At 37.6% G+C, this 144,179-nt stretch overlaps 8 protein-coding genes, 1 long non-coding RNA gene and 1 other non-coding gene across 12 annotated transcripts; 4 read left to right on the top strand and 6 right to left on the bottom strand.

The window, feature by feature from the left end:
- Positions 1-2,856: 2,856 nt before the first annotated feature.
- Positions 2,857-16,640, bottom strand: LOC145778207 (transitional endoplasmic reticulum ATPase-like). 2 transcript variants are annotated; one of them, XM_082589661.1, is made up of 17 exons: positions 16,502-16,640; positions 11,849-11,957; positions 11,221-11,393; positions 10,936-11,073; positions 10,546-10,681; positions 10,347-10,463; positions 9,859-9,976; positions 9,632-9,765; positions 9,136-9,384; positions 8,526-8,690; positions 8,218-8,340; positions 7,695-7,907; positions 6,581-6,734; positions 5,917-6,071; positions 5,655-5,813; positions 3,745-3,902; positions 2,857-3,409 (listed from the first exon to the last, which is right to left on the bottom strand). In XM_082589661.1, the coding sequence occupies exons 1-17, from the start codon at positions 16,516-16,518 to the stop codon at positions 3,301-3,303; spliced, it is 2,427 nt and encodes an 808-aa protein (XP_082445787.1). In that variant the 5' UTR covers positions 16,519-16,640; the 3' UTR covers positions 2,857-3,300. The 2 variants fall into 2 exon arrangements, with proteins under 2 accessions (XP_082445787.1, XP_082445786.1); XM_082589660.1 differs by having other exon boundaries at positions 3,745-3,905.
- An 11,013-nt stretch (positions 16,641-27,653) lies between these two features.
- Positions 27,654-35,089, top strand: LOC145778066 (pancreatic triacylglycerol lipase-like). Of its 2 annotated transcripts, none has more exons than XM_082589470.1 (8): positions 27,654-27,749; positions 29,801-29,927; positions 33,017-33,152; positions 33,447-33,599; positions 33,741-33,849; positions 34,035-34,244; positions 34,509-34,674; positions 34,949-35,089. In XM_082589470.1, exons 1-8 carry the CDS (start codon positions 27,686-27,688, stop codon positions 35,043-35,045), a joined length of 1,062 nt encoding a protein of 353 aa, XP_082445596.1. In that variant the 5' UTR covers positions 27,654-27,685; the 3' UTR covers positions 35,046-35,089. The 2 variants fall into 2 exon arrangements, with proteins under 2 accessions (XP_082445596.1, XP_082445597.1); XM_082589471.1 differs by lacking the exon at positions 27,654-27,749 and adding an exon at positions 29,429-29,557.
- A 4-nt stretch (positions 35,090-35,093) lies between these two features.
- LOC145778068 (uncharacterized) lies at positions 35,094-36,284 on the bottom strand. Its single transcript, XR_014290409.1, has 2 exons — positions 36,024-36,284; positions 35,094-35,622 (listed from the first exon to the last, which is right to left on the bottom strand). It is a non-coding gene; the product is annotated as an uncharacterized LOC145778068 (long non-coding RNA).
- A 220-nt stretch (positions 36,285-36,504) lies between these two features.
- Positions 36,505-55,415, bottom strand: LOC145778065 (cohesin subunit SA-2-like). The gene is made up of 27 exons (XM_082589469.1): positions 55,122-55,415; positions 54,634-54,771; positions 50,693-50,839; positions 50,344-50,421; positions 49,709-49,835; positions 49,270-49,421; positions 49,044-49,094; positions 48,695-48,841; positions 48,405-48,583; positions 47,644-47,776; positions 45,668-45,760; positions 45,257-45,478; positions 44,512-44,684; positions 44,311-44,380; positions 43,843-43,986; positions 43,035-43,142; positions 42,745-42,798; positions 42,389-42,583; positions 41,930-42,104; positions 41,463-41,592; positions 41,272-41,374; positions 40,859-41,007; positions 40,423-40,557; positions 40,181-40,313; positions 38,614-38,718; positions 38,279-38,394; positions 36,505-37,909 (listed from the first exon to the last, which is right to left on the bottom strand). The coding sequence occupies exons 1-27, from the start codon at positions 55,413-55,415 to the stop codon at positions 36,505-36,507; spliced, it is 4,956 nt and encodes a 1,651-aa protein (XP_082445595.1).
- LOC145778067 (small nuclear ribonucleoprotein Sm D1-like) lies at positions 55,303-56,624 on the bottom strand. The gene has a single exon (XM_082589473.1). The coding sequence runs from the start codon at positions 56,543-56,545 to the stop codon at positions 56,180-56,182; it is 366 nt and encodes a 121-aa protein (XP_082445599.1). The 5' UTR covers positions 56,546-56,624; the 3' UTR covers positions 55,303-56,179.
- Positions 56,625-57,352: 728 nt separating this feature from the next.
- LOC145778515 (uncharacterized) lies at positions 57,353-78,395 on the top strand. The gene is made up of 18 exons (XM_082590010.1): positions 57,353-57,448; positions 57,996-58,220; positions 66,846-67,060; positions 67,488-67,538; positions 67,884-67,993; positions 68,936-69,002; positions 69,139-69,193; positions 69,504-69,595; positions 69,800-69,907; positions 70,223-70,265; positions 70,666-70,715; positions 71,154-71,379; positions 71,856-72,010; positions 76,325-76,468; positions 76,640-76,748; positions 77,015-77,182; positions 77,582-77,727; positions 77,895-78,395. The coding sequence occupies exons 2-18, from the start codon at positions 58,004-58,006 to the stop codon at positions 77,937-77,939; spliced, it is 2,001 nt and encodes a 666-aa protein (XP_082446136.1). The 5' UTR covers positions 57,353-57,448; positions 57,996-58,003; the 3' UTR covers positions 77,940-78,395.
- Positions 78,396-81,092: 2,697 nt separating this feature from the next.
- Positions 81,093-81,164, top strand: Trnac-gca (transfer RNA cysteine (anticodon GCA)). The gene has a single exon. It is a non-coding gene; the product is annotated as a tRNA-Cys (tRNA).
- Positions 81,165-83,348: 2,184 nt separating this feature from the next.
- On the bottom strand, positions 83,349-89,698 carry LOC145778674 (large ribosomal subunit protein mL55-like). The gene is made up of 4 exons (XM_082590216.1): positions 89,527-89,698; positions 87,981-88,143; positions 87,181-87,298; positions 83,349-83,843 (listed from the first exon to the last, which is right to left on the bottom strand). Exons 2-4 carry the CDS (start codon positions 88,088-88,090, stop codon positions 83,703-83,705), a joined length of 369 nt encoding a protein of 122 aa, XP_082446342.1. The 5' UTR covers positions 88,091-88,143; positions 89,527-89,698; the 3' UTR covers positions 83,349-83,702.
- A 3,158-nt stretch (positions 89,699-92,856) lies between these two features.
- LOC145778190 (uncharacterized) lies at positions 92,857-108,358 on the bottom strand. Its single transcript, XM_082589633.1, has 20 exons — positions 108,197-108,358; positions 105,850-105,971; positions 105,258-105,374; positions 104,294-104,422; positions 103,159-103,266; positions 102,986-103,083; positions 102,577-102,773; positions 101,866-102,043; positions 101,590-101,721; positions 101,208-101,339; positions 100,870-100,956; positions 100,420-100,599; positions 99,879-100,121; positions 99,291-99,464; positions 96,056-96,181; positions 95,389-95,478; positions 95,048-95,163; positions 94,452-94,712; positions 94,173-94,373; positions 92,857-93,879 (listed from the first exon to the last, which is right to left on the bottom strand). The coding sequence occupies exons 1-20, from the start codon at positions 108,310-108,312 to the stop codon at positions 93,750-93,752; spliced, it is 2,937 nt and encodes a 978-aa protein (XP_082445759.1). The 5' UTR covers positions 108,313-108,358; the 3' UTR covers positions 92,857-93,749.
- Positions 108,359-139,150: 30,792 nt separating this feature from the next.
- LOC145778642 (uncharacterized) lies at positions 139,151-142,402 on the top strand. The gene is made up of 2 exons (XM_082590176.1): positions 139,151-140,548; positions 141,197-142,402. The coding sequence occupies exons 1-2, from the start codon at positions 139,168-139,170 to the stop codon at positions 141,880-141,882; spliced, it is 2,067 nt and encodes a 688-aa protein (XP_082446302.1). The 5' UTR covers positions 139,151-139,167; the 3' UTR covers positions 141,883-142,402.
- The last annotated feature ends 1,777 nt before the right edge of the window (positions 142,403-144,179 follow it).

The raw sequence follows: 144,179 nt of genomic DNA on the forward strand, positions 1-144,179 counted from the left end.
TTTGCGAGGTCAAAAATTAATTAATATAACTGTATAAAATAATCTTTTTACATTTTTGAAAAGAGAAAGAATTGCTCTTTGACATTCATGTGAAGGTTATTGAGGGGGGATTCATACATGAGGTATTTAAGGCCAACAAACTCGTGATCACTCATGCGTGACGGTAGGGTAAATTTTTGGTGGCGGTCAAAGGGTTAAGGGAGTGAAATTTTTTTTGTGCCTAAAAAAACTAACAAAATAATGCAATATTACGAAGTAGGCTAAACACTGCTCACTCAAACAGTCTAGTTAATTCATAATAATTAAATTGATAAATTTGAATGTGAATCGAGATTAGTCTTGAAGTGAAATGTTATCTGTGAAGGTAGCTTACTGGGGACACCTCAGGTAAAATTTTTCAAAGTTTTAGCCTGCTGAAAGGCTACAACACACTAGGCTATACAAACTTTCAAGAAATAAATTATTCAAATCCTTCTGTGGTTGTGGAAAAAATTGTTGAAATGGTAGGCTAATGGTAGGCTAACTTAAATTTCAAACAAAACTTTTACACCAATCCAGTGATAATTTGATTAGTCTACATACAAAGTGTCATCTTGATAAAAAAAAAGTAGCCTATTGCTCCTAAAAATGTCTAAAAAGGGACCAAAACAAGGTTAGCCTATATTTGTCAAAATAATTTTGGGGGCAAGCCTCCCACACCCCTTTCCGTTTCATTCATTTGGACATTAAGTTTTGCATTGCATTGTTCATTTAGCCTATAGGCTATTATAAAATTTACTTCGTTAAAACTCTGTTTTTTTCCCAACGTTTGTCAGAATCCCCTTCTGCATTGCCGCTATAGTTTATTAACTACTTTTTTCTATAAAATTTTAAAAATTACTTTTTGCTGAAATGATGAATGCAAAGCTTTTCCCTACATTGAAAGAGTTTGCCGCCCTAAACGCTCTCTGGTCCTATTTTTAAGAGCAATATCACTAAACATAAGGGCCCATTAGTAGATTTCGAGGGGGCTGAGATGGTGCTCACTGCTCACACAGCCCTGGTGAGAGGAAACCATTTTTGGTAACAAAACTGGGTTTGCAAGGTTTCTTATCTTTTGCCAATCTATGGCGGGAAAATTTCAACAAAGTCTGCTCATCCGCAGGCCAAACCTGCAGTTACATTGATTGCAGAAGACCCTTTCCAAGAACAGAAATTGGAAAATAGCATTTACTTTGGATTAACTTAAATCAAGAATCATACGGTAGGTCTTCAGTTTCAGGTTTTTTGTTTTATTTTTTCTGTTTTAACTCTGACCATAAAAGCGAAAAATATTGCTTGTCATAACAACATAACAGGGTTCTGGAAAACGATAATAAACGCAAACGTGCTCTAGACCAGAGGTTCCCAACCTTTTTTACACCGTGGCCCCTTTGAAAATTTGGAAAAATCAATGGCCCCCCTATTCTTTACATAGAAATCTTATATTATTATTTTTGAAATAACAGGGAATTAAAGACCATTTCATTAAGATTTGGGCAAAATGTACTAGTATTTTTATTAAATTTTAATTCATTTCTTTTGTTATATAGCCTAGTGTTGAAGTGGACTTAGAGATGGCAAATTAAAAAAATATATTTTTTTCAAATTTTTCCATGGCCCCTTTGAAAAAGGCTCATGGCCCACTAGGGGGCCATGGCCCTCAGGTTGAGAACCCCTACTCTAGACTGAAGTAAATTGATAAATAGTCTACTGTGCAAATATTTGGTGTGGTCACAACACCTTGATAAGTTTAAAAGTAAATAATATGTGATAAAAATCTATATGGTCCCATTATCCCAGTAGGTGTACTGTATAGTCCCGTTATCTACAGTAGTCAGTAGATCGAGAAAAAAATCTAGCCTGTCATAGTTCCATTACAGCAAAAATTCTAAAGTCCGCTCCAATAGTTAATTGAATTGTCAACATGTAGACCTTGGCTAAGAATGACAATGTTTTTTACTTCCAAATATTATAATTTTTCCAGTTTTTGAGTCACACCAAATTTTTAACCTATAAATATTTAAAAAAAAAACACGCCGCTGCGATGGTTAATGCAATGCGTTTTAAAAACCGCATACTTTTCTATATTTTGGGTGGGCCCATGTGCATCTCTTTTATATCACCTAACGGTACTGGTCTCATTTAAATCTTCCAGTCAAAATCGCAAACAGGCGTCGGGCATCGCTGTGCTGAATTGACACTGATTAGGCGAAACTGATTTTTGACAAAATTTTAACCTACGAGGCTACGAGTAGGCTGTCACATGTTCGTGATAAACTAGTGTGGCTCGAAACAGCAATTGTGCAAATTTAGAAATTCGGTGTAGGCCTATGTATTGTATAAGGATAAGCAGCCCTAACCTTCACCCACAGAACATCAAAAGCCAGAATAGATGTTTACCAAGCACGAGCGACAACGCTGCGATGGCTTATTACCTTTCCCAGACAGCAAACGTCTGCAGACCTTGAATCAAGGTAAGAATGACGAACTTTGCTGTCTGTGTCCCCGCTATCGATGCAAAGCCGAAGGTCAGATATTTCAATATTAATGTAAACTTAAAACATAAAGCAAAGATCAAAACTGAAAAACATGATGAGTTTAACATAGAGAGTTAAATTTGACATGCTGTCCATTTTACGGCTATCGTGGGCCATGTACTACTAGACTAGAAGTCTAGTAGTAGTCTAGAAGTACATGCGTGGGCCTTAGCTCGTACCTGTATTAACTCGGTTGTACAAAACGTAAATCGAAAAAGCGACTACTGAACTACCAAGCTTAAATTCAAACTTTTCGGTTTTGCGTGTCCGTAGAATGCATGTTACAAGACTGTTTTTTTACCAAACATGTATTTCTCAAGAACAAAATCGATGTGTTTCAACCATCTTCAATTGGTTTCAGCATAGGACAATATTGCCATTACAAATTATATTAGCAACAGTAAAAATTTTACAAGTCTGCTACAGCACTGACTACGACGATGCACAGGTAGCTGGCATGAGAGTCAAAAAAATCCTTTTTTCAGAATGTAACAAACGTTTTTATGTACATCATAAACAATGGAGTAAAATTTACTTTTTTTTGGTGGTAATGACCAAATAAACCAAAAAGGAATAGTTGCACTACTACACAAATTCTTGCACGTAAAAGCTTCCTCGGTTTAAAATAAACAATTGACCACATTTTTCTTAAAAAATATCTGTTTTGATCAAACGACAGTTCTGGATTAACCTATACGTCACAAATACACGGAGTCATCAATCGTGCATTGTTTCTTTCTCTTTAGCTGTAAAGATCATCCTCTTCCTCCTCGAAGACATTGGCGCCGCCTCCTCCTGCTCCACCACCGGTTCCAGCTCCTCCACCTTGTTGCGTTGATGAACGACCAAAGCTGCAAGACACAGTCGAGGTGAGGAACGAAATTTGTGGTGCAAGAGAACATGCTACAAGCTTGACAGTTTTTAAACTACGAGTTTTATTTCACAAATGTGCAAAATCACTACCCTGTTATCAAAATACAACTCTTTGTTTTCTATTATTTAATGCAAGACACTGAACAACTGTCTGCTTTAAAACAACAGCCCCCAGACAGCCAAATCCGTCATTTTTAAAGATAGAGTGAAACTGAAACTCACTTTATTTACATTTTTACATACAAAAATGACAGATTTTACTGTCTGGGGTTCAACTGCTACAAATCGCGCTATTATCAACGAATGACCGAACCTGAAGTTTCCAAATCCACGAGCTTGCTGTAAAGTCTGGGCGAACATTTCGTACTTTCTGATATCCTTGTCTGTCACCGATCGTCGAGCGAACCGCATCGCCTCTTCAAAGTGATCACGTCGGATCTCAGGAACGAGATCATCCTCTTCATCGAAGTCCTGCTTAAGGAAACGTTCAAATATTATGTAACGCCTTTTTTCCGAATTTTTGACCCCCCCCCTTCCCCATCGTGACGCGACAATTTATTGAAAGACAATTTATCAAACGACAGTTCATCAAACGACAGTTTATCGAAAGACAGTTCATCGAACGACAGTTTATCGAAACGACAGTTCATCGAAACGACAGTTCATCGAACGACAGTTTATCGAAACGACAGTTCATCGAACGACAATTCATCGAAGGAACTAGGGGCTAGGGGTTACGGTTAGAATTAGGGGTTAGAGGTTAAGGGGTAGGGTTTAGTGGTTAGGGGTTAGTGGTTGGGGGTTAAGGGTTATGGTAGTGGTTAGGGTTAGGTTTTCGATTAACTGTCGTTCCCCCTCTGAAAAAAATTTCGCCCTCCCTGGCAAAATCCCAACATTCAAGAGCAACAGCTTCAATTATAATGATTTTGGCCATTTACATTTTTTCGGCCCCCCCAAAGAAAAAGTTGGCCCCCCCTTGCTCTGCGGTCTGGCTACGGCCCTGTGTCGTTCGATAAATTGTCGTTCGATAAACTGTCGTTTCGATAAACTGTCGTTCGATAAACTGTCGTTCGATAAACTGTCGTTCGATAAACTGTCGCAGTACCCTCCCCCATGTAACACCAACGTAACGTTTTTTTCAACCCCCCCTCTCCCCATGTAACGCTTTTTCACTACGAATTTAGCACAAAAAACTACCATTCCGTACTCAAAAGCGTTACGTAACGTTTTGCATGAATCCCCTCCCCCCCGATGTGACGCTAACGTAACGCTTTGCATAAACCCCCCTCCCCCCCGAAGGAGTTACGTAATATTTGAGCGTTCCCTAAGCGTTTACGAATTTTTAATTTTTCTTCACATTAAACTTTAGAAACAGCTTTCAGAGATTGGAAGTTGAGTCTTAGATCCATGTTTGAATGACACTAATGATTAGGCTACTGGAGGGTTACTGGAGCAAGTACATAAAAGCAAGGTCAGCGTGTACTGGATTAGACTACTGGAGCAAGTACAAATAAGCAAGGCCAGTGTGATATTGCGTGTATACTCAAAATGCGAAATCAAATCACACAAAATGAAGTATAGGCTACAGGGTGACTGACGAAATATAGACATGAAATTTAGTCTAACAGAAAATATTAACACAATTTTTTTCGAAAAGGAAAAACACGCAAGAAATTTTCAAATTACAACATTAGATTTTACATTCAAATCCACTCACGCTTTGCACTACCATCTATCGTGACCTGACCATACAAGGTACGGAAGGCTAATGTAAGGTTGAGTTGAAATCCTTTGATGAGACAGTTTAGTTGACAAGGTTACTTCACACAAAAAAGGGTTTGATTGAGGTTCAAATTTGATATAGAACTCGCTCCAAACCCTTCTTTTTACACCAACCAGTTTGTTAAACTAAAACCAGGAGTGAAGTTGATATTTTGCCAACCAGTTTTTCTAAAAGCTTTACTCGAACTTGCTTTATATCACGTCGTCCTTAACTGGCCCAGTGAAAAACACCAAAAAAAACGAGCAAGCAAAAAATAAATAAAAACTTTTCTGACTTGACATGACACCACTTGCCAAGATGTCTGAACAAGATCTCCACCATGAAAAACTTTATGAATGAAACGTAGATCAAGTGAATAAAATAATGAAACAACTTTTTAAAGTGTCTTCTCCCCCTTACACTTCGTCTAGTTACCGTGCACACATATCTGAGAAACAAACCATTGCATTGACGCCACTGCGTGCGCGTTCCCGTTCTCTTTGGATGTCTTTCTCGATGTTCTCACGAATGGCAAGCTTGCATGCTCGCTGACAGATCTCAGTTAAATCAGCTCCACTGAATCCTTTCGTCACTTTCGCCATTAGTTGAAGATCAACGTCCTGAAACGAGAAAGATGTGTGATCAGAACTCGGACACAAGAACTTTTAACAATGAGGGTATGAGAAAAGTTGTTTACAAGACGAGTTGTTTCTACATAGGTACCTTTGCAACAGGTGACTTTCTTAGATTTGCTTTGAGGATAGCAATCCTTGAGTTTTCATCTGGAAGAGGAATGTATATGAGCTGATCCAATCTTCCAGGCCGAAGGATGGCGGAATCAATGATGTCCGGTCGGTTAGTTGCTCCAATGATGAAAACTAAATATTTTTGTTTGCTGTAACATTGACAAAATATTTTCGCAAACCATTTGATACGCAATACTTTTAAGCCAATTCTACTTCTGCTAAGTTAAGACCGCATCATTTAGGTTCAGAGGTTTTTTTTTAAAATGGTTGGAGTTGCAAGCAGAGAGGTTATGATAGAGAATAATTGACACAAAATAGTGTCGCATTAAAAATTACGGTCTCTTTCCGTGGAACAGATTTTTTTGGAACAGTGTATATGTCGAATTCAGTTTCAGTGAAACTTGTCCAAAATCTCGATTGAGGATTGTGCGAAATCTGCTGGCCGACGTTTTTACTTTTCTACGGTTTTTTGTTTGAGGACACAGTCAAAAATATTTTCATTACTTTTTTCTAGTGTCAACGATTTCTCTTTTTGCGTGTTTGTCAGAACTTTCTGAAAATGCTACAACGGGTGAAGGTTGTTTTTTTTAGATACCAGTTAGTATGTATTTACTTATCTTTGATAGATATGATAGACAAACCATTCTTCTTGTTTCCCATTCCATCCATTTCAGTAAGGATCTGATTGATGACACGGTCTCCAGCACCGCCACCATCACCGACGCTTCCACCACGGGACTTGGCAATGGAGTCCAATTCATCGAAGAACAAGACACAGGGAGCAGCTTGCCGTGCCTTGCAATGAAAATTAACTCATGGTTTTCATGATTCATACTATACCTAGTAGACAGCAAAATCCGTCATTTTTACAGTCATTACGTAGATTAATGTACAAATGACGGATTTTGCTGTCGGGGAAATAGCGTTCATTCAAAACTGAAGTATGTAACAACACAAAGAAAAATAAACACGAAAATAAATCAAACGTTTTCGGCTTCTATGGATCCCTCATCAGAAAACGTGGATGCGCAAAATGTGTGTACAAATCAAATTTTGCAGTTTTAAAACGAAAAACGTTCAGTGGCATGGTTTGTTGTTTAGAAGAATAATTTTAAAAGTTGTTTATTTATCGTTTTTATGAAAGTCAAGCCCTGTATCGCTGCTTACTTCTTGTACTGTGAAAGATTGCGGTAGAAGTAAACTCTCACCAAAGTTTTATCATAGAAAATACAGTCGTTCGAAAAGACGAATTAATTAAAGTCGGCTACATGGCTGACAAGAACGTTCAACCAATCCACAAAAAGGACCTCGGTTCGAAACTCACGGAGACCACATGGCTATGTATTGGCACTTTATAACAGGTTTGAAGGTAACTATTGTAACAACTTGAAGATGGTATTAGTGCAGCGAAATCAACTCTGTTGTATGAAATAATGCGGTGTAAATGCCAGCATTTTTGCAAAACCAAAGTATCCAGGCAAATTAGCAGTCAATGTGTCTAAAAGTGGACGTAAGGATTGGCCCCTGTGTCTTCTTGTCCGCTTTATCCAATCTTCATCATTAACACAGGACATAAGCTTGACCAAGATAGAGGTAACAAAACATCGACAAAATTGTTGAATCTCATAAAAACAGATATTTGAACACAAAATTGTTTCAGATTTAGCACTCCAAATTTATGAAATTTGCAGTTTGCAGCTATTTGCAATATTACGATTCTTTGCAGCGCAGACAGTCATAAGTTACACGACTTACCTTGTCAAAAACCTCTCTAACATTTGCTTCAGATTCACCAAACCACATTGTCAGCATCTCCGGTCCCTTGATAGAAATGAAGTTTGCTTGGCATTCATTAGCAATGGCTTTGGCAAGCAGTGTCTTACCACATCCAGGTGGGCCATAAAACAAAACGCCCTTCGACGGAGTCATTCCAAACTTCAAAAATTTCTCAGGATGTTCAACAGGATACTGCACAAAAATTTGTTGTTAGATTGTGGCCATAAGCAAAGGGGGTGTTTCGGCGTTCTTACGTCACCGTTGTATTGTCCTGAGCGTCAGCCACAGCCGACTAGTAAAAGCTGTCCTTTCCCCAACGTACATTCCATAAAATATTTGGCTAACAAATAAACCAGCAGGTAAATATCACTGATCACAAAACGTTAGTTTTAAAGACTTGACATCAACTCATAGCAAATCAAGAGGTTTTACAACTCTAGTACAACGTAGTTTCCTTCAATATTTACAGCACAGCTTCAAGAGAGTGGCAAGCGTGACGTACTTGTACAAGCTCTTGAAGCTCTGTCTTGACATTCTCCAATCCGCCAATATCGTTCCAAGTTGTATTGGGAACTTCCACAACAGTTTCGCGCAGAGCAGACGGGTTGCTTTGCGACATTGCAAACTGTGACAAAATAGAAAGAATGGCACTTGGCAGTTAGTTTGAAACTATTAAAATGTTATTTGCAATAAACAAACAAAATAATGTAACAAAACAAGCCAATCTTGAGCACACAGTATGGTGCAAGTTGCTTTAAAAAAAAGTTATTCTAAAAACACAGATTTTCTTGAATGCCATTGCGGACATACTCGGAAATCTTCCATTGTTACTGCAAGATTATCCATAACTTCAGCATCAATGACATCGTCCTCCAAATCAATGAGATCCATCTTGCCTCTGATCTGCTGAAGAGCCGCTTCGGAGCAAAGCGCAGCTAGATCAGCACCGACATGACCATGGGATTCTGCTGCCACCTGGGAATAAGTTTCCTATTGAAAGATCTTGAAAACGCAACGTTAAGTAAAATAATAGAAACAAATTGTTTAATAGAACTGATGAAAACTGCAAAAAAAAAAAGACAAAGTACGCTATCAGAAGTTTTACAGCACAATGACAGCATTTATTTTTTTCAGTATAATGAAGCAAGATTCAATTCTCAGCTAGAATTAGCGCTACATTGACGAAATATCCAGACAGCAAAACTTTGCAGTCTGGGTACTCTCAAACTAATTGCAATTAGTTAATTAGAATAATTTGTAAAAAAATAGATTGTTTGAAATCAGTAACAAAAGTTCTTTTGTAAATTAAAGTTGAGAAAAATCCAAGACATTGACTGATCAAATGTTTTTTTGGATCAGTTATACATCGAACGATCTAATACGGACACGGGCGCATTGAAATTCAGACATATCGCTTCACCTGTTCAAGATCGACGTCATCAGCTAACTTCATGTTCTTTGTGTGAATACGAAGAATCTCTAATCTTCCCGTTGCATCCGGGATACCAATGTCAACTTCTCTGTCAAAGCGTCCGAATCTTCTCAAGGCGGCGTCGATCGAGTTCGGGCGGTTAGTGGCTGCCATGACAACCACATGAGCACGCTGCTTCAGGCCGTCCATGAGAGTGAGAAGTTGGGATACTATTCGGCGCTCCACTTCACCATGGGTCTGAAAACATGATGGAAAATAATGAGATCCAATGAACGACACAGACGTAAGGATTTCGGCCAGGTACCAAAATGAGTCCAGGGACTCCCAAAGATAAACTTGTAAAAAAACATGGCACTCCAAGAAATGGGCAGTGATTTTTTGTTCTCGCCTCTCTGAAACGATCTCGGGTCCAAAAGCTCCCCCTGTCAACGGTATTGGGGGAGTGATGCCTGTTGGCTTGGTGAATAAAGAAGCAAAGAATTACCTTGTCTCGTTTCGGTGCGATGGCATCGAGTTCGTCAATAAAAATAATGGCAGGAGCATTTTTCTCGGCCTCTTCAAAAGCTCTTCTGAGATTGGATTCCGATTCACCAGCGAGTTTGCTCATAATCTCGGGCCCTGAGTTTCGTTACAAAACAATTAATTTCATCATTCAAAAAAGAAGTTTTACGCTAAATTTATACAGCGCGTACGAGTCACAATAACACCTACCATTAATCAGGAAAAAGAAAGCACCAGTTTCATTCGCAACAGCTCGAGCGATCAAAGTCTTTCCGGTACCAGGCGGTCCGTACAACAAGATACCGCGAGGTGGTTTTATTCCGATTGCCTGCAAAGCAAAGACAACCGTTGGAGTGAGATTAACAAATAACAAGTGAAGGTTGGACGAGCCTTGAGCACTGCACAGCACAATCATTTTTATCCTTAAATGTGCTCAGTCTGTTGCTGAAAACAAAACCTTGGCTTTGTTTTGTTTTTGCATCATTTGCTTTAGCTGAAATGTTTCGAATCGGATTCGGTATCACTATTCTAGAGTAAATTCAAATCTTTTATTATTCAAAAATGCCCATCTCTGTAATCCACTGCAACCGCGCTCAAAGTTTCATATGGCAAAAAAAGATAATGTCACTTTGAAAGTCAAATAATTTGGAAGCACTTGGTGGAATGATAAAATAAAAACACTTCCGAATAAATCACACCTTAAATAATGCAGGATGCCTCAGTGGAAGTTCCACCATTTCTTTGATCTGAGCTAGTTGTTTGCGACAGCCGCCAATGTCATCGTATCCAACTTCATTCAAAGCTTCTTCTTCTTCCTGGCAAGTAAGACGTGGAATGTGAAACGTTGGTCATGTGATCAAAATCATGTGATTAAAAAATGGATCTTAAAAGGGTTACCTCTCGTTTGATAGGCTCGCCTTCACAGTGAATTACGGTGTCCGGAGAAACCACACAATATGGAGAGGGATCAGTTTCAACAACTTTAAATTCAACCGCACGCATTCCGCCTCGAACCAAAAACACATCTCCTTTGCTGAAATGTTGGAAAAAAACATTATGAAATAACAAGTGATTGATGTTTCCTTACATCGATCTTTCACTTTAAGCTATCGCATATCTTTGTTTCTGCACGATATCTTTACATATAAAGAATACCACACATTCGCTGAGTTGGGATTATTGCACACGCAAACCAATGATTGCATGACCTATTGCAAATGCATTTTAACTTAGCATAATTATAAAAATGAGGCGTTTTTTGAATTTTTATTGTAAAACAATACTTACCAAACGGGCCTATAAGCTTCCAAGAAGTAAGGCTTGAGAAAGACTTCAAATAAATTTCCAGTTATTCCTTCAACAGTGTCGTCAATCGGCAAGACGTGGACTTTTGTTCCATACTTTATATCAGGACTGGGCTGAATACTGCAGATAATAAAAAGCAATTGGTTAAAAGTACGTGTTAGTATGTATTGAACCTTCTATATATTTTCAGAAAAGAAAAACAAGGAAATACAGATCATGTTTGCCTAATAAAACAAAATGTCTAAATCTAAACTTTAATTCACATACCTAACAATGTCACCAATTCGAACTCGCAAGTTCTTTCGTACAACACGATTTATTCTAATCTTTTCATTGGGCACTCCTTCTTCAGAAAGTACGACACACACTGTTTCTTTTCTCTTCTTTCCTTTCAATAGCACAGTATCAGCTCGAAATAGTTGCAGCTCTTCCATTTTTTCCTACCAAAGCAATTTGTTAAGACATTGCCAAACTGATATACAGCCATCATCATTAGAATCAAATAGATAATAATAATTATACTGTACAATAGCAAAAGATCAAGCCAAACTTTGTCCAAAATATTGTACATGTAAATTTTGACACCTTAATTCCTGTGAAAAAATATCTCAAATAAAAATTGTAGTCATCGTACAATTTGCTTTGCAGATGAATCAAATAATGTACAATTAAGAACTAAAACCATGTAAGGGCTTTCTGGTACAAATACCAAGATTCGACCAGCTCCAACCACTATACAAAGTATCTGCTGTCAAATTAGTCGTGATCTTCTCATATATATAAGTTTACTTTGTCACGAAGTACCATCATAGTACTACAGTATCATTATTGTCATATGTTTAGCTTTAACAAAAAGTAAAGTACCAGTAGCATCAAAGACCACATTTATACTTACAGGAGAAAGAACAACAACGCTGTTATCGTCAGTGATTGCATCTTCGACAATTAAACGATTCGGTTTGCTTTTTGTTCGCAGGATAGCAGTTGCTAAATCATCTTTATCACTAAAGAGTTGAAAAAAGAATGGTATCATTACATAAACATATAATTTTAACAACAATTTACGAAAAAAGTTTGCATACTTTAGAGGTACGAAAAAGAAATGGCAAATTTTTATTTGTATATATACTATCTAAAGTAGAAATTTTTTGTTGTTTGAAAGAAAATATAAGCAATAAAACTTAAGTAAAAAAATTCATGTTCTGTATTGAAAAAGTTTTCACATATATTTATTTTCTCATTGCAGGTTCATGAGATATATATAATATTGTTGTGTGTACTGTTAACTGTGTAACATAAGTTTGTTTTAATGCAAAGAAATTTATTCTCACACGAGTCAGTTCAATCATATATAGCTAAATATCGATTTCGATCAGCTAGAAGCTAGATCATCTTCAGTTAAGCTTATTCAAATAGAATCTATTCAAATATATTCTATTCAAGTATTATCTATTCAAGTATTCAAATACTATCTATTTTATTTGAATAAGCTTAACTGAAGATGATCTAGCTTCTAGCTGATCGAAGTCGATATTTAGCTATATATGATTGAACTGACTCGTGTGAGAATAAATTTCTTTGCATTACAAGACATGTAATCGAGTCGTTCATACTTCATTTTCTTGAAGTTTGTTTTAACTGTTTCCATAGCATTTAAAACTTGAAAGCTAAAATGTCAAAGACCTCTTCAAAAGAACAAGAAAATTTGATCTTCAAATTACTGTACATATGCGGCTCCAAGAAGTCAAGAAAGCATACAGCTGTGGTTAATAATATTGTGGATACAACTGCAGATAATACTGCCGTCCCAAGATAAAGCGACGTAACTACAGATTTTTGATTTTCCTACTTTTTATTGTTAAACCCTTCGTGAAGACTATATTTTTCTTCCAACAAAGACTCAACAGCGTAACTGCAGTAGTTTGCGAGATATTTGTAGATCAAAACGACGTAACTACATATAAAGATCATATATGCAAAGCCAAAACGACGTAACTACCAGTTGCGTCGTTTTACCATAGAATCCAGAGCAAATAATCCCAGTTACGTCGATTTACAATAGAATCTAGAGTTAATCCCAAATTCTCAATGGGATGTTAGTCTGTGCCAAACAACACCAGCTGTTTCGCTCGTGTTGCAAACACAATTACGTAGCAAAAGAATAACCTCATTTTGTAGATAAAATTCTAATTAGCTTCTGAAGTGAAAACATTAGTACAGAAACTGCAGAGTCAACATGCAACAAAATATTAACCTCATTTTGTAGATAAACTTCTTATTAGCTTCTGAAGTGAAAACATTTTATCTGCAAAATGAGGTTACCGTAATATTTTGTTGCATGTTGACTCTGCAGCTTCTGTACCCAAACACTCTTCATAAAGCGTCTTGTAGCATCCTTTTAGTGAACAGAATAAGCAGTTAGCTTTAAAGCAGCTACAAGTTCAACGCAAATAATGGCAAAAAAATCGACTTGCATGAAGTTGTGGAAACGCTTATGAATTATTCTGAGGATGATAACGCTAATGACAGAGACTACATGGTGACATACCAAACAAGCTATGCCCGCTTATGCCGGAAAATCGACCACAATTTTGGGAACAGCTACCCACCAACGACAACTCACTTGACTTAATTGATGTTGACTAAAGATACTGCATTGTATTTGAACCATATTACATATCTTGTGTGTGAATTCAATACATTGCGTCAGATACGCCGGTTTGCCTTTGCAGCACTGTCAGAAACACAATTAGGTTTACAAAGGTAAAGCGACGTAACTACACTTATTACCTTAATTAGCGAAAATTAGGACAGCAATCAATGTTTTTGTTCCCATTGAAACAAAAAGTAGGCAAGGTCTTTTAGTTAGAGGCATCAAATGTTGAATTGCGATTAAAATGTCGTTATGGTTTACGATTAACTTTAAAGCGCTTTTTCTCGGTTTTAACTTTTCTGTAGTTACGTCGCTTTACCTTTGGACGGCAGAATAGTCTCAATCAAATGCTAAAAAATTCAAAAGGAACAACATATCAAACAGATACAAAACTTTATTTTCAAGAGTGAAAAGCAAAAAAGAGATATATAGTTGTGTTGACAGCAGGTGAAGTAAACTGATTGTGGAATGAGCTAGATTTACCAATTAAATAAGGTCAATGGTCTGTTATAAGAAAAAATTGAGAACTTCTATTAATTTATATAGTTATAAGAAAAAATTGAGAACTAAAAGAAGAGTTCTATACACTGCAGGTATCAACTAAAGGGATTATAGCAGGGATGTCTAAATTGCGGCTCGCTAGTCATTTTTACTCCAAGTAGTATTTTTTAGCAAAATTGCTAAAATTGAAAAATACCAACATTTAAAAATATTTTACTTCATCTCATAAATTTTCTGAGATTTATGACGCTTAGCTGGGAAACAATGTCAAAAATCTCATTGATTTCATATTATATCATACAAATAAATTTTGGTTTCTTTCTATAAGTGTGTTATTTGTTTCTATTTTCTAAAATGAAATTATTGTTTTTAATTGTTTTTTTATTTACTCCTTTTTCTTGAAATTTAATAGGTTCTGCGGCCCATTGAATTATTTCAAGTGACAATGCGACCCACTATAATAAAAAGGTTGGATCCCTGGATTATAGGCTGTTGCACCACAAAAAGATATAAAAGAGATTCATCTAAGTAAACTGAAATTATAGAAAAAGAAATTATCGGTCACAGAAGAGTCTGTTGACGGGAAGAAGAAGCAGAGAAGATAAATCAGAAACTGAGGAATATGTAGAACAGTGTCCCAGTAGTTGTGAGGAGTATGTAAAAAAAAGTGTTCCAGTAGTTAATGTAGTTATGAAGATTTTGAAAAGCCGTTGGCCTCTAAAGAGAAAAACAGTTTGCAGTGTGTTTAGTGAGCGCAGTGTTGGTAAATGCAAGGTGAAACTCCAGAGTGATCTACACTTCGTTGCTTTCATTTCAATTATCACAGTATAGGCAGACAGCTGGTGATTTCCTCAGTGGTGTATGGGCTGACATTTGGTTCTCTGCTTAGTGCTTTAATCCTGCTGACTTACATTAAATTTCTTATAACAAAGGCGCAATATATAAATATGAACTTTACCCATTTGTATGCACTACTAATTAGTATACTCAACTGTTGTATTAGTATAAATCGTATAAAATTTAATATAGCAATTAGTGTGTGATTACTTGACCATATATGATAACTTTTACAAGAATCTTCTTTCATGTCAGATACACTGACATTGCTCCATTAACAATACTACAAACTTTATATTATGCTTTGCTTCAATCCAACATTTAATAAGCTACTCAATTGTAAACTGGAGATGGGCAAATTCTGCACTATCTCCTCCAATTCACGTGTTACAGAATAAGTTTGTCAGATTGTGAATATTTTTGCCAAGATCAACAAGTACAACTATTCTTTATCATAAATTCAATGTGCTCAGAATAGAAAATATTATTAAATTAGAGACTGCAAAGTTCATGTACAAAGGTCATTCCTGGCTGCTTTGCTTTTGTAAACAAAATTTACGATTATAGCATCCGTCAAAACAAAAGAATGATTTATATTTGCCATCTGTAACATCAAACTTTGGTAAGAAGATGCTATGTTATAATAAAACATTTTACAATACTGTACTTTTAAATATACATAAATGTTTTTTTTTTTAAATTGTACAATAATCACTCCTAAAACATATCATTTGCTTATTTTCTTATCTCCAAATTGTGGTGTTTTGTTTATATGTTTGGGTGGCAGCTGAGTTTGGTGACCTTTTGATCATTCACTGCCATCCTTGTAGTGCAAATTATATTTGTGTTTATTGTGTTTTGTATATTTTGTTTATTTGCCAACAGAAAAAAAAACAAAACTGAACAGACAGAATTGTTCAGATTTCAGGGCAGGTAATGGAAAGCGAGATGAGTGTAGCTTCGTCCAGTTCTGCTATGCCACGCATTCCATTTGGTGTTATGTAAATGAGGCATTAAGAGCGACATGGTCAGCACTTTGCTCCTCTGTTCTGCACTTGCAGGCCGATGAGGAAACTAAGATCGATTCCACAATCCACAAGAATGATAATGGGTTATGTACTCAGATAAGAGTTTTTGCAATTGGAAAGTGTAGGTTCAGAAAAATGAAAAAATTCAAAATAATTATTGTTGGTATTAATTTTTTTCCCAATCTCCTATAGTAGCCTACTTTTGTGGAGCCTGAGCAAGAGAAAAAATTTTGAACAGCTCACTCACATACATACATATTTTGACTCTTGACAGAAAAAGAAATGGCATTCACATACAAAGTTAAAAGCTTAAAGTTCTTGGAGAATTATTTATTTTGGATTATGATAAAGTTTGCTGAGGTATGAAAAGTGTAAGTATAAAATAGCTTAAAGCAAAAGGAGAAAACTAGGCTTTAACTTTCAATAAAAGCTTTATAAACCAAATGTCCATGGCTACATACTAGAGATGAGCTGTAAAAATATAGATAGGTTAGTAGCCTAAGTACCTACCAGTAGCTACTGTACTTACTCGGCTTTTCCAGACATTTTTAAAAAGTCCTTTTGTTGTAATTAAGTAATTGTGTAGGCTACTCAAGCAAAGGAGATACAACCTGGTTAGCGTATTTTTCGCAGTTTTTAATCAAAGTATTAAATCTTTAAAACTACAAGCAACCTGTAAAACAATGTATGGTGCTGCATAAAAATGTGCAAGCATAAATATGACAATAAAAATTTTCTCACATATTACCTACTCTAGCTTCCAAAGTAAGTAGGTGAAAGCAGTTTAATTTGTATATAATCCTCGCTGGATACAACCTATTTTGTCCCATGAACACTTCGCCCCTCCCCGATTTCGGGTGACAAAATCGGATTGAAATAGGTTGAATCCTTATTAAGGGTTAAGGTTAAAAATAGAAACATTTCTAACCTTAATTAATCGGTTGAATGCTTATTAAAGGTTAGGGTTAGAAATAGAATCATTTGTAACCCTGACTTTAGCCCTAACAAATAGGTTGAATCCTTATTAAGAGTTAGGGTTAGAAATAGAAACATTTCTAACCCTAACCTAATTCTTAACCCTCAATAAGGATGCAACCTATTTCGTCCCCTGAAAAGATCAAAAGAAATTTTGAAATGTTTGCGGCAACTCCAATCAGCGACTTCGACTCTGTTGTATTTTTTGCTAGATCTTTTAAGGGAACGAAATCAGGGAACAAAGTATTCAGGGGACGAATTAGGCTGTAACCATGCTCAATGACTCCAATTTATCAACAGTAACTATGGTGCGTTGAATGATTATTTTTGTGAAACAAAACGATACATTTAAATGAATGTTGAAATGTGAATTTGGGTAGCCTATCCCAAACATTAAACTGTTGTTATTTTGCAGTGAAAAATCTACCTGTATTAACTTGAAAACTGAATCTAACATTTTAGAAGTTGTTTAGGTTTTGACAACCTCCATCTTTTAGTTTTAATGCAAAATAGCAGCTTTTTTGATAAACAGCCTAAGCCAGTGGTTCCCAACCTTTTTTTGGCTGTTACCCTAATCTCCACCCTGAAGTGAGCCAATTACCCCCACGATCAATTTTCAAAAACAAAAATGTTTATTACTATGTATTTCAAAGGGCTAACTATGACAATCAAAATGCAATACAATACTGAATACAAGATAACAATGCGTGGTAAACATTCAATGCGAAGGTCAGGCCTGGACTTCAGGCGCCAGCTTTGTGATCCTGGGCTTTGTGGTAGGCTACTGAGGACAATTCTTGTGTCGCTTTCGACATCCTGGCGATTGCGCTTCTTTGTCTTCCTTCCCAAGACAGTTAAAAATCCTTGTTCACAGCGATACGTTGTTGAAAAAGATGTCAGGATATTTAATGCCCGTGTCGCTAACGTTGGTGCGTCCTGGAGTCTGCTAAACCAGAAGGTTTCTAAGCCTTTTCCATTGAAATCAAGTTTCAACGCTTTGTTCATTCGGAGAGTGATAAATTCTTCTTTGGCCGAAAAGTCGTCATCATCCACCTGGCTGTCATCACATGTGTAGGGCTCAGTGCACCATTGAAAACTAGCCGTGTTCAAATTCGGAAAGTAGTTGTCCATCTTCTTGGCTAGCTGGCCTAAGTGGTCAGCTATGTCCTTCTTCAACGCCGCTGTCAACTCAAGTCCATTGCCTCCAAGATACATGTCAAACGTCTAAAACTGTGCTTCTTCCAACTCGCTTGTTCCACAATTTAACCTTTGCGATAAATGCTGCTCCGGCTACTTTGGTGTCGATCACAGTTACATTCTTGCCTTGAATTAAAAGATTGCCTTTGTTTGATTCACCAAAGATATCAGCCAGGTAGCACAGCTGGGAAATCCACTGTTGGTTAGACAAGTATTCAGTCAAGTCGGACTTCTTTTCTATCAGAAAAACATGGACAGCCTCACGAAGTTCGCCCAGGCGAGTTATCCTTTGCCATGAGACAGCCATCGTACTTCTGTGTGGTACAGTAATACTTCGTATATTTCTCCCATCTTCTTGCACAGTTCCTTGTAAAGACGACTGTTCCATTCCTTCGCTTTTATAAAGTTTACAACCTCCGGTCTCGTTACCCGCCGAAAACAGGCAAATTACCCCTCGGGGGTAATTTACCCCCAGGTTGGGAAACATTGGCCAAAGCAATGAACGCCTAGTTACTATTTTTCTAGACCTAGAATATGTCATAAAATTCATAGGTTAATAGGGGCTTGTAGGTTTTTGACAAGCCCTTTAATTTTAATGTTTTTGAAACTTTATCCCAAAACTTTTTGAAAAATGTATTTGAACTGTTTAGAACAAAATAAATAAAAGTTTTACTGTCAATCAATGTAAAAATTAGCATTGATGAAAAACATTATTAGTAAAACAGAAAAACAAGCACTGAATTTGCATTGGGTAAGTTCCAGTCTAAATAAAGACCATAAGGGTCAAGCTTCTTTTTTGATTACCCAACAATGACATCATCAAACAGGCTATATTAACATAATTATAAACAACAAAATTAAACTATAAATACTACAAAAAGTGCTTATTGCCAAGCCAAAAGGCCAATCAGAAGATCCCCTAAAACGGAGATCATCAAAAGGTCCTTATTTAAATAGAATCTTATTAATATTATTTAATTAATTAATCTTATTCCATTTGAATAAGGACCTTCTGATGATACCCCATTTAAGGTGAAACAGGCTGTAGAGGTTTTACAAAGTAATTATTATTATTTATTTGCGTCAAACAAAGTTGTTCATATCCAATTGATGTAAACAACAGAATATGAACATAACAAGACAAGTTTATTTCTTTTCATGTTGTTTTGCAGCAATCATGGCATCTTCCCCGTGAGTGACTAAACAAAATTCATATCTGCCATTGTGGTGTATGCGAGAGAATTTCAAACAAACATGCACAAGAATCAAGATTGCCAGATAAAAATTGTTCTGCTGAACAGTGTAGCTTGTGGCCTTCTTTCAAAAACAAAGTTTCCAAACTTTTTAAGCTGTTCAAAATAAGAACATTCAAAGAGATATATTTTAAATGATTTCTCTATAGAAAAAATATTTCTAAACGTTTCTTACAAAAAACGTAATTAAATTCAATTTAATTTTCTTTGCTGGAGCGAACATGTAGAAAACTTCAAAGTGAACACACGAATTTGGCACCAACAAAAGTGAAAGATGGCAAAACTAATGGTTTAAAATAGCATAAAAAGCGCTTGAAAATCACCATCTTCAATTTACACAGCCACAAAACCTAAAAAAAAAATATTATTTTTTATATTTTCAATCAGCTGATTGCAAGCTTCATTGTTATTTCAGCTTAATTTATATCTTAAATTTTTCTGAAGGTGTTGCGACCGTGCCAAATTTCTTTCAAATCAATAACTTACTTCGGTCTTAAGCACGTTTTAACGTTCGCGTTTTGTCGCTTCTACCCTTTTCTCGACCTTTGCTATGTTGACGTGTATTGTTTTGATATGATGGTCAGAAATAAAAAACAACTGAACTGTTTTGTATAAACAAAATCTATAATTTAGCAAAAAACATGCAAATCTGGCAACGCTAATTACAATTACAATCCCCAGAAGGGATTTTTCCATTGAAAGTTTTTGATGTGAATTCGCAATAGCAAAGTGAAAAAGTAGTCACGTAGCTAAAGAAAGGGAGAAAAGTATTTGTGATGGCCATGAAAATTTACTTTGAAAATAAATTAATTTTTGGGGAGAAATTCTTCCCAAAAGTATTCTCTATCTAGCTTATATCATAGCCACCTCCTTGACACAGTGACAGATCTAGAAAATAAAATTTGAGGAGCACCAGTTTCAGTTCAGTTCAGTTCAGTTCAATTGTTTTTTTATTTCTGACCATCATATCAAAACAATACACGTCAACATAGCAAAGGTCAAGAAAAAGGTAGAAGCGACAAAACGCGAACGTTGAAACGTGCTTGTGATCGAAGTAAGTTATTGAGTTGAAAAAAATTTGGCACGGTCGCAACACCTTCAGAAAAATTTAAGATATAAAGAGAAAATAAAACGAACAATACAAATGTTGAAGTCTAGTGGCGACTGTGGCGTACACAGAGAAGTAGCATTGGGCTATGCCCTCACCCCCTTTTTCAAAAAATGTTGATTTTTCAGCGTTATCGTGTTTGCCTACACCAGTGGTTCTCAACCTTTTTTCTTTCGTGGCCCATTTTCGTTGCACAAAAATTCTTATGGCCCATTAATTGTTTATGCAAGAAAAAAACTGCAAAATAGATTTAAAGACAAAAAAACAGCAGAAAATGTTTCGAAACAGATTATAGGCTACTGATGTGCATTGCGTGCTCCTGAACGTTATTGACCAACTTGTAGTTACAGTGGTTCTCAACATTAATACCGTATTCCTTCTTTGAAAGACACAACTATTATCAATTTCTCCCCTCAAAAATTCACAAAAAAATACTAAAAACAGATCTGCACAGTGCACAAATTTCAATCGGCTACCGCTTTCAGTTTGGCTATGACTTGATTTTAATCACAAAGTGGTCTATTAGCCTAGGCCTACATCATATTAAAGTGTTGTAAAAGCTTGACTTTGATCTAAATTCTAAAACTATGTGCTCAGTCATAAATAAATTAACCTTTTCACTAGATTATTTAGATAAATTTACATTTGATTTAGCCTACATTTCTTCCCAATTGTTTTTAACACGATTATTCCTCCATTTAACTTAGGTTAAAAATTTCTCCTTACGGAGCCAAGTGGCTCCCTATAAGAACCACACTGTTGTAGTTTCTTAAAATCAACGTTTGCATATCAACAGACGGCATTGACTACATCACGCCACCAAAATTATTATTTCAATAATTAGAATGGAAATTACCATTCTGCAGCAAATTACAGCAGCACTCTAACAATAGGCTACTCGTTTCAGCAGCAGCAGCAGCAGCAGCTTTTACAGCAGCACTCTTTTCAGTATTCAGCGCTAGTGAGCCATGGCCCACCGGTTGAGAACCGCTGGCCTACACAATCACAAGAACGCAAAAAGAATCAACATTAGCCTACACAACGCAACAAATCACAAGACAACGCTACACATTTGTGATTGTGCAGCGCAAACACGATATTGTTCAAGCGTGGTCTTGGGTAGGAAGCAAGGCCGTATTAACCGCCGCTCGATCGTAGGCTACCCCACGGCCACGGGGAGGGGGCTGTTTAGGGACCCACTCACTGCAGTTTATTTAATTTTCTTTGGCTATTTGAAATAAAAAAATGTTGTAAATATTGCTGCAGAAGCTCGATATTCAATAGCTTAAATCACACAAGGCCCTATTTATCTCTTCTAAAACCCCGATTAGTGGCCTCACATCTTTGTTTAGGGTCCCGCCCATATTCATGTTTAGTTGGTGCAGCGTTTTTCGGCTATTTTAAATAAAAAATGTGACAATACTGCTACAAAAACTCAAATTTTATAGCTTAGGCTGCATTCACCAGTTTTGTATTATTGACCATCATTTGGAATGCAATAGATTGAGTTTTGGTTTGGTTGGTCGGTTTGGAATCTTTATCCTCGGACTGACAAAAAGCCTTGATAGGTTATTCCTGATAGTTTCGCATACTTGTAGAGGCTCTTGACGCAGGGCCGGTGATGAAAATGGCGTATGAGCGATCTTTCCAGGCTAGATTGAAGGGCAGGAAATCTTTAGCCACTCAGCAGCAGGGAGTCGAACCGTTTGATTTTTCCGGTTCGGGTCCGGTTCTGGTTCAAAGATTGTTTCAAAATTGGGTTCAGTTCCGGTTCAGGTTCGAAGAAACTTAAAACCGGTTTTATAAGTTCCGGTTCGGGTCCGATAAAATTAGGCCTAGGCCTACTATTGCCCAACTACTAACTAGCCCAATTGGGCGTGAAAACCGCAAGGTTGGCAACACTGATCTCAACACTGCTTTGCTCAATTGACTTGCCTTTGTTGTTTGTTGCACAAGTTACAATCAAGCTATATTGTCTATGAAGTCACAGAACAGAAGTTGTTTACCTCAAAATTCCTCTCCAAAGCATCGATGATAGGGGATCGTGTGTTACGGAATAGGCTATAATTCATCCGTACAATGTGGCCTTCAAGATAACAACATGCTACGTACAACTTCACTTACCACAATGCGAACAATGACGTAATGCTGGAGTGAACCGCTTTTTTCAACCGGTTCGGGTTCGGTTAGGGTTTAAGCTAACTCAAATTTTCGGTTCAGTTCCTGTTAAGGTTCAGACAAAATCGCACCAAAACCGGTTTACAAAAATCCGGTTCGGGTTCGGTTCGACTCCCTGCTCAGCAGTCTCGTCGTCCAGGACTCTCAGACCATGCGCATCGTGTGGAGGCCGGTGGGTTAGGCAGTGGTGGATGACATGGTCTGTGGTCTGTTCCGTGGCACCACACTCGCATTCTGATGAAGGAGCCAGGCCCCACTTGTGCATGTCCGAACGAAAACGGCCGACGCCAGTTCGCAGGCGGTTAAGCCTGACCCACGCAAGCCTTGCGAGGGACATCCCTGGTGGACGGGGATCGGCGTCGGGTATGAAGTCACGGAGCGTGGAGGTGTGATTTTGCCACTCCGTGTTCCACATGTGGTTCGTCCAGTGTGCCGCACTTAAACCAAGTTCTTCTGCGTTCTTAAGTAGTTGTTGTGCGGCAGGCACAAAGGGGCGTCTTGATTTCAGCCGCTGATTTATAGGTAGTGGTCGCTTGAATGTTGCATGGAGGAGATGGTCGGGGTCCAAAGCGCGGCGAGCGAGAGAAATCGTGGCTCCTTTACGGCGTAGCTCAGCGGGTTGGATGCCTGCTAGGATGGGTAGGCAGTCCGTTGGAGTGGGACGCAGGCATCCAGTCACAGTACGCAGTGCGTCGTTGATGGCGGTATCAATCTGGTGGGTGTGAGAACTACGACACCAGACCGGCGCGCAGTACTCAGCGGTGGAATGAACAAGAGCTAGGTTTGTCCGACCCCGTGTTTGTCCGACCCAGTTACTTTTTTCACTTAAGAATTGCGGATCTAAAATTAAAATATTCAAAGTTTCGTTTGGCAACACCGATTATGGGCAAACTTCTTTGCAGCCCGAGATTCTGGATTTCAAGCGCTCTGATTGGCTAAAAATTATCCTTGAAGCTCCACCTCCTTTGGTATTTTACAGCAATTTTTGAATCTGTTGGGGCTGCATGGAAAACAGCCCCACCTAACCGAATAACTTTACAGACTTTTTAAAGTTAGTTTTTATTTCGCGGAGTAGCGATGAGCCATGAATGTATTAGTGTTAGCTGTGAAGTTAGGGTAATCAACAGGTTATAGGAAGTACTAGGGCATCTCAAAATCACTTGAACCTTGTATGCAACGGCTAGGCTAGTCAAGACTAAGCTCAATACCAGTAAAGTTTGTCTCCAAAGCAATACTGTTAGTTTTTTTTAAATACAGCTTAGGAATAGATCAACTTTTCAACAAAGTTTGAATGCATTTTTTCAAAATTTGAGGTAAAACCATGCTCAGAACGCACCAAATTTAATGCAAATTTTCAAATTTTTCTGGGGGGAAACCGAGACCCCAGACTCCCCCGCGAAATCGTTTGCAGCCCCATTGCTCACAAACAGCACCAGCCGCCACTGCGCTTGAGTAACTCACTTTCAGGACTCTTCTCCGTTCAGCGGCACTCTAGTGAATGGAATAATTTCCCAGTAACAACACTTCAACAATCGGAAACTTCACTCTGCCTATCTTGGTAACCGATCCTGCGTCAAAAGCCTCTACAAGTAGCCTATGCGAAACTACCCGAAATAACCTATCAAGGTTTTGTCAGTCCGAGGATAAAGACTCAAAACCAACCAACCAACCATGTCACTGTCATCAGGAGATTGTCTTAAGGTACTAGAAGGCTGCTGTCCTGATCGCTGCTGTCCTGATTTGTCTGGCCTCTACCTTTCGACCAGCCTGGCTTGGATGGCCCTTCCAGGAGCAGATGCCAGTACCGCTCAGCATTTAAACATGCTTTTGAAGCTTTCACCAGCAAGCTTGATAATTCAAAAAGAAAAGTTAGAATGAACAAGTCACCATATTTAAAGAACTATCATCGGTGCTGGTTGTTGACGCAAAGCACAAGTTCTTTCAGAGTTGGAAAAAGAATTGATTTTGTAACATCTCACAACATTAGAACTGGAATTCATTCGATATTTTCCTAAAATTTGTGACGATGAGCTTGATTTAATACGAAATTCATTCACATTGTTGATGGAAAAACTTCCAGATAAATTGCAGAATGAATTTTTAGAACTCAAAATGGATTCTTGCGCAAGAAACTTATTCAGAGAAAAAAGCAATCACTGGATTTTGGCCATTAATGTGTAACCTAATTTCTATCCCAAAGTGGCAGAGAAACCTATTCGAAGTAGGCTATTCTTCCGCTTGCTTCCACTTATCTATGCAAATCAGGTTTTTCAACTCTTACAGATGAAAACAAAACAGAGAAACAGATTAGGCGTGGAGAATAATATTCGTTATGCTCTTTCCAGTACTCTTCCACCACATTCATGAGTTGTCGAAACAAAAAAATCACAAGTTTTACACAAACTGTTAAATGCATTGACTCTTATATTTTGAATGTCGTTGACTCCAGCTCGTGTCCGAGCATTGATTTCATCTTCGACTCCAGCCACCCGCACTTGCTGTTGTTTCTCTGGGCAAGAAACTTAACGATAATTGCCTCTACCTAGTGATCGATTTCGAGTAACGGGTAGTACCAAATTTAAGTCATAAGTAAAGTAGACAACCGGAAAACAGACATTGCCGTCGGCTGCAGCGTGGGTCAGGTGTAGGTCGGAAGGCGTACACCGATGCATAGCGCTCAAGTCCGCTTTCCCGCAATGCAGGATAAAGATAAACAAACAAACAAACAAACAAATCTTCAAATCGATTTTGGCTTGGGATGGTGATGTGATATGTGCCTTTGGAGGCCCAGTTCATGAGGGAAAAGACGTGGGTAAAAATCAAATTGTAATCAAATTGTATGGTGAGGGACGTGGCAGTTTTGGCTTTTCTTTTTTAGTGCTTTGTTTTTCATGGGCTTTTTGTATCCTGTTTTTTTAGAAAATTTCGGTGCCTTCCCTATTTCTTTTTCTACAGAGTGATCTGTCACTGTCACAAGCAAGTTGTTCCCATGAATCCAGATCAATGTTTGCATGGCTGAGGAATCCAAGGTCCAAGAAAGCAAGCCCTGTAAAATTGTTGGTTTTTATTCAATCGTACGAAGTGCTGATGATATCGAGAGCGGCATGTGTTGTAGAGCGATTAGCACGGAATCCATATTGCATAGGAATGAGTAGGCCTACAGGATTTTTATCAATAAAACAGGAAATCCGTTTAAATATTAGCTTTTCGAAAACTTTAGAGAAACACGATAACAACGAAATAGGTCGATAGTTAGTTACGCTACATCTTGTTTGTTACCAGACTTAAAAACTGGTATAACTTTGGCAACTTTTAGTTTGTCCGGGAAATGCCATTTGTAAATGAATGGTTGATCAAAGCTGTCAAAAGAGGTGCGATAATGCTTGATACAGGTCTGATAAAATGTGGCGATATATTATCATAACCAGACGCTTTATTAATATCGAAAAGACGCAATTCATTGACTATTTCATTTTCATCCGTTGGTTCGAAATAGATGGGAGATTGGATTCGATTGTTCAGGTACCGTACCTGAGGTAATCATAATCTTTACTGGGTTCAACATTATCGGCCAAGTATTTTTCAATTTTACAGAAATGGTTATTGAAGTTATCGGCTATGATTTTTGGCTGGGAGATTTGTGTTCTTTCTACGTTAATTAATAGTACCAATACCAAAAATAGCTTGGGATGATTTTTTATTTGGTGACAACGAGTTAATGGTTTGCCATGTTTTCCAGGCATCATTCCGATTTGCATTGTTTTTTTTGCTAAAGATTTTACTTTTGTTAGTTTATTGGAGTACATTTTGTAAAGAAACCTACTTATGTCATTGCCCTTTAAGAAATGGGTTTTACACATCTTTTGTTTATTTTTAATGAACACATAAAGTCTTTTGGATATCCAGGGTTTTCTATGCAATTTAACCTTTTTACGCGAAAATTTTCTGAGGGGTGCATGGTTATCAATTACATTTTTGATTGTTTCAATTAGCTCCAAAAATTTATCGTTTAGATTTAGACTTTCAAATGATATAGTCGTAAGGCAAGGCATGAATTGCTCCACACAATCAGAAATTTCTTGACAATAAGTTTCTAAATCAAAATTTCGTTTGTCGCGTGAGCAGGTTGTTGAATAATTTGATGAGGAGTTGCAACTCGTGATAAGACAGAAAACTGGGTAGGCTAATGGTCAGTCATAGGCTATCATAATTAATAACTCTTGTAGTTATACAATGAGAATTGTCATTGGTACGGATATGATCGATGATGGTTGAAGATTTTTCACACAGTGACTCGCGTGGGTTTAGTTAAGGAATAAACTCCGTTGCTTGCAAGCATTGTAAGAAAATTTTTTGCAAGGGAAGATCTGTTCAAGTCAGAAATGTAATGAAATATAAATGTAAATGTAATAGATTTGTCTGACTAATAAATACTTTTGTCTAATAATAATTTAATTAATACTTAATAATAATTATTATTTAATATTTAATATTTAATATTTAATATTTAATATTTAATATTTAATATTTAATATTTAATATTTAATATTTAATATTTAATATTTAATATTTAATATTTAATATTTAATATTTAATATTTAATATTTAATATTTAATATTTAATATTTAATATTTAATAATAATTAATACCTTTGTCTGACGCAAATAAATAATGATAATAACAATATAGGTTTAATAACTCTGTGACAAATTCTTAATACGGGAGGGAGGAGGAATTGTTTTAATTTTGTTTATAGTGAAAACACATGAGCACAACTGCACAAGTCTTTACACAGCTGCAGTATCACAAAGATTACGAAGTTAATTGTTTCTTAATAATAGACCTAATTTCAAAAATTTAGCTCAATTTGGCATTATTTACAGTAAGTTACTTACAATTACATGCGTGGGAAAAACTAAATATGGTAGGTTACGTAAAACCGGGTATAAGAATGATTCTTCGCAGCAGCCGAGCAACTAACTTAAATAGATTTCAGAAAGAATGGAAAATCTTTGGAAAGGAATTGTTATTTTTGCTTGCGTGGCTGTCAGTTCAGTTACTTCAGGTACGGTTATCAATTCTTGAAAGATATTTTCAAAACTTTCATTTTAAAGCGTAACATTTAAACTGTAGGCTACGATCTTTTACTTATAGAGCATTGGCTATAGTTATTTAAAATCTTTCAACCCTCATTGCATATATAGTAAATTTGTAGGCTAAATTTTGTAGATATTTAGTGAGCTCTTAAACTGACGACATCCAAAGTGGCTCTCTGTGACCTTTGTGCATTTGCAGTTTGTGTATTATTTCGTTGTTTTGTTTTAGATATGGACAGCTTTGTCTGACGCAAATAAATAAATAATAAAAATAAATAATTAACAAGCTAATATAATCTACAGTTGTTTTCAACTTTTAAAATCCCAGAACTATTTGTATCATGCACATTGCACAGTAGGCTAGCATCAAAAACAATCTTTAAAATTCAAAGTAGGCCTATTGCCATATGTAATAGCAAAACAAGAACTCCCAGATAGCTCAGTTGATTAGCGCGTGGCTTCGTGAACGAAGAAGCTTTAAGATCAAGCGCGCTGGTTTGACTTTCGGGGTGTACGCTTGAGCAACGCATTCCATTCAGCTGCTCTCCATTCAGCGGCACCTAATGAATGGAATCAGTGGCGGCTCGTCCATAGAAACTGCAAAACTGCAGCACCCCCTGCACATTTCAGTATTTTTTTTTTAATAATTTCACGTTTTTCTCATGTTTTCTATAAATCCTACCGACTGGAAGTTTCATAATTTCTGGATTTTAAAAAGTATTATGATTTTTTAAGTTCTGTATTTGGCAGCTCTGAACTGCAAGCAATGCAGTTGCGATCTTATAAAAGAAGAACAAAGAGAAATTATGACGTCATATTTTGGCTGAGGTTGCTTTAAATCCTACAATTTCGAACTGCAAATTTTGCAGTTGCTGGTCACGTGGTCAAGCTAGCTACTGTTGCAAATACTTCATTGTTTTCAAGCACGATATTAGGTGGTTGCGACTGATGTTGTTACATGGTTAGACTAATGTGCTTTGCTTTCTGCACAAAAAGATAAAGCTTAGAGACTAGGTTATCATTATTGTTGTTAAATTAAATTTTGTTAAGGTTCATTGTTAACTTACGATAATAAGTTAAGGTCAAAGGTCACATGCTAAAACAACCTATTTAAACTTTTTGAACATCAGGAAATTAAGTGCTCAAATAGCCTCAGAATTCATGAAATACCACTAAAATAAGGTAAAATTTTATGGGGGTCATGCCCCCAGACCCCCCTTGCATGGCATCGCGCCTTTGGCGCTCACTCTTTCACGTATACCTCCGGTTGCAGCACCCCCTGCTATAAATACAACGAGCCGCCACTGAATGGAATAGTTTCCGGGCAACAACACTTCAACAATCGGAAACTTCATTTTGCCAATCTCGGTAACCCGTCCTGCGTCAAAAGCCACTGCAAGTAGCCTATGCAAAACTACCAGAAATAACCTATCAAGGCTTTGTCAGTCCGAGAATAAAGATTCAAAACCAAACCAAGAAAAAACCGTGCTAAAGTTGAGGTAGGCTATGTCTAGATCTAGAGTCTGGACAACCTACTAGCTATCAACTACTCACAGATTAGTGAATTTCTGGTTTTTCAAACAGATGTCTGAGCTCAGGCATCTGTTTTCTCGGACATCTGTTTTCAAATATAGCCTTACTAGTGGGCTATAGTTGTATGCTGTTGTTGTAAAGATGTAAACTCTGCTGTGAAAAGTGTTGACTAAATGAGCTTACCATACACACACAATCACTGCCTATCGCCGTCCTTCTATGAAGCTTTCTTCGCCATTCCAAGGTAGGCTATTGCCTTTTACCACTTCGAGAGGGCACAATGGTCCAGATTAGATGTCAGAGCAAGGAAGATACTAAGGAAAAGTCAACACTATTTGCGAAACAGTTTACCGTTAATTCCAGTTGAAAATTATCTGCTAAAAACTGTGGTCGTGCAACTCGTTTTGAGTAATTATTTATTCAAAGGTAGCCTAAGTCATTGGAACTTTGAAAAACAAAGACTAGCTTGCAAAATTTTAACTTTTAGACGAAGTATGTTTCGAAGATCTTGGTTGCTTCAGCGACGACTGGCCGTTTGCAAGCCTTCAGCGACCTATCCCTTACCTGCCATGGTCCCCCGCCGAAATTGACACAGAATTTTGGCTGTACACACGGTAAACTATAGTGCAGCGGTTCTCAACCAAGGCTCGCGGACCCTCAAAAAATCCGAGAAGCGTTTTCAGGGGTTCAGAAAAATTTCTAGTAGCCTATGACATGTAAAGTTGGTTGTGCTTTATTTGAGTAGGCCTATTACGTATTACAATGCTTCTCAAACTGTGTGTCGCAACGCCCTGGTGAATTGTTTCAAACTTCAAAGAGCATTGCGTGGCATAAAGGTTCGGTTCCTAAATAAAAAAGATTTCACTTAGGCCTACAAGACTTAACAAATTCTTTTCGTACGGTTATGTACGGTAGGCTTTGTTCACTTAAATCTTTTGAGACAGTAGACTGTTGACCGATGCTTATATTACAAATCCAAAGCAACCTATTGCATTTGCACTCACAATTTTGCCATGAATTTGTTTCGCTGTGATTAAAACGAAATATTGATTACAAATTAAAAAAGGGAGAAACTCTTTGTAATGGTCGCAAAAATTCCATTAATTTTCAATAAAGTTTATAAAAACGACATTAAATAAGCATAGATTAACGATCTTTAATCCTGTGTGTCAACATAGGCTATAGCCTAGCCTACACTACACTGGCTCATAACATAAAACTGTCATAAGCTAACTTCGTCAAAGTAATCAATCGTCATGTGTTTTGAGCAGCAAAGTTTTCTAACGGGGTCGCTTGAAGACTTATGAAACATTTGTTTCCATTAGGAGACGCAATAGGCCTATACTAAAAATTCAAAAAATTTTTTTAGGGTCGCGACAGCTTCGAGTCCACCAAAAGGGGTCCTCCAAGAGAAAAAGGTTGAGAACCACTGCTATAGGGTTTCATCATGTCCCGATAGCTCAGTTGATCAAGCAACTGACTTTAACCCTATTCGGACTAAGCTATTTTTGTGAGGTAATGGCCTGACGTGTGGACTTATTCCATCCACACTTTCATTTGCTAATAACTTTTGATATAAAAACGTTACGAAGTTGCTTTTTTCACAAAGTTGAAGCAAAATTATTGACAAACTGGTTAAAATTTTAAGTGGACACACATACTCTACCAGTTATTTGCTATTGCTTTTTTGCTAAAAGTACCGTCAACCAGGGCTACTTTGAACGGTAGCCTAACTTTGAACACTAATTTAAAAATCTGACTACCCATTGTATTAAGGCCTGTAAAAGAAACACTTTAAATTGCATTTCGCGGAAAACTTCATCAAATGATCGTTATGAATTGTCCTTTCCGAAAATGGCAAAATAATGGTATTGTTGACAGTAAAAACTGCTCTGAGAGTATTTTATGGAAATATTAATTTTTTGCCCCCAGATAACAGTTTTAAGTAGGCTGGAAACTTTTATGCCGATCTTGGAAAGTAAAAGAGCTTTTGACCCAGTTTTTTTAGAAAAAGGTTTCAATTTTATTAGCATGTCGAGGATAATTGAAAACTGGATTTGAGTTGAGGATATCGCTCGTAATTACAAAAGTTCTAGATAGCATCACTTTTTTAGTTTAAGTTTCACAGTGTTCAAAGTAGCCCGCACATTTTCTTTGGGTAACACCACTGTGATTTAGTGATGTTCAAAGTAACCCTAACATGTTGCTGTATTGAGGTTGTTCGTTTGCGCCATGTTTCCCATGCACACGGCATGAACTGTTGTGTTTGTTGTCATTTCAGTTCACCCTTTTTACATGTTGTACATTACCATTGAGTGGGCTGGTGTTTTGATCGCTGTATACAACTGCTTTTTCATGCGATTAAATTTCATACCATTTGCCCCGTGATTTATTAAACCTTGCATAAAAAGTAGTAATTATTGCTTCATGATTACGATACGTGCAGTTTTGCTTCATGATCCAGGGCAGTATAATATTCACCAATATTACGAGACGCGTCCTGGAGAAATTTGGAAATTTTGCTGGGGGGGGGGGGGGGGATAGGGCCTTGTTATTGACTTTTTAGCAGTTATTTGATCATGAAAATTTTTTAAATGGCAAAACTTGTTCAAAATAATGCTACGTGACATATAAGATTGAACAAACTGCTCAATTAGGGCCATAAATATGCATAATAAGTGAGTGTTCAAAGTTAGAATACCCTAACCCTAACTTTGAACGCCCACAAATTTGGCGGGAAAAGCCCCAAATGTTTACTTGTTTAAACATTGCTTACACCTCCTTGAGCGTCTACACACAGCCCCAATTTTGGCTAAATCTGAGCTTTCTAGCTTAAAAATGCGTCAAAATACAAGCAAATAAGTGAAAAAAGTGTTCAAAGTAGCCCTGGTTGACGGTAGTCATTTTTTTTTTAATTTTTCTGATGTCTCCGTCATAATCTCCTGAAATCGTTAATATCTTCGTAAAAGGCACACGGTCCAATCATGCATGTAATCCGAAATGGTCAGTAGTCATGTAGGTCACGCAGTACATCTTGGAAGGCACAAAACAATACAAATGTTTGCTAACTTGCTTGTACAAGATGACAAAGTTTTTCAGATGACCTGGCAATTTTAGGAGTAGGGTGTCAAAAACTGCTGATAACTAAAAAACTATACCACATAAAAATGTCATTTTATTACTAAAACAAAAATGAATAATTTTTAGGAAAAGTCATAAAACTTCAGCTAATTTGAGCCAGTAACTTTTATGTAATCGATGAAAGTTTTAGGTATGGACGGAACCCGTCCACCCGTTAGTCCGAATAGGGTTAAGAACTAAAAAACATCAAGATCAAGCCGCGCTGGTTCGACTCTCGGGACGTGCGCTTGAGCAACGCATTTCAAGGACTGCTCTTCATTCAGAGGCAACTGGTGGAGGAAATAATTCACAGACAACACTTCCACCATCGGAAACTTCACTCTGTCAAACTCGGTGATCGAATTAGTGGCAGCCTCTACAAGTATGCGAAACCGCCAGGAATAAGCCATTAAGTTATGAAAGTAAGCTTTCTCATTCCGAGAATGAAGATTTCCACAAATTAACCTATAGCCTAGTGCGAAGCTTGGATGAAAATTAATTTGCATAGGTTACGCTATATCTTAACACAGTAGGCTTATAGATTCATTGTAAACTAAAAGCCTGAAGACATCCAAATTTGCAGAAGAAACACACGATTTTCCCAAACTTTGCGGTACAATGACAGTCAGTCTATATTGGATTCACACTTCCGAGCAATCAGACCAACAAAATTTATTGTTCACGGTTTTGTTTCTGATGGAAACACAAGATGGGTCAAGGTGAGATTTTTTCATGATGGAAATTAAAACAAACCGTGAAAAACTGTAGGCTACGATTATATCACAGTCTTTGAACTGTTGATGAAACAAGGTGATAACTCCACAAACGTTTCATTTTTACTATCGTGCCTTCTTTTCTATTATTGACCTTGGCTAATCTGCGCAAGACCATACCGCTATTGCCTGCGTTTCATTCTACATCGAGTGGTGTGCCTTAGTGCAAGTGGGAACAACATAGCCCCCCTACAGCAACACCAAGAAAGTTAATTAGACCAATGCACACTGCATTTACAGAAATTGAAGGACGCTTTGCTGGATGAAGAAGATGTTAACGTAATCGCAGTAAATTGGGAGAAAGGTGCGAATCCTCGATATGATTATGGTCAAGCTTGTGCAAACACCAGAGTAGTCGGAGCTGAGATAGCTTTGATAATCGAAAAATTAAAGGTATTTATCAGTTACAATTCAATTTATCCCTTATTGCACACATAGCCCTCACAAGTTAAAAGATTTGTTGAGTGTGATTCTATACAATTCCGGAACTTTTAGTTCTTCATAGCCTACCTAAAATATGGAATATGCTTTCAGTCACTTGTGGGAGCACTGCATATTGATTTTCACGTAATTGGACACAGCCTTGGAGCCCACATCGGAGGATACGCTGGCGAAAGAATTAATAACCTTGGAAGAATTACAGGCAGGTTTTATCAAAATTACTTGCAATCCCACATCAATGTAGGTTGAGAATTCTTTGCAGACCAAGAGCTTTTCAAATACTGTATTTTTACGTTTTTAAGGTTGCTGAAGTTTTTGTATTGGTGAAAAGCGACATATTTGGATAGCCCTTTGAAATATTGTCTTCCTTGTTAACTGTACTTTCAGCATTGGATGCGGCTGAGCCATTTTTCCAAGGAACGGAACCAGTCGTTCGCTTGGATCCGACAGATGCAATTTACGTCGATGCGATTCACACCGATGGAAAACCATATTGGCAACTTGGTTGGGGAATGATGGACCCTGTTGGTCATGCTGATTTTTATCCCAACGGAGGACAAGACCAACCTGGTTGTCCAGGAAACGAAGAAGAGGAAGGTACGGTAGTTATCTTCTTGCTGGTGCCAGCGTGGTCTTTTTTTTTTCAAAATAAAAAATATGTCGACTCTTACGTGAAAAGATTAACAGTAAAATGGCGAAAAGTTTATACATTGCGGCCAACTTCACTAAACATGTAGGCTACGATAGTTAAAAACCGACATATTTCGATACAAACCGATCCAGCAGGAAAAACTGCTTATTGGTTTTTCAAAAGGGACTTTCAGTTAACAGTGTATTGCAACAGCGTGTCCTCTTCTCCAGGCCATTGGTGGGAAGTGACTTGTAATCACGGACGTGCACATGATCTCATGATTGATTCAATCGTGAACCAACAATCACCGATGACAGGCAAGCCATGTCCCAATTATGACGAATATTTAAGTGGGAATTGCGACAACTGTGCAGAAGCGGGTTGCGCTAGGATGGGGTAAGTAAACTACGTCATTGTGGTTTATCATAAAAAATAGTAAAACGTTATACAGCAATTTTTATTAACTATAATTAACGTGTACAAATAGTTGTTATTGCTTAACGAACTGCAGCGTAACGAGAAGAGCATATCCGCTTGAGCAAACGTGGGCTCCACTCTTCAAACAAATGTGTCGCAGGTGCTTAACTTCCCAAAGAAGCAGTAGTGTGACGTCACAAACCATGTTTTGCTCAGCAGCATATTGACAAAGAATTTTCTCTTTACTTCGCAGTTACTACTCAAATCTGGACACCCGCACTGACGTGGCAGTCAAATACTATCTGACAACCAGAAGTGAAGCGCCATTCAGCTCGGAAACAACTGTTTAGACAGCAAACTACGTTTTTGTAAAGTATCGCTAAGCGTCATATAACTCAGAAATTAAGCACAAATTGCCTTGTCAATGACATGTATTAACTGCCGAACTATAGTGTTCATCTGCTTTGAAATGTATGAAAGTGTCAATAGTTATGTTATGCTGCCATGGAACGTAGCCTACGTCATAAAACGAACGAAATTATTGCCAAGATTTCTTGTTAAAATAAACACGATGAAAAATGATTGAAGGTCTGACGTTTCAGTCGCAAACATCACATTGCAAGAACGACTAGTTGCTTCTCAATACCAAAAAATAGAGTTTTGCCTCTGAATGGAAAACCACGTACTGATAATAATCAAGCTACGATGATGTACAATTAAGAAACTTAATGTACAGCACAAGCTACTTAAAAACAAACAGCAAAAAACTTTGTATAATAACATAAAACGTTTAACACAAAACCAAAGTTCAGCTGTGTTTTTCTTGGTGTCAATACTTTCTTTGTACACAAACTTCGCAGTATTTTCATAGGACCGAGCAAGTGAGCGCTTTCGCTATTCAAGAAGCATATTTCAATTTCCATAATACTGAAAAGGATTCATAGGTTTAGCGGTGAGTCACCGACAGCAATGCATGCACGCAAAAACTATCAAATACCATTCTTTGGGACGACAGTGGAGTTGCCAAAACGTGTTCGCTAAACATTAAACAAGGCAAAAACAAGATGACTTTTAATATAGCGAGCATCTAATAGTTATAAGTACTTTTGGTTTGTAAGGGTCGAGCGGCAAGTCGGAAAGGGCTTCATGTTGAAATTAAATCGATCCTGAAATACGTAGCTCTTCATACATATAAGCTTACCTTTGTCAGAAGCATCATAAAATTTTAATGTTTGGTCGAATTTCGAGCCTAAATACATTTTCAGACAGGAATTGAAATAAATGTCCAATTCACCACACTGTACCAAGACCAAGAGCTTTTCACTTACCGGTGACGGCGCTGGCATCCCTGGCTGCTGCATTGGGGACATCACCCCTTGGAAAGGATCATTGCCTCCTTGATGGTACACACCGCTTGGTGTACCTGGGTGCTGCATATACTGTGGGGGCGGGTGCTGCGGTGTTCCCATCTGTGAAATGGGGCTAGGTTGTGGGGCCGAGGGAGAAGGTATAGGCATCGGATAGCCGACATGCATTTGGTGTTGATAATCAGGCACATGAGGAGAGGGTAAAGGCTGATTCATGGTCATGTGGCTTCCAACCCTGTGGAAGGTGACGTCATAATGCGTTTTCTGCAGCTTGTGTTAAAAACATATCTGAGCGCAGCAGTGGCGAGCACGCCGTGGTGACATCACACGGTTACAAAAGAGATAAATAACAAACTTTTCCAGACTACACAGAAATAAAAAATCAATAAATCATAAACAAAGAAACACAAAATAAACAAAAGCATCACATAATCTCATGTTCTTAACGTCTGTGTCTGTAAGGAGGCGGAGCGAAAGACACCACTGAGCTTTCTGATTCACTTTCGAGCGCTTCCTGTGACTGTGATAGCCTGCTTGTGTTGAGCATGACGTTGTGAACCACGTTTCGAAAAGCACCAAATTCTGAATCATCTGAATCTACATCCTTTGCAGAGCTCTTGAGCTTGTGTGCGGTGTCACTGACTAAGTGTTTCTCGTCTGCATAGTCCTCACCGGAACTGATTTGACCCAAGATATCGGCCGCTGCAAACTTGGCTGCGTGCTGTGACGCGCTCATCACAACACGTCGTAGTGGACTCCTAGAAGTGTCATCTTCAACAGACTGATCCTCACTTGAGCCTTCATCAATTTCTTCTTCCTCTTCAGTAAAACTATCATTGAAGCTGCCGTCGTCGGACATGTCGCTTGCTGCGTTGTTTTTCTTTTGATTAGTTTTAACAACAACTTTTCTAGCGAAGTGTCTAGGCGGTTGCGTTTCCTCAAACTCGTCACCACTGTCGTCATCAGACCAAACGTCACAGATAAAGTCAACCTCGCCGCAACTTTGCTGATTGAAACGAGGCTTTTCAACATTTTGCCTCACTTTCGACACTATGCTCTGGAATGGATTAGCGACACTAAGAGCCATTGAATTCGTGTCGTCATATAGAGGTGATGCTAAGCCATTGAACAGCTCATCATCATTTTGAACATTGTTTAACTGCGCTTCCGTCTCCAAGTCGTGTATTTTTTGGAAATTATCTTTTTCCAAAGTTTCAACAGTAATTTTTTCACTCTGAGAAGTTTGGGGAACGGGAGTTAAACAATCTTCGGAGACAACTGACCTTTCGTCATCATACTCACTGATTTGCATTTCGTCGTCGTCGTGATTGCTTTCTTCAAACAAGCCACGTTTTCCTTTTTTGTGTTTTCTTCGTGTTCCTTCTGTTTTGTCCACAGGCTGTCCTTCATCAGGCAAGGGGTCTCTTCCCCATGTCGAAGAAAAAGCGTCTTGAAATTCATCATCAGATGCCGGGTCCTCCTCAACGTAGGAGGGAACGACGCGTAAACGACCTCGGCTTGATACAGAGGAACTACCACTAATGTTGGGAGTGCCGCTCACAGATATCGAATGTAGCTTTGAACTGACTTGTTCGACTTGATTGTCTGATGCAATGCTGGGACTATCAGAAGATAATGACTTCACGTTACGATTCTGTCTCGCTGCGCTGCTTCTGCGGAGCGCCTGTTGCTTGGCCGGTGAAGCTTTCGACTGCTTTTTCGGAGTTCTAGACTTCTTGTTTACTTTACTTTTGAAGGATGCCACCTGTTTCAGGCTACTCCTGGTATCATACAACGCTGCTCTGTTCGACCAACTCTTTCTGCGCTGTCCTCTCTCCATTGACGCCCTGAAACAAGTTGCGAAAAGTTGTCGCTTAAAATCTTTGACATTTTCCACAAAATATTATTTAGCTCACACTATCGCTTGGAATGTTTGCTAACTGGCTTTCGTTTTAATAATAATCTATTTTTACTCACTGGCTTGCGTTTAAAAATAACTTACTCTAGATAACTGGCTTGCGTTTTAAGAATAACTGACTTTTACTAACTGGCTTGCGTTTAATAATAACTTACTTTTACTAACTACCTTGCGCTTTTCGATAAACGACGGCGCCAAAAATGTGTCACTTCTTACTAAGAAGTTAATAAATACTATTAACACTGATACAAAAACGTTTGCATAGAAACTAGAAAAAAGCGTCAGAAGACAAACTTACTGCTGCTGGTAGTCGATCGAATGATCGGACAACCCCGCGGTCATGCCCTGCTGCATTCCTCTGGATACAGTGGATGTCATCTGAGGTGGACCCATCGGTTGAGGAGTCATTGGTGGCTGTAGGGAGGAAGAAATTTAACCTTTATCATTGTAGAGAAATGTTTTCTGTAGGATAACCAAGTCTGGTTAAATAAAACCGACTAAGCCCTCACAAGTTAAAATGCAAAAAAGTGGCAAGGAAAAATAACATATTTCACAAGTGCCGGAAAGTATACTCATTAGACATTACTCACTGAACATTTGCATGTCTAACTACAAGAGGGAATGGTGACACACCTGCGGCGTCATGGGTGTAGTAGGCTGTTGAACCATTGGGCTTCTGGGTGTTGCTGGTGCTTCGAAGTCTCCTTCTACGTTCTTCTTCCTTCTACCTCGACGACCCTGTGCATTGCGAATGAACAATATAGACAAGTTAATACATTCAAATGTTAACGTTCTTTCAATAATCATAAAATCCATATACAGTACGATGTAAATGTTAGAAAACATACACTTGCCTTCAGACATAGGCGCCGACTTTTCAAAAAACCTTGGGGGGCGAGAAAGGTGATGACGTCATAATTATAACGCTATTTTACTCAATTAAAATAGTCTTTGATTAAGCTCACTGTCTTGTTTATATTGACACCTAGGTCGCAAACCGAATTTATTAGAACCGCTGCTTGAAACGATTAGTTTTGCGCATGCAGTACGCCTAGCCGTAAAAATGTTGATATTGTTAGCTCATAATTGGAACAGTTGGAAAACAAGTCGATTCATTTCCTTTTCGTGCGAGTGAACAACAACGATCAAGACAGTGAAGTTATCGAAATAAAACGCAAAAAATCATGATCTCAAGCAGAGTGGAAACCCGCTATCAGTTTTGTTATTCTCGTTTTGCTAATTACTTACCTTCAAAGCGTTAACAACGGCGAAGCGTTTTCTCTTCTGTTTTTTATCGAAAGTCTTTATAGTCTTTTATCGAATACCGTATACTCGAGCATAGGTCGAGATGTTTGCAAGTGATTTTCACCTCAAAAAGACAGGTTCAACTTATACACGGGACAAGCTCGGCAGTTTTCAAAATGAACACATTTTTGCTACGGCAAAATTATTGCCGACGTAGATTACGGAGTGTGTAATGGCGTCGATCAAACTAAAGTTTTGAATACGTTTATTTGCAGTGATTCAAACTTAATGATTTCTTGTCAATTTTAAACTTTATGCACTTGTTGAGCAATATGCAAAGCTCAAACCTTAGCGGCCGCATAAAACAATGATGTCAGGTTAGCTAGGTGATAATAGCGGTAAGAGACGTCGTTAATGCAAGCTGTCCAAGCAATATCTGCGACCAAGACCATTAAACACCTTTTCTTTTATCGGTTTTCGATTTAATTCTCACACATTGCGAACAAAACAATGCGTTCTGTTGAATCATAGTTGATCTCACAGCGGGGAAGATCTCCTTGAAAATAGCGCGTCTAAGTTAGCTGGTTTACTATTGCAGTGAATAGTTAGGACCTACGTGACTATTTCAGCAGCGTAAGTTACTCTACCATCTACTTTGAAATTTCCATACCATATGAGAAAGCCATGCGATCAACTGCTGTTTTGCGGGCAAGAGCAACGTAGGCTGTTTTTCGCTTTCGGCATTCTATAAGTCCGTTTAACTTTAAATGATCTAAGTCTCTATCGCAAAGTGTTTTATCTTTGAAACACCACTTGTAATAACCATTTTTGGTGCCCCTCAACCATAAATTTGCCGCTCCCGCGTATGACTTCAGAGATTGTTTCATTAGAATTAGAAGCAAGTATAAAGCGTAGGAAGAATTGATTGAATACAAAAACTGTAGACACGTCTTACCTTCGATTGAACAGACTTGGTGTCATCATCAGCGCCCTGTAGCAAGGAGTTGCGGTAGGTGACCAGTGGAATCCAGCTGTTGTCCTGGTTTAGCAGCATCGTGTCTTTGATATGCTTGTCCAGGTACTGCACCCTGGTCAGAAAGTTAAACAAAGGTTTGAAATCTAAAAGTAGACATGTTATTTTTCTTTAAGTCTCATAGTCTTGATATTTTTTATCAAAAAAACATAAAAAATTCTCACACAGTCTTTTTGTCTTGCCGCATAAGCTTGGTGGAAAATTCAACGAGTATCCCGAGAAAGCTAAGGTTTGGCGGAGCGGACGTTTCGTCATGCATGTATGCTTCGTCACGCTTCAGTGCAAACAAGATCCCTTCTCTGGCAAAACAAAGAATTACCGTCGTAAGAAAACTAAAGCGACATAAAACGTAATATTTTAACATGGGTTCAATAAAAGAAAAATAACCACAATTAATACAGTCGAAGATAAAACGTCGTAACTGAAACTTTTTATCACAAGTTTTCCTTTGAATTTACCAATGATCCAAAGCTGCAGATTCAGTTTGTCTTTCAAGAACAATCAGTTTATCTTCACAACTATAAAAAATAGTGCATGAAACAAGACAAGATAAAAAGTACAGTCCTGCAAAGCACGTAAGTATAATGCAATTTGACATACTTGTGCAACTCTGCTACTGCGTCTCGTGTCTTGACCTGGTCGAGACCAAAGGTGAGGCCGAACCGACGGGCCAGCTCTTTCATGTGACCATATTGTTGCGAACTATGATCCAGCACGCCTCCTTGCTCTCGCACAGTGTCGCGATATAACTGTTGAACAACAAAGCTGCGATCACAAACGAGAGCGCCATCGTTGTCAAGTACAAACTGACGTTATATCGTCTTCACGCATGCCACTGTTGATGCTTAGATATAGTAAATTGATCAATGATTGTTTTGGCCCTGTTGGTGATCAAAAAAAAAAAAAGCGATCATGCAAAAGATAGAATGACACTGCCACTTTAATTGCTGCAAACCTTGCTAAATCACAATAATGTCGTTTGTATTAAAAACTAATTGAAAGGAACAACTCACTGTCATTAAACTGAGAGCCAGTGTCTGAGCGCAAGCCAGCTTGTTGATGTGGCGCGACCTGCTGATCGTTTCTTTGATGATGTCACCGTAGTCTGAGTAGTACCTGGATGGGTCGGGAACGAAATATGAGTCACGTTCGGCCATGTTGGGAGAAAGTCACATCTAGGCAATGATTATATTAGAGACGCCACCTGATGTATTGTTGGAAGACAGAGGATGCCAAACGGAGTTCGATCATGTTGAAGACGAAGAGCTTGCAAATCGCTGCGAGAAGAGAGCGTCGTCGATGGAGAGCGTCGATCTTTGCCGTGTCATCTTCATCTGTGATGCAAAAGAGTAACGCCAGGAAGTAATCCCACCATGAGGACAAGACGTTTTGTTAGCTTAAAAATAACTTTATTAAAACAAAAAACACTCGATATTGTTTCAATCGGACGAAAAGAGCCAATGAAGACAATTCAGAAAAACTACTTCTTCATAAACAAAGAGCATTTTTTTAGACCTTAAGATTATGTTTTACTTTAAAGTTGATCGCTTGTGAATATTCATCAACTCTATGAAATAGAAAATGGATGGTAACAAAACACAAAAGATTTTCTTTAAGTTTAAATCAACGTTAAAATAGTAAGAAAACTCAAGAGTCAATTAACTCACGTACCATCGTCATCATCCGGGATTGTGAAAACAAAATCCCGCACGAAATCAATAAGAGCGTGTTGCAACGTGTCTGTTGCGCGTTGAACCAGGGGCTTCAGTGTAGGGCTCGAATTGGCAAGCTGAGGGGCAAAGTCAACGAGAAGATCGCAAATCGACATGTAGCTCGCCTCTTGTACCTGCGTTGCATAGATAAGTGTAACCGCACATCTGCTCATTGAGCACAACTATCAAAACTCAAAGCCTTTTGGAGTACGAGCCGATTAGTAGATCGGTTGTTAAATTATTTTATTTTTCAACTGCACTGCAAGTGCGTAAGTTCAAGATTAGTCTTATTTCCAACTTCAGCTTTGGTGAATATCGATTGAAACTATTTATATGGATAAGGAAGCTGTAGATTACTATAGGTTAAGACGATTCAAATCAAACACAAAGGAAACATTTCTTGTTAAAGACTAAGTACCTTTTTGTGTGGCGACTGCACCAGAAGTAGTTCAGTGGTGTGCAGATACTCAGTGACATGTTGACGCAGTTGTGATATGGCGACACGTGGATCTTGTTCACCCACGCCGCCTCCAATTCCTTCACTGAGATCCTTAACGCGCTTCAAGCCGTATATGAGGTCATAGTAGATGAACTTCACTGCTTGACGAAGCATCTGAACAGGTTTGGGGTGTTTTATGTCGATGAGGTCCATCTCAATCGTTACGCACATTTCTTACTGTTTGCTTTTGCTTGGTAAACCACACATACCCAACCAGCAAAACAGTCCTTAATTAAGTTGATTCAACGACTGCAAACGTTAAAAGCAACACCCACCGGTTCTGGCACTGAGTCAGCCCTTTCTTGGTGCATTTGCAAAATGGAGTTCACCTGCAAGAGGAAATAAAGTGAAATTACAATCTGTGCAAAGCGATTTATCAACAAATAAACTTCCAATGAGACCTACTGCCCAGACAGCAAATCAGTCGTTTTTACATCGATTCAACGTCTGCAGACATTGAATCGATGTGGTAGGAACCGCTCACCTTGAGAAAACTTCATCGAAACAACGAGATTGTGTAGCCAACCATTTGTTTGCTACTCTCCTAGAACTGGTACCAACATACCTGGCCATAAAGGCTCCAAGATGACAGGTCATTGTACATATACAGGTATGTAAGCCTCTTCAAACTTTGTACCACGTTGTATATTTCTTCATCATCTGCTTCATCACCCTAGCAACAATCACATACGTCATGTAAGTAACACTTCCTTTCAAGCATTCGGGTTTAAGTGTGCACCATGTTCAATTTTACACATTTTGGAAAATTATGCTGCACGTGAATGTGAAAATACCATGTTCACAATTCACAAATGAAACCAAACCTTCAAATGCTGAAAGTGATATAATCAAAGTGGAAAAAATTGAGGTATAATAATAATGACAAATAAAATCCTCCTAGGCAGGTATAAGCATAACGACTGTGACTTTGTTTGAAGGGTTGTTTAAATATCATACTACGCCATTTACTTTGCTTTTCGTCACTCCTACTATATGACATTGGCCGTCAACCTATACAACACGGTAAGACAGTTGACAACCCATTCTCCCTAAATAATGATGATTGAATAACCAGTAAGGCTTATATCAGGTTTCTACAAACATTGGTTCTTTATTTTTCGTATGTTAAGGATTTTTATTTTCTGCTTTTCTTGGCAATTGGTTGCCGAATCTATGGACAAGCAGCTCCAAAGTATAAGTTGTCGATGGGTTTGGTTTTGAGAAAACTAAAGATGTCTTTTTCAATATCAGTAAAAAAAAATTCCACCACCCTAGCCTGTGATATGAGGCTAGATTCATTAGATCAATATTGAGTTGTCACTGAGCTGAAATATTGAATTGAATGGCAAGTAAAGGTAGCAAAGGTATCTTACTGCTTCCTTGAAGATATCAAGAGCCAGTTTGAAATTTTCACACCAGCCATCAGTGACTGCTCTTCTAGCGACCGATACTTTGTCATAAATCGCATACTCGTCATCACAAAGAAAGTTGTATGTTTTTGAAGCCTGTTCCAGGACCTGGAAATCAAATGGTGACAAAAATAAACGCGATGGTGCCAATTGCCACACTCGATTTCGAGGGATAATGATGAACTAACTTCGTGAAAAGCTCTTAAAATCAGCAAATGTGCTTGAACGTAACTGTTTCCGTGAAAGTGTGTGAAGGCAATATAGTAATTTGAATGTAATTTAGTCGAAAACCGAAAATCTTGCAACATTAAATACTTTTTCACAATTGACAAATAGCAACATAGCCCAGTTAACATTGTACATTTAGAATGCTTTGCTCAATCAAAAGGTGACCAAGCGGTAAACGAAGCAAAAGAGAGATGCAAAACCTGCCTCTGAGTCGGTGTGCTTGTCCACGACCACAGCCATTTGCTGCAGCAAATCATCCAAATGCTTTTCTAATCTGAAATCCAAGTGATTCATCAAAACATCATCGCACCAACAGACAAATTGTCGCGTAACATCTTTGGGAAAATGTCAACAAATGCGTGTGTACTGTGTACACTATACATCAGAAACTGTTCAACGGCGTACCTGCTTGTGGTGTAAAATTCAAGATCAAAATATCTCGGGATCTGTAACAACCCAGCGACCTTTTCGCGATCGACATGATACTTTCTCAGCAAGCTGGGAAGCGCGACAATAAAATGCTCGGTCAGGCGAACCTTGTCTTCAATGGCCACCTTCCGATCACGTGACGCCATTTTCTGAAAAGAATACAAAAGTTTAATTAACAAAGCTTCTTTTCGCGTTTGCTTTATTCTTGCATGGTTAACTGGCAGCGTTTGTAGTTGGAAAAAGTTTTAAGCACGCCTTTCTGTGCTGAACCTTAAGTCTCGGTTACAACAAGAGTACACTTTTGTAAACGGAAAAACATGAACTTCTTTTGTTTTAAGAGAGCGGAAAAAAACTTGTATTTCCGCTTGAGTAGAGATGTGCCAGGTCCTAGCACAAAGAAGCTTGAACGTCCCAGGAAGATTAGTTCCTTAGATCGTGATGAGTGGAGACTGAGTAATGAGTATGTGCCTTGCCAGACTCCGTTCTACCGCGCCATCCGCGAACACAGGAAGAAGTAGAGGGTAATAGCGATATAGCGTTTATTTTGTATAATCTTGATAAGAAAATAGGTTTAGAGCCATAGATTTATTTTCATCATTTCATAATTATGGCATTGGTAATAAATTGATGTATGCTCACATCTTGTATGGCTTAATATAATTAGCCTTTGTGACACTCTACCGGTGCGTTGGAACATCGTATTTTGTGAAACTACACCAACCTTACTGTAGCCTTGTCTTCCGGAAGGCGGCGCACCATCAGCAGCTTGCTTGACAGAGCAAACCATGACGTCAACCAACGCGCTTTCCTGTCGTTCGTCGAGGGCGTCACGGTCATTGGCAGGTTCTTCCAGAAGCATATCAGACATACACTCCCAGTCTTTGAGCATGGATGCAGCTACATCCCATAAAGAATCCACCAAATAAGTGGCATGTTCATGCAGCTGCACAAATGAATATCTTTAGTAGTAAAAACACACTTCATCAAAGTTAAAAACACAAAAACAAAACATTAAGACTTTCAGCAAAGTTACATGAGCAAAGTTTTAAAATCAAGAAAATAAACACATTCTGAATGTCAACAGTTTTAAAAACCATATGTTCAATATATTCGTTGCAGAACGAGTATCTACCTCACTTTCAATAAAGAATAATACAAGGTCGGTGATAAGTGGAGCATTGGGGCTCCTTCTGCGGCCTCGCTTTGTGTAGCCAGGGTTGACTTCCTGTAAGAAATGAAATTTATTATAACGAAGTGCGTCGTTACCAAAGTGGCCATGTTTTGCCATCATAACTGGAAAAATACAAATAGAGTGTAGAAAAAAGAAACAAAAATAGTAGAGATGTACCGATATATCGGTATCGGCATCGGTATCGGTGATATCGGCCATTTTTTTAGTATCGGTATCGGCATCGGTATCGGCAAAATTTGGCCGATACTGTGGCCGATACTAAACATGTGTAAAAAAGGCGTTTGCTGCGGATTTTCTGCAGAAGCAAAGATATAGATTTTTAAAGTTGTAACTAACATCACATTAAAGTAGAAAAATAACAACCTGAGGTTCAAATTTTCGATACCTCACACTCCCATGACTTCAGGCATTGTTTGCTTACAGTGATTCTTTCACTCAAACAAAACGTTTTGTTTCAGTGTCCTTTCCTGCTGTCGGCACGGGGCTGGGCGCTCACTGGTGCGGCGGGCTGTTGCGATTCGCTGGTCATAACGGTGTAGCTTCCACGCTAGCCATTTAGACCATCCGATCAACTATATGTTTCTCGGCAGCCGTTTTGTAGCAAGAATTGACATCGACAAGAATTGAAATGGCTAGTGTGGAAGCTACACCGTCGTGGTTGGCGGGTCGCGGCAGCTCGCTGAGCTGGTGAGTGCTCAGCCTTGTGCTGGTGGCCGGGGGGATGCTCCTTTCTTCGCAATGAGGTTGTCATCTTGGGCGCAACGGGCCCATTTAGATTGGTTTGGTGAGGATTCGTGGTCCCATTGCTTTCTTTTTGGGCCTACTTATTCTGCCATGACATTGTTTGGGCTTGGTGAGATAGGGTGGAAGTTGAATCGCCGACTGGTGGAGCCGGCTCGCTGGGGGCAGCTGAGTTGCATGAGTTTTTTGAGCGTTTGGCGGGGTAGGAGGCTGGGAGCGATGCAGAATTGTGCGTTTTTGCTACCTGGGTAGTCTTGGCCTGGCAAAAGCTTTTCAACCAAACAACAAGCGCCCTTAGGTTGCACATTACTTGTCGAATAGTTTTTGTACGACTACACAAATTGGGTCTGCTACTATTCGGTGAGTCCGATTCGGTGAGTCCGATTCGGTGAGTCTGATTCGGTGAGTTACTAACTTCTAACCCCTAACCCAAACCCCTAACCCCTAACCCTGAAACGGCAATGATAATTAAGCTATGGTACCCGATAATTTAAAAAAAAAATTGAAAAAATCCCCCGTTAAGGGATCGGACTCACCGAATCGGACTAACCGAATCGGACTAACCGAATCGGACTCACCGAATCGGACTCACCGAATCGGACTCACCGAAACGGGCCATTCCGCACAAATCACTTGGTTTACATTTTACATCTTATTATCAATTATGATAGCCTATTTGGAGAGTTTGCACAAACACTTTTTTTTCAGAAACCCCAATTATGATGTAGGCTAATGTTTCTTCCCTTATACCCCAATCCTCAATTATGGTGGCCTTTCATTACTAAAACCTACTATTATGACACAACAATGCGGTTGAGATTGGATTCATGAATCTTTAATAAATTATGCCAATTGAAAGCTTGTTTTAATAGTTTTATGCAAGTAAGGTAAATCTTAGCATTTGATATAATACCTTGCAAATACCAAAATTGCTTCTTTTTGTAACACCAAAGTATCGGCCAAAATATCGGTATTAGTATCGGTATCGGCCTAAAAAAGTGATATCGGTATCGGGATCGGTATCGGCCAAAATATTGGTATCGGTACATCTCTAAAAAATAGATTGGTTGTGACAGCGAGCAACACTCGAAGTCGTTTCGCGTTTCAACAGACTGTTCTAAAGACATTTACATTTTAGCCACATGAAACACTTTCAAACTAAAAGCTTCAAAGACCTTGTGCATGAAAAGCTGTCTGTTGAGAAACTCCGCCGCAGCAACGGCCACAGGTCGATGACAGGAAAAGACAAGTTGATAGACACTCTCGCAGTCACCAGAGGTCAGCACTGGTGTTTCGTATCCACAGTTCCTTCACATTGAATTTACAACGTCATGCAAAAAGAGGTAAAATTTCGCTTAATTCTCACCACACAGTGTATTTTTTTAAAACAACAACTCTTAAGTAACCGGAAAATTCTATCATTACGCTACACTGCGTATTTTTTTGCAAGCAACTTTTCTTTTACTATCTTGGAAATATCAGAAATTATCAAATATTAATCTCACTCAATGTACAAAACATTAAAAAAACTCAGCCGACGCACAAATGATGTGCGCAGTATCTCATCGCAAAACGCTGTGGGGTGATTGACAATGGAGTTATCTTCACAAACCACTGACGTCAAAGACGATCGACGACTGTAGCCAATTAAAACTTTGTATTAAAACTATTACCACAAAATGATGGTGGGGGTTGCATAATTCGCCGATATGTGTCTGCGGAGCGGTAGAACAAACAATGCAACACATACTCCACGAATGTTCCATCTTACGGCCCCCAAGTGGAATCACTGGTATTCGACAACTGGACCCAACTACCGTGTCTTGGCTGCACGAGGAGGCATTGCCAATCTAAGCTACTACAAGTCAAACGAGAGAAGAATAACCACAAAATAATAAGAACATCGAAACACAAACGAAATTCAAACACTACTCACGAAAGCACCAGAATGAGCAACTTGATTGCTAGTACAGCTACGTCATATTCCTTGTCGAGAGTCATTGAAACAATTCGATCTTTGAATCGACTCGTGAACAGCTTGAGATCTCGTGCCATCTCGTTGTCACTGTAAAGTCCTATGAGGGTGTTGAGACACTTGGAACGGACTTCTTTTTGCTTAAAAAAAAATGCAAGGAAATCTAAGGGTTGTTGCTCGCACAACGACACCGAAAAGTGAGTTCTATGCGATAAAAAGCGTGATAACTGACACGTGGCTGTTGATATTACCTTGTCGTGAAGCGTCCAGCCAACGTATTTGAGGTAGCTATCAGTGAGAAAAACTTTCGGAAACATTCTCATCCAGGTGCCGATTTCTTCCATGCAAAGAGCACGGATGTCAGCAATGTAGTCCCGATATCGATGGACAAAGATTCCCTAAAAAAATCACAGAAAAAATGATATTTTCTTTCTCCATGAAAAAAAAAAACAATTAACAAAACAGCCAATTTTATGGAGATAGTTTTGTAATCACGCAAAAAGGTACACACACGATAGGTGGCGTGGGTAACAAATTTTGCATCAGACATTTTCAGTTTGTGATGATATTTCAAAGTTTCAATGGAATTTTACTTTTTACCTTAAAAATGCCGTTGAGCATGCTTTCGATTTCACTTTGTTGTTCCTCAAGCTGCAAAATATTAACGCGGTAATATTTAAGTACCTAAATTAATAGAGTAATTGCTAATGTTTGACAGATACTGGAAACTGGTATTATTGGTTTTCTAATATATCACCAGGCTAAACTATCACTTTTTTAGTCAACAAACACCTTGATACAAAAACAGCACATCACATATGCACACCTCTTTCCGCTTTTGCAAAAGTTGGTCAAGTTTTTCCGAAGCTCTTTTACTTAAAGTTTTATTTCTCTCAGCATCATATTGCCGCTGGGTGTTGTCCAAACTCACGCTGAGTTGCAACGCAACATTCACTAAACCAGTCATCAACTTCATGGCTGTGAAAAAACAAAGTGACAGTAAATGACAGAAATCTAGTTAAGAACAGCTATACCAATCGGCAATATACTGTACAATGAAGATGAAATATGAAGTTCATGAGAAATATTCAGTGGTATTGTCTGGTATAGTAGTATACTGCAGCACTCAGTGTAGCAGTAAACCATCAAGGCACTATGCCTCACAAAACTTACAGATTATGTAAATGTAGGCTATAGCACACAGTTAGGATGAAACTTGTATGGAATCATATGGTAAACAGCAAACAAAAAGACTAGTTACTTACCAGCTAGTGTTGAAGTGTGCCGAAAAGCTCGGACTTGAGAATTGCTTAGCTCCGTCAATAATGTAAGAACATTGTCCATCATAAACTGATCATAAATTATTTCGTACCTGCATTGCCGCACTAAATACTAAAAAAAATAAGGAAAGACTTTTTAGCACATTAGATACATCGCATCTGGACATTGCAATTTTAATTATTAAATAAACATAGAAAGAGGATTTTTGGCAATGAATGTAAAAGAATAATAAAAAAATGTTTTCTTGATACAAAGTTGCTGCCTTGGCAAACAATTTTCTTGAAAAAATTAATGTCATGCTGCGAGCTTGATGTGGTAGTAGCGGTTTGCACTAGCCTTTGAAACACAGTTCCCTAGTCATGTGCTTTCGTCATAGCACATGACTAGAAAACTGTGTTTCGAAAGCTAGTGCAAACAGCTACTACCACAGCAAACTCGCATCAGACTAAAACAGGTCGTTAATATCTACATTGCATAGTAAGCAACCATCATACTGCTAAAAGCGACACTCAATCAATGGCCTCAAAAAAGATTAACTAAACAGAAACTTTAACAAAAAGGGGAGACACTTACATATAAAATTTAATTATACCAATACCATAAAAAATACAAGCTTTACCTGTACAAATTCACAAAAGTTGGAACGAAATTTTCTGAAATGTAGTCCTGATGCAATTAGTGGGTAATCACCGCTATCCTAGAAATATATGGAATAAAATTAATGCAACCATTAAAGCTTGCAATTTGCACAAAAAATTGTTTAGATTGCAGTAAATGATTCTTTTCATACTACTGTTTCCTTCAACAACAATAAAATATAATCACTTGCAAATCAGTTTGTTGTGCGAACTCTGCACATCAGTACGTTCTCATGTGCCTCTATCAAGTCTATGTGTTTAATACAAAACTCAAATATAATATATAACATATCTGTTACAAATAAAAATTAAAAAAATTTTTCAGCAAACCTCATCAAATTCTTCTGTCATCTTTTTAATAATATCTTGGAAACCTTCAGTGGCTTCTCTAAGCATTTTAGGTGTAATGGTTCCTTTACAGCCGGATGAATGTATAAAAAATTGTATTAAGTCCAGCAAAGCTTCACTTCGATCAGACTAATAAAAACATAAACAAATTTTAGAGAAAGCTAGTTTACAAAACAAAGAGTATAGTTCAGTTTATTTGTTTTGTTGGTGAGAAAACAAACTTATATAAACTCATATAACAAATGAAGAGCTTTTTTCCAAAACCGCTTACATCCACTTTCGGTGATTTTGAGAAAACCACGAAAAACGTTTATGACAGTTTCGCTTGGTAAATGTAATGCGCTTTTGATTTCTAACGATGTATAACTACCTACTGAATTGAGCCATGACGTTTGTCCAGATCTAAGGAATATTAGAAGGCTTAGAATCGCCTTTTTATAAAATTAGAAATGTGGATATAAGCGGTTTTGGAAATAAACTGGAGAATAAAAATTGCCAGAATGACAGAAACCAATTTTTGAAACCATATTTCCAAGCTGACCACCACTAATTCATCACCACAATCCAAATCCACTTTAAACAAAGCAAAAAAACACAGTTATAAAGCTCAAGTAGGCTACTAAGCAGTCTAAGCACCGTTGGTAGCTGCAACAATAGGCTGCAAGCCTATAACAGTGCTTATCAGTGTTGCCAGATAGTAGATGCTTCAAACTACCAAACACATTTCAAGTTTTGCGAACTGACCAGAAACTGACTGTCAACTCACCAAAATGTTTGCCAAAATTCTGCCAACTCAAAATTTTACTGCCAAACAACGTAAAATTTTGCCAAATCTCGAATTTGGTAGTGAAATTTGCCAAATGGTAACACTGCTGCTTATCACAAACGATGACGAAAACGGTTTAACAATCAGCGATATGTCACGTGATACAATGGCTTAATATGATTGGTTAATTGTGGATACAAGTGGTTTTGAAAACAAAGTGTGATGGCGCTAAGCGGTTTTGGAAGAAAACGCAATTTTTAGTGTCGAATTTGAAGCAGAAAGAGAAGGTTTTGGAAAAAAAGGAATTGATAGTAGGTACCTATGGTAATACTCTACCTAATGACACTCTAAACTCAATTTTGGTAAAAGTGGCACCTAAGCGGTTTTGGAAACAAGCTCTTCAAATACTAAACACAACAAGGATGGTAACGAAAGACCAAAAGGTCAACAAAAAGTCAAAAACTGAGTTGAACTAAATTAAAAGATTGCTATCTTGTACAAAACAAAGGTATAAACTATACGGGTCTGCTACTATTCGGCGAGTCCGATTCGGCAAGTTCCCTATTCAGCGAGAGCCTTTTTCGGCGAGTGCCCTATTCGGCAAGTTTTTGAAATTTTTTAAATGAAATGATCTGGCACCGTAGCCTAATTATAATTGCCGTTTTTACATCGTTTTAACGTCGTTAAATTGGGAATTTTCATTTGGCATTTATTATGTTTAAAACATTTGTTAAATATTTCATCAATTAGAAAAAAATATTAAAAACCCATCTTAAGCATTTCTTATTTTCTTTGATTACAGTCAAACTTCGATACTATGCCACCTTGCTATTATGCCACCCTTGCTACTATACCACTTTTGATTGTCATCAGCTAAATTCAATAGAAAATATATTTACTATGCCACCCCTTACTCTCGCTGCTATGCCACATGAGAGTACAGTATTACTGTATTAACGAAACAATTAACGGTACGAACGAAACGATTAAACAGTTGTAAAACGGCAAAAATATATGATTGTGGATGTAATGTATTCTTTCAAGATATCTACTGTAGCTCAGCTAAAAACTATGAGGAATCGTCAGCTGGCGCATGTTCTTTCGGTGAATTTCGTACACCTCGTCGTCTAGCCGATCGCATGTTTGCATCACACTTGGCTTCCCGCTTTTCTGCTGCATGAACTTCTGGACAGTGCTCCATGCCCGCTAGGCTTCCTCGACCGAAACGATTTCCTCCTCAACAGTTACCTCATCATCTTTGCTTTCAACCGGCTCCTAGCAGCGCAACATTTCCTTCGCAATCACATCCAGTGTGAAAGACGCACCAGTCTAAAGGCGCTCATCAGCTTCAAGAAAGTCAGACCGCTCGATCTCTTTGTTCTCGTGCATCTTTTCCTCGGCAGGCAGCGCTTCCCAGATCTTGAGCAGATTAACATCATCCGGCTCAGATTGGATTTCCTCGTACAATTATAATCGTACAACACAACGTGGCATTACATGGTCACGTCACAAGGCTGTTTTTACAAACTCTCGCTACTATGCCACCCTCGCTACTATGCCACTTTCTCTTGGTCCCGAAGGGTGGCATAGTATCGAAGTTTGACTGTATTATAAACATTAATTTGGTGTTAATTAAGAATGAGGCTTATGCATACTTTTTCAATATTTAAAAAAAATACTGATCATATTTGGGAACACTCACACCAAGATCCTCAATAGGCTCGCAAATAAAAGGGCGGAAAAACTAGTATCAGTCAGGTCAAACTTGGCATTGTTTGAGCCCTGTGAAGACAAGTCAACTCAAGTTGAAGTTGACTCTGAAGTCGATGACGCTGCCAGAACAATCATTAGTACATCACCTGAAGAAGCCGTGCCAGAGGAGATGCTAACCGGCAGCAACTACAACGACTTTGTAACTGACTCAGTATTGTTTTTTTTTTTGCAAAAAAAAAGATTGGGGATGAATCATTTTTGGAGTTATTAAACTAAACCATGTGTTTGTATGTTTTTAAGTATTTTAGTTATACATAGTACTATTATTCTAAACAGTATAAGGCCATTATTTTCCTGTTTCAACATCAAATTAAGATTGTTTTGAAAGTTTCCCAAAATTTTCATGGAAAGTTTCGGCTCTGAAAATTCCCGGGAATTTTGCAACCCTATTTATGTCTATAAGTTAGTACTTTTGAATAGTTAAAATGATTAGTTTGGATCAACAAATGTGTGGCCTACAGCTTGGATTGGAAGGAAATTATCGGGTACCGTAGCCTAGTTATCCCAACCAGCAATAAATTTGTTCCAAGGATCCAGTTAGCCTAACAGTTCATTTTTACATTGCAGTAACAGAATGAAAAGGCTAACCAAATGTGTGGCCTATCGTTTTAACGTCGCTAAACGTTGAAATCGTGTAGAAAAGGGAGCTTTTGCTGACTAGGATAGGTTGAAACTGAGAAACATTCACAGAAGCCCTTCGATTTGTTCCAAGAACCCAGTTAGCCTAATGTTACTACAATGTAAAAATGAACTGTTAGGCTAACTGGGTTCTTGGAACAAATTTTTGCTGGTCGAGATAACTAGGCTACGGTACCCGATAATTTCCTTTCAATCCAAGCTGTAGGCCACACATTTGTTGATCCAAACTAATCAATCATTACATGATTTATTTATTTTGTTTGTTACATTTTTTTTTTTTATTTTCCCTTTACGTTGTGTCGCTTACTACCTTTTTCTACACCTTTGCTATGTTGACGTGTATTGTTTTTGATATCATGATCAGAAATAAAAACAACTCTACTGACATGACGAATTCAAGCACGTTTTAACGTTCGCGTTTCGTCACTTCTACCTTTGCTATGTTGACGTGTATTGTTTTTGATATGATGGTCAGAAATAAAAACAACTGAACTGACATGACGAACTTTAATTTAATAGTTCAAACATTTTATTTTTATTCCTTTCTGCACGATTTCAAGGTTTAGCGACGGTAAAACGATGTAAAAACGGCAATTATAATTAGGCTACGGTGCCCGATCATTTTATTTAAAAAATTTCAAAAACTCGCTGAATAGGGCTCTCGCCGAATCGGACTCGCCGAAACGGGCCATTCCGAAACTATACAGTATATTTGGTAGTTTAGGATTCGCATTCGCTAATGAACCTTGTAAGCTTCAATCCAATCATCCACAACACATGTCATGGCCATTTTTCCTTGTCGAACAATGTCAAAAAGTGTTGCATTGGCTGCTCCGGCCAGTTCACTTTCCATTGTGTCATGTCTGGGTCGTTTTGAAGCACCCTAAAATATAAATTGAACAGTTTGTATAATTGAAAAAGTATTAAAACAATCTATTCGACAATTTGTTTCTCACCCGTTGAATGTAGCACGAAGTGACAGGACAGCAATAGACATGTATTTTGCCATTGAGACTAGCCTCTATTTTTTAGAGTATCAGTACTACTATTAGCTCATGCCACACAGCTCTTGACAGGGAGACAGGCTGCTTTTGTCAGTCAATTGAATTGTTACAGTTGTGAGAAGAAAACAGTGTTTTTATTTGTAAATGAAACTTTAGCACTGAAGCAATTTTTGGTTGTAGCAAAAAATAAATTTACATTAGATATCATGAACAAAACAAATTATAATACAGTATTTCGTCCAGCTCTTCCACGTTTCTTTGCTCCTCTAGGTGCTGGGTCTTCCTCTTCATATTCGCTACCACTTCCACTCTCTTCAGGGTATGCTGGCATTTCATAAAAATATGTCTTTGCCAATACAGTATACACACTATTTTTTGGTGACAGCAATGAATATGCAATACAGCAAAGCCTGTCAATACAAAACAACTCAAGTAAGACTTTGATTGTCAAATTGTTCTTGCACCAGCTTTTCATGATGTAACAAGGCAGTGGATTACTAATGCTGTCAGTGTTATGATTCATGATATTTAAGCTCTAAAACTGGCTGAAAACTTGAAATCTTATGAAAGATTAATGCAGGAATAAGATAATAATACAAATCGCAGTAAATTCAAAATGGATTAGGCTAATAACTGTAAACTTACAGGATATGCATAAAAGTTTAAAGCAATTATGCAGAAAAAATTCTTACGTGGTGGCAATAATGTTTATTTTAGCATCCATTTGTTTTACCACATGATTAAGTTATAAGAAATTATGCCTTTACAAGTAAAATTTTAACTTGCCTAAAGCTAACGCACTGTGATACTTTCAAGGTCTAAATCTTATAACAATACCGGTATATCACAAAAACTAGCGTAAACATATATACGATCGCATGTCTTCACTTTTTGAAAGTTTTTGCAGCCAACGGTGAGTAAATCTCAAAGTAATTGTTTATAAACAACCAAGTACGAATGTATCTTCACAATAACAAGCTTCAATCAATGCGTTGACCATGAACAATGACAAAAATTGATAAGCAATAACATTTATCTATTGATACGATGAAGACAATATACTACTGAGTTTTTTCAACCAAAACCAAAGAAACCCAAGCAAATAATTATTTCTAACCTAAGTTAGCAAGGCAACAGCATTACCACTGTAGATTAATTGTGAAACTATAGATTTGCGTTGAGAATAATGGTTTTGTAGTTTGAGGATTCTACAAAAGCTGTCCATAAGATTTCCCATTACTAATCAATGCAAAATGCTGGCACAACACAAAATGAACAATCAATGCATTAGTATCTTCTTGGAGGTCCTCCTCTTCCTCTACCACGTCCTCTGCCTCTTCCACGACCACGCCCTCTGCCTCCTCTTCCACGATCACGGAATCCTCCACGTGGAGCTTTTGGTCCTTCATCTACCAGCAAAGTATCAAGTGGAAGACTATCAGGCAAGATATAATAACGAATATTGTTTCCTCGAATACTCAAAGTGTCTAAATTCACTGGTTCACGATTTTTTACAGTCATCTTCACTGATTTAAGATGAGTATTCATGCAAATGTCGACACCAGTGATAGTACCATGAACTTGAGTTCCATTTTTCAATTCAATCGTCACAGTTTCGTGACTCAATTTCATTAAAAATCGTGCTAGTTTCATGATGAATGACGGCAAAATTAAGTGAGAAAAGGGTGAAAAGATCCTGTTAGCTTGCAACACGCAGACAACAGCAAAAAAGACGCTTGGCTTGGGATAACGCGGGAGAGTAATTTTCATCTGTATCGCTAGATGTCGCTGTCAGAAATTTTGTGATACAATACTGCATATATTTGTTATTTGAAACGTCAGCTTTTTCTTGTGTTGGCTATTTTATTTTGAGTTGAATTATTTTATAGTGTATTAATTTATTTAATATTTGTATGCACCTTTTTATTTTATAGTTATTTTGCAGGACTTTTATCGCTTTCTTCTTAGTCCCTTCTATTTTCATTTGATTTATTACAGTGTCAGTCACAATTTGGATAGCGACCAGCTTGCAGTTTTAAGTTTTTTTATCCATTTGGGGCCAGTTTATTTATTTTTGTTTCTGATCATCACAGTAAAAACAAACATATTAGAGGTAAAAAAATGGTAGAACGGACAAAAAGTTAGCACGTGCTTAAGTTAATAAGTTACACAATTTATTACAGCACCTTCTGTTCGTAATTGTCAGGCATGTCACAACTTAGGCTACAGCTAGTACAGTAGGCTACAAGGCTTGGTAGTGCTACGGTACTCAAGTCAGATCCTGGTAATGCTGCAATTCGCCTAGCATGCCATACTGTTTTTGCAATTATTGAAAGGTTTTGTTATAAAATACTTGGGCGTTTCTCTTAGGAATTTCTCTGCAGTACAGTATTTTTTTTTATTTGTTTGCAGTACACCCAGACTACATCTGTTCATCAAACTTTATTCATTTGTAGAAAGTCCCAGTATATCTTGTATTTGATCACTTAGTGACATGTGTGAAGTTGTTCTCTTTTAGTTGGAGAAATTCTGAAAGAACGTCTGCCATCTCAAAAAGTAAGTTTTTCAAGGCTATGTTCAGAAAATAGTTTTTGCTAGCTGATTTTATATTTCTAAAAACAGCTACTGTACCCACACATATATATATAATATTCTAGTTTTTAAAATGAACTTCATTTCTTGGTAGTTACCGTAGCTGTTTTCAAACATGAAAATTTCTTGTGATGACAAAACTGCAAAAAAAAGATAAGCTATTAATATTTACTAACTTGATATTGTCACGGACAGCATTGTCATATCAGCTTATCGTTTATAACATAAAGTATACATCCCATCAATAAATACAGTCTGTCGAGTGGTTCCCCACAATTAGTTGGCCACTAATGCAGTTTCCATCTTGCATCAAAAAGGAAGAGTAAACTTTTATTTGACCAAACTTTATGGTTTATAAAGGAATGTTCTTTCAAAAGTTTTAAATCTTAAAAGTTCTATAATAGGAGATTTAACATTTGTTACGTAAAAAGTGTAAGTTATTTTACAATCCCATTGTCTTCACTTGGTTGTTTTTATGCTCTTGTCATCCTGTCTAAATTGATGTTTTTAGAAAAAAAGATGATTTCTCCTCAGCGAAATAAGCCGCCTGTCACTCCACAGCTGAGAGTTTCACAACTTCCAGATGAGTTCAATGTGAAACAAAATCAGTTACACTGTAAGTGGTGTGACAAGATTTTGATCTCTCTCAGAAATGACAACTTAAGGGAACATCTTCATTCTAGAATACACCAAGAAAATCGAATAAAAAATGGTGCAGGAATGTCATATGATCCAGGTGAAAACAATATTTTATTTGAAAAGATTTTGAAATTGGGTTTATGTTTGCAAGTATTATAATTTTTAAACGGAGGGTACTTTTTATCAAATAATACTATTGATTTGTGATCCAATGAAGCAATATTGTTTCTGAAAGAATATGTAATGCCTTCAATAGTCAATATCAAGTTGTGTTTGGGTGGCTCAGGTCTCGTAGTCTGAACAAAATTTATGGTTGTATTTTCATGTTTCATGCGTCCTCACGAGGGCGTCAGGTGGTTTACGAGTTGCTCACTAGGGTATCGCTAATTAAGGCACTATTTTAAGTAAAGATTATTTTATTGGGTGCAAGGTGATTGCAACATTTTATTAAAAATAAGATGAAACACTCTTGCAAAAAATAATTGTGTATGTGCAAAAAACAAAAACAGGAGAAAGCAATTTATTGGAGCATATAATGTATTGGCTAGAACAGTTAAAATAATCAGTTGCTTATGTTTTGCTTTACATTTTTTGTATGGAGGAGGTATTTCATAAAGATAAAGTTTTTTGTATTGTTTCAATGTTTCATGCAACTTTTAATCTGGAAAGAATTTCTAACCTACCACATCGTAAAATAAAAAATCTATGACAATAGTTTTGGACAATGGACATATACATTATCTGTTAGATGTGATTGTGACATGCTTATTGCTTTTTAATATTATAAGCCTATTGTGCCTCTCACAGCCACCATGTACCAAATCAGTACAATTTGATATATATAATGCTTAAATTACCTGGCACCTGTGTCCTGTGTGATTGCATCTTAATATCTTTGTAATATTCTTTCAAATGATAATTACTTTTAACTTGGCAGTGTGATATTGTGACAATAATAGAGTGGATTATTACTTAAGCAAACTATGTTTTTTGAAGCTTGAGTTCCATGTTCCTATATTATTTTCAAACAATTACCTTGGTGGCAAGTAATAAATTTGGTAGGCTAAACAGTTTGTGCAGCAAGTTTCATACCTTCTGTTTGTGCAATTACATGACGAGAATTTATGAATCAAAGCAATAGCTCTGTACGATTTACTAACGTTTTTTTTCACCTGTAAATTAGGGTGTTTTTAATTTTCTTAGATCGTAAGTTTGATTTGTACAGGGCACCAGGTTGTTACAATTGGTAAGAAAACAATGTCTTTCAAATTTCAAGAAATTATTTCAACATTTACAACTTGCGCAAGGAGGTTGAAAAATTCGCAAAATTAATAAAACAAGCAACTTTACAACACGCAACCAAATAACCAGCTTTATTCAGTAATTTTAATATGCATGCATGCATTTCAGGCACGTTTATAGGATAACAAAGCAAATATAGCAACAAAGCAACTATTCCTCTAACAACCTTTACACTGTGTTTCACCCATAACTGAGATGATCAGAAGCAGTGGCGTATTTAGAAAGCTTATTAGGGGGGGGGGGGCAATACATTGTGTCAGTCAGCCGTGTAGCGGTCCAGAATCGCCAAAAATACCGTCATATGATATTTGAACGGCCCCATACTTTAAATCAAGAGCAATTCTGCAGAAGTAAGTTACTGTTCCAATCAATGAACCAACAAGAGATATCAAACACTTTAGAACATAAACAATAATGGAACACACCGGCGCCGACTTACGGGGTGGCAGCCAACCCGTTTAGGTTACATTACTTACTGCAAATAAATGTAATTTGAACGGACGTTTAAATCTTGTTTTGATCATTGGTTTTCGCTTCAAGTCAACGTAAAGCAAGAGGTGAACCACTGAACCAATACAGTATTGCGAAGAAAATGATTGTTTTTGTCACAAGCATGATACTTGCATAACATCAAGCAAGCTACGTGAAGATTACGCAACACGTGGCTACGAGTTTTTTCCTTGTTGTTGTTGCGATCGTTTTATTTGTTACTTGTCATAAGTCATTGTTACATTTGTTAGGTTTACAATGGGATTTATTTATCAATAAAATACGATCTTTCCATTGCCTTCCTGAAAAATCTTTTTTTGAAAAATCTTAAACTGCTCATAATATCGCTATAAATTATGACAGTTATAAAATACTTGGAAATAAAATTATCTCCATGATTGATAGCTCCACCCCCCAAATGAATATCTATTTTCAAATTTCATTAAAAAAACTGCAATTTTCGAAACTTTTTGAGTTTTATTTAAAAAGTGCACTTAGTAAAGTAGCAGTTTTAACGTTCTGCAAATTTACACGTTTACATGATTCTATTCAAGGAAAGCTACACCCCCTGCCAATTGTCAATAATAAAAGCAACCTTTTTCAATTACTCAAGATTTTGCATTTTGAATTATTTTCCGATTTGAATTGGAGTGTACTGTCATCTACTTCATGCTTTAATTTCTACTTTGTTATCTACTAATCTACTTCATGCAGTAATATTGCGTGTCAAACTGTGAGGCGGGAATTTATTGGTGTGACATAGGAGTTGCTTGTTACATCATAGAAAAAATGACGAAAAGTTGTCCAGTAAAAGTTTTCGCCGACATTCCAGTTTTATTCAACTTAAAGATGCCACCGAAAAAGCGTTCAAATTTGCAGCCCGCCATTGAGTCATTTTTTGTTACGTCTGGTCAGGATTTCAGCCAGCATGAAAGTGACCAAACGCCTGAACAAAACGAAAGTGTGCCATTGCCAAAAGGCGTTAGCACGATCAGTGAGGTGGAAGATTATCGTTACCTTCCACCACCTGCGAGGCGGAGCGATCGTTTAGTGCACTCAGGCGCATAAAAACCTACTTGCGATCTACCATGACGCAACAGCGATTGAACTACGTCCTAATTTTAAATGTTTATCAAGCTGAAGCTTCATGGTTACAACTTGACCAGTTGATTAACAGTTGGATTTACAGAGCTGCTGTTCGCAAAAATATTTTTGCCAAATGTTGAGTGTCAGAGCAGCAACGTAACAATAAAATTCACGACATACCTCCTGTGCTTTGTTTTAAAGTTGCTCTGTAAATTATCGAGCTACAAATCAGGTGTGAAAAGACAATTGCATCTACGAAACACGCTTGGTAAAAATCAAACAAAAACATGCAGTTTGAAAGTTTTTAGGTTGCCATATTGTGCTATCCGCCACCCCGTGCAAAAATAAAAGTCGGCGCCTATGATGGAACATAAACAATAAGTTAGTCCTTCCGACCTCGAATACTTTTGAATATTCTCGACGATTTGCAATGACAGCCATCGCATTAAACTTAGAGTTTGCGCTTAGCAAATATGTCAATGACTGCATCATACTCGAGTCCTTGTTTAAATACATCTGAGCTAGACCATCCAAACATGGCTTTTAATTTTTTTTGGCTACGGGAAATTTTCTTCGATGATGCTCCACTACCTGCAGAACGTACTGTTTCTGCTCTTCATCTCTGATCAATGTCGAATGGAACTCTGTCATAAGCGCCACTCCTCGTTCTGCCAAATCGTTTGTCACCCTCAGGGCAGAAACTGTTTCCTTGGCACTTTGGTACGCCTCATTTTCAGCCCAGTATTTAAGATCAAGGGTTAGGAAGCTTTTGTCTAGACCAAGTATTGTGAATAATCGTTCAGTTGCAGTAGTGCAGATATCAGACAGTTTTCCAGGCCTCGAAATTCACGGCGGACACGGCGGACATGTCCGCCGTCACAGCATGTGATGTCCGCGGGAAGTACCCTCTAGATCGGTCATATTTGTCCGCCGAGAAATATCGCAGAAACTGGCGATACAAATCGTCATTGCATAGCACGAACAACTGTTGCAAGAATATAATTTGCGCTGGGAATGCGAAATTATCGCATTCCAAGCGCGCATCTAGACAAAGTTAATACTGTATCTCTTATCTTCCATTCAAGCAGAAAAACTTTCGAATTTTACGTTGCTTCAACGATTGATGACATTGAATCAGCGTAACAGAGGTGAATTCTTAGCTAAGAATTGATGGGAGTACCGGTACTTCTACACTAATCACGCGCAACTTAGTTCAAGTCTTATGTCACAATGTCTCGCTTTGATCTCCGAGTAATATTGATAAGGCAAGGTTGGTTACAAAGTTAGATTATAAGAGTATAGCCTACTACAGCAAGATGCCGCAAAACTTAAGTTTTGGTATTACAGTAAGAAAGAAGAGGCCCAGGGAAATTTCTGAAAGTGAGAATGAGGGCGATGAACCTACTACTAGGAATTTTAGTGGTGATAGACGCATATATTAAAGGAACAACGAATGTAAAGATTAGCTCTGTCAAAGATCACAACACATCGTTTACCCCAAGCCATCAATTTCCGGTCATCAAGGCCATCGACAATATGAGTGACAAAAAAAAATCAAATTAAGAGATTGTTTGAAATCGCATATTTTATCGCTAAAGAAGAGTTCGCATTTACGCTTTTCCCTCAACTAGCCGGTCTGGAGAAAAGACACGGAATAGATCTCGGTATCACGTATCTTAACGACAAGCAGTGATCTCGTAGAGATTGGCGCACGTCTTTGAAGATCGATGTTATTGAAGCTCTAATCATGCGCATATGCTTGGATGGCCTTGGCTGCGCTGATTATAACTCCGAGCCTGCCGTGGTCTTGTGGAATACTGATAATATTTTGGAGAGGCGACCGCATCACGGAGAGGGGAAAAAATAATTGTGCTTTTTCTAATGTTTTGTTTATTCTTTTCGTCACTTTCGCTCACATGACACGCAAAAATAAACCTAAAGAAAAAAGCCTAGTGAAACTTTGCACATCAGAAAATAGTAGCGTTACGCGTTAGTGTAGAAGTTTTCCGACTCGTGCCCAGAACATTGTGACGCAAGAAGCCACACGACCTCGTTCGGTGGAAGTTAATCAGTTATGCGGCGGATTATTTTTTTATTATTTATTTGCATCAGACACAAAAAGTCCATAGAATTTAAATTTTCAACAATCATCATATTATCATCATCATCATATTTAGTAGCTACACGGCGTCAAGCGCACGTCGTTGGTCCGATGAAAGCTTTTCAGAGTGACCTCGCTGAAATTTTAAAAAGCCTAAACCGTAGCTATGGTTCTCAAATGGCGAAGACTTATCAAGATAAAGGGATTAAGTATGACGATCGACGTTAAAACTGGTGTGTCCGCCGTAAGACTTAATTTGTCCGCCGAGATAGCTGCTCAGACCGGACACGTTTGTCCGCCGTCAACAAAAACGAATTTCGAGGCCTGGTTTTCTCTCAGCAATATCGGTAGGTACCACGGCCCGGTTTGGCGAATCTTCGGATCCATGACTGTTTGCCATACTGCGAACCATTTCCCTCTTATCAATGTCGGTGACTCTGCTTTCGAACAGTGCAAAGGCAATGAGACCTTACGACAAGTACCACAGGTGTCTGGAGTAAGCCTTGAAGGCTAATTGAGATACTTCTCCATCAGCATACGTTGTTAAGTTCTTCATAAAATTCAGGTCGTTGAGAGGTGCCTGTATGGCTGAATCACAGCTGTACCAGTGGCCTATTTAAACACTCACAATAAATAGGCACATGCGTAGCAATTGACTGGACGTTTTGGGCTGCGTCTGTCTTCGGCCAGTGGTACGAAGGTCCAGTTGGAATTGCTTCCTGAACAGCCATATTTTAAGGGAATATATCGCTCGTGCCATCCATCTGGCTCGATGAAGTGCACCAGGGTAACGGAATTTGACACCTCTCTTCGGCACTCCTGCGAGAAATATGATACTGAGTTCTAATAATTCAGCGTAATCGTCCCGAGGATGATTGAGATCCAGCTTGTCGGCCGCTCACTTCAGGATTTCTGCGCAGACAGGTTGTAAGAGAGAGAGAGAAGTTCATTTATTTGCATCAACAGCACATGTGGAAAAAACAATACAAGATTACAATGTGAACTAGGTTGTTTTAATGTTTGGTGACGATGATGGGAGTGGCAGAAGGACCGAACTGGTCATCAAGTCTGCCACACCCGTGTGGTGCCATAGCTTATTTGACATGGAACGGTGTCGGAGTTGAACGCAAATATATATTGTATGCATTACAAAATGAAAAACAATACACACACGAAATTTAACAGTACAATATAAAACAGGAATACAAGAAGCGATGCAGAAATACAAAATGGCATAGGCTATACATAGCCTACAACACAGCATAGGCTACTGGTAAGGAAAAAGCGAATATACAGTAATTAGCGAGATACGGTGAGAATAAGTAAAAACAGTTTGATGGCACTATATCAGTTACTTAATTTATACCCAGACATTAAGTGCAGTTTTAATTTTTTAGAAAACATACTAATTGTTTGAATTTTTCTTAGCTGTTCCGGTAATTTGTTCCAAGTGTTTGTTCCAAGAAACTTAATTGAGCGTTGACCAAGCTTTGTATGCATTCTTGGTTTAAAAAGTATATCTTTCTTAGCACCTCTGGTATTATAGTTATGAGTTTCATTACAAGGACGAAAGTACTCAGAAAAAATTGCTGGTAGATGTCCTTTATTGCTTTTATAAACAAACTTACATACTTCTATTAAAAACATGTCTTCGACTTGTAGCAAGTTGCTTTTATTGAACAGAGATTTGGTGGGAATTCTGTCCTTAATCTTGGTGAAGTTTAAACAGCGAATTATGCGATTGTGTACCAGATTTAAAGGATACAGCTCCGTTTTAGAAGCACGACCCCAACAGATGATACCATACATTAGGTGGGAGTGAACTAGAGCATAGTAAACTGCTTTTAATGTCTGGGATACTGGGATGTAACTGATCAGAAACAGCAGGATCGTCCAGAGATGTGCTGAAGTTTGCTTGATCTATATTTGGCCAGAAGTTGCGGAACTGAGCGAATAAGTCGATAACTGGGGACTTAGAAACAGCATCTACCAGAGAGAAAACTTTTTCAAAGACAATCTCCGACATGTGATGTCGACAGGCTAAATTCAACAGTTGTTTCTTGAGAGAAGCTTCGATCAAAACACAGACTCCGTTCTGCCAGCCAGTGTTGACATTGGTTGTGTCGAAACACATTGCACGTACAAGATCCGCTATGCCCCAACTATATATTTCGGAGACCACTGCTTCAGCTTCGACGATTGATTTTCGCGATTCTAGTTTTGGTACAGCCAGAAGTTTGGTAACGTCTTTGCCAGACACTAAAATTGGCAAACGGTCTACTTTGATGTGATTGTATTGCTCATAATCACCCATGATCTTCCCATCCCAATGTATGGTCAGTGGGGTGCAAGGGTCAAAAGCCTCCCTAATTTCGTCCGACAGCTTTTGGCATTAGATCTGGCGAGCTTTGTGAATTGAACTTGGGCTAATCATCAGATCACCGGTTGGATGAAGCAATTGCTTGGACGCCGCCAGTGCATTTAAAATATGAACGGCCTTCCTTGAGGTAGTATTGGTCCTGTCCAATGCTGCTGCTATCTCGGGGGTTACTACAGCAATTTTACCTCGTCGGAATTTCAGCAGACAGCTTGCACCACTGGACCCAGGCTGTTCGGAGCACGTCGATCCACCAGCTGATGGATGACGCCCATCTTCAGACTTGTCGAGATTATCTTCTTGCTGAGTATCCATTTCTGAATCACTGGATTCCAGTATGGTTAAATTAGTAGATTCGGCAACACGAACTGCTTCCGCCACAACTCGCTCTCTCTCCTTTAATGCTCCATTCCTCACTCGCTCGTCTCTTCTGCATAGAACCATATCGCCAACCATGGAACCTAGGCACCCCTCTTCTCTCTGGGCAAGAAGGAACTGGCGATCTTCTTCTATGTTGATCATTTCCAAAGCATTGCTGTGTGCTATATCGAATAGGTGATCCTTGTCTGTCCGTTTGACTAACTCAAGCGCACTCTTACGATTGATGGATTTTTTTCAAGTTTTGCCATTCCTGGTGTATTATAATTTTTTTACCTGATTAATCACATGGTTTTGATGGCGTGTTGGAATTCGTGCTCGACTCCAAATAGGCAAAAGCAAAGATACTGTGTTCTTGACACTACTTTTCAAATCAAAACATTTTTTACAATGAAAATCAAACAAAACTTGAAGCACTTCTCCCCTCGATGATAATTTTACAGCGCTGAAATGACCTGAACTGCTACCTACCAGCCAAATTTTATCTTTAGACCTTCTCACAGCCATTGTACAACCGCAAATTGTTAGTAAACTGAAATAAATGCAACAGCACAACAGACTTGACAGTGTAATTTTTGTAGTTTTACGAGGTGTTGCAATTGTGACGTAACAATGCTTTATTTGTTCTGTGAAGTGACGTAGCTACAAGTACTGGTAATTGCTTATATTCCGCTGCTAGATTATAGGCTAAACAACCTAAACTTTAGCTTCCTTGCGCAAGTAGTTAATGTCGACGGATTTCAACAAAAATTTGCCAAAAGGATTTTTTTACTGAAAGGAAATGAACACCACCCTGTACATTAATATTAACAATGGTTAGAATTTTGCGTATTGCGCTAAAAACACCCTACTGTAGATGTGGTTTGGGATTTAGAAATCTTATGTCATAAAATGGTCTATGATGCAACTGATTTCGTCTACCATTAACTGATTTCGTCTACCACTATTAAAAATGTTTGTTTTTTATCTGCAATTTGCATTGTATGCAGACGATGCTCATATGAAACGAAGAAGAGCATTGCAGAGAAAAGCAATAGCCAGAAGAAAGGAAGCCATGAAAAAGAAGAAACTTTCAACTACTCATCAATCGCATCCATCTGCTCAAGACAGCAGTGAACCTAACAGTAGCGGTGAAAACAGCTCTGGTGAACAACTTTCGCAACTGTTCGAAGAAACTGACAGCGAAGACACCGGCAGCTTTGAAGTATGTGCTCACACGTAAATACTTTTCTTGTAGAAGATTTTTCATGCAGGTAGCCTATATCTTCTTTCATAAAAGCTAAGATCGTTGCAGTTATCGTTTCTTCGTTTGCAAAGTTGGTTGCCTATCCAGCTGAAAAATTGGACGGACGTAACGTGTTTGGGTTCTGGTTGCACTCACCGCTTGACTAATCAACTGATGTTGATTGAGGTTACCCGTACAACATTTTTACAACCGCAGCTTCCTGTGTTATATGATAACCTTTTGTAAATATTGGCAAAAATTTATTTATTTTTTCCTTTTTAATGCAATTAGTTCGTCGATTTATGCCACCAAAATATTTTATGTGAAAATAATGCTGAAATTCAAAATTGTAATGTTGACACTGCACCAGCCATGCCGTTGTAGTTACGTGTTTATTTGTTTGCAGGGGTTTGAAGATGATTTTAAACACCTGGATTCCACAAGTTCCCCGCCTAAAGTATCTTATTCTATATCAATATTTCTTAGACTAAAAGTTGTTGAACAAAACCAATATCGAAATTCCGTTGAAAAATAAGTGCTATAGTTATCTATTTTTGGAACTTGTGAACATAATATGCAGTCATTAGTCATTAATATGTTGCACTTGCTAAAAGTCTTTATAATGCATTTTTCTCGTAAATATACAGTTAGTTTGTTTTGGTTTGTTCAACTTTTATAGTATGCTGTGGTGTGATGGCTGAATTTCTTTTTTAAAAAGCTATTTGTAAATATCGGCATTGTTCTTAAATAGGAAATTGATGCAACCTAGGTTTTCATACTACTAAAAAAAAACTTTTAACAGAGACGCGGTCGGCCTTTGAAGCGCCCTGCTCGTTTATCTGATGCTTTTGACTCTTCCACTCCAAAGCCAAAACAACCACGACAAACCCACGCCGTTTCCCAAAAAAAGAAGTAAACTTTTACACATCTTGAAAATATCAGTATAAAGACAGTTTGTAAATGTTGATGCCTTCAAAGACAAATTTGATGCTCTTGCGGCATTTCGACTTGATTTTTTAGGTTCATTGCTAAAGTGCATTCTATATTTTACTAAGTCGAACCTTCAGAGTCTGGGTTAGAATACTGATGCTAAGTCAATTATTTTTGCTTGTAAACGAGGTCCTTGTATCACATTTGCTTTAAATCGTGTCTTTTTGTGTAGAAAGTTTTTTTATAGTCGGTGTTTATTGTCGCCTTTCTTCACTTGATACTTATTCAGTATAAGCTTGCCAGAACATTACGCGTTCAACGTTAATTGCTGCTTCACACGTTCAACGTTAATTGCTTAGATCAGTGGTTCTTAACCCTTTGCCTTGTCGGCACCACCTTGAAATTACCAACCAGTTCTCGCACCCCCTCCTAAGATTGGCTGAAAAGTAATAGTTGCCTACAGTTCGAAATTTTTGTTAAAACCTGGTAAAACAACTTTGCTTCTTACGTCATATTACTACAAACCTTGACAATTCAGCATCCCCCCACCACCTAGGCACAGGTCTCGTACCCCTTAGTGGTGCGTGCACCCCTAGTTAAGAACCCCTGGCTTAGATGATCTGTTTTATCACCATTATCATTTGCAGGCCTAAGGGCAGAGTTACCACTGTGGATGTGACACTGTATTAGTGCTATTATTATTGTATACTAGCTTATAAAATTTAAATTTTTTGCGCCTGAATCTATGAGTAGCAATGCATTTTTGATGTATTTTTGCAACGAATTTTTTTTTTGTGTATTCCATATACACGTATGCTTGTCCAAACATACATAACACAAAGTAGGGCAGTAAATTTTTTTTTACAAATAAAAAAAAAATAGCACAGCACATTTTCGTTTACTTGAAGAGTATTTGTTGTTTAGAAATAGAAATTCCCGCGATGGTTTATCTTCGTCTATTCCTTTGCGAGCGATGCCTTTGAAGAAGCAGGTAAATCTTGTAATTACGATCATCAGCTGCTGTTATTACTTGGTTTTGAAAGTTGCTCCAATGTTAGTGTGCAATTTTTTTAAATTTATCTGTGAAGTCTCAAAAGTTGACCTGCTCTTTGTTTATGATTAATTAGATAAGCTACAATGCACGAACTTCTTTTCCCCCCACAACAGCAACAGCTAGAAAAGGTAAGGTTTCTAAAGAGCATTTTATCAATACTTGATATTTTCAATATGCTGTTGACGCCTATTAAGCATTTCTGTCGTTTTCTGCGTTATTGCGGTTTGAGCATTTAACAACTATGTTCCGATCTTTTTGTGCTGCGCGATATGTCCTCAAAGCCACTGGTGCGAAGTACAAATATTATTAACTCAGCTGTCAATGCGATGGCAGTAGAATTCATTGGCATGGCTGTTTTCTGAATCCTTGGACGAATGATTGTTTGTTGTTTTATTTCCATGGCCTTGCAGCGGTAACACTCAGCTTTTATCGTTTCAGGAAAATTAAAGATAAAAATTTCTCGTCAGCCGAAACCACGTAGGAAATCGCTTCAAGTAGAATCGAGTGAAGGGGAAGATAGTGGTTTTTCAGTGAGTGCCGCCATGCACTGTTCCATTTCCACTGTAGTGTTGAAACAAAATTTTTAAGCAATCTTATACAACATAAAGTGTGATATAATAAATAGATTTATTATATACAAAAAAACGTTGTTTGGCTGAATGACTTGTTTTTTATATATAGTTGATTTTTTAATAGAATGTTACATCACAAAACTTTGTTCTACGTTTTCACAGAACGACCGTCGTGTGACGTCGTACAAAGGGACTGGCCGTGGTTTAAAGATGAAGTTCGTCATCAATAAGCCGTCTCGTCAAGCTGGCAACGACACCTCGCCTCCTAAGGTTGGTGAATGATGACAGTCAAACTGCGCTGTTGAAGCAGTAAAGCACTTACTTAAACAGAAAGCTTCAGTTGCGAATTGATCAATGTGTTCTCCGCCTGACATGTACTTGCAAAGGTCACAGACAGCAAATCCGTCATTTTTACATATATTCAACGTCTGCAGACGTCGAATCAATGTAAAAGTGGACAGGTTTTGCTGTCTGGGGTACAATCTTACAAGAGTAAATGCGGAGATTTTACAGGCAAACGATTTATTTTTTACCGTTTGGTAGCGCTGGCTAGACTTCACTCTGAGTATCGCTGTGTTGTTGCAGAGTAAAAAGAAATCGAAGAAGCGGAGGTCTGGTTCCACTCATGGTAAGCGAAGCTCGTCACTGCGTCTGTTATGTTTGATGCTCTATCTCAGAGTTTCCCAAACTGTGGTCCGCGGACCGTTGGTGGTCTGCAACGACTGCGCAGGTGGTCCGTGGAGATATGAAACTAAAGAAACTAAAAAATCACACATATACGTTGTACAGTACTTACCCTTTCAAAGATAATTGCCGCAGTTCTTTACAACTTAAATGATTTCGAAAGCTTTTGCTATCTAGTATCGTAAATCTTACTTGTTGCACCTTAGTTGCAGTTAAAAAGTTGTTTACGAAAAATTAGTGGTCCGTGGCCCAACAATTTTCACAAATAGTGGTCCGTGGCCCAAAAGAGTGTGGGAAACCCTGCTCTATCTAACGCAAATTTAAATCTATGAATGTTCTTACAGACTCATCCCGTGAAGAGCATGAACTGCCGTGCAGCTACATGTCACCCGAGGTATGCTAACACTTACTTGCTTAATTCACAATAGTGGCACGTAGACAGCCCAACGCTGTCTACCTTTTTTTCAACACAAGTGATCACAAAGCAACCTAAATTACAAGATCCCAACAGAGCCTTAACAGACCTTCCAGCTGCATCGGAGGTCTGTTAAGGTTGAGGCAAATATGGACGATGGCTCTCTCTGTCCAGACGTCAAAGGGGAGCAACAACAATATTCTAATTGGCTTAGCTGCTGACATTGCCGAGTTGACGCGAACGTTATAGACTATTTCTAAAAACTTTAAACAGTTTCTTTTGTTAGACTTTCCATTCAATGCTGTGAACTTATTAGTTTTGTATCTTCGGGATTGTCTATGTTGAAATTTTTATTTGAAATCTAGTTTTGTCGTAGATTGGTTATCGAATAACAATGTTTTGCCTTAAACATCGAAGGTAAGTTCACCCGTTGAGGGAATCACTCAGGACTATCATGGGAATGACGTCACTTTCGAAGGAATACAAGATATGGTGAAAGAAGAAGTTGCTCAGGATATTGAAGTGGTAGAAGAAGAAATTGTGGGCGTTGATGAAGGAGAAGTCGTGTCCTGGGATGCAGTTATCGGAGACAATCTTCTTGAGGACTTACCTCCTCCTTCTCCTCCAGCCCCACCTTCACCAGGTGTCAGAAAGAATATATTTTCCTTTGTGATTAGCTTGCTGACTGCCGCATGGGAATTTTTGAATACATTTTTGCTAACATAACAGACCTTGGTCTCTGTTACTGACCCAATTAATTGTTGGGTTAGTTAAGTAAAATTGCTGATACGTTTCGTTTACTCTCGAAATTTTGCCTGGAATCATAGCAACTTATGCAGGGGCACAAAACTTAACTAATGAGTGATCTCCTGGTTGCCATGGTCAACGCTGATTACAGTTTTTGCTTATTTAGAAATAACTGTGCATGCCTAGATAGTAAATCAATCGTTTTTTACATTGATGCTACGTCTGCAGACGTTGAATGAATGAATGTAAAAAACGGTTGCTTTTCTGTCTGGGTATAGATAAGACAACTCGTTTTTGGATCTTATCTGTGCACAGCTTTGACAAAACGTGTTTTTTTACTCTTAAAGTGACCAAAAGAAATCATTTTCTTAGAACTTTCATCGGAACAAACACTCGCCATCAAAGCAAACTACGCACGTGAAATGGCCAAAGCAGTCAATTCAGCGCAGTTTAAGAAGAAGAGATTGGTGGCAAAAAAACAAGAATTACCTAAAGTAGAAGATAAAGAGAAAGAAAAAGCTGACAAAGTAAATTTGTATCTTAAACTTTTCACGTACACTTTGTTCTCCCTAATCCATAAAACTTTGTAAATCAATTCTTATCCTAATACTGTCAGTGGCGTACGCAAAGGGAATGTTTTGGGAGTTAAAGGCATACTAAAGGAAATTTCAAACCGGAATTAAGCATTAAAATGAGTAAATGAACATTCAAGAATACATTTCAAAAACAATTACCGAAAAAAAATTGTTTTCAATGGCGCTGGCAAGGCCCAAAGCCCAGTGTTTCATTTATTTTCATTTTTTTTCAAAATGACCAAAACGTGCAAACACTGCTCGAGAATACGTCATAAAAGCCAGCAATAACAAAAGCCACGTTACCACATCTGATGTTTTGAGCAAACTGTCTGCTGTTTTGATGTTAAAATGTGCTGTTTTGATGTACATACATACATAGTAAGGCGATTCGAAAATCAAATTTCAAAATTTAACCTATTGCTCATGGATTGTAGCAATATGTAGAGCATTCCTGTAAAATATTTTGTAATAAAACGCTCTAACTTTAAACATTGAAGCGTTTAAAGATTAGGTATTTACAACTTTTGATAAGGCGATTCACCAAACTTGAATGCGTAGCGCCTGAATCACGTGATCTAAATAGCGCTCTGTGATTGCGCAGTTCCATGGAAACGTTGTCTGTGACGACACAATGAGTGATTTAACGATTGGGAGTAAGCTCTAGAAAATCAGACAAGAAGCAGTTTTCAGCTGAAATGTTTGCTACAGTGCAATTCTAGGTTGGTGAATAACATTAAGGCTACTATATGTGTTTAAAACTTATATAGTTGTTATGTAGCCTAGCTTTTCCGAGAAACTCGAAGCGGTTGTCATTCGAGAATATTAGGGTTTTTGCAGGTGATTGCTTTGACGTTTGATGTAGCCTAATTTCTGCTCGGTGCTAAAACATTCCTGAATCACGATGACAAATTGTATAAAATGTAGAGTTTGTTACAGATTAATGAAGTACAAGGCCTAGGAATTTCAATATTTGAAATTAAATCAGTGTTAGAAAAAGTTCTGTTGAGTTCTAGTCTACTTCACAGCTTGTATGTAGGCTACTGTAGTCATAAGATCACAAAACTATAACGGTACCATACTCTTCAACTATCTTTTCAGTTAATAACGCTTAAATAATTGTGCTTCCTTTTGATGGAAGTGCTTCCTTTAAAGGGTCGATCGGAAAAATTCTACCGCATGTTGAAGACCTTGAATGGGATGAAAAATTTCTGCCAATTGCAGGCCCAAAATTACAAGTACCACCTGAGATTATCTCTGATCTTTCCACAGATCAAAGATATCTTCTTCTTTCTGTGACATCAATTCAAGGTGGAAAAATTTTAGACAGCTTGAAGCATTTGAAGCCCGGTCCAATTTCTCATTCACGATGGCTTACACTCGCATGTCGATTATGTCGGCTTTACATGTCAAAGCATGCTCTGCAGGGGGCGATTGTTGATGCTCTCCAGAAGTTGGTAGCATTTATTGCCACTAATTATGCTCCACTGTGGTTTGAGATAAAAAGCAAGCCATACATTCACCATGCCCCATTTCATGTTCTCCGTCAGGTCCAGCTGCTACATCTTCTTCCTGCGGATACTTGGGAAGTTATTGCTCCTTATATAAAGTCGTGGCATGCTCACAGTGAGAGCCTCCTTCTAGCGATGGTAAGCACTGACGACCCTGCTGTTCGATCTTTTGCTGTGAGAATTTTGGAAGATATTCGTAAGGGCAACAACACTGGTGATGTTTCCATCCGCACATTCATACCTCCAAAATTAAACTGGAATGCCGACTCACTGTGCTCGTTAATAATTGGGAGGATACCACACCTACAGAGTCCGTATTAACTTCTCACTTGACCTTGAACGAATTAAAGAATACGAAGTTTGAATGCGCACATTTCCCTTGTCATACTCAGGCTGTGGAGCGCCTTATCTGGGAAGTGACCAACGCCTGCGGAAGTGTGGCTGGCTACCAACGACGGGATGGCTTTATTCGAGCTAGACTAGCTTCAAGGAGAGTCACTCCAAAAGCAAATACAAAATCCGACTTTGTTGCTATGACCACGATTTAATATTTGCTAGTGAGCACGGTTATATCGTTCTGATTGCTTTTTCTGTTGATGTGGTTCAATATTGCAATTTTCTTGTCACATATTTTATAGGTAAACGTTAAAGTCGTGCATTTCCATGTGATTTTTAATTTGTAGTTGTTACTATGTCCATAAATTATGCATGAGGTTGTTGTATGTTAGTGTTTACTGCAGTCCTACAACAAAGCAGATGATTGACGATTTAAGACGATCGAGATTATACTCTTGATATAGAGTTGAATATTGAATAAGCCACATTTGTTGCTGACTGAACAACAGCAGGGTTGCCAGAGTGATCGTGAAAGATTGCGCAGAAGACGCTGAACCTGCTTTTGAAGAAAAAGTAGCCATTACACTGGTTCTTATTGCAATTTAGCTCTTTAGGGTTTTTAAATTTTTCTGTTTTTACAATTTTGCACAGTTAAATTCTTAGAACAATTAGTTTCTGGCAACTTTGTCCTTGTTACAATCGCCTGATCATAAAATCGCCTCAATGTTTAAAGTTATGCAAAACACAAAAAAATTTGCTTTGAATTAGTGTTAGGAAAGGTTAAAGGTTGCTTGATTGATAGGTTAAATTTTAATTTTTCATAATTTTTGAAATTTCGAATCGCCTTAATACATAGCCTACAGTGAAATCGCCCGCAGTAACAATTATTGCGTGATCGGTTGATTGCTAGCCTTTGTGACGTAGACTGTACAGTCGCACGCTTCGTTGCTCAGGCTCAATTTCGTTTTCAAAGGTCTGACAAAAGCACGCGCACAATGGTGGTCAGACCGCAATGGGGCAAAATTTTATTGAAAATCGTTTTATGGTAGCATGTTAAACACAAAGAACGTGGAAAATCGCCAAGTCAGGTTTTTCCTTTAGTACCCCTTTAAGCCCCCCATTGAACTTGATATTTCAATTTTATTGTTTATCATGGCTTTATTTAATGCGTTTCTTCTATTTTTCTTCACAAACGTAACTTATTAGTAGTTTTTATGTAAATTGAGTTAGTGTTTTGTTGTGGTATGCCGTGTCATATCGTATTTTGCTGTGATATTAAAATTAGGCTATAGCCTAAAAATTATATCAGTGACAGAACAAATCAGTGAAAATTTGTGTACCTAGTATCGAAATTTATAAAAAAAAATCTTGCTTTTGTCTAGTACAACTGCTTAAAGCAAAACTATAGTACTATTGCAACTATACTACTAGTATAGTGCAAAACTATTGTAGACCCAGGTTCACCACGTGCTTAAATAACTGGTCTATTTTTGCTGGTGGTAAGCTATTTTTTAGTAGGCAACAGCTTTCACTACTTGTAGGACAGCTCGCTAACACGAGCAATTTCAGTCTAATGTTGAAACGTTTCTAAAGCAAAATTTAGTTGTATTTTGACAGAAAATTCTTTTGGCTTCTTTCACTTTGAAATCGTAGCAATTTGATTTCATTGAGCATGAGAATCGTAGCCTGCAATGCTAAAAATGTCAAGAAAAAATGAACGCGGTTTTGCATAAAATGTTTATTTTAAGACATAGCCTACTGACTGCTTTCACTTAGGCGTGCTTCAAACAAAACACAGCGTATTTCAAAATTTGTTTTGTTTGGTAAATGATGATTAATCACGGTGTACAGAGATTTTTATCATGTTTGACCTACCTTTTTTCTGTAGCAAAGTAAAAGCAAAGCACAACGAACATTTAAAGTACCTCTTTGCTACAAGATGCAATCTTAACGTAGCTTAGGCTACATGAAAAATGTCTTCGTACTCCACAGGAAAGACCGGCCAAATATCGCGTGCAACATTTGTAGACATTGAATTGCATTAATCAATATATTTTTAACAAAAAACGTATTAGTGAAGCTTACTGTGACCATCTTGTAGCCCCAATCATCAACACAATTACAAGCCTATCTTTTGCAGCGGTAGATCCAATTTTCTTCGTACTTCACTGATCACTGTTGACTTTAAGAATGAGGCCTTTTCGAAAAAACATTTATATGTTAGGTAATTATATTAGGTAAAACTTACATAGTTGCACAATGCACCTGCAATACTTTGTTTCAAAGCGATTGCCTGGAATCTCCTGGCGCTTTGACGTGCAGGATCTTACACGCGTGTGGGTTAAAGATTTCATGGCGTTTGCGAGAAACGTGTTTCTTTAAGCTGGTGTCATCATATGTTTCCACTGCATGTGCGTTACAGATGAAACGAAAGATTTCTGGATATAACCTTTGGTCGAGCAAGATGCGACGGCAAGTTGTAACGCAATTTCCTGGCTTGCAGTTTGGCGACATTAGCAAGAAGTTGGGAAGTCTGTGGAAGAAAATCCCCGACAAGGAAAAACAGGTGCAGTAAACATCAGAAATGCTAAAATTAGTACTCTTGACGACAATTAACATTGATTTTTATCAGATAAGTTCGAATAAAAGTAGATAAATGCATTAGGTTAACTTTAAAAGTAGTAGTCTGCTCTTGAAATTGAAGTTATAGTTTTTATCGATACACGTTTTGTTTCAGATGTGGAGAAATCGCGGGGAAAAAGCCCTCATGAGGGTGGAGGAAGTGCAAACGACAAAGCGAAGCAAAGGAAGCAAAATGATTGAAACTGGACCGAAGAAGAAACTTGGTGAGCCAATGAGTCTGGATTTTCATGTCCAAATCATTTTTTAGTTTGAAACTACTCATCAGCACTTTCATCGATGACCAAGAAGCAGTTGCATTGAAGCTTTCTGTAGACTCCCATTACTTAAAAACGATTTTTAGCAAGCTATCTCCTATTGAACGTATTTTCTTAAAGGCAATGTCTTTTTTTAAAAGTTTCTCTCTTATTAAAGGCAATGTCTGATACTCGGTGTTGTTACCTGTGATTTATTTATTGTTTGTTTTCAAAAGTGTCACCGAAACAAACACCGAAACCCCTCCCGCTCCCCGCCTTCCCACCACACAGGACACCCGGGCTGACCATGCAGCGTGAGCTTAACAAGCTACCTCTCCCCACGCTCGAACCGATCGACGCCGCCTCTCATTTCCATTTGCTTGGACAGTCTTTGATCAGCTTAGGTACAATCCCGAATATTTTCTTTCGGTGGCTTGAAACAAGTGAAAATAACTATTTTCTTTTTACATCTCTGTGCATGCTGTAAGAAATGGTTGTTAGCCATTGGCGAAGCTGTCGTGTAAAATTCACAGATAACCTATGGCAAAGTTAACGGTGTTTACAAGTATCTGTTTTCTCGATACTAATGTATTTTTGGACTGCATTTTTTTTTTCAATTCTTAGCCTAACTGGTAGTTTGTCTTAACGAAAACGGTGTCTCCAAGCAATATCTTATGCGCTTTTAACAACCGATTGATACTTAGCGGGTGAAGCGCACGATGTTTTATTCATGATATGCAATGAAATGAAATGCAATTCCTAATGAAATGCCGCCTACATCTCTCATTTTTTCACACTTTCAGGAAACCAAGTACAATCATCTGGGAAGGATTCTTCTCATATGTTGATGCCCGTGTTGCTGGATGGTTTGCTGTGTTCATTTGCGCCGCTGCTCTCACTCATTAATCATGTTCCACAATTGCAGGGATCTGTTCCAGAGGCAACCTTGGTATTTATTCAAGATCCTTTTGAAAAAAGTGCATAGAATAGCTTAGTTAACTTGGCTCACATGCCATTTATATTGCCCCTTACAGAATTCTTTTTGTACTTTGTACAAAAAGAATTAATTTTACTAGACGATGCCGTTGCTTTTGTAATCACATTACCCCTGTTTAGGTGGACACCTTCACCAACATCGCTCACATCATGCCTGGGTTTTAACCACATATCTTCAAGATGCTAATGGAAAGATAGCGCAGAATTATTGTCGTTCGGTTGCTTCACTGACGTTTGTACGGCTCGCCAATGCGCATGTTACAGACGAGTTCCAGTGGCTTGATAGGCATTGTATCTGTCTGGCATGTACATTGTACAGACGTTGGACAATGTTAGTTCAATTTGCAGTCATCGTAATGACGTCATTGCAGCGGATGAACTTTTCTCCCGTAAACACCGTTAGAGCCATTTTAAAGGAAAAGTTGACACAAAAGATACATTGCTGATTTCACACGAATGGAAGTTCTGTGTCTCCCTTTAGCTTAATACACACTGAAGTTGGTGCGGATAAATGAAAGGAATTTAAATTGTAAACCTATCTATGTCTGAGAATTTTATTGTAGTTTTCAACCGTTATTTTGTAGCGTTTTTCTGAGAAATTAAACTTCAATAAAAACTTGATTTAGTACATTATCACGACCAGGGCCGTGTGAACAATATCCCCCCCCCCCCCCCGAAATCCACTAGTTGGGCACTAGGACAAGAAAGCATTAGGTTAGGGCCGCAAACTCTTTCAATATAGGGAAAAGATTCACATCACCTTATCAAAGAGTAAACTACTCTCAGATTTTCTACAAAATAAGAACACTTAATAAGCTAAACCGACATTGCAACCGCTGATCTACGTCGAAAAAAGTTAGAAAGAATCAGAGTTTTAAAGTTTTTAAAATAAATGGACAATGTAAAACTTATTGTCCGAAAAAGTAAAGTCATAAAGGGGGTCATCACGTTAGCCTATACCATTTCAAAAAAAATTAATTCACGATCAGAGAAAGATTTCGATCTATGTCTCGAAAATTTTGATGGCCAAGTGTGGTGTAGCCTTTCAGCAGATTAGAACTTCGAAAATTCATCTGAGCTATCACCGCCTTCACCTACATAGGGTTACCGGTACCATATTTGTTGATGCACAATCCCTGACAAATTTGTCTGTCACGCTGGCGTTTTTTTGCGTGCCAAACACGTTTATTATGGTATTAATTTTGGATACTTTCAAAGCACATTGCTGCGATCGCTTTTTATGAAAAGAGGAAAAATATGAAACAATAGGCTAGCCTACATTAAGCAGGAGGTGAATTTTGCTACACAAAATGTCACTTTTCAGCATAACATTAACTTTTGTGAAAAGGAAAACTGGCACAGTATTATCTTGTAACATGCTCCAAGGAAATTGTGCAGTTTATGAACAATAGCCTACTCTTTGCTTGATCATATTTTTCCGAAGATCTGATGTTTTCAACTAGCTTTTCTATGACTTCAAAAATATGTAGGAATCCCCATTAGACATATCTTTGAAGAGTTAAAATTCTTTTCATTATCACAAAGTTTATTTCTTTTGACCACTCAGCATCAATGAAAAAACCCGCTCAACGTTTGCGTTTTGAGGTGTCAGCAGTGGCGTAGCCAAGGGGGGGTTTGGGGGGTTACAACCCCCCCCCCTTTGGCACGCGTGTGACGTCACGATATTGAGAATGATGCTTTCAGGCTAAAAAAAAATTGCCTAATTTTAAAACAAAATTGCATTAAAAGAGCGAGTTTTGCCAATACCAAACATTAAAACATCTCAGCCAGGAATTAGCAACAAGAAAACACAGAGACTTAGCTTTTTTTCCGAAAAATGCCGTAAGAAAACATGATCTTATCCTTTTGCCATATGCTACCGAACAGCACCATTTTACAGGAATATTTGTACCCACATGTTTGTTGAAAATGCTCTCAGAATGCACTAAATTCAAAGTAATTTTTCAAAATTTTCTGGGGGAGGCCCCCCAGACCCCCCGCCGTTGGGTGGTCAAAACCCCCCCTTTCAAAATTCTTGACTACGCTACTGGGTGTCAGTAGCACATTTTAACATTTCTCCCTGAGGCAGATTTAAACACTGAATTCCCTGACATGTCAGGGAAAATACTGACGTATGACAACTCAAGAGTAGGCACATTTCACTTTATAGCCCATCATCTCCAATAACACTGAAAATATCAATTTAATTGTAGGCTATTTGTGAGAGCAGTGATTATTTCAGAATATTAGCCTACATTGTTTTCAATAACATGATGATTGATGCGTTCTACTGGTGCAAATTAAGCTAAACTATCACCAGATGTATAAAGTGACAATCTGCTTATATTCCGACGTTTTGTCAATCAGACACGACTGACTTCTTCAGGGGGCTAAACCAGGTAGTGACTACGGTACCTGTCTAGCACGGAAAATACAGGACCATGTTGCTAAAATCAACTAAACATAAAAAAAATGAAATTCAACTTCTAACTTGATTAGACAAAACATTATCGCGAGCAAAACTTATAAACCAGAAGAGAGGGGTTTAAATGCTAACCATCAACAAGAAACTTAAATAACAGCAGAGAAGAAAGTGAACAGTAGACTGAGCAGTGAGCATTGAATCGAATTGTGTACGTAGGCTACGCACTACCGCAGTTTACAATCAGCTTGAAACCAATTTAAAAACCTCAAATAAGCACTTACAATGGTGTTTCGTAGATAGCAGAAAAAGAGATGCCATCATTATGATTCATTATAATAATGAGGTTTTTGATTGATGAACCAACTTTCAGAAAACATTCGTTTTTTATAATCACTTTCAACTTCTGAAGTTATGGCATCGGCATACATGCAAGGGGCAGATTGTTCCGGGCGTTGATATTTGAAAGCTCTTTCGTGTTCATTAATGCGAGATTTAAGATCTCGTTTTGTTTGGCCAACATAGCCTATAACAATTATCACAAGATAGGCTACATGGTAGTTGGTCAGCTACCGTAAACCTGAGATTTCGCTTTGTTTCAAGGGATCTTTTAAACACGGCAAAAATTTACTTATATAGCCTACTCAACGTGTTTGTGGCATTGTGACGAAAAACTAAAACGTCTAGAAATGATGGAGACAGAGTTGTTTTTTTTATGTTCAGTTGTGAATTGAATTGAAGAAGAACCAAAATTTGAATAGCATGTCTTCTTCAATTCAATATACAACAGAACATGAAAAAAACACTTTCATACCATTGTTATTCACCAATATTTGCATTGCTGCGACGCGATTGCGCTATTCAAATGTCCAACCTTTCTCGATGTTTTACGTAGTGGGGGTATAGCTCAGTGGTAGAGCATTCGACTGCAGATCGAGAGGTCCCCGGTTCAAATCCGGGTGCCCCCTCTTTTCTTTTTTCATATCTTTCTAATCGTTTGTTTCTTTTTGTAAAAATATACAAACAACAGAGTCTACTGAGTCAACAGAGTCTAAAAAGAGTCTACTGCTGCATAGTAATTGCCTAAATAAATTATTGTTTTCTTGTTTAATTGGAACTTGGACAAAACTCGCAAACGTGCCACCACACAACCATGGTGCAAACTTGAAAAAGTCCCATTTAAATTGGATTCCGATTGTAAGAAGTTTATGACTGTACAGTAACACCATGCTTTCTTCACAAATGAAACTTTTTAGTTACAGTTGCTTTGAAGTTACAATAGTAGCCGATTCAGAGGAGTGCCTTTGGTATAAAAAACAGATAAAGCAATACAATAATTCACTTGTTCATGGTTTTGCAGTTGTTATTTCTGACATGGTTTAGGCTATACTTGCTCCTGCTGTGTAGGCTACCAACTGTAAAACCGGTAACCGTTCACACAAAGTAGAACGTTCCCACAAAGGCCTAATCAAAAAGATGCAATTCTTCAAATTGATGTTGCGCTGCACACAAGATAGATGTCTGCCATTCCAAGATAAGGTTATCGGACAGTCAATATTTGGAAGAGCATAAATCGTTGAAAGTTGCTCATGCTTTGCCTTTGAAGAATTCCCAAGACTGTCTTCCATCATCCAAATCTTTCATTCCAAAATAGGCCTTCCGTTCCCTGACTACAATAGTTGCACATAAACAAGGTCACTTTCGAGACCACAGATATATTGCAGGTTTTTTAGGTCTAACTTTTAACACCAGACCGCACGTAATCTTTACAAAAACACTGCTGTTAAATTTTTAGCTAAACTCTAGCAACAAAATTTGCCGATGAAATAAGTTTTTGAGATGGAATGGCAGAAATCTCAGGATGGAAAATGGGAAAAACGTCTTATTTATCCCATACCCTGGTTCTCAAACTTTGCGTCACGAACCTTGTGCGACGTTCAAAGTCAACGTTTTTTTAGCAAATGACTATGCTGAAGCATTGTAATGTACACCGTACAAACGTTTTGATAAGTTTCAGCTTGGAAATGGCTACGGATAAAAAGTGTCAGTAAAATTAGAAAAGCAACGCATTTGGTATGTATGAGCTGGGTAACAGGAGTTGCGATCGAAACCCCAAAGTTTTTAGCTGGACCAGAAATTAAGAATCTCTGCAGCTAGTTCACCGACTCAACTAATTGCCGTTTATGTTTCGGCTGGATTCGTCCAATGTTTTGCAACAACTTTTAGTTTGTTTAACTGTAAATAAATAACTTTTATCAAGTAAAGGCAAAACATTTTCCTCTGAACTCATGAAATTTCTTCTCTACTTTACCCGATCTACAGCCAGACGCTCAGCCAACTGAGCTATCAGGGCGGACTTATAATAGTCGACCTAGGTCCTAGACCATCCATCAAGCAGCCATATCTAGCTATGAATATTCTCTATGTTTTGACAATATTAATAAGTTGGTGGAAGTGCATGGTGTGAAGTGGTATGGTTACAAAAGTAGAAGCTTAATGCTTGCCTTTTGCCTACAATACCCCCTTCTTCCTGTCACAATCATAACTTGCAATCGTTTATTTGTTTTGATTTATTGAGTCTGAAGTGGGTATAAGAACCTGATTTTTTGTACACACCTATGATTCTTCACCACAGTTAAACTCAAATCCGAAGTACACACATATCGCAAAGGTGTACTGGCATCCCTCTCGCTTGCTTTACCGATACTCAATGTTAACATTTATAAAAGAAATAAATGGTCTTTCCACACAAAATGGCTACCGCCACGCGGCGAAAGCGACAATTAAGAGTGAAACGTCTGGGTCCTCAAGTAGGTCACGTCACGAGAACAAAGAAACAACGCAAACTCAACGTCATCAGAAATATAAACCAAGAGAGCAATCGAGCCGCTAGAACAGGTCATGTTTTAAGGAGAAATGAAGATGATGTTTTTAGAGCGCTGAAGTTGAGAATGGATGGTCGAATGAAGATACATGAAAACATGGAAAAGGCAAGTTGAGGAGGAAAGGTCGGCTGGACATTGGACAAGAGAGAACGCTTTGGACCGATCAATGTGGAGGCAGGACTTGAAGGCAATTGCTGTACGTCAAGGTGGATCCGGCCACCCATAGTAACGGGGGTGTCACCGGATCAAAACGGGACATAGTCTACATCTTCTTGCTCTAGACAAGTTCACAAACTTTTATTTTTTCACAGTAGGCTACCAATAAAGCCTTTCAGCGACTGCTGATGCGAATGAAGCAGGAAACATAACTATAGTAGCACAAAGTTAAATCCCAAGTGAAATATATGCGATAAATCATTTAATTGTGCACTGTGAAGGCACAACTTATGCACTGTTTACGTTCTGTAATCCTTCATAAACTATCCAAAATACAAAAAAAAAATGCTTTTTGAAAATAATGTTTTCATCTATCATCTTGAGTTATTTTGAAAACACTGTAGTTTCGACGAGAGAGCGTTGGCCTGGACTAACGTTGGCACATAAACCCACGCCATTTGAAAGTCATTTCCAAAATTCTCTGTATTTCGAAGAATCAAAATCATCGTCTGTTTCCGCAGTTTCGATAGTTTGAGTCTTTGATTTCCGACTAAGCCACAGTTTTCTTTGTTCGTTTTCATTTAATCGCGTCATATCAATGGGCAGCTAGAAAAATAAACAAAATATTATACAAAAATTACACATTATTATTAACGGCCCGTGGCGGATACAGGGGGGGTCGCCCTTCTCTTAAAACACAGAAAAGTAACTTTATTTACGATGTATTAGCAAGCTCGGACTAATGTAGAATTGTAGACCTACACATCATTGTGTTATGTTGAAATCGTTCCCCTTAAGGCTACTTGATGAATCCGCCCCTGTTCACAGCATTACAATGTTTTGCATATTCAGCACAAAATATTTGCTTTTTTATTTTGATCCAACTTTCTTTTGTGGGATACCATTTTTTCTCTTAACTGACAAACCTTTTTTCTCTTAACTGAATCAAATGCTTTCAGGAAAGAAAAAATGTTTACCATTCTAAAAGCACATAGTATCCCACAAAAGACAGTTGGTGCAATTAAAGCGTTGTACCGAAATACAAAAGCAAAAGTTGTTATCGAAGATGGCCACAGACTTTTTTAAAATCCACACTGGTGTACAACAAGGGGGCACTCTTACATCATATTTGTTTATTATTGTATTTGGGGTCTGCTACTATTCGGTGAGAGCCCTTTTCGGTGATTTTTTTGAATTTTTTTTTGAAAATTATCGGGTACCGTAGCCTCATTACCATTGCCGCTTTTACATCGTTTTAACGTGGCTAAACGTTGAAATAAGACCCTAACCCCTAACCCTATAACGGCAATGATAATTAGGCTACGGTACCCAATAATTATAAAAAAAAATCACCGAATAGGGCTCTCACCGAATAGGGAACTCACCGAATCGGACTCACCGAAACGGGCCATTCCGTTGTATTTGATTATGCCTTGAGGATATCTATTGAGTAAAATGTAGGGGAGAGTGGGGTTAGTTGGAAGGCGGGGTTAGTTGAAAAATGGTCATTTTTTTAACTCTCGATAACTTTTTTAAATATTTTTTGCCAACATGTGAAGTAGTTTATAAAAACACATAATCCATGTTAGTTTCGATTTGTTGAGTCAAGGTATACCTGTTTGGCTGACAATTTTGTGTTTTCTTACTTTTGAAGTAAAATTTTTGGCGTATTGAAAAACATCTTATGCGTCGATATCGTTAAAGATAGGCAGAAGTTTTTTGGTGTGTGTCAGCTGTAGGTGTTCTACAACACTAAGAAATAAACAAATTTTAGTCCAACGCACCATGCTTCAATATTTTAAGAAAATAGTTTGTCATATGTTAATGGGGCTAGTTGGAAAATAGTGGGTGGGGTTAGTTGGAAAACGTTTTGATAACGGTATGACTATGTAGTATGATACGAGTATATCGTCGTGGTATGATAATAAGTAGTATAAGGTCCAATGTAGTTGTTTTAAGCAGACATACATTGTAAAATTTTAATAACTTGGAAAGTGCTATATAATATATGCGACATCACAAGTTTTAACGATGCGTTTATTAAAAAAATGTTTTTACGATGATTTGATGTAGAATTCATTGCATTTTGATTTTAAAGCAAGTTAACATATTTGCTTACAACCCCACGTAAATGTTTGTTGGTTGAAAAAATAGTATCCAGTTCATTGGTGGGCATCAAACTGACGTTTTTCAACTAACCCCAGGCATGGGGTTAGTTGAAAAATCAATTGTATGTTTGTTTATTTTAAATTTTTATTAAAAACTTAATTGACTCAATACTTATTTTTGGTTGTATGATAGAGGACACCATAGGTGATAATTTAAGCCGCTTCAAGTTGTCAGGTTATGCACCAATTGTTTTAAATTTCACTTTTAAAAAAAATCTTTCCGACTAGCCCCACTCTCCCCTACATTTGGGTTTCACATTGAAACAAAATACATCATCAAGATATCCTGCAACATTTACCACTGAAACCGACTTTGCAGATGAGATTGCATCAGTAATGGTGTCAGGTAACAAAGCAATGTAATCTGACACCATTAGTCCATCACTAATGCCCTTTTACACTCAGTAGAATCTGCTGCAATAAACATTAGACAGCAAATGAATGAAACTAAAACAGAATTCATATCCTACAATGAAGACGGCATCAGTGCCGGTCTTAGGGTATTTCGGGCCCTGTGCGGAATATGCTTTGCGGGCCCCAATGACAATGATCCAATTCAATAGCATAGCTAGGTATTTTGAAATGGGAGGGGGTAGTTTGACCGTCGGCAGACGAAGCCTGAAAATTTTGAAAAATTACTTTGAATTTGGGGCATTCTGAGAACATGTTCAAAATTTGGGTATGAATATTAGGCTACTGTAAAATGGTGTTGTCCGGTGGCATAGCAAAAGGATAAGATCATGCATTCTTTGGCATTTTTCGGAAATAAAGCTAGCCTATGTCTCTATGTTGAGTCTGGATGCAACCTATTTCGTCCCCTGAAAAATTCGTACCCCGATTTCGTACCCTGAAATCGGAGTAACAAAATCAAATTTCGACCTATTTCGTCCCCTGAAAAGATCGAGAGAAATTTGAAATGTTTGCGGCAACTCCGATCAGCAACTTCGGCTATGTTTTTTTTTTCTCGATCTTTTCAGGCTACGAAATGTTCAGGGGACGAAATAGGTTGCACCCGTTGAGTCTCTATGTTTTCTTGTTGCTAATTCCTTTGTTGAATTCACGTGTTGAATTTTTCCATTGGAAATGACAAAATTACTGAATTTTCTGAGTAAATTGCGGGCCCTGTGCGATCGCACGGTTTGCACACCCCAAAGACCGGCACTGACGGCATGATCCATAATTTAAAAGGAAATCACATCAAAAAAAGTCATGATTTCAATTTTCAAATACTTAGGTTCTTGGATTGAATGATATAAAGTCTCGAAAAGCAAAGGCTTGGGCAGCAGTTAATACATGTCGTATGGAAATCAGACATTGCAAAAAACCTAAAAATAGATTTTTTTGAGGAACAGTTGAAAGCGTCTTGTTAGTCTTTTAGTGCGGAAAGTTGGACTCTAACAAAGGACATGGAGAATCGTCTCAATGGCTGCAACACCAGACTTCTAAGAAAGGCACTCAACATGAGCTGGAAACAACACGTCAAAAATAAAAAATAAACTTTTATGATGACCTTCCAGTCTTCCACCTCTCACTGAGAAAATCAGAATACGAAGACTACAGCTGGCAGGTCATTGCTTTAGAAGCCAACAGAAAATTGATATTTTTTTTTGGAAACTAAACTATGGCACTAGAAAAAGGGGTTCATTAATTAAAACAAGACATTGGAGTATAATACAGAAACACGAACTTTCAGCTTTGATGAGGGACAGGGATGTTTGGAGAAACTTTGTTGATGGTGTCCAGAAACACCCAAACAGATGATGATGATTACTAACCGTAATAAATTTTCTTGGTACGTTTGCTCTGACATTAATCGTTGACCCATCCTCCAGGTAGAGTTTTGTTTTGTACATGCGAGGGTATGTGGAACGTTTTTGGTTTACAAACGTACACCTGAAATTGTTCAATATCATCAGTACACTGTCATTTTTAAATGACTTTTATAGATCACTCAAATGACTGAAGACGACAACATCTAAAAGCATATAAGTAACCTTTACTGAACTGACTGTAATGAAATAAGTGTATCTAACATTTGAAAGTGTAAAGTTAAGGGCAAATTGAGCATATTGTATTTCTTAAGATCAAACATGTGTGAGCATAACATTTGCAGTTTGCATCAATGACTACAAATATTAGGACAAAATAAAGGACCAGCGGCAACTTCAGTAAAGTGCAAGATGTCATAATCTAATAATCAGGAATAGATTTTCATACACAAAATATATATGACCTGCTCTGCCACTCATTCTTTTAATTAAATATCAAACACCCAACAAAAAATATGCCAAATGAGACTGCTTCTGCTGTTCGAAAAGTGAAGTTGAAATATGCTACAAAAGTGTCTTTGCAGTCTTGATTCATTACTTTTTTAAGAGGCATAAATTTTGATAAACATAGATTTCCACACTCATTTTACATTTACACTCAATCCAAAACAAAATTTACGAGTTACATTTTTGATGAAAGAAGTTTCTCATTCTGCTTGAAGGGATTGAGACTTGATTAAAAAGGCATACAGAGGTAATTCCTTTTCCTAGTTCTCAATTGATACTTTTAGAAATCATCCACTTACCTGTGTGAGTTGTATCGAGAAGAAAAGCTTAAGCATAAAGATGTGGATAGTTGAGATAAAAACACATGATTGCAAATATTTTTTCCAGCACTACAATGCAACAAAGCCATTTTCTTTAACACAAAATATTATTCCGGTTAATTGCAAAAGCTGTGCCACATTTCTACAAAGAATGCATTTAGTTATTACCATACACTTAAAAGTATTTGCATTAAAAAGTAACAATTGACGATGCAGATGTAGTCTGGGTTTTTTTTTTTCGCTGAGACTTTTCGGTCATTTGTCCAAAATGACTTGAAAAAATTTGGTCATTTTTTATTTATTTCGGTCAGTTTTTCTGATGAAAATGTTTCCTTTCAAGTAGCTGATACAAACCAAAATTTGCACTTCCTGACTAGCTACAACATTAAGTTTCGTTGAGAAACGTTGTCGTGTTTTATCTGAGAAAAGCTAGAACAGACAAACGTTTCTTCAACGTTCATCAGCAAAACTCAAACCTTTGACATTTTAACCGAATTGACTATATATTTTTTCGGACATTTTGACCAAATTGACTATTTTTTTTCGGACATTTTGCTAACAAATCGGTCAATGACCGATAAATGACAGAAAAAAAAAACCCAGGATGCAGTAATTAACTAATTGCATTGAAAATTGGTAAAAATTTGTATTTAGATCACACCAGTAAACACAGCCCAAAGATCCCGACAAACTAAGCAAAAGCAAGCAGTCTTGTATGTTTTACACTGAGGATCACACTATTATTTTTTAATTTCAAGATTGGCATGTGCCACAACCTCATACTTGTATGTGCCATTAAGCACAAGCTGAACAAATATATAACTTAAAGCTAATATTTCGACTGCTACAGAATGTAGCATTGAGTGGACCACCAATTCAATTCAATTCAATTTTATTTTTTGCTGCTGGCGCAAACATGTACAGAACGGCAAATTAAACACACAAATTTAATACCAACAAAAGAGAAAAATGGAAAAACACAAAGGTTTAAAATATACATCGATAAAACAGCGTTTCCACTACCTTAAAATTGTAAAACCACCAACCTAGAAAGAGATAGAAAAAACAAAACTTTTTTTGTGAAAATATTAGTCCATTAGTCCTATTGCAAGTGCAAGGGCGATTTAAACTTTATTACACAAAAAAAATTCAAGACTTCATTACTTTCTGCTTATTTTACTATTTTCCAACCGTAACCTTCAGGGTTAGGTGAGAGTTTCAGTTGGGGTTAGAAACTAGTAAAGCAAATTGAAAGTGGTCAAGACACAAAACGCCACTTCACCCTATATTCTTGTTCAATTCCAATTTATGACACGTATAAAAAATTTAAAATTTTATTTAATGCACAAAAAAAATATTAATGATGAGCTTCTAGAACTTTTCACTATGAAAGTTTAAACAATATTGTGATGTCACAAAAAAAGTTCAACAAACCTAGTCACAGTGTGACCACATGCAAACAAGAAAAACAAGTTTTACAAATCAAAAGTGAAATACAATTAAACATAATCAAATATATACGTACCATTTTTTTTTTGTTAGAAAAAGTTTGATTAATCAAGTTCAGTTCAGTTGAAAATTGTGAAGATTTCACAAAAATCAAAAATGAAACAAAAATTTAGTGATTTAAATGCATTTATAATTTCACTAAAAGGTAGGCTTAGTGAAAAAAGTTACAAGTATGATTTAAAAGCAAATTAACCCTGGGAAAGATTATAATTGCAACAGTTTTAGCCAGGGATATCTAGAGAAGGGGATATGAAGGCTCGCAGCGATTGCCTTATTCTCATGACACTACCAGGGCGGTAGTTTGCAGTGCATTAAACATGTGGTTCTTTTTAAAATTGTAGAAAGTTTTGGAGTGCAGCTGGTACAATGAGCTACAGAAGACAGTTAGCAAATGTTACGTAGAGCATGTTTAAAGAATACTTGTTTGCAAAGGCAGTTGAAAAGTTACCAGTAAGTTGTTTTTTTTAACAAAGCCTTTGCAGTAGGCTAGATGTAAAGCAAGTATATATGTAGTTGAATTAACAAGCAACCGTGAGCATGCTGTGAATATCCAGGCCTGATGCTAATAGCGAAATGCAAGTTATCATAACAAGATTTATTAAACTACTATCGATGCCAATTGTCATTTTACGATAAACACAGATTATTTACGATAAACAAAAGCCCTTCTATTGTCAGACGTAATAAAAGCCTTCGTATCCCCTTCTTTAGATATCCCTGGTTTTAGCTACAAAATTAAAGCAATTTGGTGATAATACTAATTTTAATACAAATGTTATATGGTCTGGATGCACTGCTTTTAAATAACAGTAGCACAATTTAATATTAGTGGAACAATGTTAGCACATAGTGGAAGAACTCCACAAAATGCCAAAGTTTCATTTTTAACATCAACCCCCATTCTACGAGATTGTATTTGCCAAGAAAGAATTGAGTGTGATTCAATTGTTAACCAGCACTGGATCACTCAGTTCAAATATATATGTGGGGATGTTACCATCTGCAATCGGTATGGCCCGTTTCGGTGAGTCCGAATTGGTGATTCCGATCCCTTAACGGGGGATTTTTTCAAATTTTTTTTTTAATTATGGGGTATCGTAGCCTAATTATCATTGCCGTTTTAGGGTTAGGGTTAGAGGTTAGGAACTCACCGAATAGTAGCAGACCCATCTGCAATAGACCCCTGGTCCCAGCTACCTTCATCTCAAACTAGGGTTTCTTTTCTGCTCTACCCTCAGCCTACAAACATTTAATACCCTAACAAAAAAAGGTGCAAACTTAAATAGCTAGCAAAAAATACCTGACAATGACAATTTTTCTTTTAGTTTTATGCAAAAAGCAGGAAAACTTTAAAATATTGCCATACCCAGAAGTGAGCAGTAGCCTACTAAATTGCTTTTGAAGTGCAGCCACTGGTGGTAAATTCATTTCAGAGTGAGGAACACATATTTGTAATCTGCAGGTCGCTGCAGTAGCCTAAATGAGGTTTATTGACCGATCAAAAGGCAAGATTTACAGTAAATCAACTGATTGCAGTCATTAAGTAAATGTTTCACCGATGGCCTAACGGTTCAAGGGTAAGGGAAGTATTTCATTCAATGATGTGAGTTTGATTCTTACCCCTGCCATTACTCTTTTTTTCTTCTGTAATTAATAAACAAAGTTGATTGATTGAATGAATCTTTATCCTCGGACTGGGAAAGCTTCTTGCAAAGCTTAATCTTGGCAGTTTCACATACTTGTAGAGGCTTTGAAATTTGAATCACTGACGCAGGCCCAGTCACCGAGATTGACTGCTCAAGTGAAGTTTCCGATTGTTGAAGTCTTGTTGCCTGGGAATTATTCCATCCATTACTTATAGATGCCGCTGAATGGAGAGCAATCCTTAACGTGCGTTGCTCAAGCGCACACCCCGAGAGTCAAATCAGCGCAGCTTGATCTTGAAGTATCTTCGTTCCACTAAATCAAGAATCAACTCTGTGGCTGAGTCCTATATTAAAGTGTCTACCGGTTGAAACACCCCATCTGCTGCAGCGACCTACAGATTAAAAATACAGTAGCCTACCGAATTACTGCGAGTCTTCGACTTTCGTAAAATCGTTATAGGCTACGGTACTTTGTGTTTTTTTTCGCATTTTGGCACACCAGAAAACTGATGTTGCCTTTTTGTCTAGCGTTGCCATGTCAGCATTTTTAATTCGAGATCTAGCGGCATTGAAATTAAACCAGAGCAATATTGAATTTGGTTTTGAATCTTTATCCTCGGACTGACAAAGCCTTGATAGGTTCCTGGTAGTTTCGGATACTTGTAGAGGCTCTTGAGTTGACGCAAAGCTGGTTACGAAAATTGATAGAGTGAAGTTTTTCGATTGTTGTTACCGGGGAATTATTCCATTCACTAGGCGCCGCTAGAATCCTCCGAAATAAACGGTTTTTCTGTTGGCTGCAGCATTGGCAATTCCTGTCTTAATCATTTAATGCAGTGGTTCCCAAAGTGGGCGCTAGCGCCCCCCTGGGGGCGTTTGCAACCATGAAGGGGCGCTGGCTATAAAGTGGGCGATAAGAGTAAATCGGGGCAGTTACAAGAAGAGGATTGCAAAGTAAGCTATTTTTGTCATGCAATTATGTTTTCAACAAGGCCATTACTTTTCATTTAGCCTACTCTGCTGGCAGCTTGTTTGTTTATATGTGGTGCTATTGAAACAAAATAAATTGACTTGACTTGCACTACATTTATTACAAGGATAATCAGTTCGACACCGCTCGGAAGCGTCTTTTTTAGACGAATTTTAAACTGGGCTGCCCAGTGCCCAGTTCAGTAAAAACTGGAGCCGGCGGACAAATTTAACTGGGGCATAGTTGGGGCTCAAAATATTTCCCATTTGTGATCCAGTTGTACCCGCTGGCTGAGACATAAAGTGATTTTTCTCTCTTGAGAAAACCCACCACGCAACAGCAGTTCATTTATGTTTTCCTCGTTTTGCCAGTAGCCTATTTGAAATCCCTGATTTGAACAAACGTTTTGTGTTTGCAGAAAACTTGTTAGCTCGCAAAACCAGCCACTTTTGCGCAGGTTTGCTAGTTGGGTTGTAGCCTATTCCAGACTAAGTTATTAGAAAAAAAATAATAATAAAAGGATATGATAGCCTACTACATGAGTAGTCTGCACCATAGGATAAGTTACATCTAAAACAAACTGCACCGTTTGAATAATCTTCAAAACACGATACATTAAACAGCCTAATAATTGGGGTGGTGTTTGAAGTAGAGGTCTATCGATAATGCAAGAAAATTTTTATGAACAACAAAACGTTCTATATTTGCTTTGGAACTTCCCACCATAAAAGCTCCTGAAATCTGGTGTTGTTTAAACGTTCTTCAACGAAACGTTGTGACTAAGTAGAAACGAACACACAGTTATTAAAAAAGTACAGCCTAATTAGATTGATAAAAAGGATATCTGGTATTGTAGGCTAGTAGCCAACAATACAATGTTCGGCTTTACGTAAGCTAAGGTTTATTATCAATACAGTTTACAAGCACGGTAATCACCTACTGCATGCACAATATCTATTAATCAATAGGTAATACTAGGATAGGATTCAACAGGTAAATGTAGGCCTACAATGAGGTTGAACTACAAATGAAGAGAGCAAAAATGATGGGCTACTGCATATCTAACGGTAATGGAATGAAACAAGGTAAGAAAAATATTCTTGCAATAACTTACTTTAAATACGCACGCAAAGTCGTTGAACAGTAATTGAGCACACAATTTCAAATCACAGACTATCGTAGTGATCACAAAACAAATTGAAATGTTAGACGTAGAAGTCTTCTTTTTGATCATTAAGATCCGATCAACTTTTTCGCAACAAATTAGTTGCTTGGGAGGCAGTCATTGCTAAAAAATTACTTCATTTCATTGAAGCTAGAAGCAACAGCTTTTTTGCTCGCTTTATAGATTGCAAAACTTTTCTCTGTTAAAAAGCTGCTTATCGCCAGCAACGCTGACAAGCCAGCCTATAGAGACAGCCAATGAAGTATGAACACAAAAAGAATGGTTGCAGAATTAGGTGAACTGCGCTGTTGCTAAAATGAAACTACATAAAGCACAGGTCTAATATTGCTGAGGCTGGGGCTGTCACAAAATGAACTGTAAATAGAAACGTGAAGAAACAATATAAACAATGCATTGCATGGATTACTGTACATTATTCACACTTTGTCTCATTCTCTCTAAAATCCGTAACTGCTTCTTCCAGGAACCTTTCTTCTTGGGCTGAAATCTGGACTTAACGGGCGTTCATCGACTCGTACGCCACGATCAGATAGCAATCTTCGCAAACGCACAATTTCTTGCTTGTACCTACGTACGTAAGAATGTTTTAAAAAGCTGATTACGAAATCGTGTCTGGCAACCCTGAGAATGCACAGTTGACTTTCCTGATTGACCCGAGACTTTGGATGGCGCAGATACTTAGAAGTGCTGCTCCAGATTAAGCCAGAAGTGATACGATAGCCTACTACTTTGTGTACACAGTGTAAAAGCTTTATCAATGACAATAATGCACATCACCTGTTCAAGATTGGTAATAGTAACAAAGCATGTGTGGCTACGCTACTCACAGTAACTGAGAATTGACAAAACTTTAAGTTTACCGAGTGAGATGAGTGTCTATGTATTCTTGTTGTTCTCGCAATTGTTGCTCAGCAACGGTTGCTCTGGTGAGAAGATCGGCCCTTTCACGCTCCATGTGCACGGTGGCACTGAAGTCATGGCCACGCAAGGGCGCATCACTGCCACGGTTGAGTGAACTTACAGGATCGTAACCCACGTGACCAGTCTTGCGTAAAGGTTGCCTGAAAAATTGTGAAGAAACATTGTTGAAAAACGTTATTAAATGAAAAAGCATGTGAAGCATTTTTCTTAAAACTCACAAAGCTTTGCCCATGTTCTTCTGCTTCTGCACTTCAGCTTTTGCATGCTCAGCATCAGCTTTCGCCTTGGCAAGAAGAGTGCGAAGTTTGTTCAATTCAAGGGTGTTTTCCGACGATAATTCGTTTTCTGTCACTGTCATCTCAGACGGATCAGGGCCCAGATTAACAGGAGGTAGATGGGCGAAAGGATTTTGTTCGTCTTGTCTGTCGCTTTTGGAAAAGCTATTTGAGCGGAGAAGTTGCAGCTGGTCTCGTAAAATTCTGAAATAAGTCATAGGTTAGTTATAAATGTTTTCATACGATATAGTTACATTCGCAAGTAAGTTTACTGAACAATACCGATAAAGAAATCTGAGAAAATAAAGAAATCAATGCGATAAACTGTTGACCCACTGAAAGCAGTTGAAAGAACGCATCACACCATCGTTGCGGATAAATTTTACAACCTTGGAAATCTTTTTTTGTCATTAACACAAAAAAATTGTTGCAGTGGTATCAAAAATCATGTAATCACAATTTTATGCCAACAATCTAACAAAAAATATCCATTTAATCAAAGATACACACAAAGGGGAAGAGCGGATAGGCATACCTACCTGTAATGAATCAACAACTTCTCGTGACGTTGTGCTACTCGTTTTGATTGACGTTTATAGTTTCTGGCGGCGTTGATCAGTTGGTCCTCACGTGATCTGAATGCAGATTTCATTTCCTACAAAGAAAAAGTTTGTGATTTTAATAACCTTCTGGAATTATAGAAAGTTAAATAAATGCTGAACATATGCATCAGCATTATTTACTTTTTTACACATGGCTGCAGCATTCATCAGCCAAAATTGGGTAAGATTAAAAATTGGAAACTGGAGCTGTTGCTAGAAAATATTCGATAAAATTTTCAACAAAGTCCACACAATAACAGTGTTTACTTTAAAAATACCTTCAGCATTCCATCCACATAAATCTTCATGGCAATGCTGTTATCTTTTTGTTTAGTGCTGCTGCCAGATGAGCCGTTATCGACGAAGTTCTGAAGACAAATTTACGGTTTGAAACAGAGAAGTTGTAAACAGACAACAGCAAAATTCACTATAGAAGATGACTCTTTATTTCAGAATCAGCGGCGGATCCGGGGGGGGGGGGGGGGGGAATCGGGGTGATTCCCCCCTAGGTAATTGTCCGCTTTTCTTGCTTTGTACTCTCGCCTTGCTACTGATTCTTTTTGCAGTTGTAACGATAGAATTAGAATACAATTGCGCAGAACTATGTTTAGGTTCATGTTTAGTCAACCTTGTTTTGTTTTGTTTGTTTAGCACGATTTTAAGTTGATTAAACCCAAGTGATGTTTCTAGTTTGGTTTATATCGTAACAATGACTTTTGTATGTAATGTCAACTAAGCTAAACGCTATTGCAAAAATCACAAATAAATCGATTTATAGAAATCCCAACAACGATCAATATAGCATGCGAATAAATTTTTGAAAGCGAATACACGGTTTCCATTGTTTACAACCTATTTACTGGGGTAGGTTTCGTAGAACAAAACAAGCTTGAGTTTAAAATGTAAAATAATAAAGCTCTACTGCAGCGGAGAAACGATTCCCACCGCAATGTCTTGGACGTATTTCCACAATCTTTTTCTATAATCTTCGCTTGCTTCTTTGATCTGCTGCTGCAAGTGAGAATTCTCGTTGGCTGTTCGTTCCTGCTCTTCCTTGCTGGAGAGTAAGAGCTGAAAAATGAAATTATCACGTTAGCGTGAGTTTAAACTGCAAATGGTTCGGTTTAATATGGCTGCTTCGAGCCCAACTTTCCTGTTGCAAGCTTCAGACAAACAATTAAACGTTCAAATTAAATGCTTTAATTTAGGATTTTCTTGTAAAAAAAACAACGTTTACGATAACCAAAAAGACGCAATAAGCGGAAGCCGAAAAAGATAATCCCCACTACAGGTTGCGCCACCACACAGCCATGCTAATACTGTATAGTGCAGCGGTTCTCAACCAGTGGTCCGCGGGCATTTGCCTGGTGGTCCGCGAGCAAAGTCTGAAATCGTTGTTTTTTAACCCTTTGCATAAAAGTTGTTAATTTTATCAAGGCTCATCCACTAAATTGTCGTCTCTTTGCTTCATCATGTTCGAATGAGGATCTTGATCATGAACAGCTACTGATGCATACATAAATTCGCTGGTTATCAAGGGGAAAAGTGTTTAACAGACTGTTTGAGTTACGTTATGCTGCGAGAGAGTTTCTTGGAGAAAAAGTCCGGGCTTGTTGCTCATTTCAACGATAGCTTTTGGGTTGCTGTTCTGGCTTATTTGGCTGACATTTTTGAACAACTGAATAAACTTTATTCATCGCTGCAAGGAAAGCAGATAAGTTTAATTACGGTACCATCAGTGATAAAGTGTCTGCTTTTACCAACTTTGACATGTTTAAAGTGCCCCTGACAGGTTGGATCCAAGTATAGTAACTTTTTAAAGCATTTCCTAGCGCAGAATTACATTTAGTGAACTTTTTAATCTTAACCTCGTAGCTCGACTGGTTAGGGCGTAATTTAATCAAACGACTGCTCCGCAGCGCCAGCACAGGCGAAACTCGATATTTCACTGCTCTGGGACGACTTTGGTGGTATTACGTCATCCTAAGTGGAGGTCGTTAGCAACTGATGAAACAAACGCTTCCTAGATGTAATTGGTGGATCACAGTTTGGTCAGAGTTGGTACAAGCGGTTGCTTTTTCGAAGATTTATTGTTTTTTGCAGTTTAATAAAACTATACTGAATACGTTCCTACAAAACCTAAAATATACTTCAAGTGAAAAATGAAGAAATCGTACCAATCATCATTCATATTTAATTTATCATCACTATTCAAAAATAAATAAAAGTTCTCTCTCTCTCATAATGTGCCTTCAGTTGGCCATTGAAATCCTGTGTAACTGCCATCTGGATCTGGAAAATTGTTTCGGATTCGCCAAACAATGCATGACGGCATCACAATCCGATTGTTGCTTCCGAGAGCATCGCCTTGTAGTATACACTCCATCACATGCCTGTAGGCATTTTTACTTGAGTGGAATTAACAAAATCATCTTCAGTGAAGTGAACATATACGACTAGTTTTGTATGGCCCATCTCACTTTCGAACACTTGAAGAAAACTTTGACCATTTTCTTCTCAGTACCTTGTTTTGTGGGAAAGTGGGAAAAGAAAGCACACGGTCTTTGTCACTGACACATAAACAGCAATTTGTAGGCATTGCCTCAACCATAAATTAAAGGTACTGTTTGTGAGATACTGTTGTTACACTGCAAATGGCTATAGCCAGATTAGGACAAATAAAAAAGTATGAAAATTGTAGCTCTATGAAACTGCAATTTCAATTGAATTGAGATGCTGTTTGATAAAATTAAACTCAACCTATTTGATCGAAACCTGATAGTAATAATAAGTTCACTTTTTCATTTCGGTAATTCTTAATTTGCACATGCTTTAGACCAACAGAGCCCCACACATTCACGTTTTGCAGTAGCCGTACCATACTTTACCAAGTTATCACAGAGAAAGAATGTATCCTTCCCGCTTACTGTGACGTCACAGCGGTTTTGCCGTTTTTATTTTCGCAATTGAATGAGTGCCAGATTCGCCGAAAGTGAACGAAAGTTTGCAAGCGTGTAACGTAGTAGCCTGTTGATATTTTTTACGATTTGCTGGTCAGGGAAGTTTGTTAGTGTCATCTTTTTGGTATCTTAGGTAAATTTAGCGAATTTATTTACCTGTCAGAGGCACTTTAATCAATTGTACGAATTCACTGAGAAACCAGAAAATGCTGAAATCAATAAACAAATGTTGATGAATTTTATTTCTGACCATACTCAGTCACTGTAGGATCAATTTAACTTCTACCTTGGTGATTTGAACGTTCAGAGTTTTTGATGGGTTCCAGTCCGTGAACTGACCAGTGACACTACTTTGAATATGTTGCATCCATCTGAGAGTGAGCTTGATAAAAATTTTGGATACAAGCTTCACATGAGTATCCACAACTGCCTCAGAAAGCTTTAAAAATAATTTTACCTTTTGCGACATCTTATCTTTGTGAATGTGGATTTTCTGCACTGGTTACAATAAAAACAAAGTTTTGTTCTCGACTTGAAGTCGAAGATGAACCCCGATTGAGTCTTTCAAGTATAACACCTCGTTTGGATATACTGTGGTCAAATGTGCAAGCTCAAGGCTCGCAGTAAATGTAGCAATCTTTCTAAAACCAACTACTGTTTATGACTTAGCAAGCAATAAGTGACATTTGTTCGTTACAAGGGGAGGGGGAAGGGGAGAGAAGCAGTGGTCCGTGACTGAGACACAATTTTTTTAAGTGATCCTTGAATCTCATAAGGTTGAGAACCTCTGGTATAGTGTATACCATATGAAGCGCTGAGAGAAACGCATATATGCGACAAACCTAGCGTGATATGAATCACATCATTACTAAGCTCGCCAATATATGATAAAAACCGAATGTTTTAAAAGATGTTGATGGATTTTAATCGTCATTAAGTAAGAAAGTGACTCTAGAGCAGAATTTTGCGAGAAATAAAATTATGCCTCACCAAGACTATAAAAATTCAAGGTAATAATTCACTGTATTTACTGTATCGCTCGCTTGAAAACGTTCTATTTCACTGAACATTATGACTGAAAGTACCGTACTAATTATCCCCATTGTCATGTACAGCGCCCAGTAGCATGGTTTGACTGTGGATGTGGCGCTATATAAATATTGTTATTACTATTATTATTATTTAGGCTTCAATGGAAAAAGCAACGACTTTGTCCTTACGGTGATTTGTTCAGCATTCTTGTTATTTGCAGATTGAATTCCAGCATAAGCGGTAGCAAGCTGTGACTTCAACTCAGCCAACCTTCCTTCCAGTTTCTTGGTTTGTTCATTGTAGGTCTGTTTCATCCGTGACACCACGACGTCCTTCCCACCACGTGGTGTCGTAACAGGTGACTAATGAAAAGAAAATCGTCTTCACACAGTGAATCAATGCAAAATGATGGATTTTGCTCTCTGGGTATTGGGTTGACTTCGTGTGAATCACAAACACTTAGAATGTGGATTAATTCGGATAGGGCTTAATTCCTGGGTAACTATGTTCAAATAAACTGCGCGAGTCAGCATTCCGTGGTTTCAACATTCTTGTGATTTGAAATTTGTACCCTTTTCTCAAACAATCGTAAATATGTTTGGTAAAAATCTTTCTTACTCTGCACACCGGGCAACACGGTAAGCAAATGCACAATATTACTTTGATGTCGCCTTTGATGTAAAAATATTAAAAGTTGTTAGGTCAAAGGGACAATTACATTATTTTCCATTGACAGTTGTGTCACACTATTCACACAAAAAAAGATAAAAACTTACAGGTTCCCACATCTCTCGGTGTAGTTCGGCTCGTCTTTCCTTCAGTTTGTCCAAAACGTCATCGTTGCTTGCCGTGGCTGTCACCTTCGCTTCCCTCAACACCGCACGCGCTCTCTCAAGCTCCTGTGTCGCGTCATCGTGGACTTGCTGTTGTCGATCAACGTTGTCGCGGAGATTAAGGAGAGCCGCCTCGGTTTCAATCAACCTGGCAAGTTCAATCCGCATCTCTTCATTCTTTTTCGTCTGTCAAGAAACCGTTGTCAAAAAACAGTGAACTCAAGGACCTTCCCCACAATGAAGACAATCGGTGATCTACACTAGTAGGACACAAACTGAGAATGAATGATGACGACGAAAGTTCATGACGTCGCAAGTGAAGGTACAATGAGCCATGGATCACTGAATTCCGTGATCCGTAAATTAAAAAAACAAACGCATCAAGTTTTATGACAGCAGAAACCTCAAGTTTCTTGTGCTTGTAGTCTACCAATGTAGTGATGAAAATATTTCAAACAAACAAAAAACCCTATGAGATGCCAACCTGAATGGTAAGTTGTTCTTCCTGAATGAGAGCCTTTTTCTTTAGCTCCACAAATTCATCCGCGATCAACTTTCTGTTTTCTTCGAGTTGCCTGGTATGTTCCGCCGAGAGGTCGTGAGTTCGCGCGAACTTGTTCCTCTCCAGCTCGAATTCAACCAATTGGTTTTCCAAAGATAAGACCTGAAAACACAAAACACTCATTGAAATCTCGACTTGCTTTTTGATTGATTATGAGAATCTTCATTTTCGGATTGAAAAAGCTTTTTTTGCAATCTTAATGACAGTTTTGCATAGACAGAACTTAAAACGCACTTGAAAGTATTTTCTTTCCCTTCACTTTCGCTTAAACATTTTTATAAGGCTAAAGTCACGGATTTACTTGTAGTCAGGCGGAACAGAAGGCTGGGTTAACTTTAAAATTTTTCTAATACTCAAGCGACGACTATTTACCTTGTTTTTTAGTTCAAAGTTTTCTGATTCATACTCCTCGGTGATTCGATTGTTTTCGAGCTGTAACTCGACAAGACCTTTAGATACCTGCAAAGAATTAAGGTTAACCCACCCGCTCAGTGAAAAGGATCTAAACAAAAACGTTTCTAGAAAATTTTAACTATGTTAGGTAATTTTCGGCTTTCTGGAAGTAAACAAGACAACACAGCATTTATAATTTTATGTTACAACATCAACAAAATGTAACCTTCAATTTTACTTTATTGTTTAAGTCAAGTGGACTCATCAAATGAAAGACAAGCTTTGAATACAAAATCCGCGACACAGTTGAGAATTACCTTCAATTTTTCTTCTTCACTTGCTACTAATTTGGAAGAAATTTCAGATTTTGATTTTGCGATTTCCGTCATCTTGTCTTGGACTTGCTCCAGTCGTTGAAAAAGTCGGTCGTTTCTTTCGCGCAGTTGTGTCTGCGTGTATACTGCAGTTTAGTATGGATCGAGAATCACAATATCGGCTGATGAAACAGCATTCAAGTTGAATGTATCCGACCCTACCGGTACGATAGCAACTTCAACAACGTTTCATCCTTGCTTTCAGAAAGTTTGAATATTAAAAACAGCTTTTGTTTCCCGTCACAATTGAGTTGTTCTTACATCATAGTTGTATTAGTATTTTTGTGGCCAATTACTATTTCGTACACGCTACAACACAACTTGCATTGTCACTGGTAATCTTCATCAGTTGATCCTGGAGCTCAGGACGAGACATAAGTCCAGCGCCAGCTCCAATGTCTCCTCCTCCAAGCTGGAGCGTGGTGTCAAGCTTCGTGCGGAATTGGGTGATTAAATCCTGAAAACCACGAGTTAAAGAAGTTATTTTGAAACGGGCGTTAAAAAGGGTACAACAGTGCAAGAAAAAAGCATAAAATGGCAAATTTGAGGATTTTTTTTATCAACAGCTAATAGCTATGTGTACTATTTCTCACTCTCTCACCTGAGCCAGGCAATCGTTTATTATGGGGAAGTTTTTAACTTGCGAAAGTAAACCACATCCTGTTAGAACTACCGCCATTACTTCAGGTTTGTTGTTTGAAGCTGGCAGACAGCAAATCACTCTGGTTTTGCAATTTCCTCCCAATATGTTTTCAAGCAAGCTCGTTAGCTTTGAATCGCTGAAAGAAATACAAATAGTAAAAGTTTAAAACAAAAAATCAAACTGTTTACGAGTAAAGAAAGCGAATGAATAGAATATTGTTGAAATAAAAAAAAAATTAAATGCAAAATTTCGTTGTCTTTACTCGCTTTAACATAAGTTTCATGGTGAAGAAGTTCCTTTTCTTTTTAAATCTAAGAAATTCCATTCGTCATGCGCTTAAAACAAAAGCAAAACGCACAGAAATCTTAGAGCGTAAAAAGAGCCGCAAAATTTGAATTACGTGGACTAGCGATATGTTCTTGCAATGTCCTTCGAAGGCTAGTACCATTGGCTAGCGGCTTAAAATATAAATATTTATAAGCGACATTTTGTTTCATAGCATAGCTCGTTTCTTGAAACTGAATAAAATACTTCAACTGAATAGGAATTTTTAATCGTTGAAAAACCCGTAAACTGAAAAGGCAACATTCCTTGACAACCTCCTATAGTGTGTTTCAACTGTGAAAACAGGTAAAAATACTGCTGGCTCTGTGTGAATGTCTTATCCACCTGTAGTTAATTACTCTCGTGGGATCTTGTTGCCTTGCCAGGTCAGCAGTGAGTTTGTTGAAAGCAACAATTGACTTCGACAAGGTTGGACCTTCTCGAACCCTCGTACGTGATAAATCTTCGGCGAGTTTTTCGGCGCCGGGGAGTTTTATTACAGTGAAGGTTGAACGATTTGGAAGAGGATTTTCTTCCGTCATCTGCACACAAATACAGTCCTCATCAACTTGACTTAAAAATGGACTGGAAAATGAGCACTAACTGCGTTTTTGTTACTAAGCTTAATGAAATTCTTGAAGTTCTTCGCCTCATTAGCATAATATTTCACTATGGTAAAAAAATCGTTGCGAACAAAACGTTTTTATCTCCAACCCATGCAATGGACTGTGACAGCTCAAACAAGTGGTCTTACCATAAACAATTCCAATTGAACAATATGTGAAGAAAAGTTATTGGCTAACCCAAAGTCGCTTGTAGCAGTGTTTCTTGACATCCAAGCTTGCCAAAATGCTGCAAGAGATGTACGCAAAGTTAGATTAGGTGACTACTTCGGCAATATGTAGCAACACAACTTTATGGAAATACCTGTGATTGCCTCAGCAGGATTCCGACATACTTCATATTGCAGGTTTTTCACAGACATACCCCGCTCTGGGGTGTAGTGTATTTCCATGGGTCCTGGCATGTTTCGACCTGCAAATCAAAACGTTGTAAAAGTATTTATAAGTGTTATAAGTATTAGGGTGGAGTGAAAAAAATTTTTTTTTTCAAATCAAAAAATCAGATTAACCAAAAGTGGCGTATGGACCTAAAATCAACTTCTAAAAAGGTTTTGGGTTTGTACCACCTACACCCAGGTGGCCCATAATTTTTAAAGGTCATCCGAGGGTTAAATTTCATGAAAATCCCATAACTTGGAAACCGGTTAAGCTAGAATGTTAGTTTTTGGCTTAAAATTTCCAGAAGGTCCATGTTTATATATGCTCTAATGCAACTTTTGTCTCTATTTTAACTACATAAGCTAATAATAATAAAAAATGACATTTTAGTTTTAGTTTAAACTAAAATGTCAATTTATTAGAGACAAAGGACATTTTAGTTTTTAAACTAAAATGTCATTTATTATTATTATCAGCTTATGTAGTTAAAATAGAGACAAAAGTTGCATTAGAGCATATATAAACATGGACCTTCTGGAAATTTTAAGCCAAAAACTAACATTCTAGCTTAACCGGTTTCCAAGTTATGGGATTTTTATGAAATTTGACCCTCGGATGACCTTTAAAAATTATGGGCCACCTGGGTGTAGGTGGCACAAACCCAAAACCTTTTCAGAAGTTGATTTTAGGTCCATACGCCACTTTGGGTTAATCTGATTTTTTGATTTGAAAAAAAAAATTTTTTTCACTCCACCCTAATAAGTATATCAAACCTTTCCGATGCAATCAATTTTTTTATACGTTCTGTAACAACAGACCACATTCAAAAATAAGATTTCATGAAGAGGAAGAAAAAGTAGATTGAATTTATGGAAAAAATGTTTACTATACTAAAAGATAGGCTGACTGTGTTGAAAAAGATAACTCAGCATAGAGAGTGTCACAAACTCCTGCATTTGAACTTTATATAAGCCAGAGGTAAAAATTCCACAAAAAGCACGCAGTGGGCTACTAGACCCACGATTGCATTCAAAATTTATTTAAACATGAACCCAATTCACCTGAAAGAGAGCCTCTGGACGCCATTAGATCTCTTATCAATTCATTGTAAATCTCAAATTGATACAGTAACAATCTACCACGCTCTTCACCCAATCTTGGCGAGTTTTCTGAAGCGGCAAAGGAAGTTTCTGCAAAGCAAAGTGCAGTAGTCAGACGAATAAGTTTATCGGTATAATATTGTTATTGTACAAAGTACATTGATAGAACACTAGGGGAAACGGTAAACTGCTGTTTCGCCTTTATGGACTTTATCAGCATTGCATGAATGAAAGTCTCATGGCTACCGTTGATGCCACGACAACATGCTTAGCGAAACTCAAACGCTTGTTGTACTGGCGAATCATCAGCACAGATGGGCAGGCAGAAGTTGCAGAACGTCCCTTTACAATGTTCAGATCCACATAAAAAGTAATAATTTTACGATGAACAAAGTTAGATTAATGGAAAGCTGAATCTTTGATCAGCTTGCTTAGATGTTACTAAGGCTAGACAGTTAGTACTTTGTTGGCTACGCAAGTACGGCCATAAATTTTTGATACATGACATGTAAAACAAAATTTAAACTGCATGAACCATAAACCTGTTTATATTTCATGCAGTTCAAAGATAGTGGGTTGATGCAAAGACTGGTGGTTAGCACGTGACTTTCTGCAGGAAGAAACTTCAAGATCAAGCGGCGCTGGTTCGACTCTCGGGGTGTGCGCTTGAGCAACGTATTCTAAGGACTGCTCTCCATTCAGCGACACCTAATGAATAGAATAATTCCCCAACAGCACTTCAACAATCGGAACCTTCACTCTGTCAATCTTGGTATTCGGCCCTGTGTCAAAAGCCTCTACAAGTAGACTACACGAAACTACCAGGAATAACATATCAAGGCTTTGTCAGTCCGAGGGCGATAAAGATTCAAAACCAACCAAAACAAACCTTCAATAAAACAACTTTAACAAAAACATATTTTACCAGGATGTTGGGAATTCTGTTGCTGTAGATTTGTTGTTGCATAACTTATAGCTTGTGGAATTATACCAGGCTGAGTGCTGCCTTGTTCACCAACAGTGGTAAATGTTTTGCCACTCCCTAAAAAGATAATGCGGCAGAATATTAACTTGGAAAAAAATAACATGAATGCACTGCACATTTCAGTCGAAATCTGTTGCAGAGCAAAGAATATTTGAGCAACTTGGAGTGGCTATCACTATATTTACAATCAATTAATTACTAAGCTAAGCTAGAATAGAGGTTAGGTGTTTCTTGGTGTAAGAAATATTGGATGGGGAAACAAGTGCAATCTTACACTTGAAATTATTGGTTTTGATAAGCAAATTTAAAGTTTGACTTTCTGTACAACACACATTTTCTTTTTATAAACGATTAACAAGATTTCAATCCAAAAAGAGCAAAAATTTATCAACATCCACAAAGTAGGCTACATCTGACTCGAAAAAGTTAGTATAATTTGTCAGGTAAATTTGCAATTCTACCTAAATGTTCATCAATCAACATTGAAAATAAGTTGACCTAATCACAAACGATAACAATAATTCAAACTCACCACTTTCTCCATAAACCAAAACACAAGTGTTAAAACCAGCAATGAATAGATCTAACAAAGGTTGAACAGTTTTAGAAAATAGATCTTGGTTGGTGGCATCAGGTTGGTATAAAATCTGAAAGCTGAAGCAAACAAAAATATATATACAACATAAATCGAGAAAAAATAATTGAATATTTACAAAGTTACAGAAAATATTTTAAATAAAACTTTGAAATACGGTGACAGGTATTTAAAAAAAAATTAAGACCTACATGTATCAATTTTATGTTATTGAATACATCATGTTTAACAAATAATGTAGTGTACGTATATTCCTCAAAAACTTAAAAAATTTGCAATATCAAAGACATACATGCTATTTAAGATCTTTTTACAAAGCATATTTAATTTTAGTAGGTTACTATTTTATTTACCATATCAGAATTTATTAATGCACATTAAATAGAGATTGTTGCATTATACACCAAAAGCTATATTACAAAATAAATGGCAAAAATAACATAATTAAAAAGCTCCTACAATGGTCTTAGCCCAACCAATAGAGCGTAGCAGTAAGGTGTTTTATCGGCCTACTTTATGGATATGCATTACCAGTACCCAGAGGTGGGCACCCGCTACGTTTAAAGTAGCGCGCTACTCGCTACCGCTACTTGTGCCAAAATAGCACGCGCTACCGCTACCCGCTACCAATTTAGAAAAGTAGCGCGCTACCCGCTACTGCTACTCGGACCAAAGTAGCACGCGCTACCACTACTTCTTCCGCTACTTTTGTCTAAAATGACACTAGGAAACACTCTTCAAGTCCCTAGTGACGCAAAAATGACCTTGAAACGAATATTATCATTCGTTTACACTGTCATTTTAATGTCGTTATAGAAAACACATTCTAAGGGAAATTTACTGTTGCGCATCTTTCAAAAACACGAGCATTTCAAAATAAGAGTCACTAAGTCCCGCCCGCTTTGGCTTGAGCACATCTTTTCCAACAGAGAAAAGTCTCTCCACCGCTGCACTGGAAGGAATGAGGGTGTTGTATTTAATGAACAGATGTTTTAACTCGGTATTCGAAAAGCTCAAGGACTTGCTTCTGTCCGTAAAAAAGGCGTCCACAATTGCTGTTTCCTTCTGCACCGACGTTTCAAGGGATGGCGCCAACACACCAAAAAATTCATTCTTGGAGTCACTCTTCTCGGTATCAACCTGGCTTGATGTCTCCCGCAACAGTCGAATTACATCTGTCGACTTTTACTCGCAGTGCGTCAGCATCATCCGTGGAAACGTAATGCAGAAATTGTAGCCACAACGTCTTGAAGGAGGGATGAAGACATAATGCCATAACGCATTTCATGTCGAAACACTTGTTGAATCGTTTCTTCACCCCTTCACGAACTTTCACTCTCAACTCCTCACAGGTTACAAGATCACTGATCTCGGTCAACTTCTTTGCGCAAATTGTAATGGTTGGAAGCAAGACTCCGTAATAGGCCTTAGACTCGCCCTGGAGAATGTCTAAAGCCTGACAGATAAGTTTCATCACGGAGATATTCGCTGAAAAGACCGAAACTTTGCAACCAAACCGATTATACAGCTGCTTGACCACACCAGTATTGCCAAAAAAACGAGTATTTTATTCACTTTCAATTAAAAAGTAGCAGGTAGCGGGAATGCGACTGAAGAAAAGTAGCGCCTCTTCCACTACTGCTACTTTGGAAAAAAATAGCGCCGCTACCGCTACTTTTACTAAAAAAGTAGCGCCGCTACAAAAAAGTAAGCGCTAAAAAAAAGTAGCGCCGCTTCAAAAGTAGCGCGCTACTGCCCACCTCTGCTAGTATCATACCGTACATGACTGAAATCCCAACAAAAAAACCATTGCTTTAAAGCATATCACCAGTATTAAAAATAATCATACAATCTCACATAGAATGTTTGAGTATTTTGCAGTCAATGTAACACTTTTCCAAATAATTGGTTAAACTTTGGAAGTGTTGCTTATGTGAGGTTTAATAGAAAATGGATAAAAAGGAGTTGAGTTGTTTTCAATGGCAAATTAATGATGTCAGTATCTAACCAAATTAAAACCTATATTTTCCTCAAAAGACATATATACAATAAATTAAATGTCAAACCTTTTTTACACTTTATTGATTTTACACTTTATTTGCTACTGCTTAAATACTAACATGTAAACATGTTCATCAATGTCACATGAAATGTCAACACTGTGACAATTGCAACTGGATATTCCACATTTTCACAACACTAGATAAGCAATAGAGCACACAAATTAAACTGCTTTACTTTGAATAAACATAACATTTTTGGTATTGAACCTAACTTATCTTACCTGTGAGAATTACCACCTTGCTGAGCATGAACCCTTTTTCCATCAGTTACAGTTAAACTTGTCTGTCCCTCACCAGGAAGAGGAGGCCGAATACGACCAACAATATCAATATTCATTACACTTTCTTGTGGAAAAAATTCAGGTAAAAATTATTTTAGTCCATTGATTGAATAGTTTTATTTAGAATTCAAACCAAACATATTTATAAAAATAAGACAGAAAAATAGCCTATCAAACTAACTCAAACTAGCTATTAAATTTAAAGATATGTTATACCAAACATTGAAAAGTTTAACAATAAACAAATGAAAAATAATGCAATTGCAGCTTCCATAATGATTTATCTAATATTACTTCAATAAAGTTAAGGGGGTGTTAGGTCTGTCATCAATAGGTAATTCGAAAATTATCGTTACACGGTATGATTGTGTAGATTAAAGCTGTTATGATGATACTCCACTCAACGTCAAATAAAAACGATCTGAAACCAAACAATCCAATTATTCACTAAGAAAGAAAATTGATAAAACTTTCAGAGGTAACACTTTAGATAAATAATTAGTCAAACAAACATTGAATGGATACATCTGTCAGCACAAGAAGTGTAAACTTTCATGTGCTTAGAAGCAAGTGCAGCTATTTTAGATAAACCAAGCACGATCAAAATTCAACAAGGGCTTTTATGTGATAAAACTATTTAGATGAAGTTTTACCAGTGATTAGAAATGCACAAAAGTAAGTTGCAAATGATGTTAAAGTTCTTTTGACATCTTTTATACAATTCAACAGTTGTCAATATCATGCACACAGCCTTTAGGTTTGCTTCTAGTGTAGGCTACATTTGGAATTAAAACCAGGTAAGGAGACGACATACAACATACCAGTAATATTAACAATTAAACTAGAAGTTGCAAAGATTATTAGTTATGCAGCATGTTAGCCTTTATCAAGCATACAAAACAACTGATTTAAACTAACATGAAATGAAATGCAAAAGAATGAACTAGCGCAACAAAAAAGGCACATCACATGATAATTTAATTACGGTACATGAGAAAAGATACACTCCATGATTGCAGACATTAAGTAGACACAAGGCACCTCTGGCAAACAACTGCCTAATGAACCGGGGACTGCAGGATTTAATAAGCAAAGTCTCATGGATTTTAGTGTCAAATTTGGTCAAAAATTTATGTACAATTTTAAAAGACTCTGTGAATGGTTGATTGGTTATTCATGATTAACATTCTAGTATAAGTATATAATTCTCAATGGCCCTTTTTTATTTGAATTAGCCAAATCCAAGTGCTATCACTTTTGTGCCAATCACTTTTGTGCAAATCCAAGTGCTATCACAAATCCAAGTGCTATCCAAATCACTTTTGTGGTCAAATGCCAAGCGAGCATATCAATGAATATAAATATATAGTTTGTGTGGTGCAAACAAGTGAGCTTGCACATATCACAGAAGGAAGAGTCCGAGACTTCAACTGAAAGTAGCCTAATCGTCATCATCCACTCTGCTTTAAAGATGAATGATGATGATTACTTTCAGCTGAAATCTGGGACTCTCTCCTTGTATGATATTTGCAAGTAATAATCTAATGTTTTATATCCAAAAACAATTTCAATGTTACTTTATTTTAACAAATCTCAACATATTTTAATAACAAAATGTTTAGATTCTTTGGCTCCTCGCCAATGAAAGGAAATTTAAAAAAGTTTTATTCCATAGCTTAAAAGTCGAAAGTCAATGCATCTAAAAACACTCTAAGCACTTTATCAAAAAGCCATATGGGATAATTATTATTTGCATTAAAATAAAAACACAGTCGATTGACTGCAATATTAAAATATTCACTATAAAAGCAAATAGCTTGTGATCGCTTGAGTAGGCACTTAATTTATCCAGACCTGAAATTGGCAGATCATATCAAAGTGAGAAAGAGGTTGATATTAGTTGGCTTTTGCCAAACCCAAGTGTTTAATTTATTGTAATTTATTTCAATTTCTATATCAAGAAATGGGATGGTCTGAGTGGCTTTTTTACTGTAAAAGAACGTATCTTTAATCAAAGAGTTTCACTTCTTGCAGTTCCCTATTTTTAATACAAATGACCACTGTATGGCTTAAAAAATTACGAGGCGAAAAAGGCTGGCAAATCTTACACAGACAAGCTGAGCATACTTGGTTATTTTTGGTTTGAATCTTTATTTTCAAAATTTGAAAGCTTTTGATAGGTGCCGTATTCTTGGCAATTTCACATATTTGTAAAGGCTTTATATGACTGACGCAGGCTCGGTGGCTGAGATTGTCTCGGTAACCGGCCCTGCGTCAGGAGCCTCTACAAGTATGCGAAACTACCAGGAATAACCGATCAACGCTTTGTCAGGTCGAAGATAAATGTCGGCAGCAGTGACCGAGTGGTTAGCGCGTTGGGCTCGAAGTCGAGAGCCTGCATGTTCGACTCCAGCCACCCGCACTTGCTGTTGTTTCTCTGGGCAAGAAACGTTACAATAATTGCCTCTACCCAGTGATCGATTTCGAGTAATGGGTAGTACCAAATTTAAGTCATAAGTAGACTAGACAACCGGAAACAGACATTGCCGTCGGCTGCAGCGTGGGTCAGGTGTACGTAGGAAGGCGTACACCGATGCATAGCGCTCAAGTCCGCTTTCCCGCAATGCAGGGTAAACATATGAAAAACAAACAAACAATTCAAAAACCAAAAAAAAAAACTTCTAAACTAAAACAAACCACAAAATATAAAATAGGCATTTGTATAAATTGTCCAACAACATTACACTCATAGGTTTTATTTTTAAATAAAGTTTATTCTTCTCTGGTATGCACAATAACAGCCTTACGCCTTACTACCAATACTTTGTCAAAACAAAGTGACCAACTGTCTGCCCCCTTATGTAAATAGTCAGCTGATCACCGCGGCAACGATAATTTTAAATGCTGCCACCTGACGGCAGAATAAGGACAGGATGTGGATGATGGCAAAATATATTCTCACTTCTATGCTAAAATACAATAATATAAACAGTTTGTGTCGCTCTGCGTCGGCAAAGATTATTTTTTCACTGTAGATTTCTCAATTTTGTATTGTATCAACAATATAGGCCTAGTATTGATGCTTTTTGTGAAAATAACTACGTCGAAAATCGAAATATACTTGATTGATTGATTTTATAGGGGTTATAAGATTCACTAACTCAGTGCTATTCAACCGGGTGTAATGTATACCCAAGTGTATACCAGAACCAGATCAAAACTAGGGTATACAGCTGGAGAAGGGTATACGAAGGGCATACAGCTTAGATCTGTGATAGTGGAAGTCACAACAGAGACAGCAATTGGCATATTTGTAAACTTTTAACCGGACCTACTGGTGTGCGGTTATTATTCGCCAACCTGCTTTGTGCTTTTGAAACAGATACACTCATTTTGGATGCGTGTGCCGATACTTGACATTGATTCCTTAATGCGGGGAGGAATAGAGAAAGAGCTAACACCACGTTATGTCCAACTTGCCGAAACAATGCAACAACAAGCTAGCCATTAAATCAACTTCAATTTTGACGTTTTTTGCACTTTTGCATGCGTAGTTTGTTGTGCCCAGTTCAAGACTACTATAATCACTTCAACAAACAATTACTAAATTATTCATTTTTTTTACTTTCTGTCACAATTAAACATTGCTATTTGTGAGGTAGATGAAGTTATTAAAAATTGATAAAGGTGTACCACGGACAAAAAGGTTGAAGAGCAATGCACTAACTGAATAGGCTACATTATTATCTTGACTTATCCTCGTTGCTCATCCAAAAAAAGTACACACTTCACTGTCTCCACAGGCCTTTCATCCATGAGTCGAATTGTTATTGACTGGGGATATGATACAATCAAGAAATAAACAAAGATTAATCAAAAGCAAAGGCATAAGCCAGTTGGCTCCTGAGCGGATGACATGTAAAGGATGAAGAGGGTGAAATGAAACTCAAGGGTGTCCAACCCGTGGCGCGTGGAAAGGTTCTGAGTGGCTCGCGCAATTTTTTTTTTCAGAATGACTTGTTATCAACTTAATCGCCAACGTAAGTTATGGCAAACTATAAGGTTACATTCCGAGAAATTGTCATTTATTGTTTGCTTTCTTTGTCCATTACCGTCCTTTATAATCTCTAATGCAGGGGTGCACAGCTGTTTAAGTCAATTTTATTACATCACAATGGTTCGACTCTCGGGGTGTGCGCTTGAGCAACGCACGATAAGGACTGCTCTCCATTCAGCGGCAACTAATGGATGGAATAGGCCTAATTCCTTGGCAACAACACTTGAACAATCGGAAACTTCACTCTGTTAATCTCGAATGACCGGGCCTGCGTCAGTAATTCAAAGCCTCTACACAAGTATGCAAAGCTGTCAGGATTAAGGACAGCAAGAAGCGTTCCCATTCCGAGGATAAGATTCAATCAATCAAAATTGTTATAGCCTACGCATCACATTTTCAACATTGTTACGTCCACATCCTTTACACACAATCGTAGGCTACTCGTGGTTCAAGCAAAGAGTCAGTCAGAGAGAGAAAGAGAAAGAAAGAAACCTCATAAACAGTCAGTGGCGTAGCTGGGGGGCAGACCGCCTCGGGCGGCACGTCTGGGGGCGGCACTTTCAGACTACGATTTTTGATTTTGATTATAATCTGATAAAAAAAAACGCATTTCATTTTCACATGCTTTTTCTTGAAGGGGCGGCAAAATCTGAATCCGCCCCGGGCGGCACATTCCCTAGCTACGCCACTGCTCATGAACTTAGGTTCGTTATAACTTTTCGAATGCCAGACTAGTTAGGTTAGCCTATAACAGTGAAACCGGACAACTGCATCCTAGGTTAAACTAAGTAACTTATAAATTAGCCTACCTTAACACTTAACAGCCTACTGAAAAAAGAAAAGCGATTACCGTAGCTATACCTGGTTCAGTAGGCCTATTATCTGCGCGCCAACATATCAGCACAAAACAAACATGCTATGAGGAAGTTAAATTGAGCACACAAGTCTATGAGGGGTAGGCTATAGCATGCTAGGTAGGCTAATCTGTAAAGTTGTTCAACCACAAAAACATGAATGTGAAAATCTAGACTTTTTTTCTATTACGTTTTCCAAAAAGGATGCAATATAACTTGCGTACAAGAACAAATGACTTTGAGATTATCGAAATTGACAGACAATGGTATGCTGTCCAGAAGAGACGAAGATTGCTGTTTAACTCTTCGAAATTCGTCGTCATTAGCCTATTCATTGTTCTCGTAGCGAATTTCGTCGAAAAGAAAAGTTGTTTGTAATCTTGTTCCTCCCTTCTTCGTTTATGGTAACCTGAATTCAAAATGTTGCAGCATAATGTTTGTGAAGATTTTCAATTCGCCTTTTCTGTTCAACATTCCGACTACCTTTTCGACAACTCATCTCTTTTCTGAGGATCTGTCAAAGACATTGGAGCTTGGTTAGATGGGAATGTACAGTGGCGTACGCAGGGGGGGGGGGGCCATTGGGCCATGGCCCCCCCCCCCCCCCCCCTTAAAAATGTTTTAGTAGTTAACGACGTAGATTAAGGCATTTAATATGTTTTGCATTGCTCTGTCAAAGCAATTAGGCTACTGTAACAATGTTGTTTTATAGACTAAGCCAATACGAAATACATGGCCCAATCCACCTACCCCACCCCAGGTATGCCAATGTAGCATAGTGTTCTGTAAGCCTATTAATAGTGATTAGTGAGAGAGAAATGGATATAGTCTAAATCTAAACTAAAGCCATACTGGGATATCATGAAGACGTCTGGGATATCAATGGCCAGTGGCGTAGCCAAGGGGAGGAGGGTTACAACCCCACTTGGCACGCGTGTGACGTCACGATATTGAGAATGATGCTTTCGGTCTCTTTATGCTTGGGAATGATGCTTTTAGTCTAAAAAAAACTAGCCTAATTTTAAACAAAACTGCATTAAAAGAGCGAGTTTTGCCAATGCTAAACATTCAAACATCTCAGCCAGGAATTAACAACAAGAAAACATAGAGACTTAGCTTTATTTCAGAAAAATGGCCGAAGAAAACATGATCTTATCCTTTTGCTATGCCACCTGACAGCACCATTTTACAGGAATATTCATACCCACATTTTTGTTGAAAATGCTCTCAGAATGCACCAAATTCAAAGTAATTTTTCAAAATTTCTGGGGGAGGCCCCCCAGAAATGGGTGTCGTTTTAAGCGAAATCGCCGTCGGGCTACGCCCGTCGATCGTCAAAACCCACCCTTTCAAAATTCCTGGCTACGCTACTCTCAATGGGCCCCCCCCCCCTTGAGAAAATCCTGCGTACGCCACTGGGAATGTACTTATTTATTGTATTTAATCCGCCCAATAGCTCAATTAATCAAGCTCTTGACTTTCTGCACGGAGAAACTACAAGATCAAGCGTCACTGGTTCGACACTCGGGGTGTGCACTTGAGCAACGCTTTTCAGGACTGCTCTCCATTCAGCTGCAACTAGTGGTGTAAGCAGTGCCGGTCTTAGGGTATTTCAGGCCCTGTGCGGAATATGCTTTGCGGACCCCAATGACAATGATCCAATTCAGTAGCGTAGCTAGGTATTTTGAAAGGGGAGGGGGGTGGTTTGACGGTCGGCGGGCGAAACTTGACAGCGTAATTGCCAAAAGCGACACCCAGAGGCGGGGGTCTGGGGGGCCTCCCCTACAAAATTTTGAAAAACTACTTTGAATTTGGGGTATTCTGAGAGTATGTTCAACAAAAATTTGGGTATGAATATTACTTGTGCTGTCCGGTGGCATACCAAAAGGATAATATCATGCTTTCTTTGGCATTTTCGGAAATAAAGCTATGTCTCTAGCGTCTTCGGCTTTGTTGTTTTTTTTTTCTCAATCTTTTCAAGGTACGAAATGTTCAGGGGACGAAATAGGTTGCACCCGTTGAGTCTCTATGTTTTCTTGTTGCTACTTCCTTTATTGAATTCACTTGTTGAATTTTCCCATTGGAAATTACAAAATTACTGCATTCTCAGAGTAAATTGCCGGCCCTGTGCGATCGCACGGTTTGCACACCCCAAAGACCGGTACTGGTCACTGGTGTAAGACACTCGATGACCAGTCTATGCCAATGGTCCAAAGGAAAGACTCTACAAGTGTGCGAAACTTCCGACATTAAGCATCCAAAATTGGTTTCAGTCCAAAAATACACAATTTTACTATTAGCAAACGTAGGTCCACAATAATCGAAAAATTTGAAAAGACAAGCATATCTTAGCTGTTGTATTTTTAAAAAGTTCTGGGTTGATTAGGCTACTTTGTGTTTGTTAACAATGTTGAATAAATTACCATAGGCTATAAGCCTACCTAGCGAACGCCTAGAGCTATTTTCACCTAAAATGTAAATATTTTTATTATTATAACAACTTGCATAATCTCAACCTTTACCCTTCCAAATCCTATTAATTAACTATCTTGAAATTCACACTACCTGGTTTTGGGTGCATAGCATATTTCCATTGGTTAATTCTGTCGGGGAGAGTTTATCGTCTGTAATCCCGCATAATCCCACATGTAAGTCCACATATTCATCAGTGTTTATTTGGGTGTTCGACCGCGGAAAAGAGCCGTCGTCTTTAATTCTACATTATTACAAAGTTGTAAAGAAACATAGATTACGGTAGGCTCTAATCATGATAGCTTTTGCTATGTGGGTTTATTGGCATTTTTACTAACTCAAACCAGGGATATCTAAAGAAGGGAATACGAAGGCTCACAGCGATTGCCTTATTCTCACGACACTAGAAGGGCGGTAGTTGATAGGCTGCCACGTGAAACATGCGGTTCTTTTTAAAATTACAGAAAGATTTGTAGTGCAGCTGGTACAATCAGCTCCAGACGGCAGTTAGCCAATGTTATGAAGAGCATATTTAAAGAATAGGCTACTTGTTTGAAAAAACACTTGAAAGGTTACAAGTAAGCTGTTTTTCTTAACAAAGTCTTTGCAGTAAGCTAGATGCAGTGATGTACACGCATACAAAAAATATTGACGCCGTCAGCGTAAACGCAAACATTTAAAAAACTATACGCCGTATGCGTCAACGTAACTTGTAAAAAAAGTTGGCGGCGTCAGCGTCAGCGCATACACTAGCGTAAACTCATTTTGTTTGCTAGGTGCCAAACATTCACACGGTATAAACCACTCGAAACAAACAAGTTTTATTGTGACCTTCCACGAAGAAACACAAGCATCTAAAAGTGTTCATCTGACATTTTGCTGCGTTTTGGTTTCAATATGTCTTTGCCCATTGAAAACATCCTTTCAACTGTAGCGCTGCAAGGTATTAGCGTGTTGTAACGAAAAAAGACATTAAAAAGAATGCGTTGACGCTATACGCTAAAAAACCGCGAAAACTTTACGGCGTAGTAGCCGTAAGTCAAGCGACAACTATCCAAAAAAATGTGGCCGTAAGCGTCAGCGTAAACAAAAAGTATACGCCGCAAGTCTACGGCGTAGATTTTGCGGCGTTTACGTACATCTCTGGCTAGATGTAAAGCAAGTAGGCTATACGGATAGTTGAATTACCAAGTAATAATGAGCATTCACCGAACATCTAACTTATGCATGATGGTAATAGCGCAATGCAGGTTATCATAAAAGGGTTTATTAAATTAGCCTACTATCGGTGCCAATTGTCATTTTAGGCTACAATAAACAGAGATTATTTACGATAAACAGAAACCTTTCCATTGTAAGACGTAATAAAGCTTTCCTGTCCCCTTTTTTATATATCACTGACTCAAACAGACAGAGGATAGGCTATATAGCCTACAGTAGATAGTGACGGTGTACACTTGAAATTGAAGACTTTTCAAAGTTCAGATCGGTAAAATTGTTATAGATGCAAGTGCAACTGAATCGATAAAAAAATGGCCTACCCAGTACCAAATACACTAAATTTGTGCAAACAATTGTTATGTTATGTTTCTCAGCAGCCGATTTGTAGCAAGAATTGACAGCGATAGACACGTCTACACGTGTACGCTGTACAAGCGAGTGCTCAGCCTTGTGCTGATAGCCGGGAAGAACGCCCCTCTCTTCACAAATTGTTATGTTTTTAAAGTTTTTATGAGTTTTTGCTCTTTCGGGACACCGGACGCTTAAAATATGTATAGGCCAAAGCTTATGAGATTGACGTTCTTTCATCCGATTTGCAGGTTTTACTTAAATTTTGAAACGAAAACCTTTCTCCAATAAATTGTTGTCTCCGACGACACGTTTTGTGGACTACAACTTACTCTATATCAGGTGTGAGCTTGCACCAAGACTTGGCAACTGTTGACATCGTGTCTTGACAGTTAGAAGACGATCTGCGTACCTTTAATGCCTGTGAGAAACAAACATGATTCGCACACAAACTTTTCATCAGTGTTTTTAAGTTTTCTAGCCAGCAACTCCGTCATTTCTACATTGATTCAACGTCTGTAAACATTGAATCAATGTAAAAGTGGCGGATTTTTCCATCTGGATATTTGATGAATTGGTTACTTGGTGTACAGTAATTTAAACTTTACTCACTATAGAATTTGTTGTAATGCAAGCAGATCTGGTATTGGCCTTGATGCTATTCATCCGATAGCGACGTTGCATGCAAGTCGGAAATAATTTGCTTCGTCGAAAACGTTTTGTCAGTTCGGTTCGAACTCGTTCGTTCATGATACAATGAAAAACAAAAATGAAGATCCCCTGAAGAAACATTAGCCGACTATTTATCAGTTTTATCAGCTTTTTTGTAAAGCTTTTAAGACTATTACAGTATTACATCAACGAAATGTTAAACTTAAGAAAAGGCTTCTACCTGAAAAGCATTGCATGCTGTGAAAAAGTAAGCCATCACCACAGTTTGTCCATTCACAAAAAATATGCCAAATATCCACGTAATGCCAAGTAAGGATAGTAGCACAAATGAACCTTTGATCCACATTCTACATAACGTGAAGAACAGCAAAAGTGGTGATGAAATGTCTAATTACGTTACTTTATGCTTGGATGTAGCCTAATATGGAAAACTTTCCTTAAAATAACACACCCTATAGAATTTATCATTAGAATATTCTTTTTTCTTTGAACGTCTACACTCTACAGAAAGGAAGATGAGAATGCTTATCCAACAACTTGGAAAAAAAGTTGCGTACCTAAAAAAAATGTTGGGGTAAAAAATTGGAAGAAAATAAACATCGTTAAAGGGAAGGTCTGAAAACGCAAATGGTTTGGCAAGCTAAGAGGTGTGGACTGTGGAGGACTTGCAGGTCAGAAAAAAATTCATAAATTTTACTTTGTTTTGGTCTTTTTTGGGTATACAGTATTGTGACACAATACACTGTCTTTTAGTTTAAAACGCACATTCTGTAAACACAATCAAACAACTAAATAAGAAAGTTACCGTGCTTCATCGAACCGGGTTTGGTTTGGTGGCGATGATATTCGATGAGTATGCATCACTCGCAATGCAATAACAAAGAAGCAAATGTTGACACTCATCACTGTTAGGGCTGGACCAACAAAGCTCCATATCAAATTGTCATTTTGAGCGGCTAACCAACAGCTGTGAAATGAATAAACTCGCTTTCAATTGAGGATTATGTGTTTTTTTTTGCATAAAGACAAAATGTTGTAAAGACAAATATTATTTTTTATTGGAAGATATTGAGAAGACAAAGTTTCAGTTATAAATGGTAACTGACCATGGAAACTCAACATACCTGCGTTCAGTTCCATATCCATCATGGCGTAAGGCTACTGAGACGGCTACTACCACTGTAGGAAGACCATATGAAAAAATGTAATAGCAAAAAAGCCGAGAAGGCTTGTCAATTTCGAATACTTGAACCAATGAAGCATATATATGGAGCCCTTCTACGCACATCCAGGCGAACACCACAAGAAAAAGATAATGCAGTGATCCAGCAACTATTGGGCATAGAATCTGCCGTAAATAAATTTATTATGCATTAATTGATGACCTATTTGTAGAGACTTTAAATTACTGACGCAAGCTATGGGTGTTTCTACATTTATAGGTTACCTGGAAGGTGTTGTTAGAAAAATAACAATGTAGCTGGAATTTCACATTAGCCGACATTCGATCAGTTAGGCCTACAATTAACAAAGATTTGTACCAGCAGAACAGCACTCTAAACTTACAGGCCAGTCAGTCTTGTCTACTCCGCACAGAAAAATGATCTGAGCCAACATTAGAGTAAAAGAGAGGTTTTTATGAATCGAGTTTCGTATCTTTCGAACCCCGTGAAGTGCATTGAAGCAGATAAGACAGAGCAACAAGCATGCCACTGACAAACTGCATCCAATCCATGTGATGACGCTCAGCGCCAGTTCGTGATTCTCATCAAGCTAAGCAAAACAGAGTGTTGGTAAAGTAAGCTGATTTCTTTTAGAATTTTGATATTGCGTGTGCAACTGTGCATTTAACGGATGAATTTTACATATTCAATACGTTTTTGTAGAATAAAAAGAAAAGGAGCAACCTTTATTGAAAACAAAGAGTTAAATAGTTCTTCTTCTTCGTCGTATGAGCTGTTCTTCTGGACTATATGTTTGGGCAGAGTAAATAGTTGAAGTGTTGTCTAACGATGTGGTAGTCTACTTGTAATTTCAACATATCAAACGACTCACTTTTTAAAGAAAGGATAAGGAGTAGCAAAAGTATATGTCAAAAATCTATGAAAATATAACTAAACACATGGCTGTTTCTAACAGAAAGCTTGTTTGTAATGTTTTACTTCTTTACGGTTATCGAAACGCTTACTTGCACGCCAACAACGTCCATCAGGATCGCAAAATGCGTTAAATGCACACACTCGCATTCTGTATGAGTATTGTTTGATTTTATTTTTACACATCCCTCATCTGACCAATAACCTTCTTCCAAAGTGGATGAATCAGAAGGGTTTCCATTTTGTTCTTTCCAAAACACACACCTTTGAATAACATTTATAAAATAAGAAAGAAACATGAAAGATTAATTGCACAGGTGTACACTGTACAACTTATACTAATATCATTTGAAAATTATTTGACATACCTAGCATTGCTTTTGGACGTTGCTTTGTGACGGAAAATTATCTTTATTTTATTTCTTTCGAAGAGCTTTTCTGACACAGGTTTGGTCTTCGCGGAAATAACGTAAGAGTTGATAACGCTTTTTGTTTTATTTGTTTCACTTTTGTAAGCTTGACTTTCATTGGAAATTCTGAAATTTTTCAGCGTGGGGTCCTTGCTACTCTGAAAACTTTTGTAGGTACTTCCTAAAAAATAAGTTGCGCTAGAAAAGATGTCAAAGTTCAAGGTGAACTATGCTGCTCCAGACAGCAAAGCAACCGCTTTTACGTCTGTGAACGTTGAATCCATGTAAAAAAGATTAATTTGCTGTCTAGGGCGTCTTGCGTGCCCAACGAGGCTCCGACCTAACTTCTACGGCCCACAACGTTATCAAGACATGCAGCAAATTCAAGAACCGCATACAACAAGTCGAGAGCCAAACAGAGCCCGCCTCTGCAGCGTGGACAATTCGGACTGAAGCTGACAGCAGTATTAGAAACAAGTTAATAATTTTAGATAACTCAGTCAGATGATTTAACATCCAATTCTAAATGGGCTTTGGAATAGATTTGGTTAATGTTTGTTCCAGTGGTTCCTGACAAGAGAGAAATTCCTCTCCAGAAAGGAAATTTATAATTTCACAAAAAAAATTATACTGATAATTTATTCGATATAAGAGTTTGTACTTTCAAATTGACATTTACTTTTTTAATTTTATTTACACAAATATTTATAGTGCAGATAGGGAACTTTTGGACTTGTTCAACACAGAAGGTCAGACGGAGTGAACAAAAAAGCAACGCTTCTCCTTTTTCAGTGATATATTGCCTACTTAATGTGAAAGAAGAGATTAAACAGGTTCAACATTAGCAAAGGAAGGACTGCGTCAAAAATGATTGAAAACCACTAGTTTATACAATAGAAATTAATTGTGTGGTAACTTCGTTGCACGTACCTAACAAGGCATCGATGTTTTTGTAAACAGCAAACACAAAATCGTTGGTCTGGTTGTTTTCCTTTGTGAAGGGTATTGCAATTGATGCAGCACCAACCGCCCAATCGCTGTCGTTCATTAATGACGTCATCGAATGAGAGTGAAAGTTGATGTGATTTATTCCATCCAAGTGTGACGTATTTCTTACAGTTGAAACCTGTACGAGTTTGTAATTTTACGCATCAAGCAATAATCTTAGAAATTTAGCCTACGAACCAACATGCAATATTTTGCAAATAACATGCAACCAACATGCAAAGATAGGTGGTATATTTGAAACAAATAAAGTACCGTTTTCAAAACAGAACATGTCATGGAAAAGCTATTTCCATCAGCACATATACCACCTCATTACACCAGTAGTGATAAAAATTGACACTGCTACTGTTAGACATGGCTAACATAACTATGTTGGTGGAATGAAACGTGGGCCACATGCTGGCTACTTGTAACAAAGTCCAATAAGCTGCTTGCTCTGGGATTTATCACAATACAAATGTTTTCACAAATGGATTTTTTTTTATTTAGTGATACGTTTTTGCTGCTATACAATAGACGGAAGATCGAAAACTTTCATACCTGAAATATGATATTTTCAAGGTGGTTTATCAGATTGTCTTCTTTCTCAATTTTGCTTGCCAAGTGAAATCCTACGTCATCGACAGCCTTGGTAAGGTTAAAAGCAGCAGAGCTCTTCGTGTGCTGTCATTGCAAAAGCGCAGTTTATTCATTATATTATCAGATGTTCTACAAATCTTTTTAAAATTAATTTTATTGTTTCTTTTGTCATGTTTAAGACTATCCTGTTTCAAACATTAAGTCATTAAAGCTATTTTTACAGAAGCATTTTAACCCTGTGGTACCGCTTGCATACGAATATTACTTCAAGGGTCAAGTTGTAAGGTTGCAGAGTTTATTCACCAGCCAGCACTAACAGAGCAGGGTAAGCAAAAGCTCAAGTGCACAACATCAATATTATGAAGTTGTATGACTGGTCGATAGTGACGACACCGCATTTACAGTATCTCGCAAATGCACGTTCTGTTTTTTTTTTACATAGCTACTTAAACCAACTACACGCTTACATACACAAACAAAACACTTTTTAATTTTCACTTTCAACATTGATGCAACACGCTATGTTAACATTTTGAACGTTTTCTGCTAACAATCGATTTTCAAGTGTATATTGAATCTGGTTAGTTCACCTGGGCCATTTGACTCCACACATGAAGCAGCGTTGCATCAAACAAAGTGTTTACGGTGTGTTGAATAGATTTTGTGAGATCTGCACTTTGCTGCAAGGCCTCCATTCGATTTTCTGACATCTTGGTTTCGTACTTTTGCAAAAGCAATAACCTGAAAATATTATTGAATGTCAATTCGACTTTAGATTTTCTGCATTATGACTATATTTGACTACTCAATTTTGCTGTGATACAAAACACTTTAAGTTTTACCTTTCTACAAGTTCAGTGTTATCTTCAATGTCTTTAGGCTGAATGGTAGTTTTGTTTAGCGACTCAAGTGCTTCGTATTGAAATTGAGCGAGTGATGAAGCAGTAATATTTGATGATTCAGGTTCTGCAAATAAATACATCATACTTTATAGTTTGTATCTCACACGTTACTTTAGTATTTACTTGTGCATTATGAATTAATTTTTTTCACTGTTTATTTAACGTTTGAAACTTTGTGTGTTTCTATACAAGAAGCACTTCGACCAGGAAACCGAATGGTTCGTTGGTGTTTTTTGCCTATATGTTTTTTAATAAACAATCTCTCTCATCACACATCCATAACTTTTAAAAATATATTGCAAAAGCTACAGTCATTCAAAAACTTTCATATTCTTTCACCCGAATAAGCTTTTTCAATCATGTTCGAAATTGAAGTCAAATACAATGGAGGAGGAGGCCTACATCCATCGAAATCAAACCAGTCACGTGACCACGTCCCATTGGCGAAACACAACAAAGTGACATCGCCGATAGTGCCTGAAATATACATTTTGTGTTTACCGTCAAAGCTTTTAAACAGGGCTAATGCATTCAAGATTAATGAAACAGCTAACATATCTAAATTTTTTAATGAAACTAGTTTCAAGTAAAGTCTATACTCCAATGCCGCTTCACATGAGCGGCGACCTTATCTTACTCACCAAGTGGACATTTCACTATCGCAAGACCAGCAAAACTTTTCGGAAATTGAAGTCCTTGAATCTTTGTTCTAGGGCAGGCATTTAAAGTTGGAGACGTTTTCTGTCAAATGAAACAAAATCATGAAATTCTATAAACAGTCGTAGTGAATACCATCTCAGACAGCCACTTTATCTGGCCCAGATCTAGTAAAAGTCTGATCAGACCCGTACCCGATCTGGTAAAGATCTGAACCAGATAAAGTGGCTGTCAGAAATGGTCTATGACAGTAATTCAGCCGATAAAAACATTTCGCTGATACTGAAAGAAAAAGTAGATCGAGTGACGACGGTTCACTTCTCAGCGTGTGCATTTGTACGATGCACTTTAAGGAAAACACAGGGCAACCGCAAAAGTTTCGGAGAGAATGCCTGTATGACACGTTCAACTGGTTCAAAGCGTCTCAAGTGAACGGCTGTGATTGCAGTAAATTTCTGAAGAGGATGTTTAAGCCCAAAGACGAGGCAAATAATGTATGCCCACATACAATTATGTAGGCTATATGGTTTTTAATAAATTATGTTCACAAATAGCATTATTACCATAATTAAAATAGTTTTGGTTTCAATAATAAATGAAAACTTACTGGTGTTAACAAAATAGCGTCAACTGCACTTTCACCAAAATTGTTCTTGAATTTTGTGGTTTCGTATGCCGAAATGAATGTCATCGAATTGTTTGGCGTTGCAGTTGATGAAAAAATTTCAGAATACACTCGAGTCGATGTAGTCAGTCTACAATATACTGTTTGTCTAAAATTGTCTCTTGCTTGTAGGTTATAATAATTATCGTTATGTAATGATTTACTTTATCCGTAATTTATCTATTATTATTATTACCAATTCACCCACATTATGTCATTGTACATGGTATAATTTATTGTATGGATCAAAACATGCTGGACATATTGTAGCCTCATTAAAGCTTATATCAGTTCAAAGGAACAAATAAGTGTTATGATTGCACTGCGATTACCACAAGCTGCTTGATTTCAGGTAGACTATACAGTTCGTACAATATATTAGAGTATTGTTAGTTAGTAGTGTTCACTGTTCAATGTGTTTACATTTCGTTCTACAGCAATTTTTGAGCAAAAGTTATACAGCTGATGCATCTTTGACAACATCTTCAGCCACCAAGTTATTTTTTACATTAATTCAACGTTTAAAGATGTTTACAGACGTTGAATCGATGTAAAAACGACGACTAATTTGCTGGTTGGTTCCATCGTCACAAAATATCTACAATTCTACATCATACATATCATGAGTTGGAAGAACGCTTTCTCCAACGGTTGTTAGAGTTACTGGAGTTGCAGCATCCTGTTCTTCGGATGGTTGATTCATCTCGAATATATCGAAAAGAAGAGTCTTTGAATCAGTTTTATCTTCTTGTTGTTCAAGTTCAATGACTTCATTTGTAGTGTCCGTGTCTACGAAAATACTTTTTTTCATTTCAAGCGCAAGACTAGTAGACCGAGAGCCTACGACAGAAGATTTCACCCCATAAGGTACAAAAGGTTTGAGCCCTTGAAGTTACTGGGGTCAACCATGTCACTCACAAAAAGTATGGAAGATTGACCGCACCGGGTGGATCTGGACCCTAGAGCCCCCTAAAAAGCCCAAAAAGGGGGTTAATTTCACCCCATAAGGTACATGGACCAAACTTGGTGAAAACGAAGTTCTATGTCAGGACATCACAAAAATATCAAATCTAACAATATTTTCGAGTGGAAAGGTGATGTAAGACTCCCCCCAAAGTGACCCCCCAGGGGGTTAATTTCACCCCATAAGGTACATGGACCAAAGTTGGTCAAAACGAAGTCTTATGTCAGGACATCACAAAAATATCAAATCTAACAATATTTTCGGGTGGAAAGGTGATGTAAGATGCCTTCAAAGTGACTTCCCTTAATGTGACCCCCTCGGAAGGTTTATTCCACCCCATAAGGTACATGGACCAAACTTGGTCAAAATGAAGTCTTATGTCAGGACATCACAAAAATATCAAATCTAACAATATTTTCGGGTGGAAAGGTGGTGTAAGATGACTTCAAAGTGACTTTCCTTAATGTGACCCCCTCGGAAGGTGTATTTCACCCCATAAAGTACATGGACCAAACTTGGTCAAAACGAAGTCTTATGTCAGGACATCACAAAAATATCAAATCTAACAATATTTTCGGGTGGAAAGGTGATGTAAGATGTCATCAAAGTGACCCCCAGAGGGTTTATTTCACCATAGAGTACATGGACCAAACGTGGTCAAAACGAAGTCTTCTAGGGCACCACAAAATATCAAATCTAACAATACTCTCAGTTGGAAAGGTGATAAAAGACCTACCCAAAAGTGAATCTCCTCCTATAGTTTAATTTACTTCATCCCTTTCTCGAACCAACCTTGGTGTAACGAAAGTGCTATGCCAGGACAGTACGAATGGATTAAATTTAAAAATATTTTTATATAGGTTTTGATGAAATACATTCACAAGCTGTCCCATGATGCATGAAATGGAACTATAGCCTACTTTACAAAAAGTTTTTGTATAAATCATATTAAGTCAATCGAAAAAAGGCAACAGGACATGACAATACATGGCTTTGTAACACCAAAAACAGAAAGTACGTAAGAAGCATATAGGCTACAGTAGCCAGAAAATTGATCCAAGATCTTGATACCACCACTAAATGTGGACTTAATCGAACAGCTGACTATCCAAATCAAAACGTTTCGAAATGAATCATTTGGAACGTTAATTTAGGCAGTAATGAACATTTTCCAGCTGCTACAATAAATAACCTAATAAACCCAATGCAGTAAATTTTTATTTAATGCCATTTGCTTCATGTCTCCAATCAGTTATCGTAACTGTTCATTCATAAACAGAGATTGTTTGTGTAAATGTAAACGGTCGTTTCTTTATTCTTCATTGTCACTGCTGTCGCTTTCACTTTCTTCATCTTATTCTTCAGATTCATACAATTCTCCTGTTATATACAGAGATAAAGCAAGCTGTCTGCGATGTACCAGCCCCAAGCAATGTGGTTATCCGCACGTCTGACACTGACTGTCTTGTAATTGGCTTAGGTTGCTATGGAACTTTTGATCCTTCATTAAAGATATGGATAGAAGCTGGCTTGCAAAGCAATAACACGCAGCGGTACATCAACATCAACCAGCTGCATAGGCCTACCGCACTTGGAGTGACGATTTGCAAATGTTTACCTGCATATCATGCCTTTACAGATTCTGATTACACCTCGTCATTTAGCAGGAAAGGGAAAGTGCGGCCGCTGAAATTACTCCAAGGAAACCACGAAGCGCAGGCAGCTTTTAGCCAACTCGGACACGACAAAGAAATTAGTGAAGACACTATCATCGCCGTAGAGAACTTTGTGTGTAACATGTACAAAAACAAGAAAATTAATTATGTCAACGAAGTCCGTTTACAAATGTTTTTAGACGGCTACAAACCCAAAAAAGAAAATGAAAGGATATCATGCATACCAGAAGCTACTGTAGATAGTAGTACTCTACCACTTTGTTTACGAGTACTTCTCCAGAAGACAAGGCGCACACATCTCATCACAAGATGGTGGTTATCTTCAACTAGAAGTGAACAAGCAGCAACGTTGCTGCTAGAGTATGGCTGGAAAGAAGAAGGAGGTTCTTATAAAGTGGTGTGGTTTGAAGGTAAAGGTATAAAGCATCTTTAGATGTCTCTGCGTGGAATCTGATCTCATCCAGGAAAGTCAAGAAGAAGGTAAACAGCATTGGATGTCGCTTGGGTTACCCTTTATAAATATAAAACTTTCTCCTGGTCTATCAGTCGTTTACTTTCTTACTGTAAACATTAGCCAATAACTGGCTGTAAAGTTTCGTTTTAGGAACCTATAACCAATAGTTTCTGCAATCTTGAGAAAAATGCCTGGGTGCACTAAATAACAAATAAATGTTGAACTTTTTCCAGTTAATAGTAAGTTGCAATGTTGCATTATTCGAAGAAAAATAGACGTCTGTAAAAGATAATAAAATTACTATTGTATGTTACGCATATCTGTAGTGCATAATAGCAATTGTTTCGTACAGTCTTTATTTCTCTGTATATAACAGGAGAATTGTATGAATCTGAAGAATAAGACGAAGAAAGTAAAAGCGACACCAGTGATTGATTGATTGATTGAATCTTTATCCTCGGACTGGGAAAGCTTCTTGCAGAGCTTAATCCTGGCAGTTTCGCATACTTGTAGAGGCTTTGAATCACTGGCGCAGGCCCGGTCACCGAGATTGACAGAGTGAAGTTTCCGATTGTTGAAGGCTTGTTGTCGGGGAATTATTCCATCCATTAGATGCCGCTGAATGGAGAGCAGCCCTTAACGTGCGTTGCTCAAGCGCACACCCCGAGAGTCGAACCAGCGCCGCTATTGATCTTGAAGCTTCTTCGTTCCAGAAGTGACGCGCTAACCAATTGAGTTACCGTTTACATTTACACAAACAATCTCTGTTTATGAATGAACAGTTACAATAACTGATTGGAGACATGAAGCAAATGGCATTAAACAAAAATTTACTACATTGGGTTTATTGGGTTATTTATTGTAGCAGCTGGAAAATGTTCATTACTGCCTAAATTAACGTTCCAAATGATTCATTTCGAAACGTTTTGATTTGGATAGTCAGTTGTTCGATTAAGTCCACATTTAGTGGTGGTATCAAGATCTTGGATCAATTTTCTGGCTACTGTAGCCTATATGCTTCTTACGTACTTTCTGTTTTTGGTGTTACAAAGCCATGTATTGTCATGTCCTGTTGCCTTTTTTCGATTGACTTAATATGATTTATACAAAAACTTTTTGTAAAGTAGGCTATAGTTCCATTTCATGCATCATGGGACAGCTTGTGAATGTATTTCATCAAAACCTATATAAAAATACTTTTAAATTTAATCCATTCGTACTATCCTGGCATAGCACTTTCGTTACACCAAGGTTGGTTCGAGAAAGGGATGAAGTAAATTAAACTATAGGAGGAGATTCACTTTTGGGTAGGTCTTTTATCACCTTTCCAACTGAGAGTATTGTTAGATTTGATATTTTGTGGTGCCCTAGAAGACTTCGTTTTGACCACGTTTGGTCCATGTACTCTATGGTGAAATAAACCCTCTGGGGGTCACTTTGATGACATCTTACATCACCTTTCCACCCGAAAATATTGTTAGATTTGATATTTTTGTGATGTCCTGACATAAGACTTCATTTTGACCAAGTTTGGTCCATGTACCTTATGGGGTGGAATAAACCTTCCGAGGGGGTCACATTAAGGAAAGTCACTTTGAAGGCATCTTACATCACCTTTCCACCCGAAAATATTGTTAGATTTGATATTTTTGTGATGTCCTGACATAAGACTTCATTTTGACCACGTTTGGTCCATGTACCTTATGGGGTGGAATAAACCTTCCGAGGGGGTCACATTAAGGGAAGTCACTTTGAAGGCATCTTACATCACCTTTCCACCCGAAAATATTGTTAGATTTGATATTTTTGTGATGTCCTGACATAAGACTTCGTTTTGACCAACTTTGGTCCATGTACCTTATGGGGTGAAATTAACCCCCTGGGGGGTCACTTTGGGGGGAGTCTTACATCACCTTTCCACTCGAAAATATTGTTAGATTTGATATTTTTGTGATGTCCTGACATAGAACTTCGTTTTCACCAAGTTTGGTCCATGTACCTTATGGGGTGAAATTAACCCCCTTTTTGGGCTTTTTAGGGGGCTCTAGGGTCCAGATCCACCCGGTGCGGTCAATCTTCCATACTTTTTGTGAGTGACATGGTTGACCCCAGTAACTTCAAGGGGTCAAACCTTTTGTACCTTATGGGGTGAAATCTTCTGTCGTAGGCTCCCAGACTATAGCTTTGATCTCAATCAATCAAACATCACAGCGTAAGGCTTTGCTTTTGACAGCGTGACTCACCAGCGAGAGGAGTTTCATTTGTTTCTTTTTGATTTTTTTCTCCAGTGACCATTTTATGCAGCAATAGTGGATCATATGAAACACTAATTTCCTTTGGTTTTGCACAAACGTAGCGAACTTCCAAGTACGAATACCCTCGAGACAATAGCAAAGATTCTAATAGTTCAATAGTAAGAAAGCATAGCTGCAACGCAATAAATCGCATAATTCGTTTTTCTTTTATACAATCAAAAATTTAAGGCCTAAGAACGTCCAATCACTTTCAAATGATGTTAAAATTACAACGGAACGACTGTTGTAAAAGTTTGCAAATTATATGGATATAGCTAGCATAGTCTCAGTGTAGAAAGTATTTTACTTTCAAAAAGTGGGTTAATAATAAATTGTATTATTTGTGCAATCATGTTCAAACAGAAATAGTCATATTTACGGTTTCTAAGTGGGTTGGCGTGTTTGATCGGTGATCTAAAAATGCTAATAAAATGAGGTACTTCAGCTTGTACTAGCCGCGCTATATGTTTTCAAAAAGTATCTGCACTTGAAATAGTCATTTACTATTCCAAAGCGATTCGTTTTGTTATATGGTTAGCTTTGCGTTGAAATGACTTAACCACTGATAAATAATCCTAAAAAATGAAAATGTCATACTTGACGCCCATTGCAAATAGCTTGGACAATACTCAAACTACTGATGACGTCATCATGCAAATCAAATGGATAATAAGTTGAAGTGAAGTCGTCAGCACTTCCCAGCAGAGCAAACTCAATTGCGATGATTAGATCAGTGGTTTTGTCAACCTGGCAATTTAGCCTGAACAGAAACCAACAAAGTGTTAAGCTACTGTCAAAAAGTAACTAAACTGCAACTTGACATTCTCATTATTTGGAAAGCCGTAATTTGATTCTAGTTTGTATTGGGGAGCAGATTTTCTAAAATAACATCAATTTTGCTTTTTCTGATATCCGATATTACAAGATAAATCGGAGCAATGATGAAAACAAATCATAGGTATCTTTGCACCAACGAAGGTAAAAAATAAAAATAGGCAACCTTTGAAAACTACTACAGTAGGCCTTTAGTGCAGAAGAACAATAATAATAAATATCTATGTTATTTGGGTTCAAATAATATTAGCTTATTGCAAATTGTGAAAAATTGAAATAATGGAAAATTTAGTTTACAAAATTAAGACAGCTCACTCAATGTGGTCAGAACGAGATGTGACGATGACATGGTAAGTGTAGTCATGGAGGCTGATGTTATCGCATCTTGCTCCAATCATCTGGTTCACACATTGGCACTGAAAACCCAAGTCGGGTGGCGCTAGAATTAAGAGAATATTGTTTGGACATGTATTTTTGCATTTTTTTTAACATACGAAAGGTAAATTTAATGTGTTGAGGTGGAGTTGTGAGCGCATATTATAATCTATTTGGTAGGACCGTGGAGTCATATCAAAACAACTAGCCTAATTTTCCTATTTCTATTGACCGACTCCAAAGTCCAGCAAATAGTTATAGCTAGTTCCGACTCCACAACCCTGTAGCCTACGTGTTTTAGTTCCGAATCCGAATATGCAAGCCTGAAATAGGACCGAAAGATAACATTTCTAAATGAATCAATTTAGTGAAGGAAATCTGAGGCTGTGATCATCTTGTCACATGTCGCGGGTAAGATGATCATTGATCATCTCCCCTGGGACAAAACTTACAATCTTCAAAACTATAAATCTCTACTCCAGTCACCTGCTAAGTTAATGCGTGGTGCATTGTCTTCAAGTAAAGGGAGATGTGACCGAAAGCGTTCTAAAAGGGCAAAAATAAATCAATAATAATAATTTACTAAAGATTTAAGTAAAATTACTTTAAGGCCTAGTTGCTTTCCAAAAACAGAAAGTGTTTTTTTCATAAAATAAAACAAAAATTGTAGTAGGCTATATTAAGAAACAAAAAATAAAACATACCATTAATAAGCAAACTATGCACAAAACTGTCCAAAAAAGTACCTGATAAAATGTACGAGGTGTACATTGCATTGCTATCAAGCATTATGTCAGAATCCACAACGTCGAATGCTGCCAACAAACAACTATAATGATTTTGCTTTGAATTGTTAGAAGAGATTTGAGAAGAAAACAATGTGATGCTGAAGGCAGTGCAGATCGGATCAATCGATGCAAGGCAAGCACCAGCGCATTCCTCGACAGAGGAAAAGGTCAGAGGTGAAGAAGATGCAACTGCAGGTTTTATCACAACGTGACGAATAACTTTGAAAGCATCCAGAGATGTAAAAGAGCGTTGTATTGAAACTTTGATGATCGTATCTAACAAAAAATAAAATTAGTTATACATTTGTTTTTTAAACAAAAATACATGCAACAAAATCAGAATTATAGCTCAAATTATACAGTACAAGCAAAGTAAACTATAAGCGAATTAGCGTTTTTTACTTCTTCGTATACGCTATTTAAAATTGTCATAGCTTCATAAATTATAATTATTCAATTTCACACAACTCAAACAACAAATGGAAACATATAATAAGTTGATAAACTTTGACGTTTTGATCCTATAACTTACTGTTGTCGGTTCGATTTGTAGCCATACCCTTGAGTTGAGTCCAATGACACTTGATGCTTATTGGTTCACTGTTGTGATTCGCAAAGTGGTTTAAGTTTTGAATCAGGTTTGTCAGTAGAAGTTTGTCGAAAGCAAGATTGCAAGCAGATAAATTCAAGATCCATGATGAGGTTATTCGCAAAGTGAGTCGATTCAAGAACTCTACTTTTACAAAAACGTGATATAATGTAAAAGCTTCAAGAATGTCAAAAAGTTTTCCTTTATAGACTATGCCTTGTTGTTCGAATTCTCCCGGAAGCAATCTTTGATGCGATTTTTCATTAACTTCACCAAAATAAAGCATAGACTTGTTAATTGCTTTTTGGAGTGGAGATTGAAAAATCAAAGTCCATTCTGAAACATAAGTAAGTTAGTCTACCAGAAATTGATTTTTTAAGAGATAAGCTAGTTAGATTATGAATGCATAAGCAGTGATCGAATTTTAATGAAGACGGTTGTTTTAAGATACAGCATCTTTAAATTCCAAAGTTATCAATGTAGGACGCAATGGTGCAAAAATGATTGCTTAAAGGTTGACAGGAAAGCTAATGAAATGCAGTATGCCCAAACGATTCACGATTGTCATGTTTTGCATTAGCTGCTGATAAAACAATTTGGCTAAACAATATTGCAACTAATTGAAACTGCTTGCAGTCGTTAGGTAAGTCAACATAAAAATACATCAAAACCACCCAAACTGTGGAACTCCAGTTCAGCAAGCAAACATTGTCTTTGTTCAACATCATCCAGACATTGAAACAACGTAAAAAGGAAACTTTAACAGCTGGACGCTAATATAGGTTATTACGTTGTGGAGGCAAAAATCCCAAAGCAGTTTCTTCAAAATGTGCTTTGTTACATCCCTTTCCTCGAACAATCCAGTTACAAATTTCATCAAACTTTCCAATAAAATGAATCTTGATTGATTGAGTGGAGACTGGCCATGTCAAGTAATATGTGTGAAGGAATGGTTGCAAGTTGAAAACCTGCAAAACAGAATTTCAACACTGAAATACTTTAATAACTTTAAAAACTGTCTTTTCACGGCGAATTATCGTTTTTTAAAGCAAAAAACTGATGACCACAACAGAGAAGTGATGTAGCCTACAGTAAGCTATACACACTTTGGTTTTCTGGTTCTCAGTGTAGTTGAAGTATCGTCCATCAACTGCCATCTGGAGAAAAAACTGTCGTTTTGTTTGATTTCTACTGCGTAAAGTAGAATTGCAGTATATGGATAATGAGTTGAAAAATGTTGTTGCACCTGTAAAAATCCAATAAGATTGATTAAACGCCGAATCTCAAATACAGAAATCACTTTAAAAAAATCAATAAAAAAAATTACTCGTACGTTTTGCATGTCGAAGACGCCCGATAACATTTATATTACATTTGTCCACACAAAATCATTAGATGGCTTAGCCCAGTGGTTCCCAACTCGTTTTTAAGGCGACCCATTTAAAAAAAATTAGTTTGGTAAAATCTTGTGACCCAAGCAAATTGTCGTAGTATTTTAAAAGCCATACAAGATTGCGTTGCAAACAAACAGCACTACAAAGCAGTAACTTTTTCCAAAAATAATATGTTATCTAATATCAAATCACTAATGAGATAGCCTATCTGTGCTGGCTTGCTGTCAGTGAGTTTTTGAAATCGAGGCGTTATTTTGCTTAGGCATAGCCGCATGTCGGTTTTAACTTCCACCCGGTTTCGCTCTTTAGTTTTCAATACACACATATGGCGCTAAATCCAGTCTCACAAAGCCAAGTTGTTGCAAATAGAATCTGTTTTTGAATCACTAAATTTGAAACTGTGGGATACACTTTGCACATGGAAGCCCAAAAGTGGATGTTTGCAGAATCTTTGGGGTATTTGTCGTTGAAGGACGCAAAAGAAATACGATTTGCTGCTTCTGTCGTTATGTCCATAAACTGTTCTGCGACATGGATGGCAGATCTTTTCCAACAAATGGATCAAATATCCGATCATTTTGGCTATAAAGTGTTAGAGATTCTCCATAGTAGTGCACAAACTTTTTGGCAAACTGTTCCAGGTGTCCAATTATGGTTTGCTTAATATCAACTTCCTTGCCACAAATATATTGCGTTATCTGAGGAAATATATCGTACTCATCTCTGATGACATAACTTTTCCAGAATATGAGTTTTTTGTAGTAAGCAGAAACTTTTGCGGCGTGATCAATCACCATAAACCGTTGCCTTGCTTAGATAAATTTTGAAAATTCACAGAGTCAAATATATCGGCAAGGTAAGCAACTTTTGCGTTGAAATCTTCTTGCAAAAACTTCTCGGTTAATCTGTTGCCTCAGGAACATAGCAATCTCCTCCCGCAAATTACAAACTCGCTTCAGGACACGACCTCGCGACAACCATCGCACTTTTGTGTGCAGCAGCAATGCTGATAATAATCAGAATCCATGTCAGTGCACAAAGACGAAAACAATTTTTTCATGAACTTGATTTAGTGAACTTGCTTTGATGAAGTTTACACACTTCACAACATCATTCAACACTTCTTGCCGCTCTTGAGACAGCTTTTTTGCAGCAAAGGCCTCTCTGTGTAGAAAGCAATCAGTCCATACAGCACTTGGGGCTTTGTCTTTGATGCGTTTTACCACATCAGACTATGTAATTTTGGAAAGTTAATTTATGTTTGAGACTGAAATTTTTGTTGGGTTTACATTTAATAATAATAAAAACGAAAACTGACGAAAACGCTTCATGACTTGTGTTTATATTTTTCAATTTTGTGATCGATCTCTTCACGTTTTAAAATTTTTTTATTGTTAATTTTTCGCCCAAGATACAATATGCCTGAAAAACATGCGACCCAAAAAAATAATCAGGCGACCCAACTTTGGGTCGCGACCCATGTGTTGGGAACCACTGGGTTAGCCTACTTTCATGTTTTGTACGAGATACTTTTTTATTGTTAATTTTCGTAAAAGAGGTCTCTTGCAAATGGAACAAAAGTCAAAAGGAAGAAGCAAGACCTCAAATCTCGAAAGTTCAGTAATATGATTTTTTTTATTAATACGCCTGTGTTGAGGAAACAAGCTGTCACCAGCTGAACAAGAATCAATAAAATTGTCTTTATGGTATAAATTGCTTTTGATCTGCTTTCGTTGGCAATAAAGCTTGGAATTTATAGGCTGCAGTATTATATCGTATCCACATTTCAACAGGAAGCTGAACATGAAAATGATTTGGAGAAAATACTGAGCAAGGTACTTCAAATCAACGTTGAATCAACGTTACTTTAAATTGATGTTCTGTAAAGATTGCTACAACTTCATGTTGTATTTGTTCTCCTGGTGTTTGATTTTTTTTTGTATGTGCTGGATTAATACATAAAAATGATTCTGGAAAACAAGTAGGCCAGTATGCTTTAATGCTTTGCAGAACTCAAGCCTTTCAATAAAGTTTTAAGAGATGTTTTAAAATCGGCTGCACAGTAACCTGTTATGTAATAAAATGAATTATGCTTGCTCATTCACTTTACATGAATTATTTATACTGCACAAAGGGTTTGAAACGTGTTTGTCCACTCAAAAGCCCTTTTTAACAAAAACGTGGCTGCGAGCCGATTAAATATTTATTGCGAGGAGAAAAAACTCCTTTTTGCAATGTTATAGGCTACGATAAGTCTGAATTGTGTTATAAGCTTAATCTGCAGCAGATAAAACAAATGCATGAGCGAAAGGTTAATATCCCTCTGAAAATTATTTTCCCGCAAAAAGTTGCTTTGGTAAATATCTCCTCAAAAAATTCCACTCTAATAGTTATTAGTTATCCTTCAAAAAAATCCTCTCTGATAAATTTCACTCTTGATACAGTAAAATTCTTCTGGTAAAAACTTCCGATAAAAATTAAAAATATTTAATGGGGAGATATTTACTAGGGTGGATGTTTTTCTGGTAGTTTTTTGTTTTTGAGAAGAATTTTACCAGGGGAATATTTACAAACTACCATCAAAGGTAGATGCGAAAAAGAGTCTGATCAAGGAGTAAAAACGTGAAAATTTTAGTCAGTATATAGTCTTCTGCGTGCTTCTGTCGACAGAATGAGATCGAAAAAAAGTTTCTTGATTAACTTCAAGATTGAGCAATAGTAAAAGTAACTCGGGTGTATAAACAGCCCTCCAACAATGCAGACTCATTTTTTGCAGAGCCGTGTTGAGGCTCAGCCGAGTAGATCCACATGACTCTAAATTCAATATACGTAATTTTTTAAGGTGCTAGAGATATTGTTATTACTTTAACCACTTTCTCACATGTAGAGTTGTAGACCGTGATTTACTTTATACCAAACGCTTTTTCAGATCATCAAAAAACAATTCGCAATAGAAAACGCAGGTTAGATATCAACGCAATGTTAGTTTTCCGGATATCAAGTGAAAGTTATTTTGAGATTTTCTCTGCGTGACTCTGCACGATTGCAAGGCTGATTACTTTATAACAGGCTCACGGCGAAGTACATGAAGTACCACTCTTTAACCAATGTATGAAAACAACTCATAAACAAAAAGATTCATAGAAGTGATGATAAATAACGGAACTGCATCGTCATAACCTGCATGCAAGCGGTTTTGCAAGTCATAAAATTGTTTACACAACGAAACCTCAAAAACAACTTTTTAGAAACAGTAATTTAACGTTGTTCAAATAGGACTTTTTAAATTTTATTCACTTGCTCATTCTGCAAAGTTGATGATTATAGTTATTGACAATGACAAAATATTTACCGGTAGGCTACATCAAAAGTGTCAGTCAGGGCATGCAATTTTAGTTCGTAAAACTAGGACGGTTTATCAACTATTTAAGCTGATCAAAACAGTTATGTTTTTCATTCGCAAGTCACCCTTTCACATTTCTCAGAGCACACACTCAAGTGAAATCCTGTTTCATATCTTCAAAACAAGCTGATTGGCTAATGCCGTGCAACGCAATACGTTGTAGGCTACGCGTGGATATACGTACAGTAGTTTTCACCGAAACAATGCATGACGTTGTAGGCTACCGTGGGCGTAAAGGTATATCCTGTTTTACTCATAGCTTCTTGCACTACCGATGCACATGGAATTTATTAACCTAACTGAAGAAACAATACCTGAAACAAACTACGACTGCCAATATTAAATTTGTTAAAGTGTTGTCATGAATAATTTGAAATTCCATTTTTTTGGTTTATGTAGAAAATAACGATCACAGCAGTGAATTCAAACAGCGGGCTGAGGGTAAACCTAAAAAATTTAGTCTTTCTTTAATTTAGCGTAGTAGCGGTGGTAATATTATGTCATTAGCTTACAGAGCGTGATTTCAGCTGGCTAAGTTACAGCATTGCTAGTTCATTCGCTGTGCAGGAAAAAATGTTGATTACGAAGGAGCGTAAGGTACATCTGCAAAATGCATCTTGACTCAATATCTGCACAAAGATAGCATTATGAGGCAGATGCTAGAAAAAATTTTTGTTTTTTTCCAATGGTTTAAGCGTAGGCCCATTAAGGTAATTTTCAAGTGTTGGTTTTAAAAATGTGATCAATTTTTTGTATAATCTGTCGTTTCGAGGACCTGCACAATCAATATGCGAAGCCTCACGACAGGCTACATTATGCGTCTAGATTATGAAATGTAGCCAAGCTTGCTAGTGTTTCAATTCAAAGAATACTGATTTTCTGACTTGTAAAGTTTTGATTATGTTATAGGTAACTTAGCTGGTAATTGGACAGCACATTTTCTTTCGAAATATTTAAAAATGCATTAATTTTAAAAAGCAACATGGCTATAATATAGCCCGCCTCTGATAAGTAAGAGAGAAGACATCCAGCGATCAATATAATTTGTTAGTACACAGCGGACACAGTTAGAAAGTAGATAATACAATAATACATCCTTGTGCCGAATTTAATAGCACAGCCAGAAGTAGAAGCATTAAAGACAGTATTTTTTGTGTCAATGTTTGACATACCAAACAAATGTTTTATAGCCAATAATCCAGGCTCGAGTATTTACCGGCAGTGCATTTGTGCAAACAACGCTTTCAAAGTGGTGATGGCTTATATGTAAAAATTTCAAGCAGATAGACTTGCAAAAGAACAAATCACTACCGGCATGCAATGCAGTGCTTCAGACAAGAAAAAGATGTAGGCTAGCCTATTGTAGCGAAAACCATTATGGTATTCTATAAATTGGCCATTTACTGCTACTGGACTATGCAGTAAAGTTGCAAAGTTACTGCAAAATTCAAACCATCCTCAACAAAAACAGTAGCCTATTATTTTGAGTTGGTATTCTCATTGTGTCGGAAAGACGCCTTTACGGTGAGTGCGGTGTTGCTGAAACCTTGAATTCATGATTTCGTTTCAAATTTTAGATAGAGAGACATAGGCTATTGCTCCTGAATCTAGATCAAGATTTGGGAATGAAAGGAAACTTTTACATGGTTTAACGTTTTCAAGGAGTTTGACGATGCTCAGCTGGAATTACCCAGTTTGAATAACTTTTTACATTTTTTTTAGTTTAGAATAATTTTCATACAAAAAGTTTGGAGCCTGCTTAAGAAGTTTTGTATCGAAAGTCCATGGGTCTACCGTGTTTCATCATAAGAAATACATTACCAACGGTTTTCTTTAATGTATGAACAAATTTTAAAGCCCAATACAGTCTTTGACTACAGCAATTTTATTTTAAAACAATCGGCTTGAAGGTAGTATTGACGTCACATCAAAATCAGATTGTAACTGCCAGATTTTCAGTAATTTTTGTTCGCAAATGAATAAACCGATCGATTTCGTTTCTTCGATTGTTCGCAAATGAATAAACCGTGGATCGATAATAGATTTCCGCACAATGCGCTTCGCTTAGCTACAGTAAAGTGGTTACCATAAGCAGCACATTTCCTGCATGGAATAGGCTACTCGAAAAGCAAACAATGGAAAGGAGTTAAATTCTTAGCAATGCTGTTCTTTTTAGTTGCAGCTCGTGTAATATGATAAAATGAGCGGTGCTCACAGCTTTGTAATTTTTTCTGACAAAGGAGAAAATGTGAAGTTTTCACAAGAAACTTTGATGCAACACAGTGATTACTTTCGGGCCTTGTTTGATTCAGGAATGCAAGAAAGCCAAGAGAGAAAGCTGAAATTAAATTATTCAGAAGGTGTACATGATGACGAAAGAGCAACTGCAATAACTCCTTTCAAGATTTCCACTGTAAACTTCATATTAAGTTTTTTGGAGTCGGATAGAAAAAAAGTCAGTGTTGAGTTCCCAAAAGCCGCTTGTCAGAGGCTGGTTAGCTATTTTCGTCAGCAAAGCATTCACTCAAGCTCTTCAAGCAGTAACAAGGAAAACAGCTGGGCATTAATTCACTGGCTTCTTCATGCTGATGACAAGAAAATAAAAGAGTTTCTTGTTGCGGTGGGTTATTTACAATTTCATGGAATTGTCAATCTGTTAACAGACTGCCACGCTGAAAAAGCAAGGAAAACAATTCCGGTTGAAATTGCAGTGCGGATCTTACCGCATGCTTTAAATAGCGGACTAGTATTGCTTCACAATTTATCCATTCAGTCAGTTATGGAAAATTACATCGAGTTTTTGCAGTTAACGCATCGAAACAACATCACATTTGAACAATCGATAGCAACCAAGATAAAGCGGCTTAGATTTGGTTTGGATAATGAAATCCAGGGTCTGACAGCAATATTTCGAACTGACATCACCTTAGTCGAAAGACGAGGTTTGCGTTGTGCTTACGCCATTATTCAATTCGAAAACTGCACCAAATATTCTTCTAAGGACAGTTCAATATCTTGGAAACCACGTCTCATTGAAACATTTGTAATGGAGCCAAAAGAGGACGTTTTTCATGCGGCTGTCATTGATAACTACCTTTATATATTCACTTTGCAAATGTGCTATGGTAAAAACGAGACAACATTCAAGGTATACCGATTTAATCCTCAGAAACACAGGGACTTGAAAAAAGTCACCTCGGAACCAACACAGCTAAATTTGGTAAGCAATTTCACACAGAAAGGACAAAAGCTCTCTTGCAAGAGCAGTGAAACTGACACAGAAGTAAAAAGCCCATTTCAACATGGATGGTGCACAGATTTACCGCATTTGAAAAAGCCCGGTCGTGTCCACAATCGCAAGGCTGTGGTTGTGCGGCGATGTTCAGAAAGTTCTGACGAGAAGAACTCTTTTATTTATCTTTTGGGAGGAGACACGATGTCGTGTCCTATAAATTACTCTAAAACGCGAATAAGGGTACTTCGGGTAAAAATGCTTTGTGACGTGGATTGCTTTGATCCCATGATGAACACGTGGAAAATTTGCAAACACTTGCCGATTCCCGAGTGCAAACCAAATGAAGGTCAGTCTAAGATTCTCTAACTTTACTTTGACATAGTTTCTTTTCTTTAGGCTACTTAACTGAAAATATAGCATCACGATGTTTCGTTTAATGAACCGCTAATGTGGTGGCTGAATGGAAATGTTTCTTATTCTTTCAGGCAGGGGTTTATAGTTTCGGGTTTCGAGAAATCTCTGGTTTCAGAAAAGCCTTGGTCCTTTTCTAGTTCGGGTCATATTTAACAAATAAATAACCGTATTGATTGTGTTGTTTCTTGTGCAAGGCGGTGAGGATTAGGTCGGGGCTAAGTTGGGGGGAAAATGTGAGAACATCGTAGCTTTCATATTACACATTCAAACAAAAGACAATTAAATCAATCTAACATTAAAAGTAGCCTAATGTAAAATATTACTGTAAAAATATAAATCTAGGTTGCATTCAATTAAGGTAGGCCACTGTTTTTAAGTTCTAGCTGGATCTCAAAAAAAAAAATTTATAGAAGGGAGTGCAAGCTTGCGTTTGCGTAAACATACTATCAAAATTTTTGACATGAAGCGTCATTTAATTCCTTATAAATTTCATCTTGACTGACTGGTTAAAAGAATGCGTATTAAACAAATGCGTTTGAAGTAGTATATGCACTAAAATAATATGCGTTTTCTGATTCAGAGACATCCCATGGCATGAACAAAGGATTTCGCAAAAACAAAAGCAAGACAGCAAAACTGAGTGAAAATCTCAAGATATTTTCAAGCTTGACTGATGAAAATATATGGTTTCGAGTTCAAAAGCCATCAACCCCAAAACGTAAAGTTGGATTTGATTCTGTAAAACTTTCAAGAAGATATAACGAGGAGATGAGCTTGACTTGCCCTGCTACTTGTTCAGGAAACAAAACGGTGTATTTTCCTCATAACTTGACAAACACAGACCTCTATCGGTACGAATCTTCTCAAAATAAATGGACAATAGAAACGGACACCACGAAAGTGTCCACGCCAATTATATCTGAAGACTACGATTTCTCTTGCTCAAAAGCGGAGGTCTATTTTCCTAAGTCTTCTCTATCACGTGAAAGCGCCAATATAGAATGGTATTGTTTGGAAATGAACAAGACCAACGTTCAAAACGAAGATATACTTTCACTTGTAAAAACTGAGATGTCCACTGATGGTACGATGCTCAAAAGAGAACTACTTCATCGTCTCCCTCCACTGGAGAGTGCGAGGCAATCTGCTGAAAGCAATCAAGACCAAATTGCTGCTGCAGTAAGTGACATTGACATGCTCCTGATGAATTCAACCATCGCTGTACCACGTCTCTTTCAACTGTACTTTCCCAACCTTTCATCATGAATGCGAAAATGTACTAAGTTCTCATTTAACTTCAGTGATGTGTTTTCGGCATTGTTGCAAAGCATTTTATGTTGAATGGCCATAACTCGCTCAAAGGTGAGAAGCCAAAAGGTGAGAAGTCCTTTCTCAAAAATGAAGTAGCAATATATTTTTATCATAGCCTAATATCGCACTACAGGCTTCACGGATTTTTAGTTTCTTGATGCTCAATAGCCTACATGACAAACAAATATTTTCTGAAAAATTTATAAGCAGACTACGTAGGCTAAGTAATTGCAACATGTTCTGGTATAACTCACCAAACTGTATTTTTAGCCACTGTACCGTTGTGTTTGTGTCAGCGCAAAGCTGTGAACTGTTTGTCACTGTCTTCAATTTTTTTCCGTCAAATGCTGCTGCTTTAACTGTGATTAAAAAATACAGTATTTAATCACTTTGCTTGTCACTTTTATATTTATCTTCTATAAAATTAAAGCTTTAAAACGTTTATGAATCACAAATACAGAAGCGATTGACATTACATTATATCATCAATTTGGCTCAGATTTAAATTTTTTTCCATTTACATAATTAAAGAAGTCGATTAGGTCAGTTACAAGTGTTTTCTCATTCAACGATTGTTACAGGGTCAGCTTAAACATCCATGTATAAGTCTAACTCTAACCGCTACTTTATCAGAAAGAATTGTGAATTAGCCCTAACTCGTGTACAGACCCCTTAACCGTTATCGCATCACTATCGTTATCGCAAAAGAGTTGTAAATTACCTTCCAGATCGTTGTTGCAGTTTATGGTCTTCTTACATATACCATATCTTCCGCAATTGTCACATTCCAAAGCACTCCAGGTTGGACAAGTTCCTATTTTGTTCAACTGTGTAGCGCTCTCAAGTATTTCAATGAGACGATCATTTACGGCCACTTGGTGAAGACAAGCGCTCAGCGAAGAAACCAAGGGCACGTTTTCAAAATGTCGAGACGGCGTGCCTGCAAAGAACATGGTGACTAGCCCAACTACAGTTTAATCTTACACATAATAAAATTCTCAAACAGGCTTAGGACAAAGCTATTGGTATACAAACAGATATATTATTATAACTTCCCTGCTTAGTTTTTCTTCAAAATCTCAGCAACGCGGCAAATGAAAACATTATCCAAATGATAGTGCACTGTCTTTGTAGGTATGCTCATACCTAAATGTAACTCAGATTGATTGTTGACGACCAAAGCGTGGTGGAATGCATCAGGCAATTTGATGGTCAAGGGATTGCGTCCGTTAATTTCAAGTGCTACCTGCATAAATAACAACACACTGAAAAATAGCGTAATATGTTTCATATGTTGCGAAGTGGTAAAGGAGTCGGCCCAACGCTCGAAAACATAATAAGTTCGAAACTCCCTTGAAGCATACGGCTGTGTCTTGGCCAGAAACAACGGTATGCTTGAAGGCAGAAATTTCCTTTCCTTCTTGCTCACTTGCTATAAAATGCAAGAATATATCTGAACTTGACAAAAATCCAATACAAACCTTATTGTGATCAAGAAAGCTGCTGCATTTAAAGAATTATACAACAGTGACATAACTAGAAAAAAAATTTTAGAGGGGAAAAAGCAACTTTTGGGGGGCAAGCGTCATTCAATATGAAATTACAATGGTATTAAAACGTTGTAATATAATAAAAACATTTCTTAGGAGGCGTGGGCAAGATAGAGTTTTTAAGCTAAGTCCCTACTCCCTGGAATACAGATGTTGTTTATTTAAAATGTGAGAATAATTTTAACAGTAACCTGAAAAGGTTTTGCATGAACAATAATCTTGCCTAGCTGGCCGTACTTGTAAGTCAGTGACAGAAATCTTCACGAACTGCTTTTCCTGATGCACTTTCATTTGGTTTTTCGACAAAATCCGAAGAGTTTTATGTTTACTCTAAAAATATAATATATAATATAACAAACATGACAATCTCACTTTAGTATATTTAGGGAAGAAAAACAATTATAAATAATAGCAATTAATTTTCTATATTAAAGTATATGTTAATGTAAACTTGTGTTTACCTTGACTTGATTGATTTTACAGCAGATGTAGCTATAACTATGCACAACGTACTGCACAGTTGTCGCATTCACAATGCATTGCTACCACGGCATGAGACCCGCTGCCGTATGTCGCCTACACAGGTCCACGTGAAAATATAAATGTTTATATCTCTAAAATAAATGCTTGGAAAGATAAACCCCATGTCTATTTCTACTATTTAAGTCATGAGACATGGAAGACGCAGCGGCAGTCGTCACG

Source organism: Aplidium turbinatum, chromosome 10, assembly GCF_918807975.1.
Source record: "Aplidium turbinatum chromosome 10, kaAplTurb1.1, whole genome shotgun sequence".
NCBI lineage: Eukaryota > Metazoa > Chordata > Ascidiacea > Aplousobranchia > Polyclinidae > Aplidium > Aplidium turbinatum.

Coding starts and splice junctions, on each gene's coding strand:
- LOC145778207 (XM_082589660.1), bottom strand. Junction 11,074..11,220: donor CGAATTGGTGACATTGTTAG/GTATGTGAATTA, acceptor TATTATCTGCAG/TATTCAGCCCAGTCCTGATA. Junction 3,906..5,654: donor GCAGTGGCGTCAATGCAATG/GTTTGTTTCTCA, acceptor CGTTTCCTTAAG/CAGGACTTCGATGAAGAGGA.
- LOC145778066 (XM_082589470.1), top strand. CDS start 27,686: ATGGAAAATCTTTGGAAAGGAATTGTTATTTTTGCTTGCGTGGCTGTC. Junction 27,750..29,800: donor TGTCAGTTCAGTTACTTCAG/GTACGGTTATCA, acceptor TTTAACTTTTAG/ACGAAGTATGTTTCGAAGAT. Junction 33,153..33,446: donor GAAACACAAGATGGGTCAAG/GTGAGATTTTTT, acceptor CTGCATTTACAG/AAATTGAAGGACGCTTTGCT.
- LOC145778065 (XM_082589469.1), bottom strand. CDS start 55,415: ATGAATCATAACACTGACAGCATTAGTAATCCACTGCCTTGTTACATC. Junction 50,422..50,692: donor TGACAGAAGAATTTGATGAG/GTTTGCTGAAAA, acceptor ATATATTTCTAG/GATAGCGGTGATTACCCACT. Junction 38,719..40,180: donor CCAAGTCTGTTCAATCGAAG/GTAAGACGTGTC, acceptor CGCAATGCACAG/GGTCGTCGAGGTAGAAGGAA.
- LOC145778067 (XM_082589473.1), bottom strand. CDS start 56,545: ATGAAACTAGCACGATTTTTAATGAAATTGAGTCACGAAACTGTGACG.
- LOC145778515 (XM_082590010.1), top strand. CDS start 58,004: ATGATTTCTCCTCAGCGAAATAAGCCGCCTGTCACTCCACAGCTGAGA. Junction 58,221..66,845: donor AGGAATGTCATATGATCCAG/GTGAAAACAATA, acceptor CATTGTATGCAG/ACGATGCTCATATGAAACGA. Junction 70,716..71,153: donor GCAGCTACATGTCACCCGAG/GTATGCTAACAC, acceptor TAAACATCGAAG/GTAAGTTCACCCGTTGAGGG.
- LOC145778674 (XM_082590216.1), bottom strand. CDS start 88,090: ATGGCTTTGTTGCATTGTAGTGCTGGAAAAAATATTTGCAATCATGTG. Junction 87,299..87,980: donor TCTCGATACAACTCACACAG/GTAAGTGGATGA, acceptor GAACAATTTCAG/GTGTACGTTTGTAAACCAAA. Junction 83,844..87,180: donor TACCAAGAAAATTTATTACG/GTTAGTAATCAT, acceptor TTATTTTTCTAG/CTGCCCATTGATATGACGCG.
- LOC145778190 (XM_082589633.1), bottom strand. CDS start 108,312: ATGAATATTGATATTGTTGGTCGTATTCGGCCTCCTCTTCCTGGTGAG. Junction 95,479..96,055: donor AATACGTCCAAGACATTGCG/GTGGGAATCGTT, acceptor ATTTGTCTTCAG/AACTTCGTCGATAACGGCTC. Junction 95,164..95,388: donor ATGTGGATGGAATGCTGAAG/GTATTTTTAAAG, acceptor TTTTCTTTGTAG/GAAATGAAATCTGCATTCAG.
- LOC145778642 (XM_082590176.1), top strand. CDS start 139,168: ATGAGCGGTGCTCACAGCTTTGTAATTTTTTCTGACAAAGGAGAAAAT. Junction 140,549..141,196: donor CGAGTGCAAACCAAATGAAG/GTCAGTCTAAGA, acceptor TTTCTGATTCAG/AGACATCCCATGGCATGAAC.